This window comes from Diabrotica virgifera, chromosome 6 (genome assembly GCF_917563875.1).
Source record: "Diabrotica virgifera virgifera chromosome 6, PGI_DIABVI_V3a".
Lineage (NCBI taxonomy): Eukaryota > Metazoa > Arthropoda > Insecta > Coleoptera > Chrysomelidae > Diabrotica > Diabrotica virgifera.
In genome coordinates this window covers 216,533,218-216,643,656 of record NC_065448.1, presented here as the reverse complement: position 1 = coordinate 216,643,656, position 110,439 = coordinate 216,533,218, and the positions used below count along the sequence as shown (strand labels likewise).

Sequence of the window (110,439 nt, the reverse complement as noted above, 5' to 3'; positions counted from 1 at the left end):
GAATACTTAACTCTTCTGTCTGTAGTTGTGACAATATATCCATTGGTGATCTAAATCATATATTTCTAGAATGTTCTCTGAACTCTCAATCTTCTTCAATTCTGTATCAAGAACTAATTCATCACGAGTGTCCATTGTCACTAAATATTACAGCTCTCCTTTCTTCCTCAGATAAAGCGGTACTAGATTCCATCATTAATTTTATCAGAAATTCAAAAATAGCGGTATAGTTTAGAAATAGACAATATAAAATCATTTAATGTAATTAAGAATTTACATGTTTTGTGGCAAATAGATTTTGTCTGATGCCAGGATCTCACACACACATATACACACACACACACACACACACGCACACGCACACGCACACGCACACGCACACGCACACGCACAGGCACAGGCACACGCACACGCACACGCACACGCACACGCACACGCACACGCACACGCACACGCACACGCACACGCACACGCACACGCACACGCACACGCACACGCACACGCACACCCACACCCACACCCACACACACACACACACACACACACACACACACACACACACACACACACACACACACACACACACACACACACACACACACACACACACACACACACACACACACACACACACACACACACACACACACACACACACACACACACACACACACACACACACACACACACACACACACACACACACACACACACACACACACACACACACACACACACACACACACACACACACACACACACACACACACACACACACACACACACACACACACACACACACACACACACACACACACACACACACACACACACACACACACACACACACACACACACACACACACACACACACACACACACACACACACACACACACACACACACACACACACACACACACACACACACACACACACACACACACACACACACACACACACACACACACACACACACACACACACACACACACACACACACACACACACACACACACACACACACACACACACACACACACACACACACACACACACACACACACACACACACACACACACACACACACACACACACACACACACACACACACACACACACACACACACACACACACACACACACACACACACACACACACACACACACACACACACACACACACACACACACACACACACACACACACACACACACACACACACACACACACACACACACACACACACACACACACACACACACACACACACACACACACACACACACACACACACACACACACACACACACACACACACACACACACACACACACACACACACACACACACACACACACACACACACACACACACACACACACACACACACACACACACACACACACACACACACTTCCCGTCGCCTGGCAAGGTCTTATGCTGTTCAGAATCGACTGTCATTGTAACTGTCAAAAAACTCTTCGGGATTTCATCAATCGACTTTTAAAGAATATCTACCTATCTGCAACATTGAAATTTTCAGTTAAATGTCCGATTCAGGGTTAAAAATGACCAAAAAAAAGACCTTCTCTGTTTGGAATGATTTAAAAAACCTAAAAAAACTTTGTTCGATGCAAAAAAAATAATTTTAGGAAAAAACCCTAATATTTCTTCTCGCCTGGCCAGGTCTTATGCTGTTCAGAATTGTAACTGTCAAAAAACTCTTCGGGATTTTATCAATCGACGTTTAAAGAATATCTACCTACCTGCAACATTGAAATTTTCAGTTAAATGTCCGATTCAGGGTTAAAAATGACCAAAAAAAGAACTTTCCTGTTTGGAATGATTTAAAAAACCTAAAAAAAAACTTTGTTCGATGCAATAAAATAATTTTAGGGAAAACCCCTAATCTTTCCCCTCGCCTGGCAAGGTCTTATGCTGTTCAGAATCGCCTGTCATTGTAACTGTCAAAAAACTCTTCGGGATTTCATCAATCGACGTTTAAAGAATATCTACCTACCTGCAACATTGAAATTTTCAGTTAAATGTCCGATTCAGGGTTAAAAATGACCAAAAAAAGACCTTTCCTGTTTGGAATGATTTAAAAAACCTAAAAAAACTTTGCTCGATGCAAAAAAAAATAATTTTAGGAAAAAACCCTAATCTTTCCCCTCGCCTGGCAAGGTCTTATGCTGTTCAGAATCGCCTGTCATTGTAACTGTCAAAAAACTCTTCGGGATTTCATCAATCGACGTTTAAAGAATATCTACCTACCTGTAACATTGAAATTTTCAGTTAAATGTCCGATTCAGGGTTAAAAATGACCAAAAAAAGACCTTTCCTGTTTGGAATGATTTAAAAATCCTAAAAAACTTTGTTCGATGCAAAAAAAATAATTTTAGGAAAAAACACTAATCTTTCCTCTCGCCTGGCAAGGTCTTATGCTGTTCAGAATCGCCTGTCGTTGTACACATTTCTTTTAAATGACTTACTCAAACACATACTTAAATTTAAACTTTACAGGAGAAAGTTTATTTTACCCCCAAACTACGCACTTTTCTATTCACCTGGTAGATACACGTGCAGGACTGATGCCTGCCAGGTAATGGTTTTTAGCCTTGGTGTGCTATGAATTATCACTATACAAATTTCTAGCCTTACAGGAAGACCGTTACTCGGAGGGTTCACTAGCTCTTAGACTATTATAGCTCATAGTCATCTTTTGTGAGTTCCTTGCGCTCGTCTATCACTTCCGTGCGTATTCTGTTTATACCTTCCTGTCTAACTCCAATGCAATGTACTACATAGACTTGTTCATTATACATGAACGGTTTTATAACACGTGTACTGTAAAGTTCTGTCTTTTTTAAATCACCATCAAATTTCCTTTGTGGAAAATAACATTCGTTTTTTGTCGATGATAAATATATCTATAACTTATATTATTCCTATTATTCCTGTCTGTGGGTTCAGTTTCATGTCAGCGAATATATTTGTATGTTTCAACATTGTTTTCATTAATTTGGAACCTTCTTTGGAGGTGCAACTAGTTATAGCTCAAAGTCATCTTTTTGGAAGTTCCTCGATAGCCTATGTGTGCTATTCCATGTGTCTACTGCTTATGCCTCTCTGTCTAACTCCAATATACTTGACTTGTTCATTAATACATGAACGGTTTTGTAACACCTGTTAAGTTCTGTGTCTTTTCTAAATCATTATCAAATTTCCTTTGTGGAAAATAACATTCTTTTGTCGATGATAAATATAAATCTAGACGGCAAGAATTTTTAATGTACCTGAGAAGATACCTCCTGTAATAAATTAAAGACTTGTATATTTTGCATGTCTGCATGAGATGCATTAAATATCCAAAACATAATCGAACCTTCAAACCTAATAATTCGTGCTCCGTGATACCGTTTCCATAACAACCCGCTTCAACACAAACAAATACTCCATTGTAAACCAAAATGTATTCCGCAAACATCATCAATGACGGCGATTTTACAAGAACCATTTACACGTTGGTAAGCAGACAATTTTATAAACATTTTATGTTTCAATCGAAACTCTGTTTTTCTTCTTTAGTTTAGATTTTAGATTAAAGAAAATAAGTTCGTTGAAGCTATTAAAATACTGCACGGAATATTTATTTATTTTATTTCTACGCACACCAGGCTACAGGGGTTAAAGGGGTCACAGGTTACATATGTTATGTTTTATAAAAATGCCCTAGGTCTAGGTTTACATGTTTCTTGAGGGTATAAAAAATGAATTTAAAAAAATATGTCTCGAAAACTAAAAATTATTTTTATTTGTAATTGAGCCATAATATACAAGAATAGTACCTACTTGAAGCACTCTCAAAAAAATTTTCAGTAGTAATTGCACAAGAGCTCTGAAATTATTGAATTTTTCCCGAGTGACACTTTGACAGTTTTAATTTCATGAGCCGAAGGCGAGTGAAATTATGTCAAAGTGTCACGAGAGCAAAAATTCTATATTAATTTCAGAGGTCGAGTGCAATTTGTTGCGATTATTTCATGAATAAAACTGTTCAAAATCAAAATTTTATTGTAATTTATTTATGTAAGTACCATTAAACACACAGTTTTTATAAATATTTGACGATTGAAAGTCATCACTTTTATAATTTTTAAAACATGAATTGTCATTAATGTCACTGAATGTATTTTTTCGTAGCAACGAAGGGCATCTGACGTAATATACTTAACGACGGGAGATTATCAAAAATTATCGATTTAATTCAGATTTCTGTAGCTTTCTATTGGTCAGAATCTCCTATGAATGAAATAATCAGTAGTAATTGCACAAGAGCTCTAAAATTCTATATTAATTTTAGAGTTCAAGTGCAATTTGTTGCGATTATTTCATGAATAAAACTGTTCAAAACCAAAATTTTATTGTAATTTATTTATGTAAGTACAAATTAGTACAATTAAACACAAAGTTTTTATAAATATTTTGCACGATTGATCATTTTTGACTGTTTACCGTGACAGATTTTACGTCAGTAGGTGACATTTACTAGCAACTCGACGGTAAGTAGTCCAACTCGACGGTAAGTACTCCAACTCGACGGTAAGTAATTCACTTACCGTCGAGTTAAAAAATCTCTTAATTTTAATTTATTTTTTGAAAGAATAAAGAAAACTAACGAATTGTATTTATTAATATTGAAACTTATGGTACAATTTGTTAAATTATTTAATGAAATCCCACTTGTTTGGGCTGTGGTTTCACTTCTAACAGAAACTCCTGCAGAATCGCATACATTAGTAGTATTACTAGTATTGCACAATATTTTTTCGGCAAAATCTATTTTATTTTGAAGAGAATCTTCTACATAGCTTTCTGCCACTGTCGATGAACGCCAACCTCCATGACGCTTTAATCCGAGGACATCAACTCCTTTATTAGCCAAAAGCGTTGCTGATGTCCTCCTGAACGAATGGCAAGTATAGTTCTCGGGATTAGGCAAATTTAAGAATTTGGCAATTTGAGAAGGCCAGCCTCCGATTGTCTCTTTCCCTATTACTTGAGCACAATATTTTCCTTTGGCGTATCTTAAGAACAAATGATTTGATTTTACTTGTAATGGGCGAAGTTTTATATACTTTTTATAATTTATAATGGTATCAATCGGCGAAGTTTTATATACTTTTTATAATTTATAATGGTATCAATCGTGCAAAAAACGTTATAAACATGTCGAACGTTAAGGGTAACCGATCTCAGACAATAATTGGAGTCGTCGATCCGCTCCTCCTCCAAACAATTGTCTTCGATCGGTATAAAACCCTTACCGTTCTCCATACTTAATATACTATTGACGATTGAAAGTCATCACTTTTATAATTTTTAAAACATTAATTGTCATTAATGTCACTGAATGTATTTTTTCGTAGCAACGAAGGGCATCTGACGTAATATACTTAACGACGGGCAAGTATCAAAAATTATCGATTTAATTCAGATTTCTGTAGCTTTCTATTGGTCAGAATCTCCTATGAATGAAATAATCAGACAAATGCATTTTTGTCCATTTCACAGCAATTTTTCGCCAACGGCCTTTTGTCTTGCGGTGAACATGATATCTAGGTCTAGCCTCATCTGGAATCAAAAATGTTCTTGTAGTTTATACCTCTGGCTAGTCAATGAACGAAGGAATTAAAAAAATGAAATTTGAAGGTTTTACATAAGTAAACACATTTTCGACCCCAATGTTTACTCATTTTGTCAAACGTGACCAGTTTCAAAGTATTTTTTTGTATAAAACAAAAACGACTTGATCTAAAGCAATTTCCTTCGTTCATTCACTAGCTAGTGGTATAAAATACAAGAAAATTTTTGATTTTTTGATTTCAGATGAAGTTACACGATTAGATGACGCTAGTCACCTAATCCATTCACGTCAGTTACAGTGTGGGACTAATATTTGTCGAAAAATTTACTGGATTAGATAAAGTAACCTATGCATTCTCTGAAGAGCCTCTAACAAGAGGTGAAATCGTCGATAAGAGTGCTGGTTGCGCTCTCTAATCTAAGTAAAAATTAAGACTTTTTGGCCTCGCATTGCAACTGAATAAAAATGGTATACATTTTTATTTTATAGTAGTATTACTCCGTAGAGTAACCAGGTGCATTTTCCGTTGGAACTTTACCAAGCTGCAGACGGGGGTTGTGAATTCTTCTTCTTCAAGTGCCATCTCCGCAACGGAGGTCGGCAATCATCATAGCTATTCGGACCTTGGAGACGGCTGCTCCGAAAAGTTCGTTTGATGTACATCCGTACCATTCTCTCAGGTTGCGCCGCCACGATATTCTGCGTCTCCCTATGCTTCTTTTTCCTTGAATCTTTCCCTGCATAATGAGTTGGAGCAAGTTGTATCTCTCTCCACGTGTAATATGTCCGAGATATTCCAATTTTCTGGTTTTAATTGTATTTAAGACTTCCATTTCTTTATTCATCTTTCTCAGAACCTCTTTGTTTGTGACGTGTTCTGTCCATGATATTTTTAGAATTCTTCTATATACCCACATCTCGAATGATTCCAGTTTTTTCATTGATGCCGCATTCAAGGTCCAAGCTTCCATTCCGTAAAACAGAGTCGAGAAAACGTAGCACCTAGCCAACCTTATTCTTAGCTCTAACCTTAGATCTCTTGTGCAGAGCACTTTTCTCATTTTGTTAAAATTCGCTCTAGCCTTTTCTATTCTAATTTTAATCTCCTGGAAGTAATCATTTGTGGGGTTGATCATTGTTCCAAGATATGCGTATTGGTCTACTTGTTCGCCGTTGGTTCCGTTTATGAGGAGATTCTCGTTATTTCTTGAAGTTTTAGATATTCTCATAAATTTTGTCTTCTTGATGTTCATTGTTAAACCGTATTCTTGGCTATATGTCGCTATTCTGTTAACCAGTCTCTGAAGATCTTCAATATTTTCGGCTAAGACGACAGTGTCATCCGCATATCTAATATTGTTAATGGGAACTCCGTTCACCTTTATTCCAGCTGTTTCACCCTCAAGAGCTTGTTTTAGGATCTCTTCCGAGAAGGCATTAAAGAGAACTGGAGACAATCTGTCTCCCCCATGTCTAATTTCAATTTCCTCTGACACCTGTTCGCTAACACGTACTTTTGCTAGCTGCTTATAGTATAAATTAGATATGATCCTGAGGTCATTGTAGTCTATCTTCTTTAATTTCAGGACATTCATTAATTGTTCATGTCGTACTTTATCGAAAGCTTTATTATAGTCAATAAAACAGACATATATATCTTGATTGACGTCTAGGCACCTTTGTATTAGGATATTAAGTGAGAAAAGAGCTTCACGCGTTCCTAGGCCTTTGCGAAACCCAAATTGTGTATCATTAATACATATCTACAGTCGGAAAAATGAAAGAATACCCATGAACGAACATATAAAACACGCTGTATTTTCCGGTCATCCTGTCACACAAAGAATTGGCCAGCGCTAGTACATGTAATAATTATTGTTATATGTACTTGCGCTGGGCAATTTTCTTTGTGACACGGTGACAGGAAAATACAGCGTGTTTTATATGTTCGTTTATGGGTATTCTTTCATTTTTCCGACTGTATATATGTCCAATTTATGATATATTCGGTTATGGATGACTTTCAGTAGCAACTTCAGCACATGGGACATCAAGCTAATGGTGCGGTAATCGGCGCATTCTCTTGCTTTTTTCTTTTTGGGGAGACAAACAAAGATCGACGTTAACCATTCTTTGGGTAATACGCTTGAGTTTATAAATTTGGTTTAAAAGTATAACTAGAACATAAATGTGCTGTTCATCTATAATTTTTATTAATTCGATAGGAAGCATGTCAGGCCCAGGGTTTTTTCCGTTCTTCATTGTTTTTAATGCGTGTGCTATTTCTTCTTTTGTGATATCTGGACCTATTTCTTCTGAAGTAAGTTCTATGTTTTCCAGGTCTCCTCTTTCATCATCGAACAGTTCATCTATGTATTCTGCCCAGCGTTGTACTTTCTCATCGGTCTGTGTTATAGTAATCCCATGTCTATCCAGAAGTGCACCAGTGAGATTTTGTTTTCTTAGCCCAGCCATTTCTTTTACTTTCTTGTGTAGATTAAATAGATCGTATCTTTTTTGAAGGTCCTCGATCTCTTTGCATTTCTCTTCAAAGTGTTTTTCTTTTGCCTGCTTTATCATCCTTCTTGTCTGCTGGTTAATTTCCCTGTATTTATTGTTATCTTTGTTCTTATGTTGTCTCCGTTGTTCCATCATATTGAGTACCTCGTCGTTCATCCATTCTTTATTTCTTTTTGTAGAAGTCTTCAGTATTTCTTTGCACGGTTCTAGTAGGCAATGTTTTAGTCGATCCCAGTGCTCGTCAATATCATTGGTGTCTATGTTCAGTTTGCTACAGTTCATATGCAGTTCATGTTGGAGGCATTCTTTTATATCTTGTTGTTTAAGCTTACTTGTGTCTATTGTAGGAATTCTTTGATGTCTTTTAATGTTTTTAAGTGTGAATGTAATCCTGGTGATAAGTGGGTTATGGTCTGAGGCCACGTCTGCTCCGGGATACGCTTTCACAGCTTTAACAGCATTACGGTATCTTTCATTTATCATAATGTAGTCTATCTGGTTCCTAACTACTTTCTCCGATGTATCTGCGGGCGATCGCCATGTATAGAGTCGTCTGTTTGGTAGCTTGAAAAATGTGTTTGTAATAATCAAATTCTGCTCTTGGCAAAATTGTATTAGACGATCTCCTCTCTCGTTACGATTTCCCAGACCATAATTTCCCACACACCTTCCGCTTTGCCCCCTTCCAATCTTTTCCAATCTTTGCATAGTGTACAATTCCTTCCCTTTTGTCTTCACTGCAGCATCCATTTGGCTTGCAAATTGTAGAAGCCTTGGAGGTGTCACCAGGGAAATGTACCAATAGGTTTTCAATTTAAAAATCTTTTAGTAATATTTTTAATATTTTTCAATATTATTAATGTTGCTATTAGGATTGAAAAACTTTATCTTTCTAAAGTCTAAGTCTTTGTTACAGAAGTTTGTTTTTGTGGATTATCTAAACGACTTTTATGATTCCGGAAATCCAATAATGAAGTCTAAACGTGTTACAAACAATGTAAACATCTCTTTGATGTGAACATTAAAAATATGCTTACAGTAGGTGTTATATCTATTCTAAATGAATTTTAAAAACTGATAATCATTGTTGGCATGCAATAGTATTGTTTGGTAGGTACTTATACATTTTTTTAAATAAACAATGCATCTGCTATCAGTCGTTCGATATCAAAATAAATTTAAAATTATATGAAATTACAGTGAAAATAGATAGTACTAATAAAATGTCTCGAAAACCATTATCAGCTGCAGAACTGCAAGATATTGCTAATAATTTATGGGATCCCGATGATGAATCTACTGAAGTAGGTAGCATTGAAAGTGACTATAAAATTGAAGATCATCTTTCGGAAGCAAGTGAAGAGGATGATCAGCAAGTAGTATTGAGTGATAATGAAGAAGAATATGTAGCTACAAGTTCCCGGATTTCAGATTGTGTAATTTTTGAAACTAAGGATGGAATTAACTGGAAGAGTCAACCACAACCGACAGGACGTATGCGGTCCTGCAACATAATAAAAAGCAAAGTGGACAAAGTCATGTTAGCCCCTGGTCAAAGTGTAGATGATCCTGTCGATTTCTTTTGTTTGTTTGTGGACAAAAAAATTGTGAACGAAATAGTGAAGTGTACAAATAAAGAAGCCGAAAAAGTCCTGGGGATAGAGAACTGGAAATATTGCGACTATACAGAGCTATATATGTCTTTATTGGACTACTACTAACTTCAGGTAGATCGAACTCTCGAGGTAGACCGCACACTATAGTAGCACCTTTTTTTAATCTAGACAATTTAAATTTAACTTAAATAAAAAATTAAAAAAGAATATTAGAAATATATGGGGTAATATGAATAGTACATTCAAGAACAGTGATGGGCCCAACTGACCCGAGTTGCCCGGTTACGTAAGTAAAATGTGTTGCCCGGATAAGGGTTAAGGAGGATATTTGGTCTATAGTAGATCTGGGCCTAGATTCCGTGCACTGTAGATATCTACATGTCGCTTTCTATCGATATTTGAATATCAAAATGTTTGAATTTTTAGCTTTAATTGAATTATTTTCTAGTTTTGCTAGGTTATACTCTAATTCAGTCATGTCAAAGATACGGCCCGCGGGCCGCATCCGGCCCCCGGGCCATACCAATACGGCCCGCGATCGCAATGTGTCACAGAAAGAAGAATCATGTTTTTTAGAGCTTTTAGACTTCACTCGATTGCTTGAATAAAATAAATTTTTTCTTAATGTATTTTTATTATCCTTAGAAACTACCAAGATTAAAAATTTTAACATAATTTGGCAAAATCCGATCATTTTAGCAGTGGCTTAATATAATTTCATATATAGTGACATCGGCAACACTGCGAACTTAACTTAACGAACACATCACAGTCATCACAACACCACTGATATGTACTACGCTTAAAATGGCGACTCTGTACTTTTCAACTTCAAAGGCGGCATCAGGGAGTGTCCTTGCTGTTCGTTTATTATGCTGTGGTCTAGACTAGAACCTTCCTTATCGATATAAAAGAAGTGCGTCGACGTGTCACGTGAGTCAGTTGCGAAGTAGTGGTTGTGAAGGATTGTACATTTGTTTGTGTCGTGCGTGTGCGATATCCATAATTGTGTCGAGTTCCATATTTGTTACGATTTCGGCATAATGTCACAAAAACGTAAAGTTGATAGTGAACGTAGAGTTTTTCAGTCTAAATGGGAAAATGCATATTTTTTCATAGAATGGAAAGGTAAACCACTGTGTTTGATTTGCAATCAAACAGTTGCTGTTTGTAAGGAGTTTAACTTGAAGAGACACTATGATACGAATCATAAATCAAAATTCGATTGTTACACTGAAAAAATAAGAATGGACAGATTGTCATCTTTAAAATCTAAACTTCAAGGTCAACAATCGATGTTTACTAAAGCTAATACTGAGAGCGAAGATGCCCTGAAATCAAGTTTTATTATTGCATTAGAAATCGCGAAGAGATCAAAACCTTTCACTGATGGTGATTTTATTAAAGACTGTATGTTGAAAGTTGCCGATGTTTCATTTCCATTTCAAAAGTCAATAATTCAAAATATTTCGCTGTCAAGAAACACTGTTGCTTCAAGAATAAATGATTTATCTCAAAATTTGGTTCTTCAACTGAAGGAGAAAATTAAGGAATTTACAAACTTTTCACTGGCTGTTGATGAGAGCACTGATACTGTTGATACAGCTCAACTTGCTGTTTTTATACGAGGTATTAACAGTAACTTTGAAATAACTGAAGAACTATTAAAGTGCGTTCCATTGACAGGTACTACAACAGCAAATGATATTTATTCTGCATTGGAGCATTTGATGGCAGAATATGGACTCGATTGGAATATACTTAGCAGCACAACTACGGATGGCGCTCTTGCCATGGTTGGCCAACATTCGGGCGTTGTAACTAAATTAAAACAAAAAACATCAGGAAATTTTGTGGGATTTCACTGTATAATTCACCAGGAATCATTGGCATCCAAACATTTAAAAATGGACCATGTCATGCAACCTATAATTAAAATAGTAAATTTTATAAGGAGCAGAGGACTAAATCACCGACAGTTCAGGCAGTTTTTACAAGATTTGGACGAAAAGTTTTCTGATGTCCCTTATTTCACCGAAGTTCGTTGGCTCAGTCGAGGAGTAGTTTTAGAAAGATTTTTTGCATTACGTGACCCTATTCAAGCTTTCATGTTAGAAAAAGGCAACCCAATTGATTATGACAATGACTGGTGGGTTGATTGTGCCTTTTTGGTAGATATGAATAAACACTTGACTGATCTGAATGTAAAGTTACAGGGTAAAAATCTGATTGTCACTCAAATGTACTCATGTATTCAAGCCTTTGAAACAAAGTTGAGGCTGTGGGAAAATCAGGTAAAAAATCAAACTTTGGATCATTTCCCTCATTTAAAATCATTTGGCACAGTGGATCAAAAAAAATTGGATCAATATTCTCAACTTCTGCAAAATCTTATCACGGAATTCAACAATCGTTTTGAAGACTTCCACAAAATGAATGAAATGGAATTCCCAATTTTCAACAATCCATTCAATTTTGAAGCTTCACAGGCACCAGTTCATTTGCAAATGGAGTTGATAGATCTTCAATCGGACAGTATTTTGAAAGAAAAATTTAAAGAGGTTAACGCACTTACATTTTATACACAATATTTCAAGAGTTTGGATAACTACCCGGAATTAAAAAAGCATGCAGCACGCATTCTGTGCATGTTTGGTAGCACTTATTTATGTGAGCAGATGTTTTCCGTCATGAAAATAAATAAGAACAAACATCGCACAAGACTTACAAATGAACATCTCCAATCAATTCTTAAAATAAATACAACGAATATGATACCTGACATCAATGAGCTTGTCAAAAACAAGAGAAGTCAGGTATCTGGATCCTCGAGCTCAAAATAATTACCCTCTTTTATAACTTTGATATGATTTTTAACAAACGTATATTATAAGTATACTATTAAATAAAATGTTATAATAATTCAGTACATTTTTTTTTTTTTTTTTTTATTTGAATCTGGCCCGCCGACACATTCTGAATTTAATATATGGCCCTCTGCAAAATTGAGTTTGACACCCCTGCTTGATAAACTAGAGCAAAACTAGAAAATAATTCAAGTAAAGCAAAAAATTCATATATTTTGATATTCAAATATCGATAGAAAGCGACATGTAGATATCTACAGTGCACAGAATCTAGGCCCAGTCCTTTCTAAAGCCGGCTTCTGATGCTCATACTTAAAGGATTTTTTCCGTATAGCTATTTAGTCTATTTTTCATTAGTCATTCTTCAGTTTGCCTCCTTTTTTATGCAGTGAGTATATGCGGACCTCATACCAATCCGTTGGCATTGTTTCATTTTCCCATAATTGCACTATTAGTTGATTTGTTTATAGTTTTTGTTCTTTATTTTAGATTAAAGAAAATAAGTTCGTTGAAGCTATTAAAATATTGCATGGAATAACAGAGTCTAATTCGACCAGGGCAGGACTCTCCCTTCTAGCATATTGTTATTTTTATATACAGGATTTTGTGAAGGCAGCAAGTTATTATGAGAAGCTCACAAATTTATATCCTGATAATGATGATTATAAATTGTACCATGCTCAAGCTCTTTATCAAGGTAAATTACAAAATTTATTAAGAGCACACAGTAGCGCGTCATCAATATAACTTCGGGAGATAGTATCATACCTTTTTTCGTAAGGTCTGCGAAACTTTGGCAACAGTGGTAATCTTTGACATTGGGTGCGTTCGGACGACCACAGCGGCTGACTGTCAGCACAAATCGGCTGAGTGGTTGTATCCAGCGCTGATAGGGAAAGCTTAGTAAATCTCTTAGCGGCTGACTTCCAGCGGTGTCTTCTGAATGCTACCGCTTACTCAGCTGTCCAGCCGCTGTGGTCGTCCGAACGCACCCATTATCTAAGATCAATATTTTGACAATTATTCTCATAGGCGCGCTAAATGCAAGTATGTAATAGAAAACAGTTTTGTTATTAGTAAATATTTATAAAAATATACCAAATTGGGTGAAAATTTTATGTTTACATAGGTATTTGCACGAAATATTAATAATAAATAATCATTTCGTTGTGAAGCGAAACAAGAGCTGTCTTATTTTATTTAGTTCATAGAGCGCCAAAGGCACTCTACTTTATATACTCGCATTAGAATTCGAAATATTTTTACGTAAAATATAATTACCTACCTACATATAACTAAAACTCACAATTAACAATAATCTATTTTTTTAAATAGGCCAACAAATTAGTTCTATTGCACAAACATATAATAAATTAACTATAAATAAACACTACTTTCCTATGAAACAAGAATAAAGAATTCTTAAACTAATACACTACTTCACTGAATAGATATCGATAAAGATAACAGAACAGATAAAAGAAAGTCTGACGCAGGTTTGTCAAAATGACAGTGACAATTTCTCTATGTTGCCTAATAGTCCAGTCGGGTTAGACGAATAACAGGCCTAACCTTGCATTTGGAGCTGCCCCAAATTTTATTTTTCTAATCTTTAGGAGGGCTCAATTGTAGTCTAAGTTTAAAATCTCGACTGAATTCCGCCATTGCGTTAGCCGCCATCTTGATTTTAAACGAGAACCGTTTTTGCTCAATATCTCCGCCATTTTCAACTTTTCGACAAAAAGTATAACAACCAAAATTGTTGAGAATGTAATTTTCTATCATTTCTATTTTTACAATTTTTTCGTGCCATCGATATTTTCCGAGTTATAGTGGAAAATAGTGACAGTTATATATAAATAGAGCATAATTATTGAATTATCTCGTTTATTGTTAGTTTTACGACAAAAAATGTTTCTATACAAAAATATAGAGAATTGAATTCTACATAAGTTTAGTTTCTCTCATTTTTTTTTCAAAAGTTAATATTTAAAGTAGTATTTATGCGATAATGGCGTGAGCGTAAGACCTGATTGATTTTGTAGCAATTGTTTTTGTTCAATATCTACGCCATTTTAAACTTAAATTGTTCCAAATATGATTTCCTACAATTTCTTTTTAACAATTTTTTTCATGCGTTTGATATTTTTCGAGTTAAGTGGGAAAATAGTAAAAAGTGGTGGGGGGAGCATAATTACTGAATTGAATCTTTTTTCAGAGCTGCCCCAAATTTTATAATTCTATCCTTTAGGGGAGATCAATAGTAGTGTAAATTTAAAATCTCGACTGAATTCCGTGGTTGCATTAGCCGCCGCATATTGATTTTAAAGGAGAACCGTTGTTGCTTAATATCTCCGCCATTTTCAACTTTTCGATAAAAACGGTAGGAACTAAAATTGTTGGAAACGCAATTTCTTTTGCACAATTTTTTTATTCGATCAATATTCTCCGAGTTAAGGAGGAAAATAGTGGAAGCGGAGGGGAAGCATAATTATTGAATTGTCTCATTTATTATTAACTTTACGACATAATTGTATATAAACAAAAATAAAGAGAATGATATTTTATACAATTTTTGAAACTTTCAATAAAACACCAGCCAAACTAAGTACATAAAAGACATAAATAATAACTTATATGCATTAAGTTCACTTAATTTTATTAACTAGCTGGTTTTATTGGTTGAATTTGTCTTTCGATAATTAAGTTTCATGTCAGCTAACATATTTTAATATTTCAACAATTTTTTTTTTAATTTTGGACCCCGTTGGGGGGAATTTTCCCATCCTCCCCTCTTAGACCCGCCACTGGTTCTCTCGAAAAATTGTAGTAAATCGTAATTGCAACAATTTCAGTCCTTACACTTTTTGTCGAAAAGTTGAGAATGGGGAAGATATTGAACAAAAACAATTGCTTTAAAATCAATCGGGTCTTACGCTCGCGCCTTTACCGCATACGTACTACCTTAAATATTGAGTTTATCAAAAAAATGAAAATCAAAATTGTCCAAAATTTAATTCTCTTCATTTTTTATAGGTTAAAATTTGTTGTAAAAGTAATAATAAACGAGATAATTCAATAAATCAATAATTATGCTTTAACTGTCAGTTTTTTCCCCATAACTCGGAAAATATGGATCGCACGAAAAAAATTATAATAAACGAAATTATATAAAATCGCATTTTCAACAATTTGAGTTTGTATATTTTTTGTCAAAAAGTTGAAAATGGCGGAGATATTGAGCAAAAACGGTTCTCGTTTAAAATTAAGATGGCGGCTAACGCAACGGTCAAATTCAGTCGAGATTTTAAATTTATACTACTATTGACCCCCCCTAAAGGTTAGAAAAATAAAATTTGGGGCAGCTCCTAATGCAAGGTCAAATGGTATCCCGACTGGGCTATAATTAGTTATTAGTCATAATATGTTCGATTTCTCGTTAGAAATAAAAAATTTTAGTAGGTCCAAAATGAGACAAAATCTAGGCATGGGATAAAAAAATTTATTTGAAGAAAGTGTATTTTTTTGTTCTTCTTAATGGCGGTACAGGCTCTTAATATATTTCTCAAATTGGGCACTGTACCGCCATTCTTTATTATATTACGAATATGTGTGCCAAATATCTCGACAAAATATTCAAAATTACAGCCGCAATCTTGGACCGCGTTTGTTGCTACCTGTTGATCGCTACTGTATTCTTTTTCTCATGATCATCTTTCAGTGCGTCACAGTTTTTCGATTTCTTTCTAACGCATTAAATTGTATGTGACAGAAAAAAAGGCACGTCGGTGATTACTTCTAGTTCTGTGATTATTCTAGTTGTCAATAGATGGCGCCATAATTAAAAATAATAATTTTTTTTAATTATATAATAATATTACAAATATAATCTGTATAATTTATAAGACTATACAAATCAAAGAAAATACCATTTTATAAATGCAAGAAACACATTTGATTTGTTTTTATTCTAAATTGAAAATAAAATGTGACAACTGTCAGATTTAACTAAAATGTCATGTTAGAATAAATGTCATAAATGTGTATTATCACGGACTTACCCTTTTTCCTATCATTTGTGACGCACTGAAAAATGATCATGAAAAGGACAATAGCCTCTTAATATTTAAACTTTCTTATAAATTGGCAATGTTCTTTATATGCCGTCTTCTACCTAAAGTTGGCGACAATCAAGCCAGAAATTTCCCTGTTTTGTGCCGCATTTATTATGTTTAGAGCTTCTGGTATTTGGAACTATTCTCTTAAGTTTCTCAGCCAGGATTTTTTCTTTCTTCCCAGACCACTTCTACCTTCAATCTTGCCTTCCACCATAAGCTGTAGCAGACTGTATTTAAATAGGAAATAGACTATGTGTGGCACATCAGTTGGTAGTTCCCTGGAGAATTCAGGCATCCTAGGCAATGTATTGGACGAGGTTGGAAGAGGTTTTATTGAGTTGTCAGCAAGATCACCCGATTTAACTCCCGTGGACTTCTTCATATGTGGTTATTTAAAAACAAAGATTTGAACACCATTTCTGCTTCACTGAAAGAATTAAGACAACGAACAGTGCGTGAATCTAGTAATCCCTGATATGCATAAAAGGCTTCGTCGTAATTTTGAACAACGACTTTATTATTATTATTGTATGGACGTTGGTATAGTATTTTTACTACAAAAGCAAGATTACGTAGGTTAAAATTTCTGACGTAAAAGCACCGTCAAAACATTAGAATGTGACTTTTCATCATGGCCACGTTAATGTCATTACTTGTCAGATATTTTTCTTTGTTTTTGTTTACTATAAAAATAATATCTATGATAATTCTTTATTCTAATTAATGATGTCAATAGGTTTTCATCAATTGCCGAAATATATTAATCATATGCATAAATATTGTTAATAGAGAGATATTGCTGAGTCTTTTTTGCACTTGCTGTATTACAGCACGCGTTATTTTGACAGTAGAGCATGCGCAGATGTGATGTCTAGCTTACGCTGCGTTATTGGAAATACGGCCTGCCGTTATTAGGGGAGTCGTTACGCTGTGCGGTATTCGTTGCGCTATTTTGTTTTCAGGTTATGTTTGTTGTTTACCTTTCATTTAAACCAAATTTATTCGTAATAATTTGCTAAAATGGGTACCTCAGACAGTTGCAAAGTAGATTTACGTCTGATGACGATTTGTGTTTATTAAAACAAGTTTTATGTCAAAATCTATTGACTTCTCCACAAAATTTTACGTTAGATCAGGAAAACATGAAGAGGATCAAGGATTCAAGGATCATTTGTTTCTCTTACTCGATATTTGGAAGAAAATACAAACCTTTCTTCCATCTAAATTAAATTCTGGATTTTGAGTACAAATTAGATAAACAACAACTAATCTTAATCGAGCCGTAAAATACCGCAACCAAAATGTTAAGCAATATCTGCATTTATGAAACGTCTGAGAAATGTCAATTCTGTCAACATAGCGCGGTGTAAATAGCGCAACGTAGGCTGTGTTAAATTTGAAATATCTCTCTAATGTTAACGAAAATAATGATATTCAGATATTCCATAACATCAACTCTAGAATTGAAATTTGTGTAGCACAGCTAAAATACGACACCAACACGGAACTGCCCGATCTTGTATAAGCGTCCACATGGTATTTTAATAAAAAAAACGTAATCGCGATTACATTGAGAATTTTAGAATTATATTAATTAAATATCCAAAATCATTTATTATTATCAATAATATAAATTTTCTAAAACAATTATTTAAGTTCAATATTCCAAAAAATAATAATTTTAGTTAAATATTTTAGACATTCGTACCATAGAGGTATATATTAACATAGAGGGAGCCTACCTTCCGCGCTTCCTGACGACAAGATCTCATGGACTGGTTTGCTGCATCTCTTGACCAATTGACATCATTAATTAAAATAAATAATTATCGATATTATTTTTATAGTAAACAAAAACAAAGAAAAATATCTCTGACAAGTAATAAACGTGGCCATGATTAAAAGTCACATTCTAATGTTTTGACAGTGCTCATACGTCAAAAATTTTGACCTACGTAATCTTGCTTTTGTAGTAAAAATACTATAGATATTATTTTGAACATTTAATTAAATAATATTATAGCTGATGAGTAAACTGTTTTGAATTATGAATTTATTAATTTAAAATTGGATTCCTTTTATTTACGTTACATTTATTAAAGTTTTTTATTAATGTTGCAAATTTTATTTTAATGTAGTGTGTAGAGATGTATCCCTTTTAATAATCTTGTACTCTTTAACAAGAATATTGTTAGTATGGAAAAAAGCATGTTTGAATTCTCAACAATCTTAATATCATAATAAATGACATTCGAGGATACCTTCATTTTCTTGACGAAGTAAGTCTAAAACATTATTGAACTTTTTTATACACATCATCTTCAATTTTTTGTCGAAGTTTTCCAACTTTTTCTAGCTTTATAATGGCGTTTTTTCTTTACTTATTTCAGATGCCCCTGAAGATGCTCTAGGAAGCGAAAGTATACTTGGGCAAGATTAAATTAAATTCAGTGCTCGACATCTACCTTTAATTTTGTAAAATTCATATATTCGAGCGTTCAACCATTTCCAAATATAAAAATTGTATCAATAAAATATCGAATAAGTCGCTGTAATAGGGAACTTGCATAAAATTTTAAATTCGAAAAAAATGTTATAAATCACAACAGAACATAATTTAGACCCTGTATCAAAGATAAAACAGTTTTGTTTGTCTTTCGTTTGGCCCCTAAAGACGACTAAAAATTCAACGTATACCAGCCACCCCAAAACGCGTCGTGACGTCACGCCGTTGTATGTTTACATTCTACACCAATTGTATATATAATTTTAAATTAGACATTATAAACGTCAGTAAAAAATACAGTTATGTGACGTTAAAAGTGTTTTTGATCGTTTGAACTATTCATAGAAAATTTGTACTTTTACAAAATGGTCCTTCAAAAACTGTATCAAACTCCAATCTCAACAAACTGGTACCTATTGTATATTATTACAACGACATACGATAAATGTCATTAGAATATAAATATTTTCCTTTATTCCCCGACGACGAGCTGGCCAAATACCCAAGTAGGTGGAGGCCAATAAACTAAAGAAGTAGAAGAAGAATATACTTAAATATAACGCTGTGTCTAGGTACACGCTAACGTGTACACAAATAAAAAAGTTAGAGTGTCAGAGTGTTGGAATTTGTTTAATCGCGTTGTGTTTACTTTACACTTTAATTTTAATATTGATTAGTAAAGAGATTTCTTATTCTTTATTTGTTTAGTGTTTGTTTTTAAATTAACTATGCAATGTGGACAATTATTTAGTTGTTTTAATAAGTTTAACAACATTTTAAAACAGTATGAAAAAGTTAAGAGACTATAAATTAATATATATTTTTTTAATTATAAGTGAAATAGTATTACCGTCCAAAATTAAAATATAAGGAAGACCTAAAGCTTTCACAATAATAATTAACTTGTTTTGAAGCTATTTACTTGTGTCATTTTTGTAATCAACTATTCTAAATGGGAACTAAGCCACAATTTAACTAAAAAATGATTTTATTAGCGTTTCGACGTCTAAATAAGACGTCGTTGTCAAAATACAAAATATTATTAAATTAAACAAAAATGTTGTTGCTTAGTAAAAAATTTTTTCTAATAATTTATTTAATCTGACTAATTTTTTGTATTTTGACAATGACATCCGATTTGGACGTCGAAACGTTAATAAAATCATTTTTTTAGTTAAATTGTGGTTTATTCCCCATTTAGAATAGTTGATTATAATAATTAACTTATGTATAAAAATTATTGTAACAATATTTTGTACGTGTCATGTCAACTAAATACATATATTTATTTTGCTAACCTAAATATATACTTTTATATATACATTGATTTATTACAATTAAGTTTGAAACATCTGAATAGTTCTGCTTCCCTTCCCTTAACAAATATTTTTCTATCAAACAAACACTAAAAATATCAAAATAGTATGTACCAAAATATACAGTCACTGCGCACGCTAAATAATGACGTCACTGGCTTGATGAAGTTTAATTCGCGTGTACCTAACTTTTTTATTTGCGTACACGTTAGCGTGTACCTAGACACAGCGAATATAACCATAATAATAACGAATGTAAAACTATGTGACGTCACGGGTCGTTTGAACTATTTTATACCGCAGAAGACTTTAAATATGTATTTCTAAGTTATTACGAGTTTTTAAAGCGTGAAATTTTGGAAATCTCATTTTTGAACAAAACTGAACATTATTATGTAATAAAAAAATGGGCAAGTTCCCTATTGTTTATTATGAAAATTATTTTTCAAAGTTCTGTTTGGATACAAACAATAGATTTATATTGCTTTGTTTATTTTTAGCTTGCATGTACGAAGAATCTTATCAAGCTTGTAATAAACTGGCAGACTCTCAGGATTACAACGAGAGAGTTGTTAAACTGCAAGCGGCCATAAAGTACAGCCAAGAGGACGTTTTATCTGCCAAAAATCTAGTCGAAGCCTCGAGTCCAAGTGACCCAGACAGAGATGTTAATTTGGGTTGTCTCTTGTATAAAGTAAGAACGGGAATAAGCAATACAATATAAATTAAAAAGTAAACACAAAGAATGTTGTTCTGAAGCTATTTCATTGTGGCATTTTTGTAATCAACTATTTTAAATGGGAAATAAGCCACAATTTTACTAAAAAAATGATTTTATTAACGTTTCGACGTCCAAATCGGAGTGGGCTAGTGTAAATCGACCTAGTTACTTGAAACAGGGTTAAAGATGTAAATGGCGCCGGAACAATCCGAAAGGATCTCCCCGGCAAAAATGCCATACAATATTATTATTATTATTATTCTCTTAATCTTTTGATAACTATTCCGGAGTGGAAATCAAAACGTCAAGTATTTTTTAGGCAAGAATGCAATTATTATCATTACAACCAAACTGTGACTAGTCCCATATTAACCTAGCATTTAACTTAAACATGCCACAATTTAACAGCTTTAGAATCCTATCGAAACTAAAGTAAATATATTTTTTTGTACTGATAGACGGAGAGGCAGCGCTGAAAAATCTCTTTGAATTTACTAAAGCTAAATTTTTCACAGTTGATTACTGTGATTGTGTAGAGAAACATACTTCGGTCAGTCAAGCGAAACGTAGAACAGGGGTTACTGAGAGGGTATCAAAGTTGCTTTCCTACAAAAGTAATTAAATCCATTTACTAAGGCTGAAAATCAGTAGACACATTCTAAATTGAATATAAATACAAGTTATTATAGTCGGTCAGCTGTATAACGGGACAGAGCCGGTCGGTCGGCCCCAATAGTGCGGCAGATTCGTGCAAATATTACAAGAATTGTGCATTTAATGATAGAAACATATAATTTGGACCACATATACTACACATATAAAGGTTCAAATTTAGATACGAGGCCATCTCAGATTTTACCTTTTACAAAAATGGCGGGTATTCAAACTGGCGACAGTGGCGACGATACATATGTGGCTAATAGCACGATAACTTTTGAACGAAAAGTCCTACTTCAACGAAATTTGGTATATGGGTTCTTCTTTTTGGTGTATAAGATTGAGTTCTTGAACCGGAAGAATCGATTTACCATAAGTTGTGTTTTTCCTGATTTGTTCTGTAAAAATATGTTGTTTCTTTTTCAATTCTTTCACCCTGTATATATTAATTTTTCAAAAAGGTAATACCGGCATTAATAAGAGCCTAAAAATATTTTTTTGTAAATATTTTGAACTTTTTAGTTATGTTAATTATAATTTAATAAATGTATAACTTACCTTCACATGTACCTATGTGCGGCAGATTCGTGCAAATATTATAAGAATTATTGTGCATTTAATGGTAGAAGCATATAATTTGGACAACATATACTACACATACAAAGGTTCAAATTTAGATATGAAGCCATCTCAGATTTTGCCTTTTACAAAAATAGCGGGCATTTCAAAATGGCGACTATACGTATGTGACTAATAGCACGATAACTTTTGAACGAAAAGTCCGATTTCAACCAAATTTGGTACATAGGTTATTTTTTAACTTAAAAGATCGAGGTCTTGAACCGGAAGAATCGGTTTACCAGAAGTTGTGTTTTCCAGATTTTTTATGTAAAAATATGTTGTTTATTTTTTCAATTCTTTCACCCTGTATATATTAATTTTTCAAAAAGGTAATACCGGCGTTGATAAGAGCTTATAAATTTTTTTTTAGGAAATAGTTTGAACTCTTTAGTTATGTTAATTACCAATTAATAAATGCATATCGTATCTACACATGTACCTATGTACCTATGTGCGGCAGATTCGTGCAAATAATATAAGAATTATTGTGCATTTAATGGTAGAAGCATATAATTTGGACCACACACTCTACACATACAAAGATTCAAATTTAGATAGGAGGCCATCTCAGATCTTGTCTTTTACAAAAATGGCGGGCATTCAAAATGAATCTGCCGCACATAGGTACGAGGTGAAGATACGTTATGCATTTATTAAATGGTAATTAACATAACTGAAAATTCAAAATATTTCCTAAAAAATATTTTTACTCTCTTTTCATTGGCTGTATTACCTTTCTAAAAAATTAATATATACAGGGTGAAAAAATTGAAAAAAAAACAATATACTTTTACATAAAAAAACAGTAAAAACACAACTTCTGGTGAACCGATTCTTCCGGTTCAAGACCCCGATATTTTTCATCAAAAAAGGAACATTGATGCCAAATTTGGCTGAAATTGGACTTTTCGTTCAAAAGTTATCGTGCTATTAGTCACATGCGTATAGTCGCCATTTTGAATGCCCGCCATTTTTGTAAAAGGCAAACTCTGAGATGGCCTTATATCTAAATTTGAACCCTTATATGTGTAGTATATGTGATCCAAATTATATGCTTCTACCATTAAATGCACAATAATTCTTATAATATTTGCACGAGTCTGCCGCACATAGGCACATGTGAAGATACGTTATGCATTTATTAAATGGTAATTAACATAACTAAAAAGTTCAAAATATTTCCTAAAAAATATTTTTACGCTCTTTCCAATGACGTTATTAACTTTTCGAAAAATTAATATATACAGGGTGAAAGAATTGAATAAAAAACTACATATTTTACATAAAAACCAGGAAAACACAACTTTTGGTAAACCTATTCTTCCGGTTCAAGACCACCATCTTATAGATCAAAAAAAAGAACCTATATGCCAAATTTGGTTAAAATCGGACTTTTCGTTCAGAAGTTATCGTGCTATTAGTCACATATGTATAGTCGCCATTTTGACCGCCCGCCATTTTTGTAAAAGGCAAAATCTGTGATGGCCTCGTATCTAAATTTGAACCTTTATATGTGTAGTATATGTGGTCCAAATTATATGTTTCTATCATTAAATGCATAATTGTTTTACATATCGGCTGCACTACAATGAATGTACAGGGTTATTCACTATATTTTGACCCCCTTGTAAACTGCTTTATTTACAGAATTAGAAAAAATGTAAAATACAAAAGTTATTCGATTTTTTAATTATTATTTTTTGACATATATATCGTACTAATGACGTCATCCATCTGGGCGTGATGACGTAATCGACTATTTTTTTCAATAAGAATAGGGGTCGTGTGCTAGCTCATTTGAAAGGATATTCAATTCTCTTTGCAGTACTATAAACATTAAGATCATTATTTATACAGGGTGTCCAAAAAAAATTTGAATTGTTTATTAAACAATTAATTTAATTAAAATTTTGTTTTTTTGACACCCTGTATAAATAATCATGTTAATGTTTATATTACTGAATAGGGAATTGAATAACCATTCAAATGAGCTAGCAGTCGACCCCTATTCTCATTAAAAAAAAATAGTCGATTACGTCATCACGCCCAAATGGATGACGTCACTAGTACGATATATATGTCAAAAATCATAATTTAAAACTCGAATAACTTCTGTATTTTACATTTTTTCTAATTCTGTAAATAAAGCAGTACTACAAGGGGTCAAAATATAGTGAATAACCCTCTACATTCACTGGAGCCGACCGACCGGCTCTGTCCCGTCATACAGCTGACCGACTATAATAACTTTTATTTATATTTAATTTAGAATGTGTGTACTGATTTTCAGCCTTAGTAAATGGATTTAATTACCTTCGTAGGAAAGCAAACTTTGATACCCTCTCAGTAACCCCTGTTCTACGTTTCGCTTGACCCACCGCAGTACACAATCACAGTAATCAACTTTGAAAAATCTAGCTTTAGTAAATTCAAAGAGATTTTTCAGCACTGCCTCTTGGACTATGACAACTTTCTATCAGAAAATACAACTGGTCATAAAAATACGTTTTATGTGGTTTGTAAATCTGATTCTACCTCTAATTACAAATCCGTAGACAAGAAATAAAAACTAACAAATCTGACTGTACCCATACATCGAATGTAAAATATATAAACTAATCGGATTTTCCAATTATTATTGGAAGTGAAATATTCTTTGACTTTTTTCCAATAAAAAGTTTGAAATATGTGTTTTCCATCCGATGTTCCCGTGGTTATGTCAAAACAAAACGTTATTTGTAATATACATACTCACCTGATGTTAGTAGAACCGGTGTTCGCAAATATTTATTCTTATGCAGTTTGTACAACTGAACTCCATCAAAACGTAGAGATAATAAAGAAAATTATTCGGAAAAACCATGTATCAGTATAATGAGTGTCCAAAACAATTCTAGGTTGAAAGAATTTTAAGAGAAAGCAATATTCACACTAAAGGCTCAAATCTAGAGGCATTCGAAATGTGTGTGTGTACCGACGTATCCTGAAAATATCCTGGACGACCCACACCACCAACGTAAAGCTATTGCGCCGAATGGAAAAACAAAAAGAAATCTCTTTCACAATTAAGAAATGGAAACTTAAATACCTCGGCCACATTATGAGGCTTGATAAATATCGTATACTGCAACTGATAATACAGGGTAAAATAGAGAGAAAACGCTGACCCTGAAGAAGAAGACACTCATAGCTTCAAAACTTATGAGTTATTCAGAAACGCCGCAAACAAAATCAAAATTGCGATGATGATAGCCAACGTCCCAACGGACAAGGCACATGAAGAAGAAGAAATATTCAATCTATCACCGCAGACATCAATGCGTAGCATACGCGGACGACCTTACCCTAATAACACGAAGATCAACAGAATTAAGAGAGATTTTTAAAAGATTCGAGAGAAAATGCGGGCTGGAAATAAATGAGAAGACAAAGTATATGGAGATGAGGGGAAGTAATGAATACTTAGGGCAGTTTTGGAAAGTATCTGCCCCAGACAAGGAATATAACTTTAAAATAGTTTTTTTTTTCTTTCTTTATGGCCTTGGCACAGCCAATTAGCCAGTCTAGTAGAAATAGTTGTACAGTTCGATTATTTGGGAGTAACGTTAATAAATTAATAGAAATGAAGAGATTCAAGAAATCGAAAAAAGAATGACTAAATGTAGTAAAGGTGCTGGAAGTCGAAATAAGATGCTGAGAACAAAGAGAATATCCAGAGGAGCAAAAAGAAGAATATATACTACGGTTATCCGAAAAACGGTGCTTTATGCTAGCGGGACCTGGATCTTAAGCAAAACCATAGAACTGAAACTAAATATATGGGAGGGGAAGATACTAGAAGAATATATCGAGGTATAAAATATGGGCATATCTGGAGAAGAAGAACTAATAATGAAATAATGCAAATGTATGGACAACAAAAAAGTTCAAACATTGGCCAAGTTCAAGGACTAAGATGGCTCGGACACGTAGCTAGAATGCAGGAAGAAAGAATCTCCAAAGAATTCATAAATACTGAAGCTGTCCAATAAAAAGAGGACGACCACGAAGAAAATGGATGGAATCGGTAAAAGAAGACTTGGGATTGTTAGGAACACAAAACTGGAAAAACCTAGCACAAGACACTAAGAAATTGAATAAAACCATTGATGCCTCTAGAGCCTGTTTGAGCTGATGTAGGTTACATAGTATTTGACTTTTTTCCAATCATCATCATCATCAACCCGTACGCGTCCACTGCTGGACATAGGTCTCCCTCAGCTCTTTCCATCTTTCTCTGTTTTGTGCGGCTTGCATCCAGTTGCCGACAATACGTTTCAGATCGTCAGCCCATCTGGTTGGTGGTCGTCCTCTGCTCCGTAGTGCTTCTTCTCGTGGCCTCCACTCGACAATACGTTTTGTCCATCGGTTGTCTGACAATCTGGCGACGTGTCCTGCCCAATTCCACTTGAGCGACGCGATTCTTTCGACGGCGTCCGCTGTTTTTGTTCTACGACGTATTTCTTCGTTTGGGATTCGGTCCCTCAGGGAGACACCCAACATCTGGCGCTCCATAGCCCTTTGAGTTATGCGAATCTTGTTCACTACCTTTTTTGTGAGTGTTAATGTTTCCGCTCCATAAGTGAGTACAGGCAATACACACTGGTCAAAGATTTTCCTTTTCAGGCATATGGGTAAGTCCGATTTAAATACATAGCTCAGTTTACCAAACGCTGCCCAGGCTAATCCTATGCGACGTGGGAGCTCGCACGTCTGGTTATCTCTTTCCAATCGAATTTCATGTCCCAAGTACTTATAAGATGCAGTCTGCTCAATATTCATTCCATCAAGAACAATATTACGATTTAGCACCAGATTAGTCATTATTTGCGTCTTGTTGATGTTAATCTTTAGTCCGACCTCTAAGGAAGCGTGATATAACTTGTTCAACATTATTATTGCATCATCCATACGTTCGGCTATAGGGACGATGTCATCTGCGAATCTCAACTGACTGAGCTTCTCTCCATTTATGTTGATACCATATTCGTTCAGATCTGCCTTCTTAAAACTGTGTTCCAAAAGGGTTGTGAACAGCTTTGGTGAGATAGTGTCTCCTTGCCGTACTCCTCGCTGTATACAGAATTTATTTGTTTGTTGATCAGATAGTCTTACGCTAGCCGTTGCGTTGTGGTAGATATATTTTATCATGTTAGTATAGCGATAATCTATTCGGCATTCTGTCAATGCTTTTAACATTTTCTGCTGGTTTATGGTATCGAACGCTTTCTCGTAGTCCACGAATATCAGTGCCAATGGTTTGTTGTATTCCGCAGACTTCTCGATCAAGTTTTTTATTACCAGTAAGTGGTCGTTAGTGCTGTATCCGGATCTGAAGCCAGCTTGTTCTCTAGGCTGATAGAAGTCTAACTTAGCCTCCAGTCCCTTTTTGATAATTTTTGTGAAAAGTTTATATATGTGTGATAGCAGACTGATAGGACGGTAGTTTTTTTAGATCTGTTATGTCACCTTTCTTGTGCAATAAAACAATGACTGCATTGTTCCATTGAGAAGGCGTTTTTCCTTGGTAAATGCATTCGGTGAAAAGTTTGACCAAAACCTGGATAATTTTATTTCCACCTTGTTTGATTGCCTTGATCACTACTCCGTCATCGACAGGGGATTTATTATTTTTCATTTCTGAAAGTGTCTTTTTAACTTCGTATGGTGTTACTTCTGGCATTAATTCTGATCCCTGGTTTGTGATTTTGGACAGGAGCTGATCTTGCCTTGCGTTGGTGCTCTCATACATTTCGCGATAAAACGATTCGACAACCTTAAGGATTTCGGCTCTATCCGTAGCAATGCTGTTGTCTTTATTTCTTATTCTGTACATATTTTTGTTGCCAATGTTATTCGTATTTCGCCGCAAAACTTTTAAACTTTTGTTTTCTTGAATTATTTGAGTTATTTCTCTTGTATTGTTTTCTCTTATATCTTTTCGGATTGACCGGTGGATATCTTTATTTAATTTCTTCAGTGTTGTGTAGTTGGAGTCGTATTTTTCCGTCAGTTGTCTTCTTTTACTTACTAACTCTTTGGTATTTTGGCTTAATTTTGGCCAATAAAAAGTTTGAAATATCTGTTTTCCATCCGATATTCCCGTGGTTATGTGAAAACAAAACGTTATTTGTAATATACTTAGGTATTTGATGTTAGAGGAACCGGTGATCGCAAATAATTATTCTTATGCAGTTTGTAGAAATGGACTCCATCAAAACGTGAAAATAATAAAGAAACTTAATCGGAAAATCCATGTATCAGTATAATGAGTGTCCAAAACAATGGGTATTGGGACCGTGCAAGTTCGGCAAAGCGACCTCTATTTCTACGCTCTGTACTTTTATTCGCACTTTTAATTATATTGGCCAATTATATTAGTCCTGGTTGCTGGATAATTGTCAAGGCCATAGTCCAAAAAAATAATAAGAAGAAAAAATAAGATGCAGGTTATGTTTAGCAAACGTAAACAATTGTATGTAGTAAATAAAATCAGTTATTAAAATGCAGTACTGCAAGCAAAATACAATTAATTAAATTTACCTTTATATAATAATTGCATATCATATCAATATTGTGGAGCAATATATAATTTTTCTGCGCCAATGACAGAAGGTATGAAATATACGTCAATTTGACAATTTCAATTGACAATATGAATTATTTAAGATAGATGCAATATTTCTCCGCGACTCGCGCACGGTCGTTTCTCGTTTCCCTTTCCAAGTACTTGCACACCGCGAATACTGTCTATCTCTTCATCCATATGCATTTTATTCAATGTTAATTGGCAACTATTTTACATCTTAGCAGAAGATGTGCCGAGGTCACCGGTCAAGAACAATTTGGCTTCAGGAAAAGCATGGGGGCACGAGAAGCAATATTCAGTCTTCAAACTCTGGCTCAAAGGAGCAAAGATCAATAAGCAGACCTTTTTGTCTGTTTTATAGATTTTGAAAAGTCGTTCGACGGGGTGTAGCACAAGACCTTGATAGTTAGATTGAACGACATCGGAATCGACAAAAGAGATTCTCAAATTTAAAAGCTATTTATTGGAATTAGACAGCAATCGCAAAGACCAATGGTAACACGTCAAGGTCAATTGAAATACAACGAGGTGTCAGACAGGGCTGAAGGCTATCACCGATACTGTTTAACGTCTACTCGGAGGTAATATTTGCGAAGGCTTTATCGCCCTCTTCAGAAGGTATCAGGATAAGCAGACAAAGAGTAAATAACATCCGCTATACAGATGACACTATTTTAATGACTAATTCGGACCATAGTCTCCAGATACTGTTAAATAGGGTAACTTAAAGTTGTGAGAAAATGGGGATGAAGATCAATACTGCAAAAACCAAAGTTATGAAAATATCAAAGAACAAATATTTACCCTTCCAATATATGTGAACCACCAACAGCTTGAATACGTAGACCAATACAAATATCTTGGCTACTGGTTCAACAATCAACTTGATTATAAACAAGACGAGCGAAAATAGAGGTAGACCGACAAGACTTTATCAAATTGAAAAGCTTATTTTGTATTAGTGGAATTAATAGCATTTCGACGCCCAAGTCGGGTGTCGTTGTCTTCTTCTTCTTCTTCTCGTTGTCCTTATGCCCTATAAGAGCGTCGGACTTTGGTATCACCTATCCATCTTTTACCCATTTCTTCCACGCCTTCCGGTCTCCTGCCATTTCCTTCATCTGTTGCACTGTTTTCCCTCTCTTTGTCCCGATTTCCTCGATTTGCTCCATCCACCCCTTTCTAGGTCTGCCCCTTCTTCTTTTCCCCTGTCTTTTGGCATCTGTCACCTTCTTTACTAGTCTGTTCTCGTTCATCCTAGTTATATGTCCAAACCAATTCAGTTTTCTTTTTTCAATTTTTTTTTCTATTGGTTCCTGGCTTAGCACGTTTCTGATGTTTTCGTTCCTTTCCCTGTCCATCTTCGTCTTTCCAGCTATTTTTCTCAGATGCTTCATTTCTGCTGCATTTATGGCACTTTCATGTCTCTTATTTGTGACCCATGTCTCGCTTGCATATAGAAGAGTTGGTGCTGTGATTGTATTATATACATGTATTTTTGTTTCCTGGCTGATTTCCCGTTTTCCCAGTATCGTATTATTAATCGCATAGTATATTTTCGTAGCTTTCTTTGTCCTATTTGCAATTTCTAGGTCTAGCTTTCCGTCATTTGATATTATCGTTCCCAGGTACTCGTAGGCCGTCACCCTCTCCAATTCTTGTCCTCTACAGAACACTCGTGTTTCACCTCCAATCTCGTGCTCCTGCTCACCTATTTTCATCGTCTTGCATTTGCTGATGTTTATTTCTAATTTCATTTTCTCTATTTCCTCAGTCCATACATCAATTAGTCGTTGCATCTTTCTCGGGTTGTCTGTTATGAGAACGACGTCGTCCGCATACAGTAATCCTTCTATCATAACTGGTGTTAGGTGTGTGTAGCCTATTATTGTTTTTAATTGATTAGTCCTTATTTTCACATTTTTAAATAATTGATCCATAATTATGACGAATAGGAGTGGGCTTAGGCTATCTCCCTGTTTTATTCCCTTGTTCATCCTAAATTCTAGTGATCTGCTACCTCCCATTTGAACTTTTCCCACCACTCTACTGTACGTACTTTTAATTATCTCTAATAATTTCCTCGGTATTCCCAGCTCCTCCATAGTATTCCACAATACTTTCCGGTCTACTGAGTCGAACGCTGCTTTAAGGTCTATGAAGGTTATATATATGTTTGTTCCCCGATCATTATTTTTTTCTATTATATTTCGTAGTATGCTTATGTTGTCAACTGTTTGTCTTTGGGCTCTGAATGCTGTTTGTTCGTCTTCAAGTTTTTCTTCTACCTCTGTTCTTAATCTGCTTTCTATTATTCTCGTATATAGCTTGAACACTGCTGATGAGAGGCATATATCTCTATAGTTTCCACAGTTGGATTCTTCTCCTTTCTTGTGAATTGGGATCAGTAAGTTTTCTTCCCACTCTTTCGGCATTTTGTTTGTTCTCCATGCTTCTCTCATTATTTCCAGCAACCACTTCTTTCCTTCTTTCCCTATCCATTTTATCATTTCGGGATCAATTTTATCTGCTCCGCTCGCTTTTCCTATTTTTATTCTACTTATCGCTTCTTCCAATTCTTCTGTACTTATTTCTTCCATTTGGTTTTCGTCCTCTGCTGTCTGTTCTATGGTTCCCTCTGTCTCTATTTCTTCACTTTCCTCGCCCATATATTTCTCTTCATAATATTCTCTCCACACCTCTAGTATTTCTGTTGTATTTGTCTTTAGTTTGTTGTGTTTGTCTTTTACACCTCTGAGTTCTTTTCTTTTCTTTCCTCTTAGACTCCTTACTTTATTCCAGAAGCATCTGTTGTTGTCTCTGTAATTTTGGTTTAGGGATTCACCAAACTTCTTCCAACTCTCTTTTTTTCCCTTTCTTATTAGTTCTTTCACTATGTTTCTGTGTTTTTGGTATTCTTTTTTATCTTGATCCTCTCTTGTGCGATTGTATTTTTTCCATGCCTTTTTCTTTTTCCTCACTCCTTCCTGTATATCTGCATTCCACCATTCCGTCTTTTTCTTTAACTTTCCGACTGTTAGATTTCCGCATATCTCTTCTGCCTTATTTATTATTACTTCTTTAAATTTTTCCCATTTTTCCTCCATATCCATTTCTATTTTCTTTCTCTCCTCCATTTTGAACTCCTTATCAGTTTCTTCTTGGTATCTCCTTTTCTTTTGTTCATCTTTTAGCTTTTTTATTGCTATTCTGCTGTATTCTATCTGTTCTTGTTGTACCGGTTTTCGCCATGTCATCTCTGCCATTACCAGTCTGTGATCAGTTCCGATCTCTGCTCTCTGTTCTGTCCAGACTTGTTTTATATTTTGTTTCATTTCTTGGGTGTAGACTACGTAATCCATTATGCTTTTTGCATCTCTGCCTTCTGCTACAAATGTATATTTATCTTGTAGTAATTGCTGTGTAAACGAGTTTCCTATTAATAGGTCGTTTGTCTGGCAGAATCTGATCATTTTAATTCCATTTCTGTTTAGGATCTCTTCACCATGTCTTCCCATGCACCCAAGTCCTTTGTTTTCATCTTTTCCTATCCTTGCATTCCAATCTCCCATTAACACTATTCTTTCACATTTTTCTCGTATCTCATCTAGGGTATTCTGTAGTTCATTGTAGAAATCTTCCATTTTTTCTTCTTCCGTTCCTTCTGTTGGTGCATATATTTGCACTATGTACCATTCCTCTTCCATTTCTATTTTTATATACATGATTCTCGAGGATATAGGTTTGAAATCTGATATTCTTTTTTCTATTGTCTCTGTGACTAATATGCCTACTCCTTCTTTCGCTCAAGTTCTTTGTCTACCCCGGAGTAATATATGGTGTAATTTTCTGATATTTTTTCTTTTCCTCTTCCACATTTCTTTGTTTCGCTAATACCTATTATTTGCATTTTAAGTTCTTGCATTTCTTGCACTAATTCGCATTCCTTTCCTCTAAGGGATGTTAAATTCCATGTACCAATTTTCAAGTTGTTATTTTCGTTTATTCTAGTTTTTGTGTCTTGTTTCATTTCCACATCAATTATGCTAGCTGTTTTTTGAATGACCTTTTTCTTTTGTCCATTTTCTTGTTGATTATTCTCTCCTTCTGTATGTTTTTCTTTTTTTTCTTTATCCGAATTCCATTCCGTTGTCTTTGCGTTGTCGTCATCGTCTTTACTACCCCTCGTTTGTTGTTTCCTTAGTTTTTTGGAGCAGATTTCTCAATTTTTTCGTTTACTCTATTCCATCTCCACTCCTCCCCGTTTATTGTAACTTTATTGTATCCTATTTTTACTTCTTTTACCTTTTCTTTTCCGTCTTTAGCAAATTCTCGGAGCTGTTTTTGTATTTTCCTTTCTTGTTTCGTCATGTCATTGTTTAGGAAGATTTTTTGATTTCTTATGTTTTTTAGTTTATATTTGTTTTCCATGACTGTTCGCTTGTCTTCACCATTATATAATTGGATGAGATAGTGAGATTCTCCTATTTTTATTACAGTTCTGACGTTTATTTCTAGCTGTAGATTGGTTTTTAAAAAGTTCTGCATGGCTATTTTGAGGTCTGCTTGGTTTCTTGTATCAATATTCAGGCCGGTTATGACAATATTATTTTTCCTTTTTTCTTTATCGATCCATTCCATATTCTGTTTTATTTGTGTTAATTCTGCTTTTATATCTTTATTTTCTTTTCTGAGTTCCTCGTTCTCTTCTTTTAACTTTTTCATTTCCATTGCATATGATTGTTGGTCTTCTCTTATTAATTTCATCTCATCTTTTATTTCTGTTTTCATCTCTTGCATCAGATATAATATTTTCTCGAGTTTTTCATCACTTGTAATGGTGGATGTTCGATGCGTTTTCTTACTGTTTTGAAATATCTCGAAGTTTTCAGCCGGTCTTTTATTGTTCTGTTCATCTGTATAGTCGTTTGAGCTCATGGTTTTCTCGAGAAATTCCTTGCAGATCTTGGGCAATTATTGGGCGTCTCAGAGAACCCGCCGAGAAGCTACTCAGTCCACCCCCCGACCAGTTACCTAAGCTGCCCTTCTATATACCCGTTAATCTACTCCCTTCGTTTAGGAAATTTCCTTATCTTTAGTGAAAATATTTGTTTTTATTTTCTTTAAAATTTTCTGATGCCGCCTCTGTCTCGTATAATTAAGTTTTAATTGTTCAATTACCAAGAGCTCTGTTAAATATCTGTTTCTAGTTCCTTATCTCCTAATTTAATTAGCAAAAAGTTTATGGAAAATGATGGAACCGGTGATCGCAAATAATTATTCTTATGCAGTTTGTAGAAATGGACTCCATCAAAACGTGAAAATAATAAAGAAACTTAATCGGAAAATCCATGTATCAGTATAATGAGTGTCCAAAACAATGGGTATACTGTCTATCTCTTCATCCATATGAATTTTATTCAATGTTAATTGGCAACTATTTTACATCTTAGCAGAAGATGTGACGAGGTCACCGGTCAAGAACAATTTGGCTTCAGGAAAAGCATGGGGGCACGAGAAGCAATATTCAGTCTTCAAACTCTGGCTCAAAGGAGCAAAGATCAATAAGCAGACCTTTTTGTCTGTTTTATAGATTTTGAAAAGTCGTTCGACGGGGTGTAGCACAAGACCTTGATAGTTAGATTGAACGACATCGGAATCGACAAAAGAGATTCTCAAATTTAAAAGCTATTTATTGGAATTAGACAGCAATCGCAAAGACCAATGGTAACACGTCAAGGTCAATTGAAATACAACGAGGTGTCAGACAGGGCTGAAGGCTATCACCGTTACTGTTTAACGTCTACTCGGAGGTAATATTTGCGAAGGCTTTATCGCCCTCTTCAGAAGGTATCAGGATAAGCAGACAAAGAGTAAATAACATCCGCTATACAGATGACACTATTTTAATGACTAATTCGGACCATAGTCTCCAGATACTGTTAAATAGGGTAACTTAAAGTTGTGAGAAAATGGGGATGAAGATCAATACTGCAAAAACCAAAGTTATGAAAATATCAAAGAACAAATATTTACCCTTCCAATATATGTGAACCACCAACAGCTTGAATACGTAGACCAATACAAATATCTTGGCTACTAGTTCAACAATCAACTTGATTATAAACAAGAAGAGCGAAAATAGAGGTAGACCGACAAGACTTTATCAAATTGAAAAGCTTATTTTGTATTAGTGGAATTAATAGCAGTCTTAGATGTCGTTAGACATTGCTATGTATGGTCAATACTATTGTATTGAATGAAGGCCTGGGCCTCGATTTTTGACCCTGTGCTTCGTTATCGAACGTATTCGCTTCATATCTGTTTAGTGTACAGATAGCGAATAATCGAAGGGTCAAAAATCAAGGCCCAGGACGCTCAACATAACGCAGATATATAAGTTAGAAGCCTTTGAACTCTGGCTTTATATAAGGATCTTGAAAAACCCTTGGACAACCCACACCACCAACAAAAATGTTCTGAGGAGAATACGTACCTACAGCTAGGGAGCTGCTAAAAATCATCAAAGATAGACAAGTTAGCTACATAGGGCACGTAATAAGAACGAAAAGTACCGCTTCTCGCAATTGATCATCCAGGGGGAAGATTGAAGGAAAACAGGGTCCCAGTAGGCGCCAGAGTTCATGGCTTAAAAATATCAGATACTGGACCGGCCTTGATTTGAGACAGATTTGCCAGTGCAGTCGCTAACATTTACTAAAAGAGACAGCACCACAAGAAGAAGAAGAAGCATATGTGTAGTGATTATGAATATGGATGTTGTCTCAGGGCTCATATTGCGCTGATCTCGCTAATTCTATATCTTTCTGTATTCAGCGTTGCTCGGATTACTTGCAAAGTTCGTATCTTGTAGTTTCTGAATCCCTCTGTTTGGTGATCACCCTCTCATCTTTCCTTCTAGTTTTGTCTGGATCGTTAGGTTTTCTTTATTGTCTATAAACTAGATCTTACAATTAAGAGAAAGTTAAGATTAAAATTAACACCCTAAGACTGTCTAATCTGTGTGCGTATCTGCTTTTTAAGCGTCTTGACTTTGATTCCATTCTTACGCAGATGATTTACAGTTATTCTTCTTATCTAGTCCAAGGTAGAAATTTGTAAGTTGCAAGAAATATAAATTACAATGTTTTACTTTTCTTACTTCGTACACACTATACGCATGATGAAAGTTTATTTTATTTTGCCAAAATTTGTAGTATTTTTTTTATTTCTTTTTAATCTCGTATTTGAAAACGTATTGTCCAAAATTAAACCAGCATCTACGTCTTTAATCATGTGGCAACAATTAATTTTCACATATTCAAAACAAATAAAAATTTTATTGACTTGCGGTAAAATTAATTTGCACATCAAATTGGCCTAAAACAATAAACATAAATTTTAATTTTTGATCATCAATAACATGACTTCGATTAAACAGTTTAAAGATTTAGGAACAAAATGTTGTATAACAATGTGAAAGAAATTATTTTCCAGAATGTATTTTTGAGAATGGCGTAAACACTGTCACAGAGCCTTTAAGATGTCACTGGTACGGTACCCTTGTTTCTACTCAAACTATTAGACGTTTAAAAACATTTGATTTGGACTCTAGGCGTTCTTTGAGACGTGTACTATTGACAATACGGTATTGGCATCAAAAATTAAATTGGGCTAGAGCACATTTAAATTGGAGAGATGAATGGCGTTTAGTATTGTTCACAGACGACTAGTGATTTTTCCGATTTCCAGATGACCGTCAAATAAGTGTATGAACAAGACCAAGGGTACCTACCAAGAAATCAAAGACCATGTCAGATAGTTTATCCATTTGGAGGTGGTGCGGTGTTATGGCAGGGCCGGATTTAAGGGGGGCAGGCTGGGCAGCTGCCCGGGGCCCCTTACAAAGCCCCAAACGTAAAAAATTAGCACATTATTCACATAAAATAATTATTGTCAATCAATTATTAACTGCGATTTCCGATATTTTTGCCAAGTCACGGTCATAAAACAGAAAATATATTTAATTCTTTAATGACATTCTTGCAAGAACATGATATCGACTTGAAAAACTACAGGGGACTACGTTAACTACGTTAACGCGTCAGTTATGAGTGGAAAATACAACGGTGTTCAAGGTAAAATTAGAGAACATAATTTCTTGGCATTATGGATTCCGTGTGCCGCCCACTCTCTAAATTTATTTGCAAAAGCTGCAGCTAAGTGTTGTCCTGCTGCCATAGCATTCTTCGATTTATTAGAAGAACTATATTATGAACTATAATATACAATGAGCACGTAAAGGTTGGAATAAATTCATTTTCTCGAGAATGGACGATTTTGGAAAAAAATCCCAAAACAGGTCAATTTTTATTTTTAAATTACGACTTTTTGGCATATATATCATACTAGTGACTTCACCCATCTGCGCGTGATGACGTCATCGATGATTTTTTTAAATGAGCATAGGGATCGTGTGATAGCTCATTTGAAAGGTAATTCAATTCTTTATTCCGTAATATAAACATTAACATAATTATTTATACAGGGTGTCCAAAAAAAAATTTTTTGGATTAAATTTATTAACATAAAAAGAAGAATGTTTGCAATTTATTTAACTCAAAATACATTTTACTGCTCTCAGAAAGCAGAAAAAATGTTTATTTGAAAAATAATCATGGCTTTTCGCTTAAATTAAATGTTTAAACTGTCACGAGGCTGGTGGGTGGCTGCTTAGTATTTAATTTAAGCAAAAAACAATATTTATCTGCCAATTAAACATTTTTTCCTGTTTTCTGATAACAGTAAAATGAATTTTGAATTAAATAAATTACACACATTCTTCTTTTTATGTCAATAAATTTAATTCAAAAAAATTTTTTTAAGCGCCCTGTATAAAAAATTATGTTAATGTTTATATTACTGAATAGAGAATTGAATTACCTTTCAAATGAGCTATCACACGATCCCTATTTTCATTTAAAAAAATCAACGATGACGTCATCACGCCCAGATGGATGACGTCACTAGTATAATATATATGTCAAAAAGTCGTAATTTAAAAATAAAAATTGACCTGTTTCAGTATTTTTTTCCAAAATCGTCCGTTCTCGAGAAAATGAATTTATTCCAACCTTTACGTGCTCACTGTATATTTTTCACTTCCTCTACATATAGATACAACTTGTTAATTAAATTTTTTAAGGCAAGCTCTTTAAGCAAGAGCAACGCCAACCCTGGCAGAAATATTATTGTTCCTAAAAGAGTAAATAATACTAGATGGTCATCTAGAAGTGATGCCGCAAAAGCGCTAGTTAAAGGTTATAATCAGAATAAAGAGCATTATCTACAATTTCAGAAGACGTTGAACGACAATTTAAAACTCGTAGCGATGCAAATGGTTTGTATAATCCAATCGAATATGTCTACTAGAAACAGGAATATTTGCAATATTTTGGAATGATATCTTAGAGACGACAAATAGCACGAATCGTATTCTCCAAGATCCAAATATTGACCTTAATTCAGGAGTGGCGGCACTTAGATCTCTTAAAGACTCTATATTATTTTAAGGAATATTCGCCTGACCCCACTGGATTATGGAACATCTCGAGAGACTGAAATGACAACATCAGAGAAATTTAGGGCTCAAAATTTTATGGCTATTATAGATCACTTCATTTCCTCTTCAAGTCAAAGGCTTTCTGCATATAAATCCATTCATTCCAATTGTGGATTTTTACATCATTTGGAAAATTTAACTGCCAATGAAATTGAAACTCACTCACTGAAGCTTACCGACATTTATATCAATGATTTAGATGGAAACCTAGGTGCCGAACTGGTACACTTTGTAAAATGTTTCAATTCATTTAAAAAGGAAATCGGTTCATCTAATATAAGTAAAGAACTTCAAATGTACAGACTGCTAAAAGAAAAGAATGTGTATGTTGCGTTTCCAAACGTTGAGGTGCCACTTCGTTCATATTTCGTTCTGATGCTCTAACTGCGGTGGAGAGAGATCATTCTCAAAACTTAAGTTAATTAAAAATCGACCTTCTATAAATAGTTATCTCTCTATAATAAGCATTGAACACGATGTCGCAACTAAAATAGAATGTCCTACATAATCAAGGAATTTTGAATTAAAAAATCTCGAAAAGTACCCGAACTTTAACCATGCATCTTACTATTAGGTCTGGATCCCGCGTATGAAAAAAAAGTTGATTAATAGCAAGCTGAAAATTTGTTAATAGCTTAAGGGTGTCTAGTCAGACAAACTTTGATATATGGGAACACTGGAACAAGGGAAGTTTTAATTGTGGAACAGGTTAAAAATTTGGAACGGTCAGACCACGAAAACGGCACATGTATTTTGTCCGACAGAACAGACTTAAACTTTCCGAACAGAGATTAAACTCTCATGCAAAAATCAGACTGCTATTCACCAAATGGGCGTTTTAATGAGTGGAACATGTAGAATATATCAAATGACAGGAATTATGACAGGTGATAAATAGCAGCCTGATTTTTGCATGAGAGTTTAATCTCTGTTCGGAGAGTTTAAGTCTGTTCTGTCGGACAAAATAAATGTGCCGTTTTCGTGGTCTGACCGTTCCAAATTTTTAACCTGTTCCACAATTAAAACTGCTCCTGTTACAGTGTTCCCATATATCAAAGTTTATCCGACTAGACACCCTTAAGCTATTAACAAATTTTCAGCTTGCTATTAATCAACTTTTTTTCATACGCGGGATCCAGACCTATATGTTTATTTTATTTTTAATATTTTACTGCAAAGAAATACAGCTCTTGTATTTTTAATTATTTAAAGATATATTTATAACAGTAGATCAACATTTTTTTTAATTTCTAAAAGTGAAAACTCTGTAATTGGCTGTATACCTACACAGTTATAACAACAATTTTGTTAATGGTAGGAGGTAGGGGTCTCTCACCAATTCTTCCCAGGGGCCCCCACTGCCTTAAATCCGGCCCTGTGTTACGGTCTTGGGCTGAAATCTGTTTCGGTAGAACAGATCTCTACTTACATTTGCCAGGACACTATGGTTGGTGATATGTACAGGCGGGACAGTATTGAGCATATTATTATTCATTTCCATGCAGCAATTGGGGACCAATTTTTTCTCCGATGATAATGATCGATCACATATATTTACAGTTGTCGAAGAAAGTAGAGATTTGCATGGAATTCTTCATTTGGCAGTATATCGTATATCCGCGCTCTCCAGACCTCAATCCCATTGAACATGCTTGAGACATGGTAGACTTATTAGGTCACAACGTCTATTAATTCAAAATTTGGTGTTTACCTTTTTATGGATAATTAGTCTATTTTATATATTTTTTGGGGGAAATACAATTTTAGGATACAACAATGAAGATATAATCAATATTCTTGAATGTATTTACCAATATTTACGTATATGTTTCATATAATTTTTAGGATGGGAACTACGAAGAAGCATTAGAGAAATTCACTAGTGCTCTACAAAATCAAGGATTTATACCATCATTGGCATACAACGCTGCTCTTTGCTACTACAGACTTAAAGAATACGGACCTTCTCTAAAATATTGTGGTAAGCATATTCTTCCTCTTAAAGGTGCCGTGTCCATATTCAGACGTTGGCCGTCATCATGTTTACAATTTCTGGAAGACTTTCCCTATTGGCCACTGAGCGAAATAATTCTTCTACTGTGGAACCACACCATCATCTAATACTATACAGCCATGAAAATTCTTTCGACCAATCCATCTCTTTCCCTCCACTTTCCCTTGTATTATAAGGCGAAGGAGATGATATTTAGGTCCTCAATTATATGGCCGAAGTATTCTGTTTTCTCCTCTTTATGAACAAACGGTCTGAATTCAGTATTTTAAATTGGAAGTGTGCGAAAACCACATATCTTTAGGATCTGGTGATAGAACCAAAATTCGAATGCTTCTAATTTGTTTAGCATTGTGGTTTTTAATGTCTATGTCTCACAACCATACAATAGGATAGACCACTCATAACATTTCAGAACGTTCTTACATGCATCGATAGGTTTCTGTTACATAAAACTGGCTTCCAGGTCAGAAAAACCTTACGTGATACATATTTCGATCCTGATTATTATCTCTTTATCGAGTCACAATTTACATCTAACCATAACCAGCTGCCAAGATATTTAAAATAGTTTACACGTTCTATCTCACAGTGGCGGATCCAGGGGGGCGATCGGCCCCCTCTCTCAACCCAAGTGATTTATTTTTTTTATTATAATATAAAGATTACAAAAACATTCATTTATTTTTTCAAATGGATAATTATACATGTTTTAAAATTACAATATATTATATGAATTATGAATTACGTATAAATATATTTTATTAGTATGGGACTCGGCTAAAATGGGCCAGTGACGCCAGTGTATTTTATTGGAAATGAGTTATAATGAGTCCTTATAAATTAAGAATTAAAAATGATCACAATAAGCATATTTAAAAAAATATGTAATCGTATATACTGTGAACGCATACTTAAGCATCTCCACGTATAATTATAAAATCGTTTGCAGATAACAGATTCGCTGAAAATCTCTCGAAAATTGCGCGCCTAGCAAAAACTATATTAATTCGCCGAAAATATAAATATGTTCACACGCCGATAGCTGACCACGGAAAAAGAACACCCTTATTAATTATTATTAGTAATTAGTGTATTTTGGGTATCGATGCAAGTAAGATTTCTAATACTGATTCGTACAGATCTTAGTTTGTAAATTGTTAGCGTGATTAGTAATATTTTGAGTTTATTTTTCTTTTTTTATATTAATATAGTTTGTGATTTACGAAGAGTTTAAGATGTCAAATAAACGAAAGGAATCAGAAGCTTCTACCGAGAACTTAAAAAGTAAAATATTTAAATGTCGCAATATAACTGATTATTTTTTAAAAATCAACGTAATTTGGGTGATAATATTAATAGTAATTATGATAATAAATACAGTAGGAAAAATGAAAGAATACCCATGAATGAACATATAAAACACGCTGTATTTTCCTGTCACCGTGTCACACAAAAAATTGGCCAGCGCAAGTACATGTAATAATTATTGTTACATGTACTTGCACTGGACAATTTTCTTTGTGACACGCTGACAGGAAAATACAGAGTATTTTATATGTTCGTTCATGGGTATTCTTTCATTTTTCCGACTGTATGTACAAGGTACATCTTATCAGATAGATCATACTATGAGACCTACACTGATCTTGGATCAAATTTAAGTTCTGAGAGCATTCAAAACAAGTCATGCGATTTTTCAGTGTGTCCGATACAAATCAATAATGATACAGTAAATACCAATTCTACTTTCGAGAGTTTTAGGGAAAAGGTATGTCTGATATGCATGAAATGTATGTCTTATATGTTATATTTATATAAATTTATTTTATATCACGTTTGACAGAAGTGCGTATTTCTCCACGACTACGATGATAGATAGTCATTTATGTCGCGGGATGCAATCATCCACCTATAAAATTATGGTAATAAATTTTAAACTTCATATGGGAAAGTACATCATGTGACACCTCATTTAAAAGCTTTTGAGATACTGATTACAAAAATGTATAGGCAATACTTGTGCAAAATGTCGGTCCAATGCTTTTTAAATAAATTCATTTTTCTATAATCCTGAGAAAACTAATACGTATTTTTGAAAAATTTGAATGCAAAATGCAAGATTACATTATTACCGAGGGTCGAAAGTCCCTGAAAACTTCTATAATGGTTATTTTAATAAGTTGCAGGGGTGAAAAAAAGAGAAAATTGAGTATGATTTTTAACACGTTGACGGACAGTGAGTCAAATGTATAAGCAAGTGTTGTGACACTATACATATGTACTTTGCAAAGTAGAATAGGGGAAAATGCAACGTCTATAGACGTTGTGTCACATTACATCAATGGAAATTAGACGTCTATAGGCGTTCTGTCCGTCAGCGTGTTAATTTCAAATATATCATTCAAAAGAAACTTTTTGTTTATTCTAATGGACTTTCGGCCCTCGGTAATAATGTACTTAATACTTTATTCTGCGTTTAAATTTTTCAAAGATTCTCGTATTAGTTTTATCAGGATTCGAAAAAAAAATGAATGCGTTTAAAAAGCATTTGACCAAAATTTTGCGCATGTACGTATTATACATTTTTTTGTGATCAGTATTTCAAACGATTTTAAATGAGGTATTACATGATGTACTTTCCCATTACGAAATAAAATTAAACTATTTCGACATGAATTTTGTTGCCTCGAAAAAAGTAAAGTATTTTGATTTTTTGAAAATTACATTCGGTTAATTCATTATTACATTTCCGAAACTACTGTAAGTTGTTAACTTATAAAGTCTCATTTTGTAGGTTTTTTAAATTTTAATGATAATTCTCTACATATATTTATTTTTATTTCATCAACGTTATATATAGGATGTCCCAACCCAAAAGTAGCGGAACCGTTGAATATTTCGCGAAATGAACATCGGATCGAAAAAATGAAAAATGTGTGTTCAATAATTTTTAAAAATCTATCAAATGATACCAAACACGACCCCCTACTTGACCCCCTGGAAGTGGGATGGGGGTAACTTTAAAATTTTAATGGGGACCCCCAGTTTTAATTGCAGATTTGGATTCCTTACGTAAAAGCAAGCAACTTTTATTCGAGACATTTTTTCGAATTCTGGATAGATTGCGCTATAATCGGAAAAAACGATTTATCGTGGTACCATAGGTAATTTATAAAAATTGTTTAATATCTATAGAAACACACCCTCAAATGAAAAATCAAAAAACACAAGTTGAATATTTTTCAAAATCCTATCGAATCGAATGCCACCAAACACGACATGTCTCGAATAAAAGTTGCTTACTTTTACGTAAGGAATCCAAATCTGCAATAAAAACTGGGGGTTTCCATTTACGATTTTAAATTGAGCCCCACCCCACCTCCAGGGGTTGGAGTAGGGGGTCGTATTTGGTGTCATATGATAGATTTTTAAAAATTACTGAACAGGTATTTTTCAGTTCTTCGATCCGATTTTCATTTAGCCAATCGGCCCCCCCTCTTAACGATGCTGGATCCGCCGCTGCTATCTCATCCCCATTAAGAGAAAGCAAACATTGATCTATATTAATTTTTCTAACTGCCATCCACAATGTTTGTCTTTGAAATGTTAAAAGCGAGGGCCAAAAATTTCGTTACAATGCTTTTTAGATGCATTCATTTTTTTCGAATGCTGAGAAAACTAATAAGTATTCTTGAAAAATTTATACGCAGAATGAAAGATTACATTATTACCGAGGGTAGAAAGTATCTAAAAATGTTTATTTTAATAAGTTACAGGGGTGAAAAACAAGAGAAAATTTAGTGTGATTTTTAATTTCAAATACCTATCTCACTTAAAAGAAACTTTTTGTTTATTCTAAGGGACTTTCGGCCCTCGGTAATAATGTAATCTTTCAATCTGCGTTTAAATTTTCGAAAAATATTTATTAGTTTTCTCAGGATTCGAAAAAATGAATGCATTTAAAAAGCATTGGCCAGAAATTTTGCGGCTACGCTTTTAGACAACTTGTTCTAAATTAGTAATTTCTATTACTTTTTTTTAGCTGATATAATAGAAAAAGGTATCAGGGATCATCCTGAACTTAGTATTGGAATGCAAACAGAAGGAATAGAAGTAAGATCAGTAGGAAATACTCTGACCCTACACGAAACATCATTAACTGAAGCGTTTAATCTTAAGGCAGCCATCGAATACCAACTTAAAAATTGTAATAATAATACAAAAAACATACAATAAGCGCTACGCTAGTAGACACACGGGTACCTAATTGCTAGGCTTATGGGCTAATCCGGCCCATAAATTTAACACAATAACAACAACTATAAACTTGTTATAAATTTAACACAAATACAACTACTGTTCTTTAAACTGTCAACTCTGTTTATATACATTTTCTGACGTTCTAGACGTCACTAGACATTTCTGGAATATTCCATGACATCTCGAATATTCTCGAAAATTTACACAATAACAACTATAAACTTCAAACTTCAAAAACACTTTCAAGTCCGCCGACACGGCTCGCGTGTTTATCCTTTCTGAAAAACTGAAAATTTGAATGTTGCCAAGGCAGGTAGATATTCTTTAAACATCGATTGATGAAATCCCGAAGAGTTTTTGCTGTTACAATATTCAAAACTCCTTTGTTTTTTAATTGCTAATCTAGCGTGCGCGACACTATTGTCTCCACCGACAGTATGGTACAAATGAAAGGAATAAATTCGTTATTTCGTAAACCGGCAACTTTAAGGAAAAATCCCGAAACAGGTCGATTTTTATTTTTAAGTTACGATATTGTTCAATTTTTAATCGCTTATATGTCAAAAACTATCATTTTTAGAGAAAAGTCACTAAAGATCTTTTCTGTTTGGAATGATCCAAAAAACCTAAAAAAACTTTTTTCCATGCAAAAAAAAATAATTTTAGGAGAAAAACAAAAAAAAACGTTTAAAAAATTTTTGCCCACCTTTTGGTACTGGCAACATGCACATTTGTTAAAAGGCGTCCTTTTTGAGTAAGATTGTGCAAAAAATCTTAATTAGAATATTTTTCCTAGCGGATGCGCAGTGGCTTTCTGGACTAATGACATCTTGAATATTCTCCAACTTAATACTTCTTCTTTTACGTAAAGGGACTTTGTCTATGTAGGATCAATCTTATGGAACTGTTGATGTCGTAACAATATAATAAATTAGAATTGTTTTTAGTTGAAAGACTGATAAATACGATATACAAATTGTTTTCACTTTTTTTAAGAATTGATTTTCTGATGGGTTTTACGAGCAAAATAATATCAAAACAAAACAAATCTGTAGCACTGTGGTGTGTTTTACAAATAAGTATTCGACCTGCAGTTAACTCAATTATATTGAAATGTTGGCTATCCTGATCCCCAAAACTATGTAAATCAGGTTGGCAATATTGACAGTTGAAGTAGTCTAATAAAATGGTCGTCACGAAGTGTTGCATGTGAATTATGTCTCCTAGTAAATATACCTAATTAATAAGTACTCGGCAAGCTTCCTTCTCCAAAAAATTAAACTAACAAATTTTTGCTACTCTAATTGTTTACTTTTGTGAACTGTTTACTTCTCGGCATAAAAGTAGACAGTGCAACAAATGAAGGGTTCAGGACTGTATTAGCTCAATGTGCCCAAGTGTCTACTAGCGTGGTGGTTACTGTGTATATACAGGGTGTCCAGAAACTCTCTTGACAAAAGAAAACCGTAGATTCCTCAAATAATTGTGACAATCTAAGCCAATTAACATAGTCCTAAAATGGTTCCTAAGGGAGCTAGAGCTTTTTGAAGATTGCGCCTTTTAATTACTTTTCTTAATACCTCCAGAACACTTCTATTTAGAAAAGCTTCAGTTCCATCAATTGCGAATTTTTAGTACCGGTCATAGGCAACAGTTATTTGGTCATTTGGGCAACAGTTACTTTATCGCACAACTTTTTTGTCTTTCACTTTTAAGTATTTTTGACACTGGATTATTAAATTGTGAGATATTCTAGTACTAAAAGGTACTCTTGCTTTAAATGGGTAGAATACACCGTTTTCTAGAAAAATAAATTTGAAAATTTTTCGTTTTTTGAATTTGAAAAAAATTTGCAAAAATAAAACAGTGTATTTATCGACTTAAAGCAAGAGTATGCAATAACATAACCGTTGCCCTACTCAAAACGGACGCCCATAACCGGTACTAAAAATTCGCAATTTCTAATACCTACCGTAAAAAAACAAATTGCAAGACTCCATCTTTAAAGAGCTCTTGCTTCCTTAGTGCCCTTTCAGACCAAGACATCGGTGTTCGCCACCGGTTTTCAATTGCAACAAAGCATGAGCCACTAAAATCGTCTGTAGTCGTTCATTTAAAACAATGCTTTGCTGCACGGTGGCGGACACCGGTGTCAGACACCGGTGTCCCAGTCTGAAAGGGTACTTAAAAAGCATTTTATAAATTCGGAATTGATGAAATCGACCTATCCCTGGATGATAAATGGGCGTATTTCAATCGCATCTTCAAAGAGGTCTAGCTTCATTAGGAAGCATTTTCGGACTAAAGTTTCTGGACACACTGTATATGAACAAAATAGTTAATCACATTCGTTTCAGTTGATTCTGCTAAAGAAGCTTTAACCGATATGCCACCAAGAGCGGAATACGAGTTAGATGCCGTAACTCTTCATAATCAGGCACTCATGAATTTCGACCAGAATCCTACTGAAGGGTTTGAAAAATTACAATTTCTTCTTCAGCAAAATCCATTTCCGCCGGAAACATTTGCTAATATTCTTTTATTATATTGCCAACATGAATGTTATGACTTGGCCGCAGACATTCTGGCTGAAAATGCCCATCTTACGTATAAATATTTAACACCGGTGAGTACATAATCCTTAACGCTTGGTTCATAATGTGGTTTAAATATATGTATTTATTTATCTAATAATAATGGGGATAGTATATACCCCTGTTGCATACCTTTTTTATCTGTATGTCGTCTATTAAATGATCCCCAACTCTAAAGGTCGGTTCACATATGCGAGCCGAACTGTTTGCGAACCGTTTATGAACGCTATATTCGTATACTTAGTACGGCGGGACAAACCAATTGCGAGCTGTTCGTTCGTCGCTCGTCACGAACCACGGTGGTTCTTGGAACGAACACAAAGGATATTCGCAGTTCAATTTGGATGGCGTTCGCAACGATATTGTCTGTTCGTGTCGTGACATCGAAATTGTATGACTTGTTCCTAGTTTGAATAAGCTTTTTGCGATTTCGCTGTAAACCTATTTTCAAAGAACTGTTCGCGAACAGCTCGCGTATGTGTATCCACCTTAACGGTTGCAGTTTGTTCGTAATAGATATTATTTATTATAGGGCGGTATCTGCTATCTAAACCAAGTGAATTTAACATTACCATCTTCGCCATGTTTCATTCTATCGAACGGTTTCTTTAAATCAACAAAACACAATATCGTAATTTACGTCTCTATAACGTTGAAAGAGAAGTTATATTGCAAAAAGTGCCTCTCGAGTACTTCATGAATCCCTGAAGCCCAATTGTGTATTTGGCATGAGTTCTTCACACCTTGTATACAGTAATGAGTGCGCTAATAACCGGCAAAATAACACAAAAGACAGAAAACATAAGACGTTGTGATATAAAAAGAGATGAAACTAGTAAAGGTTGCAAATTATCAACAAAACCTAGAAATTTACATTGTATTGATAGTTTCCCACCTTTAGACGTATCGGAGTCAAACTCTCCGATACGTCTAAAGGTGGGAAACTATCAATACAATGTAGGAGAATTTCATAAAATTCTCCTGTCACAGTATCAGTTGGCAGTTGTCAAAGTTGGGAAACTATCAATATTTTTTTTATATTGTAATATTTACAATCTGTCTTTAACTAAGAACAATAGGTAAATTATTTGACAAAAATTGAAAATTTGACCTGTAGAGGGATATCCAGTTATCACCCTCTTTACATAAATTAAATTAAAACAAGTTAAAATAACTTTAGTTATCACAGATTATTCGAATCTTCTTGCACTACTTTGAATCTCTTCAGGCGTCGTACATCATTGTAGTCATCAGTGAGGTTGCTGGCTAATTCGTTTGGATGAGATTCTAGTCTCTTGGAATATTTTTTGTAATATTCTGTTATTACTGTTTTTATGGATGGCACATTGAGGTCTTGCTCTATCACATAGTTTGGCACGTACCAAGGGGCATTCAGCATTGTTCTAAGGACTTAGTTCTGGAATCTCTGCAGTATTTCTAGGTTAGTTTCACTGGCTGTCCCCCAAAGTTGGAGACCATAGGTCCACACTGGTTTTAATATAGTTTTATATATCAACAGTTTGTTTTCAAGAGATAGTTGAGATTTACGACCGATGATCCAGTACATTTCTCGGAATTTTATTCCTAGTTGTTTTCTTTTTGTAAAAATGTGCTTTTGCCAATTAGTTCAGAGAAATAAGGAAAAAAAATATCGTGTTGGTGACACATCCCCCTCCAGGCTGAAACCAAATTTTTCGAGTAATATGGTCATCTATAATAATAACCTATATGTTTCCTGCAGCCGATTTTGATGATATACATAGTTATAAACAAATGAAGATCAAAAAACGGTAAATTATCGCTTTTTTCGTCTCTTACTAAAAAATTGGGCATTTTAAACAAATTTGAGAGTAATAAACTCATAAACCGTATAAAAAACTTCAATATGGCGTTCGCTGAATATGTCTATCCTTATTGGTTACTTAGAAAATTGCCAAATAAATCATAAATTTTGAGTTTTTATAAATATTCATAACTTATGTAAAAATTAACTTAGAACCTTCTTATTACATGAAACGCTGAGACTTATGGTGCTTAAATTACACCCTAAATTCCAAAGCAATTGGTCAAATAGTTTAAAAGTTATTTAATTTGTTTATCCAAAATTAATTTTTTTTTGCAACACTGTAAGTCAGAAAATGATATAGTTACAGTAATATTTTGGATATTTTATGAAAGAAGAAAATTTACAGTATTAATTTAATTTAAAAAAAAAATGACAAAAAATAATTATAGATATTGCAAAATAATTTTGCAAAAACATGTGAATTAAAAAATGGGGGGGCTAACTTTGTCCCTAAATGTCCTAGAACAGTTGTATTTCTTTCTAAATGTGTATAAAAATTCAGTCTTTCTAAATATGAAAAAATAATTTTTCTACGGGTAACGGTTAAAAAGTTATTCTAATTGTTTATAAGTAAGCAAAAAATGGACATGTTTTTGCAAAATAATTTTACACTGTTTAAAATTATTTTTTGTCATTTATTTTTAATTAAGGTAATAGTATAAATGTTCTTCTTTCATAAACTGTCCGAAGTAATATTGTAACCTCATAATTTTCTGACTTATAGTGTTGCAAAAAAAATGAATTTGGGAAAAATAAATTAAATAACTTTTAAACTATTTGACCAATTGCTTTGAAATTTAAAATATAATTTAAGTACAAGAAGTCTCGGCATTCCGCGTAATAAGAAGATTCTAAGTTAATTTTTACCTAAGTTACGAATATTTATAAAAACTCAATATTTATGATTTATTTTGCAATTTTCTAAGCAACCAATAAGGTTGGACATATTCAGCGAATGCCATATTGAAGTTTTTTATACGATTTATGAGTTTCTTACTCTCAAATTTGTTTAAAGTTCTTAACTTTTTGGTAATAGACGAAAAAAGCGATAATTTACTGTTTTTCGATCTTCATTTGTTTATAACTATGTATATCATCAAAATCGGCTGCAGGAAACATATAGGTTAATAATATAGATATCCATACTACTCAAAAAATTTGGTTTCGGCCTGGAGGGAGATGTGTCACGAGAAAAACCTTATTTCTCTGCACTAAATATTAATGTGGTTTTGGATGTAAAATGAGTTTCTGTAATCAGCATTATGTCTATTTTTGAGTGTTAATAAATAGTTTTATCCTAACCTAAACTATCAATATAATGTAAATGTATAGGTTTCTATTGATAACTTCCCACCTCTACTAGTTTCATCTCTTTTTATTCACAACGTATTATATTTTCCGTCTTTTGCGTTATTTCGCCGGATATTAGCGGACTCATCACTGTATAATATTCTTTTATTATTTTACTTTATTACTTTTCAGTTATATAATTGATATTTAGTTATATACTTCAATTCATTTCAAATGTTTTTTTAAAATCAATAAATTCAAAATTAGGTCTAAACGGTACTTATTTGCTTTTTCTTAAATATTCTAAACATGAGAAAAATACGTATTTCTGCTTCTATACTTCTCCCACAGGATTGTATTTTTAGTCAATTGATTATGTTGTACTACATTTTGTCGGTTCTTCTCCACGAAATTAATGGACGACCACCTTAAAAATTTGGTCATTTTTGATGTCTCGAATTTTCTAAACCTGTTGTCCGATTTAAGTGATTTTAATATGTTATAGCCTTATTCTTTAACAATATCGCTGTAATAATATTGTTGCTAATAGATAGGTAAATTGTCATTGTAAACCGGGTGTACCAACTACCAATAAAACTGTGTTTTTGTTCTCAAAGTTCGCATCACAATGTGAAATATTCTAGCATTTATAAAATACTGAAATTAAAACCCAACTAATAACCCCATGTTTTCTTAATATTCTGTTTTTTAATTCATTCGCTTATGTTGGATAATAAAAAAGTTAAGTACTTTAACAACTAGACATGCTTTTCATCAATCCAGGGTGTTTTTAAATAAGTATGGAAAACTTTAATAAGGGGTAATTCTGCATGAAAAAATAATGACAGTTTGCTTCATAAACGTATGTCTGCAAATGCTTCGTTTCCGAGATAGGGGGTGTTGAAATGTTTCTTATAAACTGACGATTTATTTATTGCTCTAAAACCGGTTAAGATATGCAAATGAAATTTGGTGGGTTTTAAGGGGTAGTTATTGCGCATTTTTTCACATACATTGAGAATTCTATATTCGCCATTGGAGCGCATACGGGTCATATTTCCCGTATGCGCGACAATGGGGAATATCAAATCTTTAATTATTGTATATCAAAAAATGCGATATAACTACCTCTTAAAACCCACCAAATTTCATTTGCATATCTCAAACGGTTTTAGAGCAATAAATAAATCGTCAGTTTATAAGAAAAATTTCTCCACGCCCTATCTTGGAAACGAAGCATTTGCGGACATCCTTTTATGAAGCAAACTGTCATTATTTTTTCATGCAGAGTTAACCCTTAAAGTTTTCCATACTTAAAAACACCCTGTATTGATGAAAACATGTCTAGTTGTTAAAGTACCTAACTTTTTTTTATACAACATAAGCGAATGAATTAAAAAACAGAATACAGTAGAACCCCGCAAATCCGAACTAATTGGGGGGACAGCCTGTTCGGATTCCGAAAAGTTCGGATTATCCGAAAGTTAGCCTTAACTAGTAGTTCAAAGCTTTCATTGTGATTTTGAGTAGCCAAACGTTCTCGCAAGAGTGTGGACAATATTTTTGGACTTAAGTTGACTACGAGAGAACCAAAGTAAGTTTGTGTTTAACCTTTATAAACACTTTATAAACCTATATATTAAAGTATAATATTTATTTTTAAGAAATTTTAAATGTCATAGTCCTAGTAATCCTACATTGTCCAAATTTCTGGCTTTACTCTGTATAATAAACATGTTTTTAAGTTTTTGTCTTGAATTTTTAAATTTTTTTCACTTTCCGTTGGTTCGGATTTGCCGAAAGTTCGGATTCGCGAGATTCGGATTTACGGGGTTCTACTGTATTAAGAAAACATGGTGCTATAGTTGGGTTTTAATTTCAGTATTTTATAAATGCTAGAATATTCCACAGGGTCACGCGAACTTTGAGAAAAAAAACTAGCGATCTAAATATCTAGATACTTTAATCAGATAAAATAACAAATTAAAATATTGATATTTTATCTCTTTTTTAAAATAAATTTCAGTATATGTATGAATTTTTGGACGCTCTAATAACTCAACAAACTTCACCTACAGACGCATACCAAAAATTGGATGAATTGGCCAGTCGTCACACAGAGCAACTCCGAAAATTGACAAAGCAAGTACAGGAACATAGAAACAGAAATGATACAGAGTTGATTAAAAAAACCGTAATGGATTATGAAGAATGCTTGGAAAGGTAACAGTTTACTTTTGTTTAAAAGAATGTATGTGTTAATAAATTTGTAATAACCTTGGGTAATAAATTCAGTCGGAGACAAAATTCGTTTTTGTTAAGACATTTATTTTGATCTAAACATAGGTACAAAATAAAAGATAATTATTATCGTTAATTACTTGTTAACTTCGTTATGTAAATATAATTATCTTCTATATATAGGGCTTTCGTAAACCTCAGGATGTTAGTGTGACGATATTCGATATATTAATAACAAACCGAAAACCGACGTTCAAGAGAATTAATTGTGAGCCGCATTTATTTCTTAACGCGAAATAAATGTATAAGGAAGGAGGTATCTGGTTAAACGCGCCACAGGGAAAAATTAATGATGACTACGTACAATGCACATATAGACCAGGGCGCATCTGTAAAAATATTAGTACATTTGGACATTGAGAGGTGACTCAATTTTTTTTGCAGAAATGACTTTTAAATAACCCAAATATTAATATTTGAGTTATCCTCCCTCTCAAAAAGGTCCGGAACATTGTTTAAATAATCAAAATGTCAAAAAATTAAGGAACAATTCGATTTTTTTTCTTCGTTTTGTGATTATAACTTTAAAAGTATTCATTTTCGAGAAAAGTTGTACTAACATAAAAGTTGCGTAATTAAATTTCCTACAATATAGAATTGGTTAAAAATTTAAAAAATAGTCACCCTTGTTGCAAAATAGCAATAATTGCGAAAAAACTATACAAAAACAAGTAATCGCATTTTAAGTTTTTCAACCATGAATGCTACACTTAGGACCTTCATATTTCACCCAGAAAAACTTTATGATACAGTAAAACAATACTGTAAATTTCATTAAGATCGGTTCAATAGATTTTGCAAAATAAATTTTACAATCCAGCTTTCGCAAAAAAAATTCATTTTTTCAAAATGTTACAGGACTAAAAATAAAGCAGATATCAAGTTGAATTTTTTTTTGCTTATAGAAGTGTACTGTATCTTTCATTTGCAATTTGCAAAATTAAAATCGATTAACTACCACGGCGTCAGGAATTTTTTTAAATAAACATTAATTATTGGTGCTACGCGCTGGACAGCGGATAGTTTGCTCTGATTGGGCATTCCAATGACCTTTGATAATGATTGATACATTTTAATTTTCATTACATTTCGATATAAATAAATAAATTTGTTTATTGCAAAATAAAAACACATACTCTATCCTTTTAAATAACACTTTTTTAGTAAAAACTTTCTTTGTTCATATGTTTTAACTTAGAGAATAAAAGTTTATTATTTTTAAACATACGCAATTGTTTAAATAATATTTCACAAACAATAATAAAATTAGTTTGATTTTTGTGGAATTACAATATTAAAATACAACAAAATATAGAGTAAAAAAATAATATATTAGATAAAGATTGGAAGACATTTTGGTGGAAATCAACTTGTGTGAATCGAACACCGCTTCCTGCGCGTAGCACCCAAAATGAATGTTTATTAAAAAATTTCCTGACGCCGTGGTAATTAATCGATTTTAATTTTGCAAATTGCAAATGAAAGGTACAGTACACTTCCATAAGCAAAAAAAATTCAACTTGCTATCTGCTTTATTTGCAGTCCTGCAACATTTTGAAAAAATGAATTTTTTTTGCGAAAGCTGTATTGCAAAATTTATTTTGCAAAATCTCTTAAACCGATCTTAATGAAATTTACAGTGTTGTTTTACTATGTCAGAAAGTTTTTCTGGGTAAAATATGAAGGTCCTAAGTGTAGTATAAATGGTTGAAAAACGTAAAATGCGAATACTTGTTTTTGTATGGTTTTTTTCGCAATTATTGCTATTTTGCAACAAGGGTAACTATTTTTAAAATTTTTAACCAATTCTACATTGTAGGGAATGTAATTACGCAACTTTTATGTCAGTACAACTTTTCTCAGAAATGAACAGTTTTAAAGTTATAATCAAAAAACCAATAAAAAAATTGAATTTTTCCTTCATGTTTTGACATTTTGATTATTTAAACAATGTTCCGGACCATTTTGAATGGGAGGATAACTCAAATATTATTATTTGAGTTATTTTCAAGCAATTTCTGCAAAAAAATTTGAGTCACCTCTCAACGTCCATCTCAAAACAGATGCGCCCTGGACTAATAGCCGTTGAATAGGAGAAGGATTCGTCGATTTCGCTCAACTCGCCAAATCGACCGGGTTAGGAATACGTTCAGCGCACCTTTCCCGATGTTTAGTTATTCTCCGCTCAGAATACCAAATCTAACATTATATTGAAACACTTTTTCTATTAGTAACTTATTTTGTCTATTTTATTTTAAGGTATATACCTGTATTAATGGCTCAAGCTAAAATTTATTGGGATTTAAAAAATTATCCGCAAGTAGAAAAAATATTTCGCAAAAGCGCCGAATTCTGTAACGAGAATGATATTTGGAGACTTAACGTAGCCCATGTTCTCTTTATGGAAGAAAATAAATTTAAAGAAGCTACTGGATTTTATGAACCGTTGGTTAAAAAGAACTACGCAGATGTAAGTATTTTCTAATTAATACCCCTAGATCACTAATATCATATTCAAACATTTTTTTTCAGCCACGCATTGCTATGGTCCAAAATATCCAGCCCAAATTTTCTTTGTTTAAGAAGGAATACTTCTTCTTTCTCATAATCCTTAGTGCCTTTCAGGGCGTCGGATGTCGGGTTCGGCCTTTAATCCATTTCTTCCAATCACTTCTATTGGTGGCCAGGTTCTTCATATCCCTCATACTCATGTGTCTCCTTTCACATATATCCTGGATCTGGTCCATCCATGTCTTCCTCGGCTTTCCCATGTTTTCTTTTGTTTCTTATTTTGGCTTTATGTACCTTTTTTGTAAGTCTTTTTTGCTCCATGCGTTGTATGTGTCCAAACCAGCTTAATTGTTTGTTTTAGATCTTCCTCATTATCGGTTCTTGTTCCAGCTCTCTTCTTATATCTTCATTTCTGAATCTATAAAACTTCGTAACTCCGGCTATTCTTCTCATGTATTTCATCTCGGTCGCGTTTATCATTGATTCATGTTTCTTTTGCACAATCCATGTTTCCGCCCCATATGTCATTATCGGATTTACTATGCTGTTATATACTCTGAGTTTAGTTTTGTTGTTTATTTCTGACTTTCCAAAAATTGTATTATTTAAAGAGTAATACACGTTAGTTCCCTTCTTCAGTTTATTAGTTATTGCCAAGTCCGTTTTCCCATCATCTGTTATTATATTTCCCAAATATTCAAAAGTAGATACGTGTTCTATTACTTGTTCCCTTACTATTATATTAGTATTCCTTTCTCTTTTCTCATCTTCATTTATTATCATAAGTTTTGTTTTGTTGAGATTCATTTCCATTTTTAATTTCTGTATCTCTGTTTGCCAAATATCTATTAGTTTGGGGCTGTCCATTAATCACGTGATGCTCGAAAGGGGGGAGGGGTCCATAAAAAATCACGAAACATCACAAGGAGGTAGGGGGTATAGTAATATATCACGTGTATTTTTTTTTTTTCGGAAAATGCCCGATACTTAACCCGTTACGTGTATTTATTTTTTCGTCAAATGCGTACAAAAATTGAAAGCGGCATTGCTGTGACTAATAAAAAAAATCCATTTCTCTTTCATAATATACACAACCCAGCAAATTGGTTCCACCCAAATTATGTTGAATGTTATGATAAGAAGCGACCCATTTCAAATCGTTTTGTTGTGAATGTAGCATATGTTTCCACTAAATAGGAATACTGACCGGGACTGTCGACCTCTCCGACTTTTTATTTATGACCCTTTAGTCTTTACATGTGTTTTACCTACTATCTGATGAATTGGAAATTCTCAAAACCCTGTCAGTTTTATGCCGGTGTTTTGTCACTGAATGCATGCGTTTAAACTGTTTTTAACTTCGTACTTTGTTCATCACAATGTCTAAGCTAGGTGATCTGTATAAAGAACTATTTACAGAGTATAAGAAAGGAAAAAATCCTGGTGTCGCTCAAAAAGAATTTAATGAATTGTGCGTTAACGGGAAACAAAAATGTACAAAGAAAGATTTTTTGTAGATACTAAAAAATACACGTGATATAGGGGGTGGGGGGGTTAGTTTTAAACCTCACCATGTATCACCAAGGGGGAGGGGGGGTTAAAAAATGCCAAAAAAAAACATCACGTGATTAATGGACGGCCCCTTTCTGGTTTCTGCATTTTCTCTACTGTGTCTGTGATTAAAACTATATCATCAGCGTATATAAGGGAGTTTCGATCTTTATTGCATTTAAGTTTTTATATCCTACTATGTATTGAAGGTTTCTTGTTTGATCTTTGGTATTTTTGATTAAAGTATCCACGACTATTCTAAACAAGAGGGAGCTGAGTCCATCTCCTTGTTTAATTCCCTTATCCCAATTAAAAGTGCCTGATCTTTCTCCATTTATTTGTACTTGGCCTGCTACTTCAATATATAGATTTTATGACTTTTATCATCTTTTTTGGTATATTATAGCTTTCCAATATTTTCCACATTATTTCTCTGTTTATCGTATCAAATGCCACCTTCAGATCAACGAACATGAGAAACAGTTCATCCCCTTTACGGCATTGTCTCTCTATTATATTCCTTATAATGTAGACGTTATCGTTTGTTTGACGGTTTGATCTGAATGCAGCCTGTTCGTCTTCCAATTCATTATCTATCACTGATCGTAGACGCTTCTCTATAATTCTCGTGTATACCTTGAAGGCGACCGATGACAAGCATATTGCTCTATAATTCTCGCATTCATTATGTTGTCCTTTCTTGTATATTGGTAGAACTATGTTTTTCTTCCAGTCATCTGGGATTTTCTCTGTACTCCATGCTCCCTTGCATATCTGTAATAGCCAGTCCTCTCCTTTTTCACCCATCCATTTTATCATTTCTGGATTTATTTGGTCCTCTCCTGCCGCTTTTCCAAGTTTAATATTGTTTATAGCTTCTTCCAGTTCTTCCTTCCTTATACTCTCTGGTTCCTCTTACTCTTCAAGTTCTAGTCTATTTCTTCCTGCTTCATTTCTTTCTACTTCTTCGTGTTTGAATTTATCTTCGTAGTATTGTTTCCATACTTCTACTATTTCTGTAGTCTCTATTTTCAATTATTTTATCTTTGATTCCATAATACTGTTCCCTACCTTTTTCCCTCTTAAAGCCTTTATACGATTCCAGAATTTTCTGTTATCTGTTTTATAATTTGCTTCCAATTATTTTCCAAATTCTTCCCAGCTCAAATTTTTCGCTTCCCTTACTGCTATCTTAGCTCTATTACGTTTCTCTATGTATTCTGCTTTGTTATTTTCATCTCTACATTGTTGATATTTTTTCCAGGCTTGCTTCTTTTCCTTTATTATTTTCTTTATTTCTTGACTCCACCATTCTGTTCTCTTATGATATTTATTTATTGACTTTTTTCCACAAATTTTCTCTGCTGTTTTATATAGTGTGTATTTTAGTACTTTCCATCATTCTTCCATATCCAATTGGTCTCTTTCCAGCTCTATTCTTTGCAATTCCTCATATATTTCTTGTTTATTGTCATTTTTCTCTTTCTCTTTTTTCAGCTTCTTAATATTTGTCTTAGTGTATGACAAGAAGGAATACATAACCTAAAAAATCAGGGGATTTTCCCAGAATTTTTTGAGAATATTTTCCTTTCTGTTTTAGAACGATTTCCGGAGTGGAAATCGAAACGTCAAACAGTTGTAGTTAATTAAAAATGTAATTTTCACTACACCAATACTTGCGGCTTAATCCGATATAAACATAATGCTAAAATTTAATTGCATTTCATATTCACACATTTTTGGTAAAACATTCACACATTTACTTTTCAGTTGAAACTTTATTCCATATAATATTTACCTAACCCAACTAAATTTTACAATCATTACAATTTTTAAGTGCCCGGTGCCCGTACTTTATTCGGGGCTGATTTCATAACGACCGATAAAGGTATGCGTTTACCATGGAAACGACACGCAGGTCAAGCAATCATTGGTCACGAGTGACTACGGACATATCGAAGATACATGAATGTGCGCGGTGGAGGTCGTGGTCGCGGTCGAAGTTTACATCGACAACTGGCAGAACATACCGAAGATACCTTCCTTTCAGTATTTCAGTGTTCTTTGCGGTTTCTTAGGTGACTGACACGTGTTCCTGGAAAGTTCATTATAAAATTATGTACAGCTGGTTCCTAAAAAAACTGATACGACTCTCAAGGGCCGGTTGTTCGAACGCTAATCAAAAATGATCATTATCAAATATTTAATTACTGTCACAACCGTCAATGTCAACTTTGATTGGGTTGCTGAAAACATAATTATTGATTACAATTATGAGATTAGTTAATCAATTAACATAACAATTATTAACATAATTGATTAACTAATTTCATAATTATAATTAATTACGTTTTCAGCAACCCAACTTAAGTTGACATTGTCAGTTGTGACAGTAATTAAATATTTGATAGTGATCATTGTTGATTAGCGTTCGAACAACCGGCCCTTAGTAAGATTTGATCATTTTGAGCAGTGTATGATTGGTCTGACATATTATTATATTTATTATGACAGACATACAATAAAATAAACAAACAAACAGCCATTTTTTGAGGTTGAAGTTATCTGACAAATTTTAAGATTTGGCAGTGACAGTGACAGTATGTAAATAATAAGTATTTCTCCTTCAAAATATAATAAATATAATTAAACTCATATTCATTATATCACACCTCATCAAAAGCTCTTTACAAGAACATAGTCAGCGATTTTGGTATGGCTTAGAGCCAGACTACATCAAGATCGCCTATAAATCGTGCTGGTAATTGCCTTGCAGCGAGACCAAAAACAAAAAGAAGAAGACGAAGAAAGTACACTGCTCAATTTTCTACAAAATACGCTTTAAGAGTCGTATCAGTTTTTTTTTGAAGCAGCTGTACGTGAGCAACAGTCGTGACGACAGTGATTGCATGTCTTTAAGTGAAAAGTGGTGGATCATTTGTAATTCTTCAAATCGCCAGTTTTCGGCTCATCCTATAAATAAACAAGGCAGTATCTATGAGAATATCATCACCTATTTAAAGAGCTTAGGAAACACCATTCAGACGCGAATGTCATGTGGTTTGAAAACTACCAATAAAATTGTAAATTTACCACACGATCAACAGCTCGATCGCGATGTAAAACAAACTCTTTTGTTCTGGCATCGACATCGCTGTAAACCGCGATGATAGGTCGCGAGGGTGAACGAGTGAAACATCCTTGGTATGTGCGATCTCATAAGAAAATGAAGGTTTGTTATGACATCGATGTAGCGACCGCGACCGCGTCCCCCACCGCGTACAACCATGTCTCTGGTCTGGATCCCGCGTACGAAAAAAAAGTCGACTAATAGCAAGCTGAAAATTTGTTAATAGCTTAAGGGTGTCTAGTCGGACAAACTTTGATATATGGGAACACTCGAACAGGGGAAGTTTTAATTATGGATCAGGTTAAAAATTTGGAACGGTCAGACCACGAAAACGGCACATGTATTTTGTCCGACAGAACAGACTTAAACTCTCCGAACAGAGATTAAACTCTTATGCAAAAATCAGACTGCTATTTATCACCAAATGGGCGTTTTAATGAGTGGAACATGTAGAATATGTCAAATGACAGGAATTATGACAGGTGATAAAATGTATTTAATGCAGACTACTATTTAATAGCAGTCTGATTTTTGCATGAGAGTTTAATCTCTGTTCGGAGAGTTTAAGTCTGTTCTGTCGGACAAAATAAATGTGCCGTTTTCGTGGTCTGACCGTTCCAAATTTTTAACCTGTTCCACAATTAAAACTGCCCCTGTTACAGTGTTCCCATATATCAAAGTTTATCCAACTAGACACCCTTAAGCTATTAACAAATTTTCAGGTTGCTATTAATCAACTTTTTTTTCATACGCGGGATCCAGACCTTTAATTGTTATCTTAAATAGACCTAAAACATGTTTTATATGTATATAAAATCGTAATTAGCCGTTTTTCTTTCAGATACTAAGCATCAATCCTATAATACTAGCAAATCTATGCGTTTCGTATATAATGACCTCACAAAATGAAGCAGCAGAAGACTTGATGAGAAAAATTGAAAAAGAAGAGGATACAATCGGTTTTGAGGAACCTGAAAAAAAGTGTTTTCATCATTGCATTGTCAACCTCGTTATAGGGTAATAGAAAATTTTACTTTATTTAAGGATTCAATAAATTTTTATGAGATGTTTATAACATTTAAAGGGTTTTCACTCAGATATTTTGGTCGCTCAAAGTATGTATACCTGTGTGCAGCACTGATGATGGAATTGTTATTTCGAAAACATTCTGTGATCTAATCGGACAGGTAGTCCAGGAACCAAAGTTTTCACCTCGCAATTTTTACAGAATGGATCAATTTGCTTGAAAATTTGAGAATAAGTAGTGGATAGTCCAAGGATCAAAATCTATATCGGGCCGAAAGGCGCTTTTACCATGGGGGTGGTTGCCACCTTATCTCGGGGCTGGAAATTTTTTATTATATTTTGACCGCAAAAATTAATAAAAACATTCATTCTAAGCAAAAAATGTTCTATGCATGTTTTTGATAAAATTAATAGTTTTTGATTTATTCGCTATCGAAAGTGTTAGTTTTATATCTAAAAAATCAATGTTTTTCTATGGTATACTCATTTACGGTTCACTCAATTTTTGCCGTAGAACAAATTTTATCAAACCAAGTTCTTGGGAATTAAATTACCTAGAATTTCATATTTAAACATTTTTTCGTATCTCTGATGCTAATCTTTCTATTCTGAAGAAAATTGCATTTTTTACCAAATTGCAAACATTCGTTATTCGCTTAAACTTCAGTCTTTCAAAAACTAATAATTCTAAGCCAGTCAAACTTCTAGAATCTATTAATAATACATAAATAAAGAAGAATAAATAAGGCCAATGACTAAAAACGTCGCTAACTTACATTATTATGCTTCCAATTGGATTTCTCCTTTTCTTTTTTCAAAAAATATATTGATTTTTTAACCGTAACTTTTTTATTTTTTATCTTAAAAAGTTCGTTAAAAAAGAATTTTGTAGGCTTTTACAAGATCTATAAGGCTATTAATAATAAATCCTTTTAAAATTCTGTCACAAAAATAAGTGGCATTGAAAGGGTAGGTAAAGGTGGTTTTTGAATGATATTACAAGTTTTAATTGTCAATAGCTCACTCAATTTTTGCCGTAAAAAAATTTTTGCAAGCCAAGTTCTTGGGAATTAAATAAGCTACAATTTCATATTTAAAATTTTTTTGTTATCTCTGATGCTAATTTTTGTATTCTGAAGATAAGGGCATTTTTTACCAAACTACAAAAACTCGTTATTCGCTTTTAACTCCATTTTTTTTAAACTAATCATTCTAAGCCGATCAAACTTCTAGAACCTATTAACAATACATAAATCAAGAAAACCAAATCAGGTTAATGACAAATTTTAATTAGGGTGGTGATTAGGGGGTTGTTTACGATCACTTCTTTGCTGAAAAAAATAGGGACTGACATTCTTTTCATTATAAGTCACTTAATTTTTTTGGCTAGATTTTTTTTATTTCTGGAAATACATATTTTTAAATACAGTGGAACCCCGATAAGTCGGCCCCCGATAACCCGGAAGTCCGGCTAACCCGGACCGATTTTCATCAGATAAACATTTTGATTTTCAATATTTTGTATTTTTCAATTTAATTGTGGCTTATTTCCAATCAAAATAGTTAATTATCAGACAAACCTTTCAACAATAAAAATGTATGTAATATAATATTTGAGAGATAATGTGTACTTATGTGTGTAATTTGAACGATACGATATTAAAAATGACTCAGCACACGCCGCAGAAACAACAGCCACCTGTCTGTAGTATCTATTCCTTTTTATTTCAAACTGTCAGCATTGTTTAGGAATGACTATAGTATCGTTCGCGGTAACGATCCCGTACTTGTCCAGGACTACTTCGCATGCGCACTTTAAAAAAGAGCGTTCTCTTTTTTAAAGTGCGCATGCGATTTTTAAAGTGCGCATGCGAAGTAATCCTGGACAAGTACGGGATCGTTACCGCGAACGATACTTATTTAAAAAATTCTTTTATAAACAATGGTCTTTAGTATTGTGTGTCTTGTATTGTTCGCTTCCATTTGCTTACGTTTGGGTTTGGTGTTTTTTTTTAGTAATTTTAATGAGTAGGTACTGTGCATATTTATAAATATATTTCATGTTATTTCAATTCTAACGGAGTTTATCTGTAAGTATACCGTATTTTATTAATTTTTACCATATTCTCCGGCTATCTCGGATTTTCGATAACCCGGATCGGTCGCGGTCCCGATTAATCCGAGTTATCGAGGTTCCACTGTACTTTAAATTAGTTTCAACAAGTATCCTCGAAAAATGCATAGTTTTCCCGTCCTTTGACTTTGAAACTACAATATTTAGCATTTGACAAAGAAGAGCCAACATATAATAAAGTATAGCTCGATTACTATTGGTCTTAAAGAAAATTAAAAAAACGGTTTTGTTTATTTTTTCAAAAGGTACATTTTTGTTAAGTAAAGTTGTTTTGATAAAACGAAAACTTTTTGAGTTATTAGCACAAGACTGATTAAAAACATTGATTTTTTCGATATAAAACTAAAACTTTCGATAGCGAATAAATCGAAAACTATTAATTTTATTAAAAAAATGTATAGAACGATGATTTTTGCTGTCAACTTTTGCGGTCAAAATATAATAAAAATTTCCACCCCCGAGATGGGGTGGCAACCACCCCCATGGTAAAAGCGCCTTTTGGCATGATATAGATTTTTATCCTTGGACTATCCACTACTCATTCTCAAATTTTCAAGCAAATCGATCCATTCTGTAAAAATTGCGAGGTTTTGTCCTATTTTAAGCTTCATTACTTGGACTAAGGCTCTTTTTAATATAAATATGCCTTTTGCACAAGATTTTAATTAATCTTTTGTTTCCCGATCAGATCTGAATAGTATGTTTCATTATTTATTTTTAGGACCCTTTATTGTTCAAAAGGAAATTATGAATTTGGAATATCAAGGGTGATAAAATCTCTAGAACCATATGATAAAAAACTAGGCACCGATACATGGTATTACGTTAAGATTTGTTTTTGCAGTCTTATCGAAAATCTTGCCAAACATATGATTGTGTTAAAAGATAGCATTATTGAAGAATGCATTAATTTTTTGGAAAGTTGCGAATGTAAGTAATCTTGGATATATAAACGGAATGGACCATAAAAAGATACATTTTTTACTCTTTTATTCCATCATTGTCAAAAAGAATAGTGTTCATACAGCTGATTTTTTATCATATCTGATAGACTTAGGTCTGGTTTCACTAACAACAAATAAATCAATGAATAGTTATTCGTCAAATAAAATTTATTAGACGTTTAAGTTTATATTTTGTTTCAATATAATTTTGATAATTTAAAGTTAAACCGGCAAATTTACTTTCTTCTAAATATTTACAGCCCTGTGGCCAGAATAACTTGCCAATTTACTCGAAGAGTAATGTCCAGTTACACCAACAAATAAACGATTGATTTTTTGATTTGGATTGCCCGTTTATTTTAAAATATAATAATTGTCAAAAAACTGTCAATTAAAAACAGAAATTATAACGATTCTCCCGAAAAATATTAAATTTTTTACCATCAAATATAAGAACAGAACACTTTTCTTTTCTTTCGAAAAAGGTTAAAATTTAATATTTTTTGGGAGAATCGTTAAAATTTGTTTTTAATTTGACAGTTTTTTGACAATTATATTTTAAAATAAACGGGCAATCCAAATCAGTCGTTTATTTGTTGGTGCAACTGGACATTAGTATTTTTTTTGCACGATTGATCATTTTTGACTGTTTACCGTGACAGATTTTACGTCAGTAGGTGACATTTACTAGCAACTCGACGGTAAGTAATCCAACTCGACGGTAAGTACTCCAACTCGACGGTAAGTAATTCACTTACCGTCGAGTTAAAAACTCTCTTAATTTTAATTTATTTTTTGAAAGAATAAAGAAAACTAACGAATTATTTATTAATATTGAAACTTATGGTACAATTTGTTAATTTTTCTCTTCAAATACGCGATCAAAGTTGAAAACTTGGAAATATCAATGCCATCATAAAGAAAAACGGTGGATTTAATCATTGAATATTCTGCCCAGAGGCTTCCAGGAGCTTTCAACTGCATATGTCTTTGAACGAAATATGCCAATAGAGTCTTTTCTTCGATTCTTAAATTCTTGCCTTCGCACCATTTTTTAAAACTTTGGTAGGTATTTTGATAACGGATTTTGGATTTTTCGGGAATAATTGCGGAACACCCTTCTTCCCAAGCCCGTTCAATTTCTTCAAATTCACTTTCGCTCATATTTTAATTTATAATAATCAAAATTGTACTTAAAATTATTGACAACTAAATAAAAACTCAATTCTCCATTGTTGTTATGCACCCTAGTTACTACCTAACAACCAAAGTATCTATCTTGATAAAATGAATGAAACTAGTCAATATGACGAAAATGTTTAATTTTATAATTTATAATGGTATCAATCGTGCAAAAAACGTTATAAGCATGTCGAACGTTAAGGGTAACCGATCTCAGACAATAATTGGAGTCGTCGCTCCGCTCCTCCTCCAAACAATTGTCTTCGATCGGTATAAAACCCTTACCGTTCTCCATACTTAATATACTATTAATAAATAAATAAAATGAGTCTTATTTGACGTTAGTAAAATGGAGACCTGTCAGTTTATTGGTCGAATAACGTTAATCATAGAATAAACTACTAATTTGTCGTTGGTGAAACCGGCCATTAATAACGTAACATTATGTTTACACGTTATAATATTTATTATAACACTAGTGATTTTGCCCGTCGACATGCAACGGGGATCCAATCAATTGCCATGTACAGTTACTCCATTCAATTTTTTTCAAAATGTTGGGATCAAGAAACTTTCAAAAGAATTCAAAATAAAATTTTTGAAATAATAAACGTTTTGCATGCATACCAACTAAAAATAAAGTAACATAAGTTTTAAATTATTTTTCTTAATAAAGTGACCAAAATGTTTGCCAATTTTGCGAAAAATTTAATTACTGGTGAAGTAGTAAATATTTCGAGTAAGAATATTTAAATCGTCAACGTAAAACGACGCGTAAATAGATGGAAGAGTCAATCTACTCCTATTAAAGGGGAGTTCGTTATACAAAAAATGTAAGCATTTCATTTAAAACCAATATTTCTACTAACCTTTTTAATGTTAGTTGTTAATAAATTCCTTTCAAACTATTATTTTTAAACATCTTATTTATTCTATATAATAATTAAATTTACTATCAAATCATATTTACATTTTTTTAATAATTTAAAATAATTTAATAAATTATTGTTTGCCCCTAGCGCCACCTGCTAACGTATCAACAAAGCATACGTTGTTTACTTTTGACAGAACCGACAAAGTAAATTAAATATTCCATCCATCCATCCATCCAATGGCACTACAGCCCAAATCGAGCCTTGGCCTCCTTCAACAGGCTTCTCCAATCGTTTCGATTTACCGCTGTTCTTTTCCATGAACGCGTTCCCAGGAAGTTCCTGGCATCCTCATCGACTTCGTCTTCCCATCTCTTTTTAGGTCTTCCAACAATTTTTTTTCCCTGCATTCTTGCATTTAGCAATTTTCTGGGGATTCTATTCTCATGCATGCGGACCACGTGCCCTGCCCACCGTAATCTCTGCAGTTTAGTGTATTGTGCTAAAGTTGGTTCGCTATATTGCTCGTATATTTCTTTATTATACCTAATTCGCCAGTTGTTATTTTCACTTATTGGGCCCAGTATCCTACGTAATATTTTTCTTTCAAACACATCTAATGCATTGGCAGATTTCTGTGTCACCACCCATGTTTCACAGCCATAACTTACTATGGGACTGATTATTGTTTTATAGACCCGGAGTTTTGTTTTCCGGTGTACGTCTCGCGATTTGAATATGTGGCCCATAGCGAAATAGGCTTTAAATTAAAATTAAATAAATAAATTAAAATTAAAAAATTAAATATTAATATAACATAATTTGTTTAAATGTAAATAATAAATAAATAATAAAATTCCTTTATTCAATTTTAAAAATATTATTTTAATATAACAGTACATACTTATATAATTTTTTTTAAAATATATTTTAAATTATTCGGTAGATATTGTCCCGGACAAACAACGTTTCCGCTTGACGTTTATAAGATTAAATGAAGAACAAATTGCTGTTGTATGCCCATTTATTATTATTATATTGAAGTTATACTTTACTAACTATAGCAATATATCTAGTTACTACATACTTGGCTGCTCACTTACACAAACACAATTTATTTCTTCTCTTTTTAGTTTATGGGAAGACTGTCAGGACAGTAGTATATAATTCTTTCTTAGAAGCTAACGAAGTACCGAATGGGAAAGAGACTGTTACGTATGAAGCCAGAAAAATAAAATGCCTCCTAATTCGTCTATTCAATGTGGAATCATAAAGAATATGCATTAATACTTGTTCGTTGAAAGAAATATTCTGCTGCTCTATAAATGTACTTTTTATAGCAAATAGTGTTGTTATGTTTGATATAAATAAGAATGAGACACGTTTAAATAAATAAATATATGGATAAGTTTTTTGTATAATTATTATAATAGGTACTTTGGATTCGGTGGAGGGTCAGTTATGGTCTGAGGTGGCGTTTTTTAACGGGTCATACAGACTTGGTGGTATTGAAAAAAGGTACCATCAATGCTCACCGATATTTCGTTGACGTTCTTCAAGACCAAGTTGTGCCATTTCCCCCATATATTTTCGAAAATTTTGTTCTAATGCACGATAATGCACTACCGCATGTTGCAAGTATAGTTCAAAATTATATACAGGAATTTGGAATTGACGTTATGGTCGTGCCGGTATCAATCCTATGGAGAATGTTTGTGACTTCCTTGGTAGACGTCTGCGGAATTCTCTAATTATTAACCAGACATGCTGAAGGAACTGAAACAACGTCTTGTCTACATTTGGAATAAACTGGATGAGAATACGTTAAGACCGTTTATTTCGAGTAAGAATCGTCGATGCCAAGCTATCATTCATAGCAGGGGTGGAAATACATCTTATTAAACAAAAAAAAATTAACAACTTCAATTTTTAGAATCACCGATGTTGTTGTTCATTGATTTAAGTTTATGAATATTGAAGATGGTTAGCGACAACATCACCAATCTGTTTTTTTTTACAAAGTAAAGTAATACGAAAAAAAATGCGTTTCATTTCAGTTAATATTTTCATGGTTTATGGTAAGTTTTAAAGTGGTGCGTTAATTTCTCGGAGCAGTGTATAAAGAACCTTGTATTAAACTTTTCATAAAAGTATTCCTTAAGCACAAGAAATAAAAATTAGTATGGAATTCAATTATGTATCTCATTTTACGGGTGTCTCTAGACTTGTAGATATGCAACTATAAGACGCAAAAACTTCAAATGCAATATAAATAAAACACCAGTACCAAATAAATAATAAATATATTTATAAAACTATAAATTGAGCTTAAATTACATTTAATCTCAAGTTTCAACTCCGTCTATTTCAGGGTTATCTAACAACATTTGGTCCATATCTAATTTCTCGCTCAAACTGTTCGGCTTTCAAAGTACCATCAATACTTTTACAGTCTTTATTAAACACCGAATATGCACTAACCTCTCCTTTTTTCTTCGGCCTTGTCCTGGTATTCATGTACATTGCCACTAAACATGAGACTAAGAAGAAAACCGTTCCGAACTGAAGTTTAATGAAAATTGCATAAAGAATAATCCAAAACGCAAAACATAAGGCGTAATATAAGAACTGAACTAGTGAGCAGCACTGTATTGTGTCATCGACTACTTCTTCAGTTTCTTCCGAACTAGAAACAATATCCGAATCTATATCTTTTATTAGATTTTCAGTGAGTTCCTGGAACACAATAAAAAAAAATTAGAGCGTGGCATTTGCGGAGTGCCGACAGAAGTGAATACTTCTTATAGACTCGATTACCTATATTCGGTTCGATTCAATTGGATTAGATTTAATTTTGTTTAATATACAGGGTGTCCCGGGAAATAGTGCGTTCCTTCAAGGTACGGGCTAAGTGCACCATTTAGAGCAAAAAAGTCTGATAAAATTTTTTTGTAAAGTCAACAGCTTTCAAAAAAATAATTTATTAATTTTAATGCATTTGATTAATGTCCACAGAAATGCAAATACAGCCGGCAACGCTGCGTTCCTTCTTCTGTGTAAAAATAATTTTACTGGAGCTCAACTATCATGAATCATCGACCATTAGGCATAATTTTGTGTATTAATAAAATACACAACATATTGATTACAGTGATAGAAAACCAGCAAAATATTTATGAAAAAATTTTATTGCAATCAACTCAATCAAGCTACGTCTTCAAGAAGTATTTATCGGTAGAACATGTTACAAAAATTTGAGTATTACACTTCTCCATTCAATCTTCTGGGAAGTTCGAGTTGTTCAATCAGATGATTACTAATAATCCCAGCCCATGCATTAATACTTTTGGCATTATTAAAGTAAAAGTAAAACACACAAACACCATTTCTCGTAAAACAAACTTTATCTGCACACAACACTTTACACATTTTGTTTTGAAACCATCTACAAATCCTTAAACTTCGAGGTAAATCGCCTTGGTGTACCCAAATCTTGCACTAATTATACACTATAGGTATTACGTAATTAACAAGATACTTGCGATCCAAATCATAACAATACCACAAGAATACGATGTATTCTCGGGTTACAGGTAATTTGGTAATTATGATATGACTGTTTGTGTTTGGTACCTACATTCCATGTCAAATCACTCAGGCGAAAAATTTTGGATCTCCGATTTGTCTGAAAATTGGTATATAGCTTCTGGGGGACGTAAAAATAAGATTTTTAAGGTCAAAAAATCTTCTTCTTCTTATGTTCTTCTTCAAAATGTTATTTTATGCGATTTTACAGAGATTTGGTGTTTATTCAAACAAATTTGCATTTTCTGTCGCAAAGTATCAATGAAAAACATAATATTTTAATAGAAGGGACTCAAAAATGTCATTATATGGCATTATAACAAGTTATTTTGATTCAAAACAAGGTTTTGATCAAATTTTATAGTGTAGAAAACGTTAAAATGCCGTTTTTTATATTTTTCTCCATTCCCAAAATACATCATCATCGATTTGGCTGAAAATTTGCCCACAGATAGCCAAAACATAGGACTTTAAGTGGTTAGAAGGATTTTAATTATATTACAATACCAAAAAAATACATGCAGTAATATCAGACTCAAAAGTATATTAGTCCAGTCGGAATAGCATTTGACCTTGCATGCCGAGCTGCCCAAAATTTTATTTTTCTAATCTTTAGGGGAGTCAATAGTAGCCTAAATTTAAAATCACGAATGAATTCCTCCGTTACGTTAGCCGCCATCTTGATTTTAAAAGAGAACCTGTTTTGCTCAATATCTCCGCCATTTTTAACTTTTCGGCAAAAATGGTAGAAACTGAAATTGTTCCAAATAAATCGTATTTACAATTATTACAATTTGTTTTTAACAATTTTTGTGGTGAGGTCGATATTTTTGTGTTAATTTTACTTACAGTAGACGCCTATATTTTTGTCTATGATATTGCATGTAACTTTTTTGGTATTGTAATATAATTCAAATCCTTCTCACCACTTAAAGTCCTATGTTTTGGCTATCTATGGGCAAATTTTTAGACAAATCTATTATGATGTATTTTGGGAATGGAGAAAAATGTAAACAACGGTATTTTAACGTTTTCTACACTATAAAATTTGGTCAAAACTTGTTTTGAATCAAAGTAACTTGTTATAATGCCATATAATGACATTTTTGAGTCCCTTCTATTAAAATATTATGTTTTCCATTGATACTTTACGATAGAAAATGCAAATTTGTTTAAATAAACACCAAATCATTGTAAAATCGCATAAAAAACATTTTGAGAAAAAAAGAAGAAGATTTTTTGACCTTAAATATCTTATTTTTACGTCCCGCAGAAGCTATATACCAAGTTTCAGACAAATCGGAGAACCAAAATTTTTTTTGCTCCGAAATTGAGTGATTTGAAATGGAATCACCCGTTTACTTTGTACAATTTTAAATATATCTTCGCTATGTCAAAATAAATAAAACTGCCTGGTTGCCAAATGTAAATTTTAGTAAAAGACATTATTTTATTTTTTTGATGCAACAGACGACTTTAGAAAAAAAATTATAAGAAAGTTTTCTTTTAAATGGTGCATTCTACACACACCTTTAAGGAACGCACTATTTTCCGGGACACCCTGTATATTATGCCTATATTTTAATATAATATAATTACTATGACCAACCAGTCCGAGAAATCCGGGACATGGCCCAAATTACGAAGTCGTGTCCCGGCGTCCCGGACGCATCTAAACATTCCGTATAATACATATACGGAACTTTTCTATTGGTTCTGGCACCTAGGACTTTTCTATTGGTTCTTTGCGGCACGTGGCCATATTTCAACCAATAGGCGCCGAGGTACCAAACACGTATATGGAATGTTATTTGGTGCCAAATTCATATACGGAATGTTAAATATTCGTAGACCAAAACAGACGATTTTTTATTAAAGTCAGTTAAAAGGAGACTGATTTTAAAATATTTGTTAATGTATTATAATTATAACAATAAAGCAACGCAATAGGAAATAAAAAAATATATATTTACATAATTAATGAAAAAAAAGTAAATGTTTTAAATGTAATATTTATGAGAAATTAAATGTCTTTCGCCATGTTTAATTGCATTTGTTTGATTTGCTGCGATGTTGGACAAAAGATTGTGACGCCTTTTCAACCTTTTTTTAGAAGGTTCATCTTTAGGTGGTCGTCCAAATGGTAATCTTTTTGACCCTCTAGTAACTCCCATCTTTCTCCTGCTGACTGATGTTGGTTGCACTCTTATATTAGCCTTGTGTCCAAATCGCCTTGCCGAGAAACTTCCTGCCGTGTTTAAAAAACTTTCCCAAGCCGTTTTGGTTTTAATGTGGGCTAATCTTTCGTGCAATAATTTTAATGTTGATGAATCAATTCCAAATGTTACATTTTTATCTTGGAGTGTATTAATAAAATCTGAAAAAGAAAATTCTTGTTGTTCGCCTGTTTCATTTTTGTTTAAAAGATTATCTTCTCTAACATTATTTTCATCAATGTTATTAATGCTGTTATTAATATACAGTGATGAGCGCACTAATAACCGGCAAAATAACGCAAAAGATGGAAAACATATTAAGTTGTGAGATAAAAAGAGATGAACCTAGTGGAGGTGTTAAATTTAGCGATAGTAACTTATAGAATGACATTATATTGATTGTTTCCCACCTTTAGACGTATCGGACGAGTTTGAGAAATACCACTGTCACCGTGACAGTTTTAGTTGTCATACTCTTCTGATACGTCTAAAGGTGGGAAACAATCAATATAATGTCAATTTCTTTGTTACTATCGCTAAAATTAAGACCTCTACTAGTCTTATTTCTTTTTATCTCACAATTTAATATTATTTTCCATCTTTTGCGCTATTTTGCCGGTTATTAGCTCGCTCATCACTGTATTGTTCTGTAATACATTTACTGGATCCTGTAAGCCCGCTATAAAATAAAAAAACGTTGAACTTTTTCGCCAAAAGCTAATTTAGCTACTTCGTATCGATCTTCAGGATTAGTAGCTGGAACGTTGCAAAAAGATATATATTAAAAAATTGTGCAATCGCAGATTGGTGCTTGGAAAATGCACCCAATCTTCCAATTTCGCAGCTGCAAAATCCTGTTGCTAGATCGACTTCGTAAAGCATACTATTATTTTACTAACTAGGAACTTTGTATAAATTTTTAGATGATTTAATTATATCTTCCTGTTGTAAATATTTAACTTACAAGTCATTAAAAATGCCTCGAAAGCGAAACCTTAGTAAAATAAAGAAATAATGCCTCGCTAATATAGTCCAAGTAATGAATCTTAAAATAGGACAAAACCTAACAATTTTTACAAAATAGTAGTTCAAGTAGAATTGCTTGAAAATTTGAGAATAAGTAGTGGATAGTCCAAGGATCAAAATTTATTTGATGCCGAAAGGCGCTTTTACCATGAGGGTGGTTGCCACCCCATGTCGGGCGTGGAAATTTTTTTATTATATTTTGACCGCAAAAGTTGGTAAAAACATTCATTCTAAGCAAAAAATGTTCTATACATTTTTTTGATAAAATTAACAGTTTTTAATTTATTCGCTATCGAAAGTGTTAGTTTTATATCGAAAAAATCAATGTTTTCAATCGAGTTATACTTTATTATATGTTAGCTCTTCTTCGTCAAATACTAAATATTGTAGTTTCAAAGTCAAAAGACGGATAAACTATGCATTTTTCGAGGATAACTTGTTCAAACTAATTTAAAGTATTTAAAAATATATCTCTCCATAAATACAATAAAAGTCTCTAGCTCAAAAACTAAGTGACTTACAATGAAAATAATGTCAGTCCCTATTTTTTTTTTCAGCGAAAAAGTGATAGGAAACAACCTCCTAATCACCACCCTAATTAAAATTAGTCATTGACCTTATTCGGTCTTCTTTATTTGTGTATTATTAATAGGATCTAGAAGTTTGACCGGCTTAGAATAATAAGTTTTTAAAAAAATGGAGTTAAAAGCGAATAACGAATTTTTGTAGTTTGGTGAAAAACGCCCTTTTCTTCAGAATAAAAAGACTCGTATCAGGGATACGAAAAAATGTTTAAATATGAAATTGTAGCTTATTTAATTCCCAAGAACTTGGTTTGCAAAAATTTTTTGTGCGGTAAAAATTGAGTGAGCTATTGACAATTAAAACTTGTAGTAACATGCAAAAACCACCTTTACTAACCCTTTCATAGTCTCCTCTTTTTGAGTCTGAGGTTTTTAAAAAGAGTTAATATTAACAGCCTTATAGACCTTGTAAAAGTCTACAAAATTCTTTTTTACCAAACTTTTTAAGATAAAAAATAAAAAAGTTACGGTTAAAAAATCAATACATTTTTTTGAAAAAAAAAATGGAGAAATCCAATTAAGCACAATAATATAAGTCAGCGATGTTTTTAGTCATTATTTTTATTCAGTCTTCTTTATTTATGTATTATTAATAGATTCTAGAAGTTTGGCGGTTATAGAATCATTAGTATTTCAAAAACTGGAGTTAAAAGCGAATAACGAATTTCTATAGTTTGTTAAAAATGCCATTTTCCTCAGAATAGAAAGATTAGTATCAGAGATACGAAAAAATGTTTAAATATAAAATTGTAGGTTATTTAATTCTCAAGAACGTCGTTTGAAACATTTTTCGAATTAAAAATTACATCGAAAAACATTGATTTTTTCGATATAAAACTAACACTTTCGATAGCGAATAAATCGAAAACTATTAATTTTATAAAAAAAAATGTATAGAACATTTTTAGCTTAGCATGAACGTTTTTATTAACTTTTGCGGTCAAAATATAATAAAAAATTTCCACCCCCGAGATGGGGTGGCAACCACCCCCATGGTAAAAGCGACTTTCGGCATCATAATATAGATTTTGATCCTTGGACTGTCCACTAATTATTCTTAAATTTTCAAGCAAATCGATCCATTCTGTAAAAATTGCGAGGTGAAAAGCTTCGGTTCCTGGACTAATATTATGCCATTCCATTTATGAATTTCGCACCAAATAACATTCCATATTGGGACCGTGCAAGTTCGACAAAGCGACCCCTATTTCTACGCTCTGTACTATTATTCGCACTTTTAATTATATTGGCCAATTATATTAGTCCTGGTTACTGGATAATTGTCAAGGCCATAGTCCAAAAAAAATAATAAGAAGAAAAAATAAGATTCAGGTTATGTTATGAAAACATCAACAATTGTATGTAGTAAATAAAATTAGTTATTAAAATGCAGTACTGCAAGCAAAATACAATTAATTAAATTTACCTTTATATAATAATTGCATATCATATCAATATTGTGGAGCAATATATAATTTTTCTGCTTCATTGACAGAAGGTATGAAATATACGTCAATTTGACAATTTCAATTGACAATATGAATTATTTAAGATAGTTGCAATATTTCTCCGCGACTCGCGCAGGGTCGTTTCTCGTTTCCCTTTCCAAGTACTTGCACACCGCGAATACTATAATTGTTTTATTTTTGTTTAATAATACATTAAAATCAGTCTCCCTTTAACTAACTTTAATAACAAGTCGTCTCTTTTGGTATACGAACATTTAACATTCCGTATATGAATTTGGCACCAAATAACATTCCATATACGTGTTTAGCACCTCGCTGCCTATTGGTTGAAATATGGTAGCGTGTCGCAAAGAACCAATAGAAAAGTCCTAGGTGCCAAATACATATTCCGAATGTTTAGATGCGTCCGGGACAAGGCTTCGGGGCCATCCAAATTTTCAACGTTTTGGTAAAATTCTACTTTGAAATTTTAAATACGTAATTCTTCTAAGAAATCGGTGGGACGAGAAAAGTTTACCGTTTCTAGAGTGTGATACTAACATAGATCAAGTTTTCGAAACAAATGAGCAGCCATAAATAGCCCTAATAAAAAATATTCATTCAACATTTTCAAAAATTAATTCGCGATGTTAAGTCACAATGACGACCTCTCGTGGATTTGGGTTGAACTAATATTGAGGGTGTTTTTCTTCTTTTTCTTTTTATTGGCCTGCTATAATGGGGGTTTTAATGTAAAATCGTTGTCAAATTTTTAAATTTCAAACACGAGAAAAAATATTCATTGCTTATTTTTCAAATTGGTGGCTAATCAGTGGCGGCTGGTCAGAGGAGGCAAGGGAGGCTTAGCCTCCCCATAAATTTTTTACACATGCTACACTGTTTTGTTTACATTGCTATTTTGCTTCGCGTTAGAGATATCGGAAAAAGTTATTTGAACAAGTTGTTCCAAATAATGTTCTAACCCCACATACCAAATTTCATCACAAAATTCGCACTTTTAGTTTTTTCATTATTTGTAGTCAGGATCCTAAAACTGGAGCGGAGGCTGCTGGCCGGAAAATCTCACTTGCTAATGCTCCGCGTAGCCCAGCAGCGTTTACGGAGAGAGCTGCATTATAGTTTAACGCACACGTTGCCCGGAGATTGGGCAAGGGCGGCTGATCGGCCAGCAGCCTCCTCTGCAATTTTAGGATGCTGACTACAAATAATGAAAAAACTAAAAGTGCGAATTTTGTGATGAAATTTGGTATGTGGGGTTAGAATAATATTTGGAACAACTTGTTCTAATAACTTTTTCCTATATCTGTAATGCAAAGCAAAATATCGGTAATTTGCCGTGTTTCTGGATTCGCAGTAGGCCGCTTTTAGAATTAAAAAAATTCAGTTGAGTATCTTAAAAAATGTGAACCTTCAACCTGTATGGACTGCAAAAGTTCAACTCTGTATTTATTTTGATATGCATATCTACTTATAGAGATAGAATTGGGGTCTAGGACGTTTCATCGCCGCCGTTTCGATGCCGCCAGTTCGATGCCGATGCCGACCGATTCATCGCCAGTCAATTAATCGCTATCTGATATATTTCCGAATTTTCGACAGTTACAATTATTAGGTATTTTTAGTATTAATTAGGAATTCTAGGAAAGGCGAGATATGACGGCGATGAAATGGACTGGCGATGAACCGGCGGCATCGAAACGGCCGGCGATGAACCGGCGGCATCGAAACGGCCGGCGATGAACCGGCGGCATCGAAACGTCCCATTCCGTAGAATTGTTAACAAATAAACGACACTTTGGTAATACACTTTTACAATTTGACTAACTATTTTTAAAATGATATGATATTATGAAATTATGAATTATGATGATATTATAAAATGTAAATAAAAAATGGTCAAAAAAGTGGGGCCTTAAATTAGATTTTTTTGGCGAATTTTTTTGCTAGTGCAAATTTGTCTAGATATTTTACAGTTAGGTATAGCCTCCTATAGCCTCATATGGTAAAAATCACGAGCCGCCACTGTGGCTAATATAAAATTATTAACATGGAATCTTCACGTGTCAATAAAGGTTGGCGTCGATATTGTATAGAATCGATGTTTGCAAGTACTAGAAGATCCAGCAGTACAAGAATATTTTGAAAAAATATTTTTTTTATTTGTCTGCAGAGTAATCAAATGTAACATTTACTTCATGAGGAGGTCCAAACAAATCACTGGTTTGCCCACACAAAAATATTAGTTCTATCTTGCTAGGGGTGTTCAATGTTGTTGCTTTATACAGTAAGTGATTAGCATCAAAAATGTTTTCACCTTGCTTTCAAGTTTTCGACTTCCTTCACCGATATATTTAAAAAGAATGTGTGTGTACTTTGTACGCACGTAAGAAGTTATACTTCTATTATATGATTTCAACGAAATTAATATACTTTCAACAGTTTATTTATATTTTATTTAAATAATATAACTAATTTTAATACTTACTACTTTTCAAAAATTTTTATTAAAACAGTACCAAAAATTAAAAAAATAAAGGAATAAAACACACACAAAGGCATTGAAAAATGCCACAAATGATTTCTGAACAATAATTGTCGGAATTTTTTTTAACTAAATACGTATTTTCTGAAAAAAAAATTATATAATAAATATTCTTCTTTTTTATCTTTTTCATTTTTACTCAGTTTTGAGTATTTAGAAACTGTCTTTCGGTCCTTTTCCTAGACGAAGAGAAGGTAAATGCGTGGCCTAAGTGTCCTCTATTTGCTTTCTCCTATTTTCGTCGTCTCTGTGATTATATATTGTAAAATCCGGAGATACGGGATGCAGCCAGAAAGCAGTTTATTAACGAAAAGTCTTAGATTTAAAATATTGTTTATTGTGTTTTTATTTCAATTATTCTAATTGTTTAAAAGGTAGTAAACTTTGTATCTGGGGCTTTTCGTTGTTTTCCTCGTAATACGAGAGATGTCGCTAAATTGCGTCTCAAAAGGTGGGTTCATTGCATTGCGATGGTTTGCCTTAAAATAGGCAGAATGTTTATATTTCCTTCAGAGTTGTGACTGCATAAGCTTCACTGATGATGCATAAGGATGCTGAAATAGCTATATGGAGATGGTGGTCCAACTCTGAATCCAATATAAACAAAACCTGCCTTGATCTTTTTTATAATAAATATACTTACAATCATAAAATGTATAAAAAAAATAAAAAAATAAAAGTTTCTATTGGGGTTCGAACCCGCTTATGTTAGCGCACTTAGTATTGAAATTTAATCATTTTATACTTTTACCCACGGAGACACTTGCATCACGTAGGAAGATCGACTTACTAAACGCTTTAAACTTTTGACAGTTTTGAATTTAACCAAATTATTTGAAAATTTTTATAAAATTGAAATATTAAAATACAACAAAACATAGAGTAAGAAAACAATATATTAGGTGGATATTGGTAGAAATTTTGACGGTAATCAAATGATGTAAATCAAATCATTACATACTATTTTGGTAGGTTCATTTTAAATTTTCCAAATAGGTAGGTACCTATGTAATTTTTTATTAGGATAGGGGCCGTCCATTAATCACGTGATGTTTTTTTGGCATTTTTTAACCCCCTCTCCCCATTTGTGATACATGGTGAGGTTTAAGACTTACTCCCCCCCTTCCCCTATATCACGTGTATTTTTTAGGATCTACAAAAAATCTATTTTTTTAATATCTATAAAATACACGTATAGTAGGTAGATAAGTATCATCTATTTTTTTTTTATAAAAAAATAAAGACTACAATGATAACATTTAGAGGTAGACAGAAAGGTTGCAGGTTGTTTTTGACTGACAAAAATAATGAAAAAAATGCGAAAATCAATTTTGTACTAAATTAGTATTAAATACCAAATGTCTTATACATATAAACATTATTTAATGTACGCTATCCTCGAATCACTAATGATCAAGACTTTCTTCAACACCAATAACTTGATAAGCATCTAGCAAGTCAGTTGTTGGCACAGTGCTTTGTTGAAGATCAACATCAGTTTCATCAAGCCACTCGGCGTCATTATTTTCGCGCACTACGTAGAGAATCTCTCTCGATCTACCGTTCGATCGTCGCGTGAGGATGCAGGAAGGACGAACATTGTGCATCTCTAGAGTGTTATTGCTCAGATTCATTCAGTTGCTTGTGAAAAGTATTCACATGCGCTTTAGCTTTTCTCTTTGTACAGAAGTCCAGTGCACACTGCTGACATCTTTCGCTGTCCTTTCAAAAGTATCCGATTATCCTTCTGCAGGCTAGGGCAATACAGGTCATAAATCAATTTTCCGAAGCCTTCATAGTTGTAGTAATTTCGAGAGACCGTCGCAGAAGAAATGGAGCATGATGGATCTTGTCATCATGCTTTTGAGGCTCTGGAATATATATAGGCCACCGGAAGACTACAAAATCGGGTAAGGAGGTATAACGAAGCGTTCCGAAAGAATGAATCGTATAGAACTCCTCATATTATATACCTCTAAAGCAAATATTGACCTTCTCACACATGCTCGCTATACCACTGCTGGGAAGACAGATCTGGAATAAAACTTTCAACAATGTTATCTGGCTTGACATACTCTGCTACGACGCCATGGCCGCCAATAACCATATTACTCCATACTTCTGAGAGAACTTCACCAGCCTTCTGAAAGCTCTTTTTCAAGGTCATGGTCCTTTGTTCTCCCTTGTTCATCCAAATTGGTTCCATAGGAATCATGCGGAAGTGTAAGTCCAGATAATTCCCGGCTGAAAGGCAACATTCTTCTCTCAACACGATTGAACGCGCTTATACCTTAAACCAGGTGCATTTGTAAAGATAAATACTTATTGCTCTAGACTCTAGATCATGCTTGACAAAGTTGTGTAGGGCATGGGCAATACTTTTGAAGAATTGATACATGAGCTAAAATATTGAGTTTGTTAATATAATAGTATAATATTTTGATCACCCTGTACAAAATTTTGTAACAATAAACATATGTTTGAATATGTCAAATACTCTATTGTTAAGATCCAAGAAGAAATGTGCCTCCGATTCTTACATAGATTCGTAGATATTCAGTGCCAAAACAACGGAATAACTCCCACCACTTTACCAATTTATCAGATAGTAGGTATATGTAGGTAAGACAAAGCTCATATCGAAGAGGGCAGAGTCCTGACCAGTATTCCTAAGTGGAAACATCTGGTGGTGCATTCAAAACAAAAGAATTCGTAAGAGTCCTTTCTTATCTAGGCACTTAAAATAATTACCAAGTAAAGTATCCCGTGTCGCTACAGAAATTTGGGTGGAACCAAAGAAAGTTAATGTGTGTTGTTGGTTTATATAATATTAGAATGAGAAATTATTTTTTTGATCAGTCACACCAATGCCACTTTCGATTTTTGTGTGCATTTGACGAAAAAATAAATACATGTAACGCCTCTTTTCAGATGAGTTTCGGGCATTTTCCTTAAAAAATAAATACACGTGATATTATTCCTAGACCCCCCTGCCTCTTGTGATGCTTTGTGATTTTTTATGGAACCCTCCCCCCTTTCGAGCCTCACGTGATTAATGGACAGCCCCATACTGAAACATTTACAATTATTACGTACCTGTCGCTTTTAAAAACTATTTAAAAAGTCACTACAATTGGGCCTTGTTATGCAAAAAGCAACCAACCCACATTTTTGAGGAAAACAAGATAATGTCACTTATCGATTTAAAAATGTGTATTCTACATTGTGTAAAAAGCAATCAAGCCATCCTAAATTTTAAACCGTGAAAAATACTACTCCAAATTATTTCTATTTAGTAATAGTTCACTTAAGATTTCGGATAATACAACCAACCCACTTGGATTGTTTGTGTGACTGAACATATTATTACATTGCACTGTCGAAAAGTACCAACCAAGTGGGTTGATATTATTATGCCGATTACGGTTCCTGGAATGTCCCAGGAACCTTGGCTATGGTTGGTACCATAGCCTGGGTGGGCTATGGTAAACCCATAGCCCACCCAAAGTTAAAAAACCTTAATGAGATGATCCACCTAATTTCATCTAATTCTTTGGAGTTCTATACTAATCTTAAAGGCAGCAACAAAACAATCGGGAATGTAGATGGCTTTAAAACCGAAGAGCTTCATTTTGACATTGAAAAATTGGTAACGTGGATCAGTATAATAAATAAGATGAAAACATTATCTGTAAAATTTTTAATTTCATAAATAAAACATTAAAAACAAAAGTTTTTTCGATAATTTTTTGAACAGCAAAAAGAATCCACCCTCAATATGGCTATTTTTTTTGTAAAATTTTATTAGGATAATTTTGATACTACTATGATAAAATTGCTTTAAAATTAAACTATTGATTAGTGAAGTTATCGTTTAAAAAATATGACGGAAAATTAAATATTTAGAAAAATATAAAAAGTTAATTTTCTCTTAATTTACAAATTGAGGGTTGGTTGCTTTTTGTTTAACATGGCCCAATTATAAACTTGCTTTTTTCTCTGCCATCACAACAATAAAAACTAATATACACAACATTTGTTTATCTATAATCTCCATATTGAACAATGATTGACAGATGATTTTAACACCCAATCAGATCCCGTATAACGTTTGAGCGACTAATACCATACTGTCGGTGTGCGCATGCGCCCAGGAAAATAAAAATTCACTCTCGTGCCTAAAGAAGTATAACTTCAAAAATTGACTCATTGTCAAAGATAGGGACTTTGAGATTTCAAATTAATTTGATCATGCCCCACGCACTCTAGTAAAAAAAATGTAATCATATTTAGTTTACTTCCAATTTGTCAGAGGGGGTGCGAGGCGCTGATTTAAGCATCGTGATTGGTGGAACATGACTTTTGACAAATCCTGCGCTGTGTGTGTTCAGTCATGGTCGGTATTATTTTGTGTTTGTTTGTGTCACCATAAAAAGAATAATTTCAGTCGAGTTTTTTGATATTTTTGTTATTTTGTAATCGAGTACCTTTTTAAAGTTAAAGGTAAGTTTTTCTGATTGTAAGGTAGAGATTTTCTGGTTGTACTGTTTATCCAACAGGTTTAAAATGCACATTTTATTTCGCGTTTTGTTGTTCCGATGGTGCAGGCTCGTGTAATGGCTCCGATCAGCTGTTGTGTGCAGACGGTGGAAAAGTTCAACAAGTAAACATATTTTTAATCCAAATTAAATACTCATATTTCTATGTAAAATGTCACATTATATAAATAAATAATTAAGAAACAAAAGTTGTTTGTGTTTTACCTTTATTGTCCACTTGAATAAAATATTAAATATTGGAAGTACCGTATGGAGGCTATGTACCTAGCGTGGAGGCTAGATTGTAGTGTACTTCCAATTAATCAGGTGGCGCTGAAATACGTGACATATTTTTTGAAGAGTGAGATCGCATTCTACCCAATCCTACTAAAACTTTTATCTATGAATTTGATTAATCGATGGGATTACTGACTTTTTCCAATGTGAGTTAATAACTAATATATTTATAACAATTACTCAACAATAATATTACCCAACAATTAATTTAAAACATTTAAATGTAAACAATGAATATTTTTCGCGCTCTTGAAATTTCCAAATTTGACAACGATTTGACATTAAAAACCTCCATTATACGCTGTGAGCTCGTACGTAGAGGGGATATTTATAAATTCGCGAGCACCAGTAGTGGCAAGTCTGTAAACGTTTACCGGAAATTTGACATAAATGTCAAAGTGATTAATTTAAAATTAAAATTAAAAACATTCATTATAAAAAATATTAGTTGGTCAAAGCTGTGGTATATATTTTTACCTTAAATATACTTACGTTTTAAATACTGAATTTACGTTTTTTTTAATGTTCCGTAATATGTAATTATAAATTCTTAGCGCCATCTACACGATAATTGTGAAAGTATCCGAAGTAAGAAATTAATATTTCATCAATAGAACGTCAAAATGATTAGCAAAATCTTAAAAAAATCTATTACAATTTAATTACTTTTTAGCGTTGTAAATATTAAGCGATAACAATTAAATAATAACTTTAAAAATTACCGGTAAAAGTTGAATTAGTAATCCGCTAGGAGCGACACCAGCGAAGCTCAGAGCGTATAGCAGGCCAATAAAACAAAAGAGGTCGTCATTGTGACTTAACATCGCGAATACAGTTGAGTCCGCGAGTGTTTACCCGTGCGTCATTAATACCTGGCGAGATAAAACACATACTTTTTATCTAGCATCATTCTTTTCCATGCATGAAACTCATGACAAACCAGCTGCCGTTTGTTATTAAGTAACAACACATGTTATTGTTATGAACCATCTAGACTCAGTGCATTGAAAAGAGATAGGTACAAAAAAAGACGATTCGGTATGTTTTCATATTTTAAGCACAATTTGTTTGACGTTTCTGATTTGTTTAATTTTGTGGCTGTCAGTCAGTTGAACTTTTTGCGGTTTTTGTCGAATTTTTGCGTTTTGAAGTTTCTTTATATTACACAAACAGTTGTTTTCACAACTAATTTTATATTGGGCTTTGAAATTTTAAGGTAAATAATTATATTTAGGCAATTAATATTTAAAACATACAAAGCTAACGTCATTCACACAGTAAAGAAATGACTGTGTTTAGATTTCCGTCAAAGTGAATAAAATAACAAAAATAAAATATGTTATTGGATTTTTTTATAAATTGTTCATTTATTTAATAATCAATAATAATAAAAGAATTTATTAAGCTACTTCAAATGTAGCTGTAATTCTGCGCAAAAATGTTGAAGCAAAACTTACATTTGACATTCTATATATTTGATAACGTCAAATTTTATAATAAAACCCGTAATCGGAACAGTAGCCACTTTATGTCAGTTGTTGTTGCGTGAAATAGATTTCCGACTTATTTCGTATGCTTTAAGTGATGACGCACGGGTAAAGACTCGCGGACTCAACTGTATTTAAACTTGAATGATTTTTTTTAATAGGGTTTTTCATCGATTGTCATTTGTTACGAGCTTCTGTCGTATGTTGTATAATCTGTGTATAATATTAATATACACGGATTATACGACATAATATGACAGAAGCTCGAAACAAATTACAGTGAATGAAAAGCCTTGCATGTGAATAATTAATATTGGCTATGTGCACGTGTGCTTGGTTTTATAGTAACTTCCAACCACTTGCTGTCAATGGTCAATGTCAAAAGTTCTTTAAAACAAAAAATTAATTTATTATAAATACTAAACTTTACTAAATTAAGTGCAAGTTACAAGTTCAATTGAAATAGAACAGTCAAGTAGTTAAACAACAGATGCTCTAAAATTTCGATCCATGCCTAAACTTGCCTTTAAAAAACCAATGTTCCCAAGTACAATATAATTTGTTATTAAAAAATGTACAAAATTGTTTTACCTTTTCCTTTTCTTCTTGTGTTTTGTTTTTTAGTTTATTTTTACGATATTCTTCCAGTTTTTTAGCAACTTCACTCATTTTTGGTTAATTTACAACTACTACACACACATCTGATCAAAAATCAAAATCAACAACAGTCAACACAGCAACAAATTCAAATTGGAAATGTCTATACAACCAATGGACGGACCTATTCGAATTGATTTACTGATTGCTGATAAACAAAAAAAAACAAGTAATCAGAAAGTTAAATTTACTAATTTATTGTTTATTAAGCAGTTCATTTATAGCATATAGATTCCACAGATTTTGCAGAAAAATTTATATCATATTAGAAAATAGCAAAAATGCCTAGATATTAAAATAATTAGCTGTCACCTGACACTATTGACAGCTGTCTTAATAAAAATAAAGGTGAGACTTAAACAAACTTGAGAAAACTTGGATTTTGTTTATAAGTTAGTTTAAGAAATATTAAAATTGCAATAGTGAATAATGGGCAGTACAGCCAAAGCCATAATGACTGGTTTTATATGTAGACTCTGTTCAGAGCAGAAAAAAGTTGTAGTCCATTTATACACTAAAAGGGCCAGAGAGTTAGATTTGATAAAGAAAATGGAATCTTTACCAATTACAGTAGGTTCATTTTTGTATTTAATAAACACTTGCACTACATTTCGTTTTGTATAATAAAAAAAATATCTAAAAAGATGCAGTGATTTTAACCTTTCTTGATTGTTAATGATAATCAATGCTGATGACTCATATAACTTTATATTAATTATTACATAGTTTGTATTTGTAATAATTTGTAATTCTGCTGTATCTAGCTGTTTTGTTACTTCCCTTATTTCCATACTTATATACTATCGGACAAGTGACTGCTGGGGGGTTGAGCGTAGAACAAATTGAAAAGTGGGAGGGATTGCTCATTTCTATTGCTGTCGGCTAGGAGTTCACATCGTAGTGAAAAATATCTACTAATGTAATTTTCAGATCCCAACTAAATTTTTGATACAACAACCAAGCCACCCGCGATTGAGGTCACCTGCCAGGAGCTCGATTTTTGACCCTTTGCTTCGTTATCGAACGTATTCGCTTCGTTATCGAACGTATTCGCTTCGTATCTGTTTAGTGTACAGATAGCGAATGATTGATAACAAAGCAAAGGGTCAAAAATCCAGGTCCAGCTCTCGTTTGTCAGATAGTACTTATCATAAATTTAAGTAGTTATTTTGTTAGTTAAGTGTATAATTTTACCTGTTTGTTTTAATCCTCTCTTTGTATTTCTATGAAAAAAATTAAGGTGTCAATAAATTGCTTAAGGTTTAATGAGATTTTAATGTGACATTAAAATGAGTACATAAACTAAAAGTCAAACAATTAGGCATGCATGTCATAGATTTAATGGCATCGTAACCCACCCACCAGTACAAACTTGATGGCAAAACAAATTCAACAAATTTTTTCTCATATATTAGTTTTTTCGATACCATCAGGTTTAGCAGGATAGCACTATTGCCAAATAAAAAAAAAGACATTGGTACCTATTAATTACAGCAGCTACTGGCTATACTGTGTCTCTTTGTCTTTAAGGGTACCCAAAGTCTGAATATTGAGTTTTTTAAGTTTTTTTGGGTTATAATTGAAAATTATTCTCTGAAATATTCTCTTTCCAACGATATATAACACATTATAGTTAAAAAAAATCCATGGTTACAAAATTATTTGTTTTTTGAACGTCTGCACTCAACTTACCATGTACCGGTAGCTTTACAGCCTATTAGAGTGTTTTATGTTTTTGCGATTTAACGAATACTCGGTTTTTAACTTTTGATGTCAAATATCTCTGGATCCTTAAATGATAGAAGGTCCAAATTTTTACAGTAGTTGTAGATAGATAATATCAAGTCCCACGTAAAGTTTTATTGAAAAATGTTCAAAAACAAGTAGGCAAAATAAAAAATAAAATCCAAACTTTTTTGGTTTTTTTTTGTAAGAGTATTTTACAAAAATTTAAAACAAATGTTTCTTTCACTCTAACTTTACAGAAATCTATGCGAGACTAAACAATGCATCTAGTTTCAAAATAAACAAAAAACTAGGTCTCTATGTGCTTTGGTTACAGAGATTGTGATATAATGTTAACATTGTCGTTAAATGGGACTTCGGGTGCCCTTAAGAGTGTGAAGCAAAGATAACTATCTGTGATATAAGTGTCAAAGTCATGGTGTTTATATAGAAGGTTATGTTAGATTTTTGTTTGTTTATTTTTTTGTCCTTTGGGTGCTGTGCCCATTTAGCCAGCAACATTTCTTAAAATTAACGCCTAACTAAACCTACCATACAACAAAACTATTATGAACCTAATCAACCAATCAAGGATAGGGAAGGGAAAGTGAAGTTGGTTAAAAAATAAACTGTCTTTAAAATATAAACTAAATAAATAAAATACTATTTGAAAACAATAATTTGACATTATATTTAACCTCCAATATTATGACAGACGTCAGTTACCATTTACATTCTCACCAAATATAATAATTTGTCGAGACTGCCAACCTGATTCAGCTGGCCAAATTGCATAGAGCAAGGCCAATAACCAAGCGAGCAAGCAATATAATAATGATGTCATATAAACTCATCACTAATTCTAGCCAATGAAATGCTCGCTCTAATAGGAATAGATGTACGAAAAGAAACTAATATATGAGGAAAAATTCTTTGAATTTGTTTGCTGTCAAATTTGTACCGTTGGGTTCTCTTCTTCTTAACTCAGGAGAGACTAGTTAGTCTGTGGCACATGGTCATAACCTGTGGGTTATGATGTCATTAAATCTATGACATGTACACCTAATTGTTTGACTTTTCGTTTGCTATGCCTTGTTTTTAAACCGGGAGGAGTAAACTAAAAAGACAGATTCACACCCAAGAAAGTCACTAGAAATATCACCAAATACATCTTCTTTTTTGGGTGATCATGTCGGCCTTCCACGGTAATCCATAAATGTTATATTACAGTGGAACCTCGATTATCCGTCTCTCCATTAACCGTCACCTCTGTTAACCGTCAGAGTCCGTACATAAGTTGTATTGAGTACATAAGAAAAAATTTGAGCCATCAATTCATTTTTTTAGCATTGCGATAAGCCATAATAAACATAATCAATTCAACGAAATTCGCTGAAATGTACAATGCGGTAACAAATGAAGTTATGACTGAATCAACTGTTTTGTTTTCGTTGGCTAAAGATGACTTAAAGGAATGGTTAATTTGTGATGAGGACGCAAGTGGCTATCGATTGCTGACAGATGATGGAATCGTTGAAATGGCAAAACAGAGGCTGACGAAACAGCTTCAGAAGCTGACACAATCTTGGAACTTGACGGTGGTGATGTTGATGATGCTTTTGCAACTGACAACAAAGATTTGCCTAAAGAAGCTAGAGAAGCTGCATCGCACATGCAACCATTCATTGAGTGGTATTCTTGACAAGAAGAATCCAATAAAGTAGATTGTATGATCTTACGCCGATTAAGAAATTCAGCCCTTGCAAAATGTGAAGCATCAGTAAAGCAAACAAAGATTTCAGAATATTTTAAACCAAATTCGACAATATTAACACGAACACAAATTCCTCTTATTGTATTATCAAACAAAACAAACAAATCAAATTTGAGAGTTGTATTATCAATTTTTAACTTTTTTTAATGTTCTGTTAACCGTCTTTTCGATTATCCCTCATACCCTTGGTCCGGTGCCCTGACATATAATCGAGGTTCTACTGTATACTAATATGTCGCTAAAGAGTTCTAAAAACAAGTGTTTCTTTTATAAAAACAGACTAAAAATCTAAATATTAAAGGAATAAAGCCGAAAACACAAAAAATCACTGATACAACTTAACAACCTATGAAATGCCAATGGTGTCAAAATTTCATAAATTTCATTAGTGTCAAAATTTCATAACAGTGGAGTAAACTTTCCTGCTGTTCGACCAATTACAAACAAGCTTTGCGGCGTGGTAAATTTGAATTACTCCTCCTGGTTTAAAAACAGAAGTTTAATTTTCTTGAACTTTAAACATTTTCAATTGTCGTTTATTTATGATATTAGGTAGTTTTATTGCAATACTAGTCCGTTCTTTAACGGTAAAATATTGCAAAACCTCTAAATTGTAAAGAACCGCTTGGATTGACATGAAATTTGGCATACACATAGCTAACAAGTCAAAGAAAAAAAGTGATATTGTGCCGATATGTGCTTTTGCCCTGGGGGCGGTTTTCACCCCCTCTTGGTGGTGAAAAAATTTTCGTCCAAAGAAAGTCAAGAAATGGATAAACTGGCTAATTTTAAGTAACTTTTTTTCTATAGAGTTTTTTCACTAAGTCAATACTTTTCGAGTTATTTGGCAGTGAATATGTTCATTTTTTCAACAAAATAACCACGCTTTTAGACGGATTTTCGCATATAACTCAAATAGTAAGTATTTTGTCGAAAAAATATTCTTAGCAAAAATATAGCCAGTAAAAAATTAAAAAAAAATGGTGTATACATCACGTCTCTACACCTAGTAGAAGCAGAGTTATAGCTAATGAAATATAGGTTCATATTCGTCAAATTCCAAATGAAATACTTTAACGTGAAATAACCAAAAACGAAGCACATTTCGGGGAAAACTCATTAAGTACAACGTATTTAAAGTGTTTAAAAAAAGCTTCATTTTTGTTTTATAAAAAAATTTCTAGAATCAAAATTTAACAAATTACGCTCAAAATAATGTTAGTCCCTTTTGGTTTTGGTAAAAAAATCGAGAAAATCACCCCCTAATTAGTATCTTAAATGAACTTAATCGTTACGACTTCATAAGTTTCTTGACTCCTGTATATATTGTTTATATGATCTGTAAGTTTCATCGGTTCAAAGTCCTTATTATTGAAAGGGCTGTAGTTAAAAGGGGTTAAACGAGTCACTGATCACGAATGTATGCAAATTTAGAAACACCAAATCTTAATCAATTTTTATCCAACAGAAAAACAAAAAAATACATGATATTCAGAAAAGCAAATCTAACTTTTTTGTTTTTCGAGATTTTTGGTATCTCTAACAATTTTTAAGTTATTTTGAAAAAAAAGCATATTTTTCAAAATTTAAATTTTTAAAAATTTTAATTTGAAACCAAATTTTTTCAAAAATAAGCACTTTGAATAGATGAAACTTACAGATCATATAAACACAACATAAGTAAAATAATTTGTGGAGCGGTAACGATTAATTTAATTTAAGTTGCTAATTAGGAAGTGGTCTTCCCGATTTTTTTTGCAAAAACAAAAGGGACCAACTTTATTTTGAGCGTAACTTGCTTAAATTTAATGCTAGAAACTTTTTGTAAAAACAGAAATAAACCTTTTTTTAAACACTTTAAAAAAGTTATAATAGGTTTTCCCCAAAAAGTGCTTAATTTTTTGGATATTTCACGTCGAAATATTCTATTTGAAATTTGGTGAATATGAATCTATTTTTCATTGGCTATAACTCTTGTTCTTCGAGATCCAGAGACCTAACGCGTACACCATTTTTTTACTTTTTTATAGGCTATATTTTTGATAAGAACGTTTTTTCGACAAAATACTTAATTTTTGAGTTATTTGCGAAAAACCGTCTAAAAATGTGGTTATTTTGTTGAAAAATGAACATATTCACTTGCAAATAACTCGAAAAGTGTTGACTTGGCGAAAAAGCTCTATAGAACAAAAGTTACTTAAAATTAGTCAGTTTACCCATTTCCGGACTTATTTTGGACATATATTTTTTCACCCCCAAGAAGGGGTGAAAGTCACCCCCAGGGCAAAAGCACACATCGGCACAATATCACTTTTTTTCTTTGACATGTAAGCTATATGTATGCCAAATTTCATGTCAATACAAGCGGTTTTTTAAAATTTAGAGCAAAAACCGTGAAAGAATGGAAAGATTTTTCTTAAAAAAAATGATAAGGATTTTTATTTCAGTTGTTCTAAAAGCAATCTTAAAAAAACAAAAGAATAAACAAAAAATTTTTTATTACTACTTTTAAAATTATCAGTTAATTTGGGCGTGCAGTGTTTTTTTATAATTAACATTAATAAAGAAAAAAATATTTGCTTCCTAATTTTGTATTTCTGTATTTTTCAGCTCAAAAAATACGACAATTTACCAAAAACAATATGTTTACGGTGCATCCTAAGGTTAGAAGTTCAATATAATCTTATACTCAAAATTAGATCTTCAAGGGCAGTAATCAAAAGTCATAGAATGTACCATGTAAGTATTTAGTTTTTTCTTATTTTTGAGGATAATAATGACTCTAAATCGATTGGTATTTCTGGATAAACTTTATATGAAGAGTATAGGTACAGGGGAAAAAATTATCGATTTCTGGATAAACTTTATATGAAGAGTAGGTACAGGGGAAAAACAAGGAATATCGACTAGCCCAGGAGTCACCAAAGGGCGGACCGTGGTCCGCATCTGGACCATAAGCTAGTTTTGTGCAGACCCCCATTCAATTCAGAATATAGTGTTTGGTAATTTTGAAAATCTTTGACAGTGAAAATGAGAACTATGTTTGGCTCAACATATTTGTGCGAAACCGCTTTTTCAAGAATGAACTTTATTAAAAATCGGTACAGATCTCAGCTAACAGATGAACATAAAATCTCAACCCCCTAATGAGAATCGGTTGCACTAACCTCAATCCCAACTTTACACAGGTTATACGAAATAAAAAATGTCATTTTTCTCACTGATAATTTAATTTTCTAAATGGTTTTTCCCTTGTTGTTATCTATACTTATTATAATCATTAATTTGGAGTTTAAGTAAACTGTTATGGAAAATTGTCATGTGCATTTTTTATATTCATTTCCTCTGTACATGTTAAGTGGGGCTACTTTTCAGCTCTGAATTTGGTTAATATAGTTTTCAGATTTATCAACAAACATCTTGCATTAAAACTAATGTAAAAAAGATAACATGTTAATTACCATTTTGTACTATGATTATTTATTTTAAATTTGTCAGTTTCAATAACTGGACTTGAAACAGTAAATAACTATTAGGGGAGTGCATATAAATTTTCACTTCGGAAAACATCAAACAAGATAGAACTTTTTGTAATTTCATTAAGAAATGTTTAATAAACAACATATCAAAAAGTTCTACTCGAGAAGTGGGTGCTTCATTTTTTATTAAACAAATGAACTTCGAAAATAGATGTTTTTTTAAATAACTCCGAAAATATAATTTTTTGAAAAAAACTGACTTGGCCAATGAAAAATTCAAAAAATTTTACAAAAAAAAACCTTATATAAAGATTTTTCTAAAATTAAATCTGTAGCTTCTATAATTTTTTATTTATAACGCTAAAGTCACCCTTCTCACAAACATTGGCGCACTGTAAACGAGCGTATTCTTGAACTAATCGATCAAATGAAATTTTACAAATTGAACATGGAAGAAAAATAATTAAGCTATCTTAGAGTTATAATAAAAAGAAACAAAATGTATGAGCATAAGTACGGTGTGGGCTGAAAGTGAGACTTACATGAATTTTGTTTAAAAATGATTTAAAAATGTGTAACTAATACAATTTTTCTTATAAAACACTAAATTTTGCACAACTTACTTTTCAATCATCTTACTAAACGATGTTTCATTCAAAAAAAAATCTCAAAAATTTAATTCAAATGATACGATGTCTCAAAAAATGTAATTTTTGGAAACTTCATAGTTTTACAGAATTAACAAAAATTTAAGACGGTATTACGCAATTTTCAACGGATCTATTACAGTTTTATAGGTGTTTTTTAAAGCTCAGGATGTATTCTTTAAAATGCACTAAATTATTTTACTTTAGAAATGAAATAAACTATTTCTTTTTGAGAAAATTAAGAAAGATAACAAAAATGTAATACAAAAACCGAAAATTACCAGCTAAAAAAATGTTTATACAAAGTGATCAAAACTTTTTTCTGTAAAACTTATCTAAAATACATTTAATAATAAGCTTCAACAATAATAAATGTTCAACAAAAAAATTGTTTAACTCTTATACAGTATGTCTGCGTAACTTGGAACCTATTGATAACTTTTTTATTATCAGTCTTACGAAAAAAAGGTATTCTTTATAAAATACTTTTCATCGAATGTAATCTAAGATGCAACCATCAAATATAAAATTTTATTAATTTTATACGAGGTATGTCAAAAAATATGAATTTCACTCAAGAGTAAAGTACCTTTATATTTCACAATATTGAAAATTGTTGTAAAGAAAAGTTGTTTGGAATTAAAAAATATGTTTCAGTGTTCAACTACATCCTTCTAATTAAAATATTGTGAATAATAAAGGCGCTTAACTCTTAAGAAAAATTCATATTTTTTACATACCACGTATAAAACTGAAAAAGTTTGATATCTGATGGTTGTATCATAGATTTTAGACCAGGTAGAGCATTTTATGAAGAATAACTTTTTTTCGTAAAATTGATAATAAAATAGTTACAATAATTGTAATAAAATCATGATGGGTATCCGCAATTTGAGAAACAATTGAATTTTTTTTTCGATTAGAATATTAGAAAAATGTTATTGTATATTAAAACATAGTTTTTAGTTTCAAACAACTTCTCATAATAGCATTTTTTGATATTCTGGAATAAAAAGGTACTTTATACTCTTTAAAGAAATTCGTATTTTTGACATAACTCGTATAAAATTGATAAAATTTGATATCTGGTGGTTGAGTTTTAGATTTTTGACTATCCAGAGTATTTTATGAAGAATTCGTAAAATTGATAATAAAAAAGTTTTCCATGTGGTTCCTAGGTACGCAAACATACTGTATAAGAGCTTCTGTATAAGAATTTTCAAACTGTAATACCATATTCGGATTCAGCATAACCAAAAACAAAATAGAAACATATTTGATCAAAGCAAAATGATGAATTCAACGATATTTTTAAATTATTTATACAAAACAATTGTTATTGTTTAAACCAACGGTTCTCAATCTGTGGTACATGTACCACTGGTGGTACATTTCATTATTTGCGGTGGTACACAAAACACACAAAAAACTAAAATAGTAGTTCTTAGTAAATCTTGATAATACAATCTAAAAATATAGGTGGTACCAAAAATAATAAAAGGAACTTTAGGCGGTACATGACTTCCGCTGGTTTAAACAATTAATAAACAATTAGCGGCCAAATCTGCGAGTAGAACTTTTTACTTTAACATGTATATAAACTAACAAAAAAAGTTTTAGAAAAATATAAGCTTGTTTGAATTATTCCGAAACAATTACGTTCAATATATGTACAAAATTGAAGGTGTCTAAAAACTTGAGAAAGATGTCATTAACATTCAAAATATAAAAAACTTTTAAAATATTTTCAGTACATATCTAATAATTTGCTGTGTTTAAAATATACCTACTGATAATAATATCAAAACAATATATTTCATATACTTACACCAGGGAATTTAGAACAGAAAAAAACGGAATAAATCGATTTTTTAAATTAAAGCGCAAACAGATTACAATCACAATCAAGATACACAATCAGGGTAGCTGAACAAGAATACTCCATTAGAACCGACGTCCGGTGCACCAGAAAAAACACTCGGAACTCCAGAAGATGACGTGAACGGTAGACCTCTGTCATTTATAACTAGCTTGCTGTGTGTATTTGCTGCTGTCGTAACTCTTTTCCATTTCATCCTGTCCTTCCACTGAACTTTCCAGTCTTTAACATTCATTGGCCTGATATATTCTTCTACATCACCCATACATCTTCTACTAGGCCTTCTTCTACACCTGAACCTGGGCCATTGTGATGTCCAGTTAGTTATCCTTCTCAACATACATATCTGAATGTGGGCGTCTTATATTATCTTTGTTCTTACTTACAGTATTGCTTCTCAGCAGATTTCTATTCTGGACCTAGGAGGTAAACTATAATGTCGACATGGTGTTGTTTTGAATAAGTTCCTTTAATCCACTTATTTTATTAGTTGGATTATACAAATTTGGTTATACAGTATGCTGCATATGAAAGGAATAAATTTCTTATTTCGTAAGCTGGCGACTTTAAGGAAAAATCCTGAAACAGGTCGATTTTTATTTTTAAATTATGATTTTTTGACATATATATGTTACGGTTGAAGTGTTAAATCCGGTCTGTATTAATGATTACCGGTAAATATTAATAGTAACCTTTCAGCTGGTCAATGTGATTAATAATGCCTTTATAATTAGATTTACCGGCTATTATTAATACTTTCCTAACAATTCTAGTTAATGTAATAAAAACGCATTTTGGGCTTCACTATTGATTATTTATCAAATTTGATAATAAAGTTAAACACTTAAACAGAATTTATCAATAAAAAACTCAACTAGACACCTTATAAGTAAAAACAAACTCTCTTTTACAAAGAGGCTCTTGTGGCACTTAGAATTACAAAGAACGCTTAATTTTTTGCGTTTGCAGCGTTTTTAATTGTGTTGGCCACTACAATTCGGTGACGGAATCCTTGACTAGCTAAATTCGAATCTTTTCGAACGCATTCACTGAGACTTATCTGAGTGTCAGGCGCTTTATTGACTGAAATAAGTATTTCCTTGTAGGTGGTAAATTCATTTCTTGCATGAAGTTGGTTTAAAATGCCTTGCTTATTGCCTATTTAGCTTGTATAGCTTTTCATCTATAAAAGAAATAATGGCAATAATGTTTCGGCTATCAGCCTTAGCTCTATCAACTTCTGGAATTCGCACTCTAACACTTTGATCTACTTTTTCAACAGGGAATGTATCATTAGAATGACACAAATTGACACAAAAAGAAGAATGTAAGAATTTTTTTCGCTTAAATTCAATGTTAAAACTGCCGCCCACCTCGTCTTTTCAGTTTGAACATTGAATTTAACCCCTTCGGTACGGTGATGCACCCGTGTGCATCATGCTTGACTGTCCGCTCAGTACGGTGATGCACACGGGTGCATCATGAGTTTTTGTTCGCCGTATACCACCATATATAGCGCCACCATCTGCATCATAACCTATTTCAGGTATTTTTGTTCCGTCCGAACTACCTTATTCAAATCTAAAAGTGGAGAAACCACGCCCAAAAGTGGGTGATGTCCAGGAGGAGCTTAGATTTAGTTAATTTGATTGGTGATAAGGTTGTTTGGATGTTTGACTGATGGGATTGTGTGGGAGGTGGTTGGTTAGGAGGGGGAGGTTACTATCCCTTGCAAGATAATTTAGATGGAATTTCCCAGAATAGGAGACTGGGACGATATCAAGCACAAAATAATCTGGGAAATTCCATCCAAATTATCTTGTTTATCTTTTTTAATAATTTTTGTTTAAAATGGTATTTTATGGATAAAATTTAATTTAACTCGCATACTATGTAGAATAAAAATTTAATAAAAATAGTTTTATTTCTAAACTTAGTGTTATTGTTACATTAACTTTAATTAGTTGTAGTGTGATACTGTATTTTAACCGACCGCGCGAAGTCGCTCGGTAAGTGGTCAAATCCGTATATAGGAGCCGACTTGCCGAATGACGGTCCGGCACGAAGGGGTTAAGCAAAAAGCAATGTTTATTTCATAAATAGATGCCTACTTCTTTTCTGTTTTCTGATATCAGTAAATGCATATTGAATTAAATAAATTACATAAATTCTTCATTTTTGTCAAATAATTTAATTTAAAAAAATATTTTGGACACCCTGTATAAATAATTATGTTAATGTATATGTTACTGAATACAGAATTGAATAACCTTTCAAATGAGCTAGCACATAACCCCTATTCTCATTTTAAAAAAATCATCTATTACGTCATCACGCCCAGATGGATGACGTCACTAATATCATATACAGGGTGTCCAGAAACTCTACCGACAAACGAAGACAGAAGATTCTTCAGATAATTTTAAGACAATTTAACCCAATTCACTTAGTCCGAATATACTTCCTAAGGGAGCTAGAGCTCTTTGAAGATGGCGTCTTGTAATGACATTTTCTTAAATACCTCCAGAACGCTTCCATTTAGAAAAACAAAAATTGGTAAGCTTGTTTATCTTCCAGAGTTAAATCTATTCCATCCATTGCGAATTTCTAGTACCGATCATAAGCATCCGTTTTGGGTAGTGCAACGGTTATTTTATAGCATAACTTTTTTGTCTTTAATTTTTAAGCATTTTTGACTCTGAATTATTAAATTGTGAGGTATTTTAGTACTAAAAGGTAATCTTGCTTTAAGTCGATAGGATACACCATTTTCTATTTATAGAAAAATCGATTTGAAAATTTTTCTTTTTTTGAATTTCAAAGAAAAATTTCAAAAGATAACTATTTAGAAAGACGAAAACTGGTAAATTTATTTATATTCCAGAGATGAATCGATTTCAGTAATTGCGAATTTCTATTACCGGTCATAGGCGTCCGTTTTGGGTAGGTCAACAGTTATTTTATAGCATAACTTTTTTGTCTTTAATTTTTAAGCATTTTTGACACTAGATTATTAAATTATGAGGTATTCGAGTACTAAAAGTTAGCCTTGCTTTAAGTTAGTAAAATACATCGCTTTTTTTTAAAAAAGAATTTCAATTTTTTTTCAAATTCCAAAAACGAAAAACTTTCGAATCGATTTTTTTAGAAAACGGTGTGTCCTACCGACATAAAGCAAGAGTACCTTTTAGTACTAGAATACCTCACAATTTAATAATCAAGTGTCAAAAATGCTTAAAAGTAAAAGACAAAAAAGTTATGCGATAAAATAACCGTTGCCCTACCCAAAACGGACGCCTATGACCGGTACTATAAATTCGTAATGGATGGAATCGATTAATTTCCGGAAAGTAAATATGCATACCAATTTTCGTTTTTCTAAATAGAAGCGTTCTGGAGGTATTTAAGAAAAACTAATTACATGACGCAATCTTCAAAGAGCTCTAGCTCCCTTAGAGAGCATTTTAGAACTAGGTGAATTGGGTTAAATTGTCTTAAAATTATCTGGGGAATCTCCTGTCTTCGTTTGTATATGTCAGAGTTTCTGGACACCCTGTATATGTCAAAAAATCATAATTTAAAAATAAAAATCGACCTGTTTCCGCATTTTTCCTAAAAGTCGCCGGTTTAGGAAATAATGAATTTATTCCTTTCATTTGCACCATACACCATATATACCATTAAAATATTATGGCCACATTGTTTTTCAAACAATGTGCTCTATTGCACAGTTGCTCGAAATGACATAGTGTAGTTTACCTCCGAGGTCCAGTATTATAGTCCAGGAACCGAAGCTTTTCACCTCGCAATTTTTACAGAATGAATCGATTTGCTTGAAAATTTGAAAATAAGTAGTGGATAGTCCAAGGATCAAAATCTATATAATGCCGAAAGGCGCTTTTACCTTGGGGGTGGTTGCCGCCCCATCTCGGGGGTGGAAACTTTCTATTATATTTTGATCACAAAAGTTGATAAAAACTTTTATTTTAAGCAAAAAATGTTCTATACATTTTTTTGATAAAATTAATAGTTTTCGATTTATTCGCTATCGAAAGTGTTAGTTTTATATCGAAATAATCAATGTTTTTCGATATTATACTCACTTACCATTCACTCAATTTTTGCCCTAGAAAAAATTTTTTTAAACCAACGTCTTGGGAATTAAATAACCTATAATTTCGTTTGGAAACAATTTTTCGTATCGCTGATGCTAATCTTTCTATTCTGAAGAAAATGGCATTTTTACCAAACTACAAAAATTCGTTATTCGCTTTTAACCCCAGTTTTTGAAAAACTAATTATTCTAAGCCACTCAAACTTCTGGAATCTATTAATAATACATAAATAAAGAAGAATGTATAAGGCCAATCACTGAAAATACCGCTAACTTACATTATTATGCTTCCAATTGGATTTCTCCTTTTTTTTTTCAGAAAAATATATTAATTTTTTAACTGTAACTTTTTTACTTTTTATCCTAGAAAGTTTATTAAAAAAGAATTTTGTACGTTTTTACAAGCTATATAAGGCTGTTAATATTAAATCCTTTTAAAATCCTCAGTTGCAAAAAGAGGTGACTTTGAAAGGGTTGGTAAAGGTGGTTTTTGCATGTTATTACAAGCTTTAATTGTCAATAGCTCACTTAATTTTTTACGGTAGAAAATATTTTTGCAAACTAAGTTCTTAGGAATTAAATAAGCTACAATTTTATATTTAATAATTTTTTCGTATCTCTGATGCTAATCTTTCTATTCTGACGAAAAGGGCATTTTTTACCAAACTACAAAAATTCGTTATTCGCTTTTAACTCCATTTTTTTTTAAACTAATCATTCTAAGCCGGTCAAAGCTCTAGAGCCTATTAATAATACATAAGTAAAGAACACCAAATAAGTTTAATGACTAATTTTAATTAGGGTGGTAAGTAGGGGGAAGTTTCTGATCACTTTTTCGCTGAAAAAAATAGGGACTGACATTCTTTTTATTATGTCACTTAATTTTTGAGCTAGAGACTATTTTTTTATTTCTGAAGATAGATATTTTCAAATACTTTAAATTAGTTTAAACAAGTTATTCTCGAGAAATGCATAGTTTCCCGGCTTTTGACTTTGAAACTACAATATTTAGCATTTGACGAAGAAGAGCTGACATATAATAAAGTATAGCTCGATTACTATTGGTCTTAAAGAAAATTTAAAAAAAGGGTTTTGTTTATTTTTTTAGAAGGTACATTTTTGTTAAGCCAAGTTGTTTTGATAAAACGAAAACTTTTTGAGTTATTAGCAGAAAACTGATTAAAAACATTGTTTTTTTCGATATAAAACGAACACTTTCGAAAGCGAATAAATCGAAAATTAGTAATTTTATCAAAAAAATGTATAGAACGTTTTTTGATTAAAATGAATGTTTTTATCAACTTTTGCGGTAAAATATAATAAAAAATGTCCACCCCCGAGATGGGGTGGCAACCAGCCCCATGGTAAAAGCGCCTTTCGGCGTCATATATATTTTGATCCTTGGACTATTCACTACTTATTCTCAAATTTTCAAGCAAATCGGTCCATTCGGTAAAAATTGCGAGGTTTTGTTCTATTTTAAGCTTCATTACTTGGACTATTAATTTACATATGTTTTTTTTTCATTTGCGGCCATCTCCGCAATGTTCTATTCTTAACGTGAAACGCTCTATAGTTAATTTTTTTTATTATTTCAGAGTAATGGCAGATGTCCAGTGGAATGTCCCCTACATGGTGTACCAGATTCAACTTGGTCCTCCTCGCCCCCAGAAGAAGCAGAGGGAGCTAGTAATTCCTAAATGTGATACACCTTATAACAACTATCTCTATTTTATTCGGTATATTTTGACAAGTATGAGCCGCATGCTCATTTGAACTTCAATATTTATTTTATTTACTTTCATGAGATCATTGTCGATTCCATTTTGTGGTTTAGTGTATTATTGTTGTCATTTGAAGTTCTTACTGAGCTCTTATAAAGTAATTAAAATGATTTAATAAACTTTTATAAAACATTTTACTGAAGTTACCTACTACACTCACCGGCACAAAATTCCGCCACCCAAAATGTTTGATAAAGTTTGACAATTTATAACTTTATTATTTGTGCTCCGATTTTCAAGATTCTTGCACCAGTTTGTAGGTACATGTATTGATATCGTTTGGTATTATTCCGGTAACAAAAAAAATTTGCTTGAATGGCATTATAAAGGGGTGAAGGGAAGCGATGTATTGTCTCCTAACTTAAAAAAGTTCTGTGGAAAAATGGAACAGCTGATTTTGTTTTATAGTCCTGTCATATTATCCTGGAGGCATCACTAAAATTTTGTTTTTAGAATTATCCGAACATCTCTTTTCTGGTAAGAGCTGTACCATTTTTTGTAAATAAAAACACTGATTGACTCATAAAATATAGGTTGGATTGATAAGATTAGAATGGCCTGCATGCAGCCCAGATCTCAATCCTATTGAACATTTATGGGATGAAGCAAAAAAAAGCTAATCGCCGTCATCCTAGGCCTCCAGAAAATTTGGTACACTTATGGCCCTGGTAGAGGAATATCGGGCTATTCCCCAGGCAAGGATAACACAGTGGCGGCCGGTCAGGGTCGGCAGGGTCGGCAGTGCCGACCCACACATTTATAGATATAGATTTTTTAAATATTTGTATCTCTGAAATAAAAAAAAATCTATCAGATAATACAGACTAAATTTTATTCATGGTTTTTAAAAGAATTTGATCAATCCGAGCGTTAAATGATCCCTGCGCATAACAGACTTCTCAAAAAACCAATGATCCGAGCCATTTATCTGACTTTTCGGCTAGCCGTCCCTAACATCCGTAGCTTGACAATTTACACGTAAAACTCAACGACGACGTAACAAGTCGATGAGCAAGCGAACATTACTTTTCTCCGTGGGCAATAGAAGATACGGCATGGCAGGTTACGCGCCAAGTACGGCACATTTCGATCTGCCGGTCGGTGTTTCATTTGGAAGCATGCATCGGTAGAAATTTTCAAAAATAATCACGCCGTTTTACGTCGTTTAATTGATATTGTAATTTTTTTAAGTTGTCAGGAATTATCATTTAGTGGACATGATGGATCGAAGCATTTGTTAAAAATCAAAGTAATTATAGAGAATTAATAAAATTGTTTTAGAAATACCTATTTACTTTCTGATTCGAAGTGTATTCGTAATACAGAATGAACTACATAATACATATTATAATCAAATAGTTAAATTTTGAATAACGTTGTTGAATCTGAGATTTAGAAAACCATTTGCTTTTCACTGAAAGTAGATGAAACTTCTGATTATCATGTCATTCACAATTATTATCAATTATTTTGTTCGATACGCGTTACGTGGTAATATTTATGAGAGGTTTTTAGGCTTTAGAGATGTGAGTAAAAGCAATAAGGCAGAATATATTTTTGGTGTTTTAAAGAACAGATTCAAATTTTTTTATACCAAAAATAAATTGGTAGGGCAAACAGGGGCAATCTTATGACGGCGTTGCTGTGATGAGTGGTGAATTGAATAGTCTCCAGGCAAAAGTTAAAACTATTGCATCACAAGCTTTATTTACTCACTATTATGCGCATATAATGAATTTAGTTTTACATGATACGTGTAAAAAAATAAAGAATATCGACTTTTCTTGCCAGTTTAGCTCACCTAAACGGATTACTGCTTTAGAACAAATTTGTTTCGAAAAAAAAAGCGAACAGTTTGTCAGACGCGATGAAATTTTAAATCTCGGTTAGTTTTATCTAAGCAGATTATCTCTTATAGTTTTAGTATCTGTAGCAGATTTTCGTGAACAGCTTTTGGAAGTTTTTGATTTTATTATCGAAGGCGATGATTTTGAAAGTGGCGATACCTCGATCCGTGAAGCAATCGGTTTGAGAACTTTATTAAATACTAATGACTCTTTCAATATTTTTTTAAATATTTTTAAGACAGAGTTTGCCCAAGATATTCCTTGTTGTTCAAAATCAGTCAACTGACATTATTTATTCTAAAAATAGAATACGAAAGCTGGTGCAAAATCTCAGAGATTTTCGTAATGATAGTAGTTTCCAATATATACGCAGTGACGTTTTGGATTCGCTTGATATTTCCGAGCCACCCCAAAAAAGACAACGACATGATACATATCTCGAAAAACGAGTAAGTATATCTTGAAATTTTGGATACCTACTATTATATGCAAATAGATACTCGTTTTTCGAATTTTGAAGATTTGCAAATTTTTGACCTCTTTGACGATTTAAAATTTAAAAGTTACGTTCGCCAAAGAATTTCCAAGATATTTATTATTACAAGTTAGGTACTTAAAAATTATGCTGGTCCAAATATTTTCAGAAAGTGGGATAAGTTGCACAATATGTATGTATAATTCTATGTAGTAAGTACTGCAATTCATTACAACAAACTGTTTATCAATTTTCTTATTACCACCAATTTCTGCCTAAAAAAAAACGGGATTTACCTTGTCTCAAAAGAATCAACACGTATTGTCGAAACACCATGAAACAAGAGAGAATGTCAAGTACATCAAATAAAAAAAAGCAAAAAACAACAAAATCTCCTATGATGAATTAAGCCTTTTAGTTTGATGGTATACCTATATGAGGAGACAAAAAAACCTTGCCGACCCTGTCTCCAAGGCCACGAGCCGCCACTGGGATAACACATCTTTATTCGATGCTAAACAGATTGCGAGCAATTGTTCCTGCAAGAGGTGGACGTACCCGCTATTGAATTGTTTTGTTTTTAATTTTGTTTTGTTAATTTTAGTGCGTTTGATATTTTTAATTAAATAAACCTTCAAAGCAGTGTTTTTATTTACAGCTCTTACAAGAAACGAGATTTTCGGATAATTCAAAAAACAAAACCTTCTAATACCTCCAGGATAATACAAAAGGAATATGAAACAAAATCAGCCCTCCAATTTTTCCACAGAATTTTTTAAAGTTAAGAGAAAAAACAACGCTTCCATTCACCCCCGTATAATGCCATCTAAGCAAAAAAATTTTGTTACCGTAATAATAACAAACGACATCAATACATGTACCTACAAACTGATGCAAGAATCTTGAAAATCGGAGTACAAATAGCGCTTACAATACCGGGATCCCGAATACCGGAATCCCGGACGATTTTTGTCCGGTATTAAAAACCGGTATTTATGTAAAAAATACCGGTATTTTGGTATTACATTAGTTGATAAAAATTGAATTTATGCACAATTTAAATCTAATTTAAAATAATATTAATTAATTACAAGATTTTTTTTTAAGATAAACAAACAATTGACGGGTGTAAAATCAAAGGCGGCAATCTCCACTTTTTCATTTTTTGAGTTAGGGACGCCATTTGTTGCGTTATTTTATTATCTGTTAGATATAACTATTTGTAAAAACCAAAAGCGGTCTTAACTGTATACAAATCGCGGTGAAAAATTCATGTTAGGATCAAAAGCGGCAATATCCATAGCTGAGTGCGGACCAAACCCGGCAATCTCTGCTGCGGGCCAATAAGAACCACGTTGCGCTCGCACGTGATCAACTGTGAATGTCGTGAACTCTGTCGAAACCTGTGAATATATACCCGAACTTCCGGATATTTTGGTTTACGTGATATGCATTTAAATTGATTTTACATTATTGTTGAATATCAAAATATATTTTTCTTCACTATAAGTAACCGGCACAATGATGTTTAATTAGTTTCAAAACTGGTAATATCCTTATTGATCATTTTCATATCAGTCAATCTACTAGCGTTGCAAACAAAAGCGACAATCTCCAAACAAAAATATTTAAAAAAAAGGAAAATAAATAATTTCTAAAGCTTCTCCTTCTGGACATCCAATCACAAACCAAATTTTATATGATTCTTATCAGTTTTATTGCGTTAATTGAATTTTGCTAGTTTCTACAGTTTTTCGCGGTTTTAGTACAGTATAGTTGATCCAAAAGATGGCATAACCCAGACATCAAAAGTGAAAGTTATCCTTCAACACCAAATTGTTCTATATGGTTCACACATTGTCCAGAAAAAAGTCACACCATTTTGAGCGTCGGGTTTGGGGAGGAGAGGGGGGAGAAATCGGTAAATTCGTAGATTTTTAAGTTTTTCGCCAATATTTCTAAAATTATGCGGTTTAGCATGAACAACCCTCTATACAAAATTGTTCTACATAAAATTTGAAATAAAAAAGGCCCTATCCATAATCTTTCTAAAATGAATGGTTCCAAAGTTACGGAGGTAGTATAGTATAACTGGTCCAAAAAAAGGCCTAACCCAAATATCCAAAGTAAAAGTTTTCCTCCAATACCAAAATGTTCTATATGGTCCACATATTGTTCAGTAAAAAGTTACACAATTTTGAGCGTCCGGTTTGGGAGGGAGATGGGAGAGAAGCCGGTAAATTAGTAGTTTTTTTACGTTTTTCGTCAATATTTCTAAAACTATGCTTTAGCGTAAACAATGTTATATACAAAAATGTTCTACATGAAATTTAAAACAAAAAATGTTATATACGTAATTGTTATAAAATCAACAGTTTCAGAGTTAAGGTTTTCGATACTTTTTATATTTTTTGGGCAATATTTATGATATAACTATACCAAAAACCCAGACATCCAAAGTGAAAGTTATCCTCCAACACAAAATTGTTCTATATGGTCCACATAATGTTCAGAAAAAAGTCACACCATTTTGAGCGTCGGGTTTGGGGGGGGGGGGGAGAAATCGGTAAATATAAAAAGTATCGAAAACATCCACTTTTCACCCTCCGTAACTCTGGAACCGTTGATTTTATAACAATTATGTATAGAACCTTTTTTGTTTTAAATTTTATGTAGAACATTTCTTACGCTAAAGCATAGTTTTAGAAATATTGACGAAAAACGTAAAAAAACTACTAATTTACCGACTTCTCCCCCATCCCCCCCCCCCCAAACCGGAAGCTCAAAATGGTGTAACTTTTTACTGAACAATATGTGGACCATATAGAACAATTTGGTGTTGAAGGAAAACTTTTACCAATATCAGGTGCTACAGTAATTACAGAGTCTCCTTTCTCCAGTAATGTTAAAGCACAAACCTTTTCGTCTTTTGTGAGTTTCTTTCGACCCATATTTGTCAGTTCAATTTAGAATTTGACGATCTCAAACTTTACACGATAAATGAGAAGAAGTTTAACACTGACTATTCGCACAAAGCCACTGTTTACAGTGCAAACTCGCAGAATACCTAGTGTGACCAACTAGCCCGAAAAATCCGGGACATGGCCCGAATTACAAAGTCGTGTCCCGGACAAGGCTTCCGGGCCATCCGAATTTTCAACATTTTGGTAAAGTTCTATTTTGAAGTTTTGGATACGTTATTCTTCTAATTCACATAAAATTGAATTGGTGGGACGAAAAAAAGTCAACAATTTCTAGAATTTAATTCTAATACCACATCCAAAACGCATGCATTTTATATCGGTGGACGGTGGACTTTTTTTCATTTCTGTATTTTAATTATCCTCTTCTGAAAAAAAATGGCCCGATTTTCATTGTAAGTCCCGGATTTCACGTATTTTTTTCAGCCTTGTCCCGGATTCGACTGAATTGGAGTTGGTCACACTAAGAATACCCCAAATTAGCCAAGGGGTCCGTAACCTACAGATAATTGCCGTCGCAATTACGCTATCACCCTCCCCTCCAAGCGCAGACAGAACGCATGCAAATTGTCTTCAAATTTGGTGATTTGTTTGGCAATGTAAAGATTTTTTTTTGCCGGCACTGTACCTACACAAAGCGTCCTTACAAACTTTCAGAAAACCGCCACCATGAGCAGGTCGGTAGATTTTGTTTTGAAACTTTGTTAATGCTCGGAGCGAATAAGATATTTGTCAATACCTGCCACGGCAGTACCTTCCGAAAGAGTATTTTCAAAGTCTGGGCAGTTAACAAACCCAAAAAGAAATCGTTCATTGCCCAAAAATTTGGATCAAGTTTTATTTTTAAACAGCTTGTTTCAGGATTTCATATATTATTTGTTAATGTTAATATTAACTCTGCGTTCCTCTCTACTTACAGTCACGTGACACGCTGTCAGATTTTGTCAGGACGTTTTAACATTGAGTCTTATGGGATTATTTTGTTAAACTTGAATATTCTATTTTGTAGTGATAATAACCGAATACAATTGTTAGAATTCATTAGTTATTAATTTATACTGTAATTTATAGTGCAACAAAAATATTTTCTTTTTTGGTTAATAAAGATTTATTAACATAAACTGCGATAGTGAGGTTATGTATACAAAATCAAACTGATAATCAATATTGGAAATAGAAGAATTTATATCAGATTAAGTGCGTTTTTATTTTCTGTTTATATTAATACATAATATCACTAGCGTGACACGGCATTTTTTTTAAATGTCTCATTTAAACATACACAAAGCGTCCTGATAAAATTTCAAAAAACCGCCACCATGAGCAGGTCGGTCGATTTTGCTTTGACACTTTGTTAACGCTCAGAGCGAATAGCAGGCCAATAAAACAACTGAGGTAAGTAAAAATATAACTAGTAATTTATTAATAATAATACCGGTTTTAATACCGGTATCCCAATATTTCAAATACCAGTATTCAGATTTTAGTTCGGCCATTGATGGCAATAAGGAAAAGTGCAACTATTTCCAAATTTTCATCCTTCCTTTATTTTTTTGGAGGTTTTCGTAAAATTTTGTGTTCCCTGATCGGGCTAAAACAAAATTAGTATGATTGAATAGGTATTTTCAACACCTTTCAAACGAGATTATCACTTGCCATAAGGTCCCACTTAAACTTATCGGTCAAAGTAACGTCATCTATCACTATTATGTCACGTCTTATGACTATTTGAGTATCCTACGCATATACATAATAAGGATAGACAATGTATACTAAGCAAAATAGCGTAACCCGCGGGCAGTCGATCGGTGGTCTATCTATCCCTTTGTACCAAGTGATCCAGCGTATGTGACAGACAAAGATGGCTAGACCACTCTTATGACGTCCTTGATATTGGCGTTATACCTCGATGCACAGAGCGGCCTATACGTTACCTTGTCTATTCTTATGGTATCTATGAGCCTACGCCCGTTTATTTCCTTTCTTCAAATTCCACTATTATAAAGTATAACAGTTCAAAAGATAAGAGGGGGAGGGGACTTTTGACTAGCACTGTAAATATATGAAACAGGAGGCAATGGAATAAATGACATAGTGCGTTTTTTTAATATTTAATAACTCCTAAATATAAAATAAGATATACATTTGTGGAAGTTTTGTATTAAAAAATATAATCATGCATTTTTATACAAAGCGAATACAAAAATCAATATTTTGTGCTAATATATGAAGTCTAGTAACCGTTAAAATATTTACACAATAAACTTGTTAAATATTGTCAAAAATTCTTCTCTTAGCTGCTAAAACAAACTTTAAGCCTAAGAAAACGTATTTTGCTATAATTTGTCCTAACCTACACAATCAGTCCAATTAAGTTACAATTAGTATATCAGTTGTCGTGTACGCACGTTTAGACAATACGACTAGTTAACTACTTTTGGATAAAAAATTTCATTTTTATTTTAAGATAGTAATTGTGTACATAAAATACACACATCAAAATGGTCTATACTTTGTTTCACGTTAAGAATAGAACGTTACGCTTACGGAGATCAGTGTTGCCAAACCTCTTGCACACGGGTGGATACTCGACTGCCGATATACGATTCATTCTAGTCAGTACGGCGCGGCATCGGCGCGCTTCTATCGTCCATAAGAAATACATGCGGCTATCTCCGCAATGTTCTATTCTTAATGTGAAACGCTATATAGGGGACAAAGTAATCAAAGCACAATTAAATGGTAATTTGAGGGTTTATTTGGAAAATATTGAAATTCAACAAATTTGGACGCTGCTTAACGATAAATTGTGAACAACACAACAACCGGTCGTTGTATACAGAGGGTTTAAAAAATAGAAAAAAATAAACAGAAATTCTAAACTAAAATTTAAGAATAAAGTCGTAGGCTCTTGTTAGTAGTGTGTATGACCACCTATGTTTAGACAGCTCGTCATTGATCTGGCATACTTCTTACCAAATTGTCAATATCGTCTTGCTCAATTTGTTGCCATAGCTCTTGCATACAGTTTAGCAGCTCTTGCCTTGTCTGGAACACTAATCTTGATGTTGTACACGTCTTTTTAGCATATCTCAAACGTGCTTGATGGGATTCAAGTCAGAGTATTGAGCAGGCCAGAGCAATACCTGAATATTGTTCTGCTCTAAAAACTTTCTCACGATTCTTGCAACATGCGTGCCGTGCATCAGCACAAAATTTTCTCCGAATTGTGCACCATATGACGAACAATATATTCAAGATTATGATCTCGATATTCATTTGCTGTTAAAAATCCTTCAATATGAACGAGATCAATTTGAAAACCTATTGAAACTCCAATCCAAACCATCAAAGTTCCTCCCTGATATCTGTCAACTTCTTGAACTGTTTGCAAGCGAGCTGCGTTGCCAGGTGTTCGCCACACCGTCGTTCTTCGTGAATTGGGTCGTACACCAAACCTGGATTTATCGGTGAAAAGAATGTTTGCCCATTCTAATCGGTTCCATCATAAACTAAATTAGATATCCATTCGTGGATCCAACAGATCGACGTGCCTGAGAATTTTCGCCACAGTGATCTACATAAGCCAACTGTTCCGTTCTTAACTTGAAATAAAGTATAGAAACTTAAAAAAAAACAAACAAAAATAAAGCTAAAAATGAATAACCATTTTCAATTTCGTTGCAACACGAAACTACAGCCGCATCATTATTCCAGTTCAATCAGAGAGTGCAGCAAGCACCTCTACCGGTTTCGAAACTTATTAGTCTCTCATCAGGAGGCACATATGCTGCTCTCCCCGATCCAACCAAAACAAACCCCAGCGTGCAGTCCCGGATTGCAACGAACGAAATGGCATAGATGCCCTAGCGGCAACTGCTAGCAAAAAGACTAAGTCTTCACTCTAATGGCATATAAAACAACATAATGCTATTCCACACCCCACCAGAATGAAAACAATGGGAACCTTCTCTGGTTACACCTCCGAGGCTTGTACAATTTGCAAGCCATAACGCGCTGAGCAGATGGGACGTGAATTATAAATTGTAAAATCCCCTTATCTTCCTTAGTCTAAGCATCCGTTACGGCTTGCAAATTGTAGAAGCCTTGGAGGTGTTACCAGAGAAGGATCCCATTGTTTTCGGTCTGGTAGGATGTAGAATAACATTTATGGATGTTGTTTTATGTGCTATTAGATTGAAAACTTAGTTTTTAAATAAAGCTTTTTTAACACGTTAAAAAAGTGATGATGAGTTTTCTCCGAAAAGTGCTTTATTTTTTGGTTATTTTACAGCGAAATATTCGATTTGGAATCTGACGAATATGAACCTAATTTTCATTAGCTACAACTCTGCTTTTACTGGGTTCACGAACTTCATAACATACACCTTTTTTTTCACTTTTCTATAAGCTATATCTTGGCTAAGAATTTTTTTTTGGTAAAATACATACTTTTTGAGTTATTTGCGAAAACCCGTCTACAAACGTTGTTGTTTTTGTTGAAAAATGAACATTAACTCGCAAATAAGTCGAAAAGTATTGGCAGTGAAAAAACTCTATAAAACAAAAGTTGCATAGAATTTTATCTTCAGTCAGTTTATCTACGTCTGGACTTTGAACGTATGTTTTTTCTCCCCTGAGAAGGGGTGGTACTCACCCCCGGGCAAAAGCACACATCGGCACTATATCACTTTTTTTCTTTGACATGTTAGCTATGTGTGTGCAAAATTTAATGTCAATCCAAGCAGTTCTTTAAAATTCGAAGGTTTTGCAATATTTTACCGTGAGTGAATGGACCTCTTACTTATAGCTTCTCTCAAGCATTCTGATATGGC

General features: G+C 33.0%; 3 protein-coding genes across 3 annotated transcripts; 2 read left to right on the top strand and 1 right to left on the bottom strand.

The window, feature by feature from the left end:
• The first annotated feature begins 3,429 nt into the window (after positions 1–3,429).
• LOC126887229 (tetratricopeptide repeat protein 30A) lies at positions 3,430–67,908 on the top strand. Its single transcript, XM_050654632.1, has 11 exons — positions 3,430–3,531; positions 13,144–13,351; positions 21,095–21,288; positions 40,689–40,824; positions 44,900–45,064; positions 47,475–47,743; positions 52,874–53,070; positions 55,408–55,618; positions 61,182–61,357; positions 64,222–64,430; positions 67,632–67,908. The coding sequence occupies exons 1-11, from the start codon at positions 3,475–3,477 to the stop codon at positions 67,769–67,771; spliced, it is 1,962 nt and encodes a 653-aa protein (XP_050510589.1). The 5' UTR covers positions 3,430–3,474; the 3' UTR covers positions 67,772–67,908.
• An 876-nt stretch (positions 67,909–68,784) lies between these two features.
• Positions 68,785–85,004, bottom strand: LOC126887234 (uncharacterized). The gene is made up of 2 exons (XM_050654643.1): positions 84,834–85,004; positions 68,785–69,234 (listed from the first exon to the last, which is right to left on the bottom strand). Exons 1-2 carry the CDS (start codon positions 84,909–84,911, stop codon positions 68,872–68,874), a joined length of 441 nt encoding a protein of 146 aa, XP_050510600.1. The 5' UTR covers positions 84,912–85,004; the 3' UTR covers positions 68,785–68,871.
• A 205-nt stretch (positions 85,005–85,209) lies between these two features.
• Positions 85,210–100,433, top strand: LOC126887235 (uncharacterized). Its single transcript, XM_050654644.1, has 3 exons — positions 85,210–85,469; positions 91,009–91,137; positions 100,116–100,433. The coding sequence occupies exons 1-3, from the start codon at positions 85,329–85,331 to the stop codon at positions 100,215–100,217; spliced, it is 372 nt and encodes a 123-aa protein (XP_050510601.1). The 5' UTR covers positions 85,210–85,328; the 3' UTR covers positions 100,218–100,433.
• Positions 100,434–110,439: the final 10,006 nt, after the last annotated feature.

Coding starts and splice junctions, on each gene's coding strand:
- LOC126887229 (XM_050654632.1), top strand. CDS start 3,475: ATGTATTCCGCAAACATCATCAATGACGGCGATTTTACAAGAACCATT. Junction 45,065..47,474: donor CGAATACCAACTTAAAAATT/GTAATAATAATA, acceptor CATTCGTTTCAG/TTGATTCTGCTAAAGAAGCT. Junction 47,744..52,873: donor CGTATAAATATTTAACACCG/GTGAGTACATAA, acceptor AATAAATTTCAG/TATATGTATGAATTTTTGGA.
- LOC126887234 (XM_050654643.1), bottom strand. CDS start 84,911: ATGAGTGAAGTTGCTAAAAAACTGGAAGAATATCGTAAAAATAAACTA. Junction 69,235..84,833: donor CACAAGAAGAAAAGGAAAAG/GTAAAACAATTT, acceptor ATTGTGTTCCAG/GAACTCACTGAAAATCTAAT.
- LOC126887235 (XM_050654644.1), top strand. CDS start 85,329: ATGGGCAGTACAGCCAAAGCCATAATGACTGGTTTTATATGTAGACTC. Junction 85,470..91,008: donor TGGAATCTTTACCAATTACA/GTAGGTTCATTT, acceptor TGTATTTTTCAG/CTCAAAAAATACGACAATTT. Junction 91,138..100,115: donor AAAGTCATAGAATGTACCAT/GTAAGTATTTAG, acceptor TTATTATTTCAG/AGTAATGGCAGATGTCCAGT.